The sequence below is a fragment of the Triturus cristatus genome, chromosome 5_2 (assembly GCF_964204655.1).
Source record: "Triturus cristatus chromosome 5_2, aTriCri1.1, whole genome shotgun sequence".
In the NCBI taxonomy this organism is placed as follows: Eukaryota; Metazoa; Chordata; class Amphibia; order Caudata; family Salamandridae; genus Triturus; species Triturus cristatus.
This window is the reverse complement of record NC_140588.1, coordinates 75,072,698-75,216,876: the sequence shown is the minus strand read 5'-3', so window position 1 is coordinate 75,216,876 and position 144,179 is coordinate 75,072,698.

The window sequence follows — 144,179 nt, the reverse complement described above, 5'->3', positions numbered from 1 at the left end:
CTGGGGTGTAGGTACACGGGGGGTATGACACGTACTGGGGTGGGGGTGGGGCTCGAACATACTGGGGTGTAGGTTCACGGTGGTATGACACGTACTGGGGTGGGGGTACGACTGGAACGTACTGGGGTGTAGGTTCACGGTGGTACGACACGTACTGGGGTGGGGGTACGACTGGAACGTACTGGGGTGTAGGTTCACGGTGGTACGACACGTACTGGGGTGGGGGTACGACTGGAACGTACTGGGGTGTAGGTACACGGGGGGTATGACACGTACTGGGGTGGGGGTGGGGCTCGAACGTACTGGGGTGTAGGTACACGGGGGTACGACACGTACTGGGGTGGGGGTACGACTGGAACGTACTGGGGTGTAGGTTCACGGTGGTACGACACGTACTGGGGTGGGGGTACGACTGGAACGTACTGGGGTGTAGGTACACGGGGGGTATGACACGTACTGGGGTGGGGGTGGGGCTCGAACGTACTGGGGTGTAGGTACACAGGGGGTATGACACGTACTGGGGTGGGGGTGGGGCTCGAACGTACTGGGGTGTAGGTTCACGGTGGTACGACACGTACTGGGGTGGGGGTACGACTGGAACGTACTGGGGTGTACATGGACGGTGGTTTGACACGTACTGGGGTGGGGGTACGACTGGAACGTACTGGGGTGTAGGTACACGGGGGTACGACACGTACTGGGGTGGGGGTACGACTGGAACGTACTGGGGTGTAGGTACACGGGGGGTATGACACGTACTGGGGTGGGGGTGGGGCTCGAACGTACTGGGGTGTAGGTACACGGGGGGTACGACACGTACTGGGGTGGGGGTACGACTGGAACGTACTGGGGTGTAGGTTCACGGTGGTACGATACGTACTGGGGTGGGGGTACGACTGGAACGTACTGGGGTGTAGGTACACGGGGGGTATGACACGTACTGGGGTGGGGGTGGGGCTCGAACGTACTGGGGTGTAGGTACACAGGGGGTATGACACGTACTGGGGTGGGGGTGGGGCTCGAACGTACTGGGGTGTAGGTTCACGGTGGTACGACACGTACTGGGGTGGGGGTACGACTGGAACGTACTGGGGTGTACATGGACGGTGGTTTGACACGTACTGGGGTGGGGGTACGACTGGAACGTACTGGGGTGTAGGTACACGGGGGTATGACACGTACTGGGGTGGGGGTGGAGCTCGAACGTACTGGGGTGTACATAGACGGTGGTACGACACGTACTGGGGTGGGGGTACGACTTGAACGTACTGGGGTGTACCTAGACGGGTGGGGGTATACATACACGGGGGGTACGTGTCGGACGTACGGGGGCTGGGGGGAGTGTTGGGCGCGTATGCAGGCACATGTCTCCATGGTTGCTATAGGAGTTCGGTGCGGACGGTGTTTTTTCCATACGGTTGTACGCTCGGACGCACGGGATGGATCGTGATTCCTCGGTCGGACTTGGCTTTTCACGTTTGTAAGGTAAATCGTCCGAGGACGTGTCGGACACACTTTCCGACCCGAGGACGTGTGGGGAATGATTCCCAGTGCGGTTCGTATGGACTTTTTACCATGCGAATCGTGATTGCCAGTTCGTACGGCACTTGTACGATTCGTACGGTAAAAAGACCCGATACGAGTCGCACGGGGACATTTTTTACCGGATCGTGATCAGCACCTATGTATGCGGCATTGTGTGGCCATTACCAATATATGCCCCTCTAGTTCCAATCTTAGGACATCTTGTAAAATATACGTGATCCACATATATAAGGCTAAATGCAACAACATTTTCATGACTCCCTCATGTTCCCTCTATGTAGTGGACCTAACATGCAGGGATCACATTGTGTTACCCCAGTGGTATCTCATAGTGTGCAACTATACCATGACTGAGGTTTCCCAATCCCTCAGATTCCTTGACACCTAAGTCTGTGGTATTACCCCTGTGCTGCCATAGGGCGCTTATGATTCCATGGCTGTTGTTCTCCAATAACCGTGATTCCATTGCAGTTCAGTCACAGCATGTGTTCCCTAGAACCAATGAACATATGGGTACCTTGCACCCACTGCTACTAGGGTCTTGGTTGTGTGTTCCTTTTTTCAGGTTTGAGGTGAACAGATACATTAGTTTCCTGGATGATCGGTTCCAAACGTCAGGGTGCATCTGCCCTTCCTGCAAGGTGGAAGCCAGTGTACCAACACGTTTATCCTTTCGTATTCATGTGGGATCTTCCAGGCTGCAACGGGTCACTGACAAAATATCGAGAAGGAGAATATCGACCTACCAAAATATAGAAGCAAAAATATAGAATGCCAAAATATCGAATGCCTATCTCCAAACAGGTAAGAACAAAAATATAGAATCCAAAATATTGTTGTAAAAAATAGAGTTAGTCAAAATATCGAATTTTTTATTTGTCTGAAAAATAATGTAAAATTAATGAAATAATACATATAATTAACTGAAACATACTTATAAATACTTAAATAACTTTAACATCAATAAATAATTAATGTAAGTAAAAAAAAAAAAAAAATGTATACATATATATTAACGTAATATTAATTTAAAATATTCAATATTTTTTGCGTAGGATAGCGAGTGGGTAAAATTTACTATTACCACTCCATTAAGTGCAATAGTAGGGAAAGCGTTGGATAGCGGAAGGGTAAAAATTACAATTCCCACTCCAGAGAGTGCAACAGTAGGGAAAGCGTTGCATAGCGGGAGGGTAAAAATTACTATTCCCACTCCAGAGAGTGCAATAATAGGGAAAGCATTGGATAGCGTAGGGGTAAAAATTACTATTCCCACTCCAGAGAGTGCAACAGTAGGAAAAGCGTTGGATAGCGGGAGGGTAAAATTTACTATTCCCACTCCAGTGAGTGCAACAGTAGGGAAAGCGTTGGATAGCATAGGGGTAAACATTTCCTATTCCCACTCCAAAGAGTGCAACAGTAGGGAAAGCATTGGATAGAGTAGGGGTAAAAATTAACCCTGGGCCTAACACTACGCTTCGCCCACGTAGTGTACGTAGCGCTGCTTGCTTCGCAGTTTTCGAAGTAGGCGAAGCAGGCAGCGCTACGCACATGCCAGGGCGAAGCGTAGCTGCCTGCCGCCCGCCACCCGCCTCCCGCCCGCCCTCCTTTTAAATCATACCCGCATGTAAAATAAATAAAAATTAAAGAGACTTACCTGGAGCGCGGCGTCTCCGGGACTCCCTCTTCCTCATTTCCAACTTCTTCTGACAAATGCGCATGCGCGGACGCCCGCGCATGCACATTTCTCGCAAGAAAGAGAGGGTGCAACAGTAGGGAAAGCGTTGGATAGCGGGAGGGCAAAATTTACTATTCCCACTCCAGTGAGTGCAACAGTAGGGAAAACGTCAGATGGCGTAGGGGTAAAAATTACTATTCCCACTCCAAAGAGTGCAACAGTAGGGAAAGCGTTAGATAGCGTAGGGGTAAAAATTACTATTCCCACTCCAGAGAGTGCAACAGTAGGGAAAGTGTTGGATAGCGGGAGGGTAAAATGTATTATTCCCACTCCAGTGAGTGCAATAGTAGGGAAAGCGTTGGATAGCGTAGGGGTAAAAATTACTGTTCCCACTCCAGTGAGTGCAATAGTAGGGAAAATAATAATGTAATATTTTATTTTAAAAAATTAATTATTAATACCAAAAAAAAGTATTAAAATGAATTACCAATCACACAATATCTAATAATTAATTAATTATAAATACCAATAATTTATTTTTTAATTAATTACCTATTAATAATTAATTAACAACCAATTAATTTTCAATACCAAAAAATAATAAATACAATTAATACAAATTAATAATTAATTAATAATAAATTAATTATCAATATACAAAAATAATTTCAATAATTAATTATTTACAATTAAATTACTTCTGACCACATTCCCCTATAAACCCACAACCCGCTACAGATAATACATTAATACAATTAACATAATTATCAATTAAACAATTAATACAAATTTATTACCAATTAATAAAAAATATTTACCAATTAATAATTAATCAACAACCAATTAATTTTCAATACCAATTCATAATTACCTAATACCAATTACATTACTTCCCACCCTATTCCCCTATAAACCCACAACCCGCTACAGAAGTAAAACACAAAATTAAATAAAAAATTATTAATAATTCCTAAAAATTATTATTTAATGTACTATAATTAAATTACTTCCCACCCTAATCCCCTATAAACCCACAACCCGCTACGGAATTAATTACACAAAAATTAAATAACCTGAAATTCATTACTTTTAAAATATTCAAACATACATTCCAAAATTAATACATACTTTTAACACATATACTCACACTTAAAACACTATAATAAATTAGATATTTTTAACAACTATATTATTACTGTCGATATTACTTACTTCTATATTATTTAAATCGATATTTCTTACCTGATTTTCGATATTCTTCACCACTATATTTTGGCAATTCGATATTCTGTCCATTCTATATTAAAAACTCGATATTCTGTCCTGTCGATATTTTTTATTCGATATTATGTCTGTTTACCGGCTGCAAGATGCTCCATGTGTCACACATTAACTGCTACATCTGTTGGAGCCTAAACTTGGTATGTCTACCACCCCTAAACTGATGACCTTGCTTGGATTACGCTCCCAGTAGAAAAAACTTTAGCCGTTCCACTAATCTAAAGAATCAGCCTGACCATTCTACATCTCCTGAAAAGCTATTCCAGTTCTCCTGAAACTCCCTGAGTAAAGGCTTGAGATCTTCTTCAAACTTCTGACAGGTGGAAGAACTAGGCTTAGTACTTGATGTCAGTTAAGTGTACACAAATCCATTTATATTTGTGAGCAAGACTGAGTATCAGCTTCCTCAAGGCTATAGACTTGTCTCCCATCCCTCACCGTCATTTCCACCAGCGCACCCTCTCAATTCCAGCTCCAGACCCTTCTTGCTACATTGGCACTTGCACTGGGAATTGCACAAGCATATGAGATATTGTCTCTGTTTGTCTCTGATGAACAGTAGTGCCAAGAGAACGCCCTTCAGAGCGCTTAAACCTTGTAACAAAACTTGTGTTCTGAGTTTAACCTTGGAGGGCCATGTACTCCAACCTGTGTTCCGAGTTTAGCTTAGTTGAGGCTTGGGAGTGTCAGTGACTCCAATCTGTATTAGAACAGATTACTGGGAGTGTCGGGAAATCCTATACATTTTTCACATTTGTGCTTGGGAGTCGCAGATGTTCCAATCTGTGGTCTTGTATATTTTGCTCAAATACCATGCTTCAGAAGAAGCCTGTAAGTGAGTGCCACTGAAGTTATGCATTTTCAATGTTTATCCAGACCTTTTAGTGTACTGATGGTAACTGCCTCAAATTGTCATTTCTAGTGTATTGTGTCCTAGCCAGAGGATCTGATCCCGTGCACATTTACCTCACAAACACAGAAGGCCTCATGAGCAACAAGCCCTGTTACGCAGTGTTGCACAGCAGCAGGACAGTTCTAGTTATGCAAGTCTCTCTTTTACAAAATTGTATCCCAAACCCCCTCCTCCCCAGGGCCAGTGTGGGATGTAAGGAGTTTTTGTTCCTTGATGCTATGCAGAGCTGAGGACTAGCATGGGCTCCAGTATCATCTCTGTGGTTTAAACCGGGTGAGTGCATGACAGTCATGAAGTGTAGGACACACACTCACTCATCACACACTCTTTTGCACTACACTAACTTCTGACCATGACAGGGGGTCTATAGCTGAACACATTGTAGCACCACACAAAATCTCTGCATGTGCACATTGTTACACACTGCAGAGTTTCTGTTGTGTATGTGTTGCACAGGCACGCATATTTGCACATGGTGTTATCATGCACACATTTTCTGAAAACCTCATGTCGGTCTGGGGTGAGTGTGTCACACAGCAACAGACCTCTGGAGTAGGTGAGTGAGCCATTAGTCATCATTGCAGTGAAACACGGTTAAATAGTCCATGTTACTTGTGATGTTCAATAAACATGATGCTGCGTACACTCTGGTGCCGATTACGAACCTGTAAAAAAATTCCCCGTACGACTCGTATCCGGTCTTTTTACCGTACGAATCGTACAAGTGCCGTACAAACTGCCAAGTACGATTCGCATGGGAAAAAGACCATACGAATCGCATTGGGAATTATTCCCCACACGTCCTCGTGTCGGAAAATGTGTCCGACACATCCTCGGATGATTTACCGTACAAATGTGAAAAGTGAAGTCCGACCGCGCTAGTACGATCCATCCCGTGCGTCCGATGTTACAACCGGATGGAACAAACACCGTCCGCACCGAACTCACATAGCAACCATGGAGAAATGTGCCCACATACGCGCCAAACACCCCCCCCAGCCCCCGTATGTACGCGCCGAACCACCCCCCCAGCCCCCGTATGTACGCGCCGAACACCCCCCCAGCCCCCATATGTACGTGCCGAACCCCCAGCCGTGCATGTACACCCCGTACGTACGGACCGTACACCCACCCGTGTATATACACCCGTATACGTACGGCCCATACCCCCACCCATGTATGTATGGAGCGTACCCTCACCCCAACAGTGTATGTACGGACTGTACCCTCACCCGCACATGTATGGAGCGTACCCCCACCCCAACCGTGGCTGTACGACCCATACCCACACCCGCGTATGTATGGAGCGTACCCCCACCCCAACCGTGTATGTACGGACCGTACCCCCACCCTAACCGTGGATGTACGACCTGTTCCCTCACCCGCGTATGTATGGAGCGTACCCCCACCCCAACCGTGTATGTATGACCCGAACCCTCACCCGCGTATGTATGGAGCGTACCCCCACCCCAACCGTGTATGTACGGACCGTACCCCCACCCCAACCGTGGATGTACGACCAGTACCCTCACCCGCGTATGTATGGAGCGTACCCCCACCCCAACCGTGTATGTATGACCCGTACCCTCACCCGCGTATGTATGGAGCGTACCCCCACCTCAACCGTGTATGTACGGCCCGTACCCTCACCCGCGTATGTATGGAGCGTACCCCCACCCCAACCGTGTATGTACGGACCGTACCCCCACCCCAACCGTGTATGTACGACCCGAACCCTCACCCGCATATGTATGGAGCGTACCCCCACCCCAACCGTGTATGTACGGACCGTACCCCCACCCCAACCATGGATGTATGACCCGTACCCACACCCGCGTATGAATGGAGCGTACCCCCACCCCAACCGTGTATGTATGGACCGTACCCCCACCCCAACCGTGGATGTACGGACCATGCCCCCAACCCAACCGTGGATGTACGACCCGTACCCTCACCCGCGTATGTATAGAGCGTACCCCCATCCCAACCGTGTATGTACGACCCGTACTCTCACCCACGTATGTATGGAGCATACCCCCACCCCAACCGTGTATGTACGGCCCGTACCCTCACCCGCGTATGTATGGAGCGTACCCCCACCCCAACCGTGTATGTACGGACTGTACCCCCACCCCAACCGTGTATGTATGACCCAAACCCTCACCCGCGTATGTATGGAGCATACCCCCACCCCAACCGTGTATGTATGACCCGAACCCTCACCCGCGTATGTATGGAGCGTACCCCCACCCCAACCGTGTATGTACGACCCGAACCCTCACCCGCGTATGTATGGAGCATACCCCCACCCCAACCATGTATGTACGGACCGTACCCCCACCCCAACCATGGATGTACGACCCATACCCTCCCCCGCGTATGTATGGAGCGTAGCCCCACCCCAACATTCTAAGTACGGAGCGCACCCCAGGCCCCAACACCAGCACCTTCACCCAACATCGCGCATGTATGAGTCATACCAAGCCAGACACAAGGACAGCACTGTACAACAAAATTGGCGAAGTACACACCGTACACACGCTAAAAATGCACGAACACAACCAGGACAAAGCACAACAACACAAGAATACACTATTCGAATGGCACAAAGCCACAAAACATGTCCAACAAGCACAAATACAACACATTCACTGACCTGCAACTGCCAAAATCCCAAACAGAGGCCCAAAACACAACCACTCCTTACCCAAAGTTCAAACACAGCCACACCCACCAATGGACCAATAAAAAGGGCCCACACACATAAACCATGAGCCTTTGAAACAGACTCACTGCTGCCAGACCCCACAGACAACCTACAGCACCATACTTGAACCTTTACTACACCTTACACTTGCACACCTTCACACACACACCTTCACAAACACCCCCTCATCACATTCACACACACCTGCACAACCACACCCACACACCCACAACCATCCACACCCACACCCCCCACAACCATCCACACCCACACCCCTCACCATGCCCACTAACAAGAATCCAAAGTTCACTAGCCAAGAGTTGGAGGTCCTTGTCGACGAAATCCTCAGAGTCGAGCCACACCTCTTTGGAACATTGGTCAGACAGACCAGCATTTCCAAAAAAACAGCCATGTGGCAGAGGATTGTCGATGCTGTCAATGCTATTGCGTCCACCAGAAGGACCAGGCATGAATGCCAAGCCAGGTGGTACGATCTGCGGAGGTGGGTCCGAGCCAAAATGACCAACGACCACAACCAGGCCAACATCACAGGAGGAGGGCCGCCCCGCAGACCCGTACAATACCATCCCTGGGAGGAGAGGGTGATGGCCATACTGCCGGTGGTGGCAGTGGACGGATTAGAAGGACTCCGAGACCGGGTGAGTACACAAACAACTCACCTCACATGGAGGGAACGTCATCCACAACCAAACTCACAATCAGTCACGCAACCACCCCAAGCTATCGCATGACTCAACCACACTCCATGAACACGCACATGCCACTAGCGCCACCATGCCCCATGCACCCACTTGGACAATGCCAAGTCACAGGCCACAGAAAACACCAGCACAAGACACGGTAAGCCGGATGGCGGGAGTGTGGGCCCCAAAAATCACATAGTGCAACTCAGAAGCAGAAACAATGCCCTCTGCCCATATGGCCTAGGTCACAGCCAGACAAACAGTGTGTCCCCACACAGGAAAGACTTGCCAGCAAATGGCGGACGCCTTGCTTCAAGACATGGGGGTGAAGGCACTTTTTGCACATGGCAGCAACTAATGAACAGCCAACACTATGAAAGAGTGGCAGCACACACCACCACAGCAGCAGCGCAGACACACACACTACACCCAATGGGTGCCTGGAGATCAGAAACAAACTCACATCAACAAGCCAAGGGCCATTCAAAGATCTGCTAAAAGTGTGTGCCTAGGAAGCTGGGCTGATGTGACAGAGGGTGACACACAGAGGGAGGGAGAGGAGGAGAGAGAGGGAGGGAGACACAGGGAGACGGACAGAGGGAGGAGGCTGACACAGGGAGGGAGGGAGAGGGGGACAGAGAGGGAGTGAGAAAGGGACACACAGGGAGCCCAATTCAGCCTTGTGGGGTGTGGGAATGTCTGCTCGTCAGCAGGTGGACTGCGTGCATGTAGACAAGGGTGGCCAGTGCCTGAACCCCCCCTCTTCTCCATGCAAAACACAGGGCCATGTCTCAACCTGTGCACGAGCACAACGCCAGCTACCTGCATTATCTAAGTGTGTGCCCACGTGCAGTGCAACACGGAAGGCGCCAATGCATGGCTCGCCACACCTGCTCACTCCACTGCTGACTGCAGTCACAATTGACGCAGCAAGTAAGACTGTGCCACACATAGGTAAAGTCGCAAAAGCTGTGGCCAAGGGACATACCCATGCACAGTGCACTGTGAGTGGAATGCAATACATATCCAAATTCCCAGAGGAAATGTGCCAACTTAGAAACGAATGAAACATGGATGTTGCATGGAACAAAAATAACATTGTCTCTCTCACACACAGGTCAACGTCGTGGATCACCCTCAACACTGGGGGGGAAGACTCACAGGACCCGGCTCAGCGGGATGACGGACCCACCGGCAGCGACGACTCTCACCACTCTGTGGACGAACCCGACCCCGACCAACCTGGCCCCTCTGGTGTCCAACCACCTGCAGCACCTGCGTCAGGTACAACTGGGCCAACCACCACCCCCACTCCTGCCACATCCCAGGAGACACCCAGGATCCCTGCCCCACCACCACAATGCAGCCAGGCTGGCCAGGAGGGACACGGTGTACCGGGCACCAAGGAGGAGGCAGGCGACAACGCCAATGCCACCCCTCAGGGGTCCCGGAGACCTGATGTGCCCACAAGGGCAGGCCAGGTGCAAGTGGGCAGGGGTGGTGGGAGTGGAGGACGGCGGAGGCGCGTGCCTGACCAGTTGGCTGCGGAACCGATATATTCGCATGTCCGAAACATCCTGGACACATACAGGCAGGACACCACGGGCATGGCCCAGGTTGTGTCCATCCTCGAGGAGATCAAGACCCAGCAGGCCCAGCAACATGCGGAGCAACATGCCTGTCTACTGCGACACTAAGGGCGGATGGAGGACAGACAGGCTGAGCTCGTGACGGTGTTCACGGGAATTCACAGTACACTCCGTCGGATAGCCGACAACATGGGGAACCCTCCCTGTGCCACCAGGCGTAGAACATCACCACCCACAGGGAGGGATGAGGAGGAGGAGGAGACATCCGACGGAGCATCCCAAACATCGTCACGGCCTGCTTCTGAGGGTCCCCGCAGGAGGGCGGGTTGTCCACGGAAAAGACCGTGAGGGTCAGCGCAACAGCACCATCTCCCAGGACACTTGGCCTGGCACCTGGCCCACTGGACCAACAGCAGCACAGCAGCAAAAGACATTCTCTGCCACATGGACTTGCTGGTCACTGTCTGACCAATGTTGACAAAGACTGTGGCATGAACTCTGAGGATTTCCAATGGCAAGGACACCAACTCCCCTAGTGAACTTTGGATTCCACACACCCAGAAAGCCCCTCATGTCATACCCCCCCCACGTACCCCAACCAAAATAAAAAGTTACACCATGAAGAGAAGATGCCTACATTTTGCATTATTACCTTACATGTGTCTTGTAAAGTCTAACCATGCCTGAGTTCTCATTTGACTTCAACCATCCACACCCTGGGGCCTGAGTCTGGCACAGGACACACATGGGTCCCATTGTATTAGGCAAGACAGACATGGAGCACCATACACACCCGTGATGGGCCCAACCAGCTGAGGGCTGAGGGGGTGGCCGCACAACCGTGCCGACAGACATATTGAGTACAGCGACAGCCATGCGCAGAGGTCAGGGATCATGTGGAGTGTCCTGGGGGGCACCCAGGTATGTGTGGACAGGTGGCAGAACCATGTCCTGCAAGCTTGAGTCAGGTGGATGCAGAGAATGGTGGCCTGGCCAACGTTGGATGCATGGGGATGGCACATGTCACAATACCCACACAGTCATGGACATCATACACAATACACAGTGTAATCCCACACAAACAGCTAGCATCTTGCTACTCTACACATAGACACATAGCCACTATCACGGAAAACCATGCCAGACATGCCAGATGCACCGTGGTAACACACCAGCATTGACTGAGAAGAGGCACCTTGGAGGCATAGGGACACCTTTATTATTCATGTATTCGGGAATGCAGAGGCAACTCGGAGTACACATAAACAGGTCATGTGGAGTAACATGTGGGTCCAACACTGGAACCCCCCTTCTGCAGCACAAATGCGTGATAGCCATGGAACTGGCACACAAGTGTCGGGTAACAGCTAAACACCCCCTGCTGCTCACGGAGAGGCTGACATACACCATTGATCCTCTGATGTGGAAGTCCCACACCATGTCAAGCCAATGCAAACCGTATGTGTCCGAGGGCAGTGTAACACACATTGATGCCATCATCACAATCCACAATCCCATCACAGATAACTGTCAACAAGTCTGACCATCTATTCAGGTGTACCCAGCTGCATGTCATGTGTCCCATGGTGATGCGACATGTCTGCAGAGGAACCAAACATCGACAGGGGCAGTGTGCACACATCGTAAACAACTGCCACACCCAATACACCCCTGATGCATCCCTTACCCTAAGGAGACTTCCAAACTTGTCCGTGCGTGTAACGCTGAGTCAGCACACGATGACGTGTCCATGAGGAATAGCAGTGCCACAACAATGCAACCAGCAGACGGCATGTGCAAGTACCTGGGGATGAGAGACACACAAGAAGTCAGCCACAAAAAGCACAGCCACTTGCATGTGCATGTACTCAACACATGTAAGGATGACAACATGCTAGGTCACAATTATGACTGGGGAAATACACTCATCACTGGCACCATCACTCCAGTGACACATCCACACACACCTCTGACTCACGTGGCATACATGCAGATGGACACACACATCGCAACACATGCCACACGGGGACCAATGCGTGCACACACAGACACTGGTACTCACCACTAAGCAAAGAAGTCGCGTATGAGCCGACTCCGGATGTCCTCTTGCGGAACCACATCCTCCACATCACTAGCCCCATTGCCAAGCCCTTCGTCCTCCACGGGTGGATGGTCTTGATCATCTTGATCCAGGATAAGTGGCACAGCTTTCTCAACTGCCATGTTGTGCAGCATGCAGCAGACCATGAAGATTTTGCAGACCTTAGCCGGGGCATATGGGAGGGCGCCGCCGGTCTTGTGGAGGCATCTGAATCGGCTCTTCAGGAGGCCAAATGTCCTCTCTATCACTCGCCTTGTCCGGCCATGGGCGGTGTTGTAGCGGAGCTGGGCCGGCGTGATGGGGTTGCGGAGAGGTGTGATCAGCCATGGCATGTTGGGATAGCCAGCGTCCCCTACATGGAAACCACATGGACATAAGTAGGACAGGAGAAGCGGTCGTGCTGGAAGTCTACGCAAAATACAGGACAGACAGAGTGTACCCACCAACAACACATGCTCGTTCGTTGCGCAGCTGCGTCATCATTTCAGGCACCCTGCTACGCCTCATGATGTAGGCATCGTGTGCTGATCCTGGAAAACGAGCACAGACATGTGAAATCACCATGTTGGACAGACACACCACAAGGGCATTGATGGAGTGGTAGTGCTTGCGATTCCTGTACGCTACCTCCTGTGCCTGTGGTGGTACCAAAGCCACATGTGTCCCATATATGGACCCAATGACATGCGGCATCCCTCCCAGGGCATAGAATCCACGCTTGACCCCAGTCAACAGTTCAGGAGTTGGAAAATGGATGAACTCATCCAGGTGAAGCAACATGGCCTCTAAGAAATCATGCAGCACACGGCTGAACATGCTCTGGGACATGCCACCAACATGAGGTATGGTATATTGAAAGGTACCCGTGGCAAGAAAATGTAGGGCTGCCATTACCTTCAGCTTGGGTGTCAGTGCCGTAGGATACCTGTGCAGCGGTTGCAGATGTGGTGCCAGCCCCGCCGTCAACTCCTCAATCATCGGTTGGGGGAAGCGGTAGAACCGGATACAGACATTCTCCCGCATGTCAGCCAAGTCCGGAATTGGTCGGGGAAGAGGCGGCGCTCTGCAGTAATTTGGAAGTGACAAGGAAGAGTGAGTGCACTACAACAACAATTGATTTGTACTGAGCACATGTTAATCTGTCAATACACATATGCGACATACGGAGTTAGGTATGTGCCACATGCCCTGGACACGTATGGCTGCCAGGTGACACTCCTACCAAGACCCAGCTACACACGGAGATTGTGAACCTCCACATGCCATGGAATGGGATTAGCTGTGTCCCAGTGTAAGTGAACAGCCAGACGCAACACAGGAGTGACATACATCAACACAGCAGCAGAAGTAGGATGTCGATTTCAGAGACTGGTAGCAGAACACTAGAGCCACAGGTCACATGACATTACACTAGGACAGCCCACACACCTTGCCAATAAGGTGTACATGTAATGACTCACCACACATTCATTGAGAGGATGCAGACATGTCCTTGTGACGCTACTCCGTGTCCCATGCATACATACGCACCTCACATCCGATACCACATGTGGCCTGGTATGCATAACAGTGTGCCATGTCCATCTACACACAGACACATGTTGGTTGCTGCAACAGCTGATGCTTTTGAGGGAGCACCAACATCAAGCTAATGGGAACACCCCAAACATACATGACATAGACACATCGTGCACCGTGGGTAGTGACATGTCTGGTGTGGTAACCCCTGTAGCGGGCATCAGGGGACACTTGCGTGTGTTGTTGACTGTGCCATGCCAGTGACGCTCATCCCAAGTGTGCAGTACGACATGCACACATGTCAAAGGAGTTAAGGGCATGCCTGGCACACATTGCACCGTCACACATGACATCTGTACACATCTCATCATACATCTGGTGCCTTCTCGACTCAGGAGTAATGTGCCACATCACAGCCTTTCACACCTGTGCCCCACACATGTAGTACTGCCCAGACAATGCCTTGATGTCCATCCATGGACAAGTATGTCAGCCCTATTCCTTCCTGTGTGCTGCCTGTCACCACTGTGATATGTGAAAGGCACCGTACATTCGCTCAGAGGGCCTGTGTACGTTCCCTATCACTATGGGAGTGCTGCCGTATGTGTACCCATAGTGATAGTGAGCGTACGCACGCGTGTACGGTCCGTACCACTATGGGTGTGCTCGCATATGCGTACCCATAGTGATAGTGAGCGTACGCACGCGTGTACGGTCCGTACCACTATGGGTGTGTTCGCGTATGCGTACCCATAGTGATAGTGAGCGTACAGGCGTGTGTACGGTCCGTACCACTATGGGTACGCATACGCGAGAACACCCATAGTGATAGTGAGCGTACAGGCGTGTGTACGGTCCGTACCACTATGGGTACGCATACGCGAGAACACCCATAGTGATAGTGATAGTGAGCGTACAGGCGTGTGTACGGTCCGTACCACTATGGGTACGCATACGCGAGAACACCCATAGTGATAGTGAGCGTACGCACGCATGTACGGTCCGTACCACTATGGGTGTTCTCGCGTATGCGTACCCATAGTGATACGGACCGTACACACGCCTGTACGCTCACTATCACTATGGGTACGCATACGCGAGCACAACCATAGTGGTACGGACCGTACACACGTGCGTACGCTCACTATCACTATGGGTGTTCTCGCGTATGCATACCCATAGTGGTACGGACCGTACACACGCCTGTACGCTCACTATCACTATGGGTACGCATACGCGAGCACACCCATAGTGGTACGGACCCTACACGCGTGCGTACGCTCACTATCACTATGGGTGTTCTCGCGTATGCGTACCCATAGTGGTACGGACCGTACACACGCCTGTACGCTCACTATCACTATGGGTACGCATACGCGAGCACACCCATAGTGATACGGACCTACACACGCCTGTACGGGCCGTTGCTATGCTTTTGGGGTGCCCTAGGGCCCTGGTACGCACCGTACATGTGTGTGAAACTCCAAATTACATAGGGGACACATGAGGGACAAGTATAAAGGCCTACATGCATGCTGGTTGTCATGGAGACCAAGTTTAAAGTTTGAATTTTTTTCAGCAGGTGCACAGCAGAAGTCAATTTGAATAAATCTACTTTGTTGCAATGTGGTTCTGGAGTTGACATCATGCTCAAGAAAAAAACACAATCAGAACCCAATGACTGTGCTAGGTTTGAAGGGATTGGAGGAAACATAGGATGCAAATGTGAGTGACCAATCACTCTGTACTCCTGTGCATGAAACAGGCCAGCAAGGCAGATATAAGGCAGCCAGGTCCCATGAGGGAGCACTTGCCTGCACATCTTTGGATTCTACGACCCAGCTGCTGCTACTGATTCCCTGGAACCATGTCAAGGTCTGTGGAGAGGTCACAGCCTTTCACCCTGGAGGAGAACCTGGCATTGCTGGATGTGATCCTCCCACAGTACCCCCTGCTGTATGGGCGACCAGGGTATCAGGTGAGTGCAGAGTCTACTAGCACAGACTGTGTCCCTTGTTTGCGACTGTGACTTCTGGCATTGTGTCCAGGTGTGACACACATGCTATGTACTGTAGGGGGGGTCCCAGGGGGGGGATGCCTGATGTCTCCCAGCCAGAGCATGCTGTGGTGCATGTCTGCCGTCCTCACTTGCATTGTGTTTACTGTGAGAATCACTGCATGGTGCATGCCACATTCTGCCTGTCTTGTCCTCCTGGGAATGTAGCCTCTACAGTCCTCATGTGATTATGTGGTCAGCCCAGTGTGACAGGTGACTGTACCCACAGATGTGTGTTAGTTCTGTGTACCTGTGCTGAGAGTGTCCACATGATGTGTTCGTACCCTGGACATCGGTGTGTGTGTAAGTCCCCTGTCATGTGGGTGGGTGCATATGTGGAGTGTGGCACCCAGGCTGTATGAGGGATGGATATACCCTGCCCATGTGATGTGAGCAGGGAACAGTGCTGTGTGTCTGATGTGCAGAGCCAGCCCCACACCTGTGAGCCCCCCCGTCTAGTGGCACATGTGCAGAGTGAGGTTTGTCGCTGCATTTGGCATTGGCAGGTGAATGTCCTGTGCCTGTGTGTGTCTGTGTACTCTGCTGAGGTAGCGTCAGTGGCCTGTGGCATGTGACTGCTTAGAGGTGCTGCACATTATCCTGGTGTAGCTTGTGATGCACAGTGTGAGCCTGGATCATTGATTGTGTCGTTGCCCTCATTCCACCTGTGTACTTTCAATGGCACGTACTGCTTTTGCCCTTCCCCAGAGGATCATGTCCCTATGACAAAGGTGCAATGCGTTGGATGCATACTATGCCTTGTTGTAAACAGCAAATTGGTTCTAATGTGTGTCTCTGTGACATGTGCCAGGTGTATTGATGTAGTGTCACTTGTTCATCCTCACAGGTAGGCGCCTCTGCCAAGAAGCAGATATGGATGAACGCCGTCAGTGCCGTGAGGAGGACGGACGGTCGCAAGCGGCGCCTGGCCCAGGTGAGGAAACGCTGGCAGGATATCCAGTGCTGGACACGGAGGATCGCACGTGTCCTGCAGGGGGACTCACCTGAAACCCATAAGAACCGCGGGCGCCGCCGTCTGACCCACATCCACAAGCGTGTACTGGCGGTGGTATTTCCAGACTTGGACAGGCGCTTACAGGAGAAGCAGCAGCAGGAAGGGGGTAGGTACCTGTGTGTTTGTTGTGTGTCACTAGCATTTGTAAGTGCACAGTTGCATGGATACACTGCCAGGGTTTAAAGGTGCTGTGCAGATCCTGTTACCCACAGTATAGCGGTGCTCCCCTGCCTCCCTTCCCCTCATTGCAATGTTTTCCCTGGTCTGTGTGTAGTCACTCCTTCACAAGGTTATGTAGGCTGGCACTTTCTCCACGTGAACTATGCCTGTAGCATCATATGTGGGGGTGGTGTGTAACAGGTTTTGGGACCTTGCCTGTGCCCTGTCCAGTTCAGTACTTGTGGGTTCCATGTCAGTTGGCACTGATGCTGAGTCCAGACATGGGAGTTAGTCTCTCAAGTGTGATGCCTTACAGCACGCATGTCCTATGTTGTGGCCTGTGACATGATGTGCATGAGTGTGCGATACGCATAGTGCAGGGATGGTGGCGCGTGTTGCAGTCATTCCCATTCAGGACCATGGAGTTGTGTGGCCACTACTGTCCCCTGGGGCATATTTTCATAGGTGTCATGTGTGTCATCACAAAATGTGGACACTCTCAGTGTCTACAGCATAGGTTGTGCTCTGTGCCATTGTCCCCTGGCACCATGTATATTGACGTAATATGTAGTACAAGTGTCCACTGTACAGCCTGACCTGATTTTCCTTGTTCATACTCACGGTGGCCAGTGCCTGTGTGTCTTGTTACAATCATCTGATGATGACCATTTGTACATGATTATTTGGACAGGCGCACCTTGGGTATTTGGTGTCCAATCTTGCATTTATGCAGCCCCTGTGTATTTCACCCAGACTAAGAGATGTAAGTGCTTCCTGTGTCTCAACAAATTGTCTCATGTAGGGGGTGGTTGGTGCGGACAAAGCCTACATGTCAAAACCTGATGTCTCCTTGCTAGGTCTGGCCAGTGTGTGATGTTTGTCTGGACATACACTCAAGGTGCAGTGAGCCAGTCATGGTGGGCATGTTTTCAGTATTACCTATGCAGCATGTGCCTCAAGTTCATGGATATGGTCCCTGCTCATCCCTATTTTCGGCAATGCTGTGTGGTGCAGATGCAGTGCTGGATTGTCCCCAGGGCCTGGCTCCTCTGTCAAACTCCATTTCATGTCATTTGCTATTGTGTCATGCTCTCCATGGTTTTTCAGTGGCATGGTGGGTCAACCAACTGTGTGTTGCATGCCCTACATCTGTACCTTGTTTTGTAGATGTTACTGCTCTTTCTTTTCAGGCTATGCACTGTAACCTATGTAGATTGGACTCATGTGACATATGTATACAGGTGTATGATTAATTGCTGTCTCTTCACCTTGCCCACAGCATCGTCGGGGGACACGGAGGGAGACATGAGCACAGACGGAGCGGAGGGACCGAGCACCAGTGCCAGCGTTGACATCGTGGCTGGCACATTGAGTGGAACTGAGGCGGAGGAGAGTGAGGCCGAGGACCTGTCCACTGGCACGACAGAATATGAAGCTGATGGGTCCGAGGATGATCTCTCCGAGTGGGCGGAGGCTGCACCAGCAGCTGACAGCGGCACAACATCTCACCCCGCCCCCGCCATTGCCATCAGCCGCCTCCCACTTGCCTGTGTGTCCCTTCCCAGCGTGCCCGGTCACCACATGTCTCCTTCCTGCCAGGCACCGCACCCCCTGCCCCGGTCTCCACTGCTGCCGCCAATGCCGAGTCTGTGGACATCCAGCGGCAGTTGCAGGTTGGTCTGGCTGCGATGCTTAATGTCCTCCATGGCCACAGCCAAGTGCTGAACAACATGGAGGCATACTTGGAGGGCATTTTCTCATCGCAGGCTGACCAAAGCGACTTGCTGAGGTCCATTGACTCGACACTGACTGCAGCAGTGGGTCTCCTGCAGCGCAACGTCCAACCCCCTACCCCTGACCCATCCACACTTCCCACTCCCGTGCCTGTCCCACGTACACCCAGACGTCAGCATGCACCCACCACAACAGACACAGGCACCACACCAGCAGGGAAGGTCATACGCACACCTCCTGGCGTGCACACACAGGGTGAAGTAGGCACACCCACTGGGTTGGGGGGCAAACGTAAGCCACGCAGCCAGAGTGGGAGTCCGCATTCCACCCAATCCACTCCCTCCAAATCCCCTCCCCTCAGCTCTCCTGGCCACATATCCGGCAAAGACTCCTTCATGGCCGCTGTGTCCCTGAGCCCCACTGTGACACCACCCCGCAAGCGGTCAAAGGAGTCCCCGGTCAGGGTGGTTGAGTCCCCCCCCTGTCCACACCCTCCCCCCGTGGTGCTGCGACCCATCCCTCCGCCCCCTCTCCTTGGGGCCTGTGGTTCCTTCGGGTGCAGGGGAGTCTCTGGAGGACCTTGCTAAGGTGTGCAGCGACATCCTGGCCTCCGCCTTTGGCCCTGCCCCACCCCATGTGGTGGAGTCCTCCATCCCTGCACCCACGACGCCTACCCTTCGCCCTCATGTCCCTGCGGTGCCTGGTCCTTCCCCCCACATGATGCCCTCCCCGCTCTGGAAGACGAAGGAGTCTGACTGTGCAGGCAAGCTAGTGGACACGTGTCCCACTGTGTCCCCCACCTGGATTCGAACTTTGGATTGCCCTATGGGCATTGTACATTTTGAACTTTCAAGGGACAAACTGATTTTTGTATGCTGAATAAAGCAATTTATTTTTCCTTAGTACACTACTGTCTGTCTGGTACTGCTGTTGGTCGACCTGCCCCATTATTTTGGGTGGTGATAATGTGTTGGGTGTGTGGGAATTGTAGTCTTGTGCTGGTCATAGGGTGGATCCTGGTATCTGTGTGCCATCACAAGCTGTTTGCTACATAACTTTGTTCATGTCAGCAGTTACTGCATGGTGACATCGTCCCAAGGTGTGTCCCTTCCTCTGTGTAACCTGACATCTTCCCTGCAGGGTCTTTCCAATATGTGGTGCTGAGCTGTGTCTACATTGGCTGGGTGTGTGACGGACTCGTTACACTTGGGCAATGCATGCTGAGCGATGTCTCCACCTGCATCATTCGTGGCGTCCTTGGTGGTCACTGTACTTGTGTATGTAGACTGTTGTCATGACTTCATGTGTACATGTTTTCTTTTTGGCGCTATGCATGTGTATACTCCCAGCCTCGCACTCATGTGGTACATGTACTGCAGGATCTTTGTGCACCTGACTGACATTTGTGGGCATTGGATCTGTGGGTACTCCACCCTTTTCTTTGCAGGGGCACTGCTGGGAGTGTTGGGCACCCACCCCTCCTGTGTCTGGGCACTGCTGGGAGAACTCTGCACACACCCCTCCTGTGTCTGGGCACTGCTGGGAGGACTCTGCACACACCCCTCCTGTGTCTGGGCACTGCTGGGAGGACTCTGCACACACCCCTCCTGTGTCTGGGCACTGCTGGGAGGACTCTGCACCCACCCCTCCTGCGTCTGGGCACTGCTGGGAGGACTCTGCACACACCCCTCCTGTGTCTGAGCACTGCTGGGAGGACTCTGCACCCACCCCTCCTGTGACTGGGCACTGCTGGGAGTGTTGGGCACCCACCCCTCCTGCGTCTGGGCACTGCTGTGAGTGTTAGGCACCCACCCCTCCTGTGTCTGGGCACTGCTGGGAGGACTCTGCACACACCCCTCCTGTGTCTGGACACTGCTGGGAGGACTCTACACCCACCCCTCCTGTGTCTGGGCACTGCTGTGAGTGTTAGGCACCCACCCCTCCTGTGTCTGGGCACTGCTGGGAGGACTCTGCACACACCCTTCCTGTGTCTGGGCACTGCTGGGAGGACTCTGCACCCACCCCTCCTGTGTCTGGGCACTGCTGGGAGGACTCTGCACACACCCCTCCTGTGTCTGGGCACTGCTGGGAGGACTCTGCACACACCCCTCCTGTGTCTGGGCACTGCTGGGAGGACTCTGCACCCACCCCTCCTGCGTCTGGGCACTGCTGGGAGGACTCTGCACACACCCCTTCTGTGTCTGGGCACTGCTGGGAGGACTCTGCACCCACCCCTCCTGTGACTGGGCACTGCTGGGAGTGTTGGGCACCCACCCCTCCTGCGTCTGGGCACTGCTGTGAGTGTTAGGCACCCACCCCTCCTGTGTCTGGGCACTGCTGGGAGGACTCTGCACACACCCCTCCTGTGTCTGGGCACTGCTGGGAGGACTCTACACCCACCCCTCCTGTGTCTGGGCACTGCTGTGAGTGTTAGGCACCCACCCCTCCTGTGTCTGGGCACTGCTGGGAGGACTCTGCACACACCCCTCCTGTGTCTGGGCACTGCTGGGAGGACTCTGCACACACCCCTCCTGTGTCTGGGCACTGCTTTGAGGACTCTGCACCCACCCCTCCTGTGACTGGGCACTGCTGGGAGTGTTGGGCACCCACCCCTCCTGTGTCTGGGCACTGCTGTGAGTGTTAGGCACCCACCCCTCCTGTGTCTGGGCACTGCTGGGAGGACTCTGCACACACCCCTCTTGTGACTGGGCACTGCTGGGAGGACTCTACACCCACCCCTCCTGTGTCTGGGCACTGCTGTGAGTGTTAGGCACCCACCCCTCCTGTGTCTGGGCACTGCTGGGAGGACTCTGCACACACCCCTCCTGTGTCTGGGCACTGCTGGGAGGACTCTGCACCCACCCCTCCTGTGACTGGGCCCTGCTGGGAGTGTTGGGCACCCACCCCTCCTGTGTCTGGGCACTGCTGTGAGTGTTAGGCACCCACCCCTCCTGTGTCTGGGCACTGCTGGGAGGACTCTGCACACACCCCTCTTGTGACTGGGCACTGCTAGGAGGACTCTGCACACACCCCTCCTGTGACTGGGCACTGCTGGGAGGACTCTGCACCCAATCCTCCTATTTCACGATATGTACGCTTAGAACATACACGGGTGTGGGTTCGCTCCATGCATACGAGGTGGGGGTACGGTCCGTACGTACACTGTTGGCATGGGGGGTACGCTCCATGCATACGCGGGTGAGGGTACGGGTTGTACTTACACTGTTGGGGTGGGGGGTACGTTCCATACGTACGCGGGTGAGGGTACGGGTCGTACTTACACTGTTGGGGTGGGGGTACGCTCCATACGTACGCGGGTGAGGGTACGGGTCGTACTTACACTGTTGGGGTGGGGGATACGCTCCATACGTACGCGGGTGAGGGTACGGGTCGTACTTACACTGTTGGGGTGGGGGGTACGCTCCATACGTACGCGGGTGAGCGTACGGGTCATACTTACACTGTTGGGGTGGGGGGTACGCTCCATACGTACGCGAGTGAGGGTACGGGTCGTACTTACGCTGTTGGGGTGGGGGGTACGCTCCATAAATACACGGGTGAGGGTACGGGTCGTACTTACGCTGTCGGGTGGGGGGTACGCTCCATACGTACGCGGGTGAGGGTACGGGTCGTACTTACACTGTTGGGGTGGGGGTACGCTCCATACGTACGCGTGTGAGGGTACGGGTCGTACTTACACTGTTGGGGTGGGGGGTACGCTCCATACGTATGCGGGTGAGGGTACAGGTCGTACTTACACTGTTGGGGTGGGGGGTACGTTCCATGCATACGTGGGTGAGGGTATGGGTCGTACTTACACTGTTGGGGTGGGGGCTACGCTCCATGCATACGGGGGTGGGGGTACGGTCCGTACATATCCGTACCCATGCTATGGAATGCTTGTGCGGGCCGTACCCAGGCCTTTGCCACATGGGTACAGCCGTCTCGCCATTGTTGGGGTGACGTAGGTGTGGGCGGGGTACGACTCGTACCCACGCTCTTAAGGCGTGGGTACGGGACATACCTGTATTGTTGTGTTGCCGGTTCGCGTCGTCAAGCACTTCCGTTGTGGCGGACGCTGGCTTTGCTGGACACGCCCCCACCCCCTCGTAGTGACCAGGGCCTGGGGTTCAGGTATGTCCAGGACATGTGTGCTGTGTGACTTTGGTGGGGGTTTTGTGGCCTGCCCCTGGTCCTGCCCCCCCCTTTCCCCCCTCCCTTTGTTGTTCTGACCTTCTGCGGCGTCTGCGTCGTAACCTGTAGAGGAGATCGACTGCTATGAGGGCCGGGATGACACGTAGGTTCGGGTCCATGTCTGTCCGTCGCGTGCAGGTACTCCTTGTTCGTGTCGTCCTGATTTTTGGCTGCCGGAAAATATTGTCCGTGCGGGATGACGTCGGTGCGAATCGTAATGCCTGGTTCGTGAATGGCAGGCTGCGTGCGTCCCGACGTCACGTCGGCGCTTTCCCGGATCACATTTGTGTGTTTATTTTCGTCGGTCGGGGTTTTGTACGATTCGTACGGAAATGGTAATTCAGTGCGAATCGTACTTCCATGTTTGTATATTTTTAAGACCGGTTACGCGTCGGACGGAGAATATGCTCCGTCCGACGGTTCGTACCCGGTTTTGACAGGATCGTGATTGGCACCTCTGTCTTACTCCTGTCAACGTTAGTAGCAGTACATCTACTCTGAGGGCCAGCCTTTGTTTGTGTCTCCTGGTCCAAGGATACTTCATACCCTGACTCAGGCATATGTAATGGGACACACCTAACTTACGTTTCACCTTTAGGTGGATCCAAGGTTTGTGAGCTGTTCTACTATGCACTTGTACGAAGTTCAGAGGTACACAACTCGTGCCATGCAAACCCAAGTTTATGTAAAAATCGCTCCATCTAACCATATGAAAGTAATGAGTTTGTTTGTAAGCACAGAGAGTTTGTGTGCTTTTTGATCAAAGTCTAATTCCCATCCTTGACATCTCAGTATTCTTCAAGTGTTTAGATGTTTGCATATAACCTATCCAATGTCATACCGTTCTGGCATTTACTGACTGTACAATGTAATCTGCTCATATTGTAATTTTACATGCCTTTGTTCCTCATTGCATTGCTGTGCAATGCATGGCAAATGTGTCCTTTTTCTACTGTAGCATGAGTGGTATGTGTGACAATGCCGCCAGCAAATAGTTCACATGTGCTGTGATTTGGGGAAAGTCACACATGCATGTATACGTTCTTTACAAGTGAAAGGTTTTACATGTTCGTATGACACTAGACCGTAGTCCATGACAACTGTCACTCATTATTTCTGATTGTATCTGCACTGACATTAGTTTCAGCAAGATGCTGTTATACAGGATGCTCATACTTTGGTGAGACACACTACATTGTGAGGTTATTCCCAGGGATAGAAGTTGGTGATTTGGGCTCCTAACTTCACTGAGTGCCATTTGTTGCATACTTTGCTGCTGCACTACACAGGATGACTGCTAGCTGTGCAGCTCTATACTGCTCAGGTGCAAGGGGGAAATGAGGATCAATTTGGAATTTGAAATGTTGCCTTCCTGGCCTGTCCCTTTAATGCAGTACACTGTTTCCAATTTTGGGCTATATGCAATTGATGATTGTGAGACATGACCGTATATTGCTCAAAAGGTCTGATGACATGATTGTCACATTTTGAGGCCTATTTCTTGTTGACGAGATGTGGGTGAGTTGATTTTTACTGGTACTGTGGCACTGAAGCAAAGAGAAATAATCGGTTCTAGCATTTATTTTCATGTTGAACCTTCCGAATATGTTTGGACATGCTCCATCACAGCGCATGTGCTTCAGGAGAAGAAATGTTGCACAATGTGGCTGTGTCACCTATCCCCAGCCACTGTATTCTGAATCCCTCCACCATCCTGTCTCTACCATCCTCATCCTCCATCATACCCTGCTCTTGAAGGTCCCCGTCCCAGGCGACATTTGTCTGGACATATATATTGTGAAGAATGGCATACACACGTATTATCATGCAGAACATAGGGTGCGAGTAGCGCAATCTCCCCCCAACATGTCCAAGCATCTGAACCGAGACTTGAGCAGACCGAAGGTTCTCTCCACAATGCTGCGGGTCTTGATCAGTGCCTGATTGTAGTTTCTGGCTGGCTGTGCTATTGGGGTCATGACCCAGGATTGGAGACTATATTCTTGGTCAGTTGAAAGTGTGCCAGAAAAAAACAAATGTCAATGCTTGTGTTAAGCTACATTCCTGCCCATGTGTGTTACATGTACTGAAATACTCATTCACATTCTTACGGAATTTCACCATATGTGTTACTTATATAGTTGGCCAGAGATTTTCATATATCTCATCCATTTCTCTGTGTAATAGAAAATGCTGAGCATGGGCTGAAACATGTACAGTTCAACATCCTGACTTCCATGTTAATCCAGTAGCTTTCTGTGATGGCTATTTAGAGATGTACCTGACTTCTGTATGTTATGTGCGTTCCCTACATGTATGAAGTGACAGATTGTTGATCCGATATTTGGCTTGTTGGTCCTCCCCAGGTAGGTAGTGACATTGCCAACATGTATTACACTCACTCATACATATGACCATGGTAAACCACAGATGTAATTGGTATGCTATATGACAGTGACACAGCCATTTCATAGTACACTTTCTTGTCTATGTGATTTAGAGGCATACATGTGGTGCAGTTCACACGTCACATGGGTTGTTAAGCTGTTTATTGTTAGGCTTCAAATATTTTTTTTGCAGCGAAGTTGTCATGGTGCACTTTGTTTCAAACATATGTATTGCAATGTGGGCCATCTTCATGTGGGACACATTGATATTGTTGCAAGGAGCTGTGTACTACACAAGTAGACAATATATTTGTTTTCACATGTATGTGTATGATTCTAACTTGTAGGGGATTGTGTACTTTTATACCTTGATTGTTCCTCATTGCTGTGGCAAATTAATGTTGCTATTGGTATCCCGAGTACACTGTGGTGCCTTGTCCAGGTTGTACACTAATCTTTGGTGATGACTGCTGCATAACATGTTTGGCAGCATTGTGTTTGACCTTGTGAGTTTGACCATGCTGGATTCATATGCTTTTCATTTGGGCTGCTTACTACACAGAACTGGTAAACCATCACATTGGTTATATCCATCAATGCTGCTGTTTGCCTACATGTATGTACATAGATTGTCAGTATTGCTGAGACATGTGCATGTTTTGTTCTTTTGGTGTCACAATGTTATACAGGATTGACATTTACACTTGTATGGGACCTACACTGACATGGCATGCCACATATGGGCTATACACACGCTTCTTCCTGTGTTACTGGTGACACTTTGGTCTTTATACAAGTATACTGCAATGTGTGACACACTTGCTGATTTCCACAGTACTTGTCCTCACACGACTGACTTTGTTAACATGTGACTGATACCAAGAGTTGGTACGCCACTGAGGAGACACACACCTCAGACCTTTTTCTGTTGTTGCCTTTGTATTCATAATTGGCTTGTTGGTCATGGCACATGATTTAATAAATGATTCATTACAAAGTGCAGTAGAAGTGTTACCATCCATCCTGGCAGAGTGAAATGACACATTGCTACTCACTGATGTTCTGTTGCTACTGCCATTAACAGATTAGTAAGTGCATGTCAATGTAGAACTACACGTTGCAGTGCATTGTTCCACTATATTTACATGACACAAGGGCCCAGATATTTGGGAGAGTGGCAGTGCAGCAAGCCTCCTGTCTCACTGCACAGCAACACCAAGGAAAGGGTAGTAGTGTATAGTTCTTAGGCCATACAGCTCATTCCAGACCTTTCAACGTTCAGTAGCACACAATGTGCTGCTTAGCACAAACACAGTCATACTTGCACCATGGTGCTCGGGCCTGCTTTGCATGTGGGGTTGTCTTGGTGCAGGGGGGTGCACCTTCCTGCACATGGTGCACCCTCGGAGGTCTGATTTTCTTTGTATGTGTGCCACAGAATGCAGTACATCTAGGAAGCAGGAGTGACTTGGATGACTTCAGTTGTTTTTCATTGTTACACATCACCTGGGAAAACCAATTGATTTGTCACACTTAAAGGTTTTCCTGGCGTGGGATACATGACATACCTCATTAACCATGGGATTTGAATGGAGACACCCCCATCATGCCCATGGACCCCTCCCTTGCACACAGTGATGCTACACTGCTTCACAGTTTCTCATAGGATGGCTAAATGTAGGCGGTTGTGAATGGTAAGGGGCGATCTGAATGAAGATTCGTCCAATTGATCGACCCTATTTAGGCAATGATTTCTCCTGAAGAGAGCGCCTTGCGGTACCGTCTGTGGCTGTTCCTGATTCTGTATATGAGAAACAGTTAAGAGGTCTTTGAAGGCCTCCTACTGACCAGATTATTTGGTTGTCATCCCTTAAGTGGTACCTCTCATGGGTCATAGTCCTTTTGCAAGTCCAGCCGACCCCAGACCACTTCAGCCCTGATGAGACCCTTATATCCCTACAAGGATCAAGACGTCATCGACACATGTACAGAGACAGACAACTTTCTATAATCATGATACAATGATTTATTCCCTGTATCTGAAAATGTACTGAATAGTAATTGCTGTCTTTTTTATTTGAATCAACCAATACACCGTATATACTCATTCCCTATCTCACCCTTCTCTTTCTAATTTTGGTTTTGGTTACGTTTCACACCTGGGGTCCACTCATTGATATATTCTCCTATCTTCTTTAATGACACTCCCAAAATTGTTTGATTGAAAGTGTTTCTTGTTTAAATAAAACTCGGTTCGGCTGAACCGCAGTTATTCATCATACAACTAGTGGTTGTTGTGTGATTTTTTGCATCAATTCCATATTGAATAACATGGTTGAAATTGTTTTATATATAAAAAAGTGTTTTTTGTCTTTCATGATTAAACTACACAGAAAGGTATGTGAAACTAAACATTTTGTTCCGAAGAATGATTTCCATGTAAACCTCTGTTCCAAGGATAAATTGATAACCCTGTTCACATAAAGATACGGGTCGCTCTTGTTTCTACCTAATACAATCAGAAAACAACTGCATAATAAAAATAGTGTTACATTGGTTAATAATCCACTTACCATGAAAAGCAATGTCATTTTATAGGGCAGAGCTACCTAACCCCCCTTTCTTGCTACTAAAGCTAAATGATTAGATGAAAGATCTCTCGGATTACCAGCAGACCCCGTACCTTAGCATACACAGATGAACGCTCTACATCTCAGCGGAAGTAGTAGTGTTGTCTCAGAAGTCTCATTCCATGTGTCTGTTTGTGGCTTATGTACTAATCTATAGGAAAGGACATGTGTGCACATAAATAACAGCTGCATTCGTTTGCTATGTCTACGTGCTAGTGCCTAACCAGAAAGAATTGCAAGGGACATTGTTATTTGACCTTGTCGGTGGTGCTCAGATTAAATCCCTGGAAAAGAACAGAACACAAAAACATATGCAGGGTCTGTGCGAAATGCATTGTGGCACAAATTCATGCGTATTTATACAGTAATGTGTGTGAAGGAAAATAAGGCCTACAACATGTACAGTTAGGCTAGCATAGGGAAAACTGCAATGAGCCATGCAAGAAACACATGACACCCTCCCCTTTGTCAAGATAATAGCACTAAAGAGATAATAAATGTTTACTAGAGTAATAAATAGATGAACACACTGAAAGTGATTGTTATAAAAATATAAACAAACAAAAACAAAAGAAAGTGAAATTTAGAAGCAATTGGCAATTTAGATTTTTTTTTTTTAAATCAAGGTGCTTTGGAGGTACCATAATGTTACTCGCCATTTCAGATGCTAAAGACTCCATCAAGGAATTGAACTCCGCACCTAACGTTTGGTCAACAGCCCAAGTCATAAGCTCCAAAGAACAAACATGCTCTTTGGACTTAGCCGATGCCGAGACAATTACCATGCAACCTGCATCCGTGTTGATAGAGCCTGTCTTTTCTGACCCATGTGCTGATGCACAGATCTCCTTGTATGGTAAAGACTCAAATCTTGAATTTTGCAGAATTTGCAAGCCCAAAGGAATGCTCTAAAAATGGGTCACTAAGGGACTTATTAGCAGTCCAAACTCCAAAGCAGCCGAAGTCTGTGAAGCAAGTCATATATCCAGTGCCCATTCATAGGGACACCAAATGCACTTGAACACGGGTTGCAAGCAGTGAAACCAGGCAGGCCCGAATGTCAAGGACCAATCAAGATCCAGTTCCTCTAGTAGAAGCATTCCAAAAATATGATTAATTCGCTCATGCCAGTTCCAGGGGGTCCACAAAAGGAACATCCATTGCGGAAATGCAGATACAGTACGAAAATGCCCCAAATGAGGAATAATAGCCATGGGGATCCTCCAAAGACGATAAAGAAAATGGAGTCAATAAAAGCGGGGAGTACTCCAAAGATGGTCCGAAAAGAACTAATGAAGCAGGAGCCTACATCTACAAAAAGTGGACAAGGCCCGCAGTACTACAAGCATTAAAGATTTGATGCACCAATTCCCTGAAATGCAGGGGAAGAACAGTGTTTAACAATGACTGTATTTCACTAGATGTTCTAGCCAAATTGTAGGTCTCGCCAGCAGATTTAAGAGCTACTTCCTATTTAAACAATAACGCTTTCAGTCTGCTCAGCTTGTTAAAGTCTGCCTTCAAAGTCGAAATGGAATGCCACAGTGAGCTATCTGCTATCCCATGCCAAGGGGGAATTAGGACTTTGTTGCAACAAGTGACAAACTGAGAAATGTACACAATATACGGGACTCCAGCCCCCATTCCACAACAAGCTTGATTACTAAGCATTAGATAACTCCTGCTAGAGAGTACTGTAATGAAGGGGAGAATTGTGGGAACAAAGATTCCTTTTTAGAAAAACCAGCCAAATTGGGTGCCGAAGTGTTGCATGCACAGTCAATTTTTACTTGTTTACAAACAAGTGAATGCCTGACAGTAGAGTTGAATTCTTCACCAGTGATCAAAACTTCCTTGTCGCTACATTCACAACGATATGCAATGGGAGTGACCATACTTCATGTATGTAACTACTACCTAGATGTTCATATCTACCTTCAGAAAAATGTTTCATGCCAGCTGCAAATTGAAATGTCAAAATAGGCAGTAAAAAAACTGCTATAGTGAAAGGGAGTTGTTCTAGTTTTTCTAAATGCAGCATTGTGTAGGTTTCATCTTTCATGGCCATTAATTGTTGTTTACCTGTTAAATTAAAAGGAGTAAACAAATCAGAACAATTCAAGTAATGCCAAGGAACATGCCCATTTTTAAGTGTTTGAAGTGTACAGCTAAACTGCATAATAGATCTACGCTGACTTTGCCCATGATACAGCGTTGGCATGTCACTTTGCATAATATCAATAACTGATGATAAAATATTATTCAAGGTATAGATGTGAGATGACAACATATTAATACTATTATCAACAACAGCAAGCACATTTTCCAAAATATCCTGGTCAATATGTCTTAAGTGTGCAGCAGCTTCCATCTGGGTTAATTTCCAAATTTCTTTATAGGCTGCATATATAAATCTTTTAGGACGAGGGGATTTGGGACCTAAAAGAAAATCTGATAAATTCATTTACTCAGACAAGAGAGAAAGATACTGTTTTTCTGCAGACAGTGTGGAATGCCAACCATTGTTGACATAATTTTCCTACCAAATAAGTGGTAATAGTACCAGAATGTGTTGACTTTAAATACCAGGATCAGGTCTGCTTGACTTACACCCAGGTGTGGAATTGAGAAAATAAGAATGACAACCATTGATGTCTACTGACCACAATAACTACCCACCAGAACTCAAAAACGATTAATTAAATGTACCTTTCTGCACCATGCTATTTAACTGTTCTTCTGTGTAATTTGTAAAATTCTGTCAATAATCAGTACAGGCAACAGAAGGAATGGCTTTGGGCATTCATTTCTTCAATCTTTGCCAATCCTAAACAAGTAGTCTGTTGAATTGTTTCACTCTGGAACATCATTTGTGTGAGAATTTAACAGGCTAAAACTAAAGTTTCTGTGCCAGGACTTCGCACACCAAAATGATTTCAAATTAATTGTGTCCTTCCAGTAATCATAACTATTTAGGACCAACTGACTGATGAACACCATAGTATAAATAAGCTTAGTTTGAGGGAGCATATATTTCTTTTGTGGTATTGCAGTTAATTTAAAATAATATGACGTTGGTTCAGGAGCGTCATGTCCCGTGAAACAGGTATACTTGTCTTTTTCCTTTTTGGAACTTTTTGGAGGTGGCATTGAACAATGTTCCCATTGGGTATAGTTAAAAGGAGAATGCTGTCTACCAGTCCTATTTAGGATACGGTGTCCATAATGATGGCAGCAGAACATATCAGCATAGTTAGCGGAATTAAGGTTTAGACCTTCTGATTCAAAAACAGTATAATATTTTAATTCAGAAAGCATAACATTTTCACTGTCAACATCCCAATGATCTGAATGTAACCCAGGTACTATTACATCAACAATAGAAGCGGTGAACGCATATGGTATCTGCAGGATCTCAGTTGAACCGAAAATGTCAAAAGGGACTTTATCCCAAACAATTCCATCAGTCACTGGAACTTCTGTAATGTTAACGAGGGACAAGTCTCTTTTCATTTTAAGCAATGAATAATGGGCGCCAACACCCTGATGACCAGTTCTGTATCAGAAAATTCTGGGAGGTAATGGCGGTTGATAAAAACAGCCACAAATCATATCCACATAAACAAGAAAACCAAGGAAAGATTGATCCAGACATGTCCAAGGAGGGACTAGATAAGTCTGTTTTAACCAGGAAATTAAAACACAAATCCATGCTGGAAGCATGTCCACAGCAGGAGAACTTTTGGAAGAAAAATTATCTTGATCCATATAGTACCCGGAGGTACTCAGCTGAAACACAGGAGAATGGGACTCAGCTGTAGGACTTAGAATGGCCAACTCAGATGGACTCGCCAACTGTGGATCATTATAAATTTCATCTGTTGTAGAAGAAGTGATATTGGAAGCAAGTAGAGTATCAGCATAGATAATGCTCACAGGCTGCAGAGAAAAGTCCTGCGAAAAAAACAGCTGCGGCTCGTGCAGGTAAGAGTAGTGGGGCGGTGAGGCCGGTTGGGGGGATTTCAACGGACTACGACAAGGGAAAATTATTTATTTATTTATGTTTCCCTTGTTGTCGTCTGTCAAAATCACCCCCTCACCCAGCCCCACCGGCCCACTGCTCTTACCAGCACAAGCCATGGCTGAAAAAAAAGTCTATCCCATGGCATGCTATAAAGTATTGGTCACATGGTGTAGTTTGACATGTTCAATGGAGACAAAGCGCTTGTCTTTAGAACCAGGAAGTAGTGGTCAAATCACAATTCATGTACCTTGAAGACCAAGGACCGGAAAAAGAGCACTGTTCGTTGGGCCGAATTACTTCTTATTGGCCTCCTTTTCGTGAACCAGATCACCAATTTTTGGAAGCCAGCTGGAAACAAGAAGAAAAACTCCTGAAGGTAAAGGATGAGAAACAGGCAAATGTTTGCATAAACTAGCATCACAGAAATCTTGTAGGATGTGTAAGACAGCACAATTGTTATCTACATCAAAGGTTGCGGCAGCCGCCACACCGTCTGGACCGTCAAGGTCTGGAACATACATTTTGATGCCGAAAAGCACTTTGTATAGGTTCTGCCCACCAAAAAAAATTGTTTACGGAGGTTATTTAATGCTTATTGAACCCTATATAGACTGTTTAATGAACCACGCCCTATACCTAGTACCCTAGTGGCTAAGGACTGCTTTAAGTCGCAGTTCATTCTCTCCATAACAGAAGAACTCTGGGTCTATGCGGAAAAGAAAAATGCACTTGCACACCGACGAACCTCATTGAATCACGGTATGCCTTGGGGGAAAACTGAAACCTTGGGGGGAGTGGGATGTGCAGCAGGCATATGTCCCGATAAAGACTTGCAAATCTTCAATATCAGTTCAAGCATCAGCCGAGTTCTGTGGCCAAACCCAGAGGAACCTTGAGAAAGAATCAACTGCAACCAAAATAAATTTGAACACAGTATCAGAACTTAGAGGACCACAGTGACCTAAGTAGTTACATCCCAACAGCTAGTTGGAAATAAATAATTGTGTCTGTGGTGGATGAGACACAGTAGAACATTTAATCTGTGGACAGATGTCACAAAATAAAACATATTTTCTTGTTTGTTGGTATAAACCTTGCCACCAACATCATTGCTGTAAGAGTTAAATGGTGGCAGCTACACCGACATACTCAGAAGCTATACCGTCCTGTGCGACCACAATTAAATCATGTCTGCTGTCTGCATTGGGAATCAAATGATCTCCAGTGTCAGGAATAGTTACAAAAGGAACATTCTGGTCATTTAAATGATAGGAATATTTAGAAAGGAACCCTTTCAATAAGGGGGTGCAGTTTTTAACATAATTTACGGCAACCAATATATCACTGTCAATACGATATTTGGAGCTAGTTATCGCTGATATTTTAGCTGTGCCAACTGCAGATTTGGTGGCTTCATCAGTCAAAGATTTCCCTACTGCGTTTACACCCTCACATTGATGGCTCAATGTATGTATGATATGAGTGTGTGGCAACCTATCTCTAAGATCACCCACTTTAAATGAAAGCAACTTGTGCTTGATTGTGCTACCCTTGAAATCTTTGTAATCATTTTGTTTCCAAAAATGTAAATTATCATTAAAAGATTGTATGCAATACTACAACTCACATACTATAAGTGTGGGGAATTTAGGATCTGCATTTTCAAGTGCAAGAAGAAAAGCCTTTAATTCATTCAACTGCACAGTGTAGCCCCCAAGAGACTGAGTGAGAGAAATATGAGGGGGAAAAACACCATCAGATATAGTACTAAGAATGATGGCACATGCTGCAAAATATTGCTGTTTACAACCCGTTGCCGGGTGAGCAGAACCATCAGTATAAATTGGACAAAACTGAAGAAGGCAAAGGATACACGTGTTTGTATTGCAAACATTCTTGTGTTTGCAAGAAGGGTGAAAGACAAAGTCTACATCCACGGCTGTTAAAGACGTAGGACATTGTATCCAATGAGGGTGGAGGGCTTTAGAATTAGGAACGCTGACTTTCGTAACAGCCTCTAAGGCCAGTACAAGAGAAACAACAATAATTGCATTTACCTTGAGCAAGTGGCCGCTCCTTCAGGATTGCCATCTGCACAGCAGTTACAACTTTTTCAGTGGAAGCTAAATTCATTTTCACAGATGAATACTAATGTGATTTATAAGCAATGGGTACTGTTTCAGCTTCGTTAAAGGTGGTATAAGTAAATTCAATAGCACCCAGTAAGATCTGGATGACTAAGCTTCTAGTCACAATGTTATGGTGGTAGTGATGGATATACCAGTCGCACATCAAATTCAAAGTTGTCTTATCAATTTGCGGTGCCCATCGAGGTAGAAAACATCCCACTACCATGGATGTGACAAAGAACAAGGCCCTCAAGGGGAAAACTTGTTACACAAATATTTTCTTTTACTGGGTACTACCCCCACACTCTATCGTTAAGGTGGCAATGTCAGCCAAAAAATTTCTAGGTTAAATCACATACAACCCTAAGTAACTATACAAATGGTCATTGCTGTCCCCTGAGCTACCAACCATTGATGTACTTCGACACTTTTATAATCCACAAGAAAAAACAGTAATGCCCCAACATATTTTTGTCATTAATATTCATGTAATTTAATATATCATGACTTGTTTAAAAAAAAATGTTTTAAACAATTGTCAGCTCTTAATGACGATGACAGAAAATTCTCATTTGCTATGCACAATGTACAAAGTAATTAATCAATTATACACAATTAAGAAAGCCATTCTCAGTATTCCATGGTTTCATTTGAAAAGCACAAAGTACACAGTAATGACCCAATATACACATCTCGTCCTTCGGAGACACACCAAAACCCCATGGGGGGAGGAGAGTCAGATGTCGCCACCCCATCAAGGTAGCAATCCAGAACAGCCGACACGTGTTTCGTTACGTAATGTAACTTTCTCAAGGCTGTAAATGTAATTATCACAGAAAATGCTTATATTAACATGTGAAATCGAACATATCGGTCTTTGTACAAAACTCTGTGCACTAGGGCACGAAGGTGTGTCGTTAGATACAATTCAAAAAGAAGAAGAAGAAAATTCCAAAAAGGAGTTGGTTATAAAGGATAAGTGATCAAAACCTCGGTGTTTTCAATAGTTCCTTTGAGAACCCAAGAAAAAAGGCCAAGAGCAGGAAGTCGCCCACGAGAACCAATACCATAGTGCAGAGAAGATTTCTAAGAATCGTGTAAAAAAGAAAATAGAGTATGTGACCAAAACTTGCGAACATGACCAATGACACGTAAGTGGGGTATCATGCAGCATCCAATCGTAACCTTCACACTTGAGATAGGTGAGTCATCCCCAATATCCTAAATAGATAACAGGTACCTTTAGTATTATAATACAGCAAAATGAATTTATATGAGTCCCGATCCAAGTAAGTTATCGCCCGAAGATCGGCACAATAACCGTATAAAACCTGTATTACTGAGTCACCATCCGGTTGTCTACGGCCGACAAACAAAAAGGGAAAAATTATAGAAAAGGCAAAATGGAGACTGCAATTAGTCTAATAAATACCCAAATGTTCAATATACATAGACCTATGTGAGGAAAGAGAATATCATACTCACATTAATCAACAGTATATTGTTACCGTCGGAAGCACTATGATAGGTGCCTAGAAAAAGAACAAGTAGTACTATATTCAGGAGACCATATTTACGTCTAGAAAGCTCGAAATTTCACTATATGCTATCGTTACCAGCCAGTATTCTCTGAAAACTTACTTCCAAACCCTGTGCGGGCAGCAATTCGGGCGTCGATCCGTGCAATAAGGGTGCATTAGAAAATGGTTGTATCCAAACGATATGTGTGATGACAATATATCTGTTTGTTGGTTACTAGTCTTGGCAATCTTTTCTTTTTCTTTGCTTATTATGCCCCCTCTTCTCTTGCATAACCCACAACCTGAGCAACACTATTACACTTTGGTGTGTTTATGACAGGGTCTATAAATACTAATTACGTTTCTACTCACTTGGACTTTTATGTACGATCAACTGCTATTGTGATTTTCAGTTAGTGTGTATAGATCATTACTTTCTTAGTATATCAGAGCTTAGTTATTACATTCACATACACTTCGAACTTCATCCCGACTCACAAAAAACATGTGGAGCCACTCGGGTATATATTTTTTTCCCTCATTTGCTGACCAGGCTACTTTCCTGATTCGTATGAGTCATACGGACTTTCCCCACCCTCCCACTACAACATGGCGGACACCCGTACTCGTTGACTCTATGTAGTCCCGTTTTTACTGTTTCTGGCAGGAAGAACACCTAGGTGCGTTGTCCTTCCATTATTTCTATGATCGCACTGTATAAAACGTGCAGCTAACGATTGGGGCCGCTCCGACGGATCGACGCCCAAACTGCTATTCGCATACTGTGTTTGGAAGTAAGTGTTTAGAAACTACTGGCTGGTTACGACAATATATAGTGAAATTTCGAGCCACCTAGACTTAAATATGGTTTCCTGAATATCTGGTTACTTGTTCTTTTTCTAGGCACCTATCATAGTGCTTCCGACGGTAACCAAACACCGCTGGGTAATGTGAGTATTATATTCCCTTTCTTTACATAGGTCGACATTGGGGCTTATAGGACCTCTAAATAGAGATTGTTTTTACTTTTTGGCAAATTAAGATTGGAGCAACATATAATTATTTGTACACCATAACTCTATATAGTCCCTCTTTTACTTTTTCTGGCAGGAAGAACACCTAGGTGTGTTGTCCTTCCATTATTTTTATGATCGTACTGTTTAAAACGTGCAGCTAACGACTGGGGCCGCTCCGACGGATCGACGCACGAATTGCTGCCCGCACACGGTTTGGAAGTAAGTTTTCAGAGAATACTGGCTGGTAACGATAGCATATAGTGAAATTTCGAGCTTTCTAGACGTAAATATGGTCTCCTGAATATAGTACTACTTGTTCTTTTTCTAGGCACCTATCATAGTGCTTCCGACGGTAACAATATACTGTTGATTAATGTGAGTATGATATTCTCTTTCCTCACATAGGTCTATGTGTATTGAACATTTGGGTATTTATTAGACTAATTGCAGTCTCCATTTTGCCTTTTCTATAATTTTTCCCGTTTTGTTTGTCGGCCGTAGACAACCGGATGGTGACTCAGTAATACAGGTTTTATACGGTTATTGTGCTGATTGTGGCGACAACTTACTTGGATCGGGACTCATATAAATTCATTTTGCTGTATTATAATACTAAAGGTACCTGTTATCTATTTAGGATATTGGGGGATGACTCTCCTATCTCAAGTGTGAAGGTTACGATTGGATGCTGCATGATACCCCACTTACGTGTCATTGGTCATGTTCGCAAGTTTTGGTCACATACTCTATTTTCTTTTTTACACAAATACTATGGTATTGGTTCTCGTGGGCGACTTCCTGCTCTTGGCCTTTTTTCTTGGGTTCTCAAAGGAACTATTGAAAACACCGAGGTTTTGATCACTTATCCTTTATAACCAACTCCTTTTTAGAATTTTCTTCTTCTTCTTTTTGAATTGTATCTAACGACACACCTTCGTGCCCTAGTGCACAGATTTTTGTACAAAGACCGATATGTTCTATTTCACATGTTAATATAAGCATTTTCTGTGATAATTACATTTACAGCCTTGAGAAAGTTACATTACGTAACGAAACACGTGTCGGCTGTTCTGGATTGCTTCCTCGATGGGGTGGCGACGTCTGACTCTCCTCCCCCCACGGGGTTTTGGTGTGTCTCCGAAGGACCAGATGTGTATATTGGGTCAATACTGTGTACTTTGTGCTTTTCAAATGAAACCATGGAATACTGAGAATGGCTTTCTTAATTGTGTATAATTGATTAATTACTTTGTACATTGTGCATAGCAAATGAGAATTTTCTGTCATCGTCATTAAGAGCTCACAATTGTTTAAAATTATTATTTTTTAAACAAGTTATGATATATTAAATTATATGAATATTAATGACAAAAATATGTTGGGACATTACTGTTTTTTCTTGTGGATTATAAAAGTGTCGAAGTACTTCAATGGTCGGTAGCTCAGGGGACAGCAATGACCATTTGTATAGTTACTTAGGGTTGTATGTGATTTAACCTAGAAAATATTTGGCTGACATTGCCACCTTAACGATAGAGTGCCGGAGTAGTACCCAGTAAAAGAAAAAGACTAAGCTTCTAGTGTTAACATATGAGATTGAGATGAGATGTTACGGTCCGGCATTGCGGAGGCATTTGTAGGCGTGGGTGAGTATCTTGAAGGTTACTCTCATCTCGATGGGAAGCCAGTGGAGGTTTCGCAGGTGTTGGGTGTTGTGTTTGTGTCGAGGGATACCGAGGACGAGTCTGGCTCTAGTGTTCTGTATGGTCTGGAGCTTGTGGAGCAGAGATTTGTTGATCCCGGCGTAGAGGGTGTTTCCATAGTCCAGTCTGCTGGTTTTTAGTGCATCGGTGATGGTCTTTCTTGATTTCGGGGGATCCATTTGAAGGTCTTGTGGAGGATGTGGAGGGTGTTGAAGCAGGTGGAGGTGACGGCGTTAATCTGTCAGGTCATGGTGAGGGTGGAGTTGAGAATGATGCAGAGGTTCCGGGCATGGTCTGAGGGGTGGGAGGGCTGCTGTGGATGGTGGGCTACCAAGTGTTGTCCAATGTAGAGGGGAAGGGTCCACATATGAGGACTTCTGTCTTCCCAACTTAAACTTGAGGCACCTGCTGCTCATCCAGGATGCAACGTCCTTCATTCATTCCTGGAAGCTGAGTCTGGTGGTGAGGGGGTCATTTTTTGAGGGGGAGGATGAGCTGGGTGTCGTCAGTGAAGGGGACTATGCTGAGTCCATGCTGTTTGATGATGGCGGAGATGGGGGCCATGTAGATGTTGAAGAGCATGGGGCTGAGCGATGATCATTGGGGTACTCCGCAGTTGATCTCTGTGGGTTCAGAGAGGAAGGGCGGAAGTCTGATTATTTGGTTTCTGCCAGTGAGGAAGTAGTGTAGCCAGTTGAGGGTGGTTCCCTATATGTCGGCATTGTGGAGTCTGGCGGAGAGAGTGTGGTGGGAGATGGTGGTTAAGGCTACAAAGAGGTCATGGAGGATCAGGGGCGCATTATGGCCTAGGTCGAGGAGGGTGCGGTTGTCGTCTGTGGCAGCGAGTAGGGCGGTCTCAATGCTGTGGTTGCTGCGGAATCTAGATTGGGAGGGGTTGAGGATGGAGTTCTCCTCTTGTCCTGTCCCGGCTCCAGACAAACTACAAGGGGTATGTCATCCTTTGTGTGGAGGCAGGACACAGCCTATTCAGGTGTAAGTGGGGCTGTACCCAGCCTCTTCCTCCCAACCTTCCAGTGATATGCCATCAAGGCATACCTAAGCTCCCTATTGTTTGTGGCTGTCTAGGAGGAATACACAAAGCCCAACTGTCAACTATAACCAGTCATGTGTCACAGGGACAAATTACAGGCCCTAAATGGCTAAGGCAGGTAAATGCCAACTTTCTTAAAAGTGGCATTTTCAAAATTCTAATTTGAAATTCAACTTCATCATAAGTTAGGATTTTGCATTACAATTCCAAAGTCACCAAACATGAACTAGGCACCTGTTCCCATTTGGAAATTATAGCATATTAAATGTAATAAGGTAGCTCCAATGTTATCCTATGGGAGAGGTAGACCTTGCACTAGCGAAAAATGACTTAAGAGGTTTTTCATTACGAGGACATGTAAAACTTAAAAGTACATGTCCAACTTTTAAATACAATGCACCTTGCCTTTGGGCTGTCCAGGGCCTACTCTAGGAATGACATATGTATTAAAAAGGAAGGTTTGGGTCTGGCAAAAGATGTATTTTGCCAGGTTGCAATGGCAGTTTAAAACTGCACACATAGGCTGCAATGGTAGGCATGAGATATGTTAAAAAGGCCACTAAAGTGTGTGGGGCAATCAGTGCTACAGGCCCACTGGCAGCATTTAATTTACAGGCCCGGTGCACTGGCAGTACCAATATACTAGGGACTTACAAGTAAACTAAATATGCAAAGTGAGTGTAAGCCAATGTTACCAAGTTTTAAGGAGTGAGCACATGTTCTCTAGCATTGCACTGGTTAGCAGTGGTAAAGTGTGCAGAGTCCCAAGGCTGTTGAATGCTGAATTTTCCAGAACACAACCAAAGACTAGATAAAGGCTCTTCTGTGCATTTGAGGCTTTCTCTATTCAACCATGGTTATGTAGTACAGGAGATATGTACAGCGATCATGGTAAGAAAATAGAATTGAAAATACTTCCCTTCTGCAAATGTTTTGTGTATTGACTACGTTCACAGATTCAGTATAAATGCATTGAGAGCCCATAGAAATAGTATCACAAACCATTCATTGCCATACAATCAGTCTGTAGGAAATTGGGTTACGGGTTGGGGGGGGTTAGAACCCTACTCAAGCAGACACCACAATTCCTGTCAGGCTGAAGTTACAAGCATACCCCAAATTAACCTGTGGTTAACTCTCTGGTAGTTTGGCACAAAAGCAGTCAGGCTTATCTCAGAGGCAACGTGTAAAGTATTTTTGCAGCACTTCAAACAGTAATAAAGTGAAACAATACAAGACACTACTACAATTTTTGAGACCAAAATGACAAACATCCAATGAGGAGAAAAGGATATATTCAATTTTAAAGTATTAAGTACAATTAGTGCCTAGAAACACAAAGCGCCAACTGTGGTTATCTGGTTGCGCTGGACCAGGACAAAGTCACATGCTCAGGTCAACCACAATGGAGTGTAGGACGGGTACAAGAACATAGGGCCCGATTCACAGAACTAACTTAAGACAAAATCCTAAGCTTACTACCATTTTGGTATTCACAGAAGGCACTTACTCATTTTGGTATTCACAGAAGGCACTTACTCATTGCGGTATTCACAGAAGTTAGGAGTCCTAACTTTAGGACTCCTAAATTCCTTCTGTGAATACCAAACGTTTTAAAGTTAGGATTTTTCTCAGTTTAGGAGTCATAAAGTTAGGAGTCCTAACTTCACTACTCCTAAACTGATAAAAATCCTAACTGTAAGACTTTCGGTATTCACAGAAGGCATTTAGGAGTCCTAAAGTTAGGACTCCTAACTTCTGTGAATACCGAAATGAGTAAGTGCCTTCTGTGAATACCAAAATGAGTAAGTGCCTTCTGTGAATACCAAAATGGTAGTAAGTTTAGGATTTTGTCTTAAGTTGGTTCTGTGAATCGGGCCCATAGTGTGGCCCACTGAACAAACTTCCTGAAATCCTGATTGCAGAGCGATGCGAGATCCTGCCTCGGAAATGCATTGTGCGACAGCAGATGTATGGTCCTGCATCAAGGAGGCTTGCACAGCATCAGTTCAGAACAGTGGCAGGGCTGTGATGCAAGGTCATGCACCAAGGATGCGTCCCACAGTGGCAGTTCCCCAGAACTGCAAGGAACCTCTGATCAGAAGGCCAGCCGGCTATCTCTTGGAGTCCCTCTGGTGGTCATGGGTTGAAGATGCAGGTCCAGTGCTTCTTACTTAGTCAGCAGAGCAGCAGGGAAACAGAGCAGCAGCCTTTCTTGCAGCAGAGCAATACAGAAATCCTTCTGAGATTTTCACAGGTCTAGAGGGGTAATGAAGAGTTGGGTCTGAGAGTCCAATATTTATACTTGGTGCCAGCTTGAAGTAGGAGACCTTTTTCGGGCAAATTTCCTGATTCGTTTTCACAATATAAAGTTGTTCACAAGGACATCTCACTGCATATACCACATTTTTAGTTTTACAGTTTGAAAATGTTTGATGTTCCATTTGATGTTTTTATGTTAGAATAATGAACCTTCAATTGTTTGATTGCAGCACACTTGTGCCACATTTTAAATGCCACTATAATGGTGATAAATTTCGCAATTTCCGCAAATTATTTTTCAAGGATGGTGGTGGTGTATGAGCCTGGACTAATTGGTTGCCTATGGTCCGTTCTTTCTTCAAGGCAAACAATGGTTTTCAAAAGATTTATCTAATCTTTCAATTAAATGGCAATTCTGCCTGATGATTCTGTTGAATTGGTATGTTTTTGGGCAAAATGTGGACACGCAGAAAATTCCTGTATAGTACTATCATGTAATCATCAGGAGCCGCATTATACCTGCGGCACGTTTTCCTTCACTGCACTGGGTGCACCTTTTAAAAGGTACGCCCAGTGCAGCAAAGGAAAGTGCTCCGTATTATGATGAATGATCTGCCCTCAGGGCAGTTGCAAACTTTTGCTGCCCGGAGTGGCTGCTTTGAATCCGCTCCATGTTTTCAAATTTCAGGCGGCACCCGCCTGCACTTTTAAAGGGGATTAGAGATCCTCTTGCAGGCAGGTGCAGTCAGTGACTGCACCAGCCTGCAAGGGGATGTCTGGGGGCTCCATAGGACCACCTTTCCACCCACCAGTGGGCTGCTCTCAGGGGGCGTCTGTAATACCGCACAGGTGCAGAGGCAAAGGGATTCTCTTATTTGCATGGGGTACCCCCCATGCAAATGAGAGAACCCCCCTGAAGATATGTGTGCCTGCGTTATCGTTATTACAGAAAGGGTCACACCAGCTTTGCTGACTCTTATGTAATACCTAAATGCCCCAGGGGCGCGCAAACACCCATTGCGCCCCCGTGACACTTTGTTTATTACGGCCCCAGATATACACGAGGTAAATCTAATGAGAGCGAATGCAGAATATGCTTTCCTGGAGCAAACCACAAAAGAATTGAGGTGTAGGTAGATAAATTGTTTGTTTTTCTTCTTTTTTTACAGTTCTGAGGCGAACCCAAAAAATAAGTCAGGGGTCCGAAACGCATTGACCACTTGTGCAACCAACTAGCACTCAAAAATGAGCACCATAAATAAGGGTGAAAGGGATTTTATATAATAATAAGTTATCAAAACCCCTGGTTTTGCTAGTGCTCGATTGTTAGGTTGCTCTGCCCATTTGATAAAGGAGAAACAATTTTTGTGTATTGTGTAAATAATGATCTCCTTGTTGGGGGATCAAAAAATTCCGAACTAACATAGGTGTCTTGTATATTGTGTTTTATGGATTGTTTGTTCTGTGACATTGTTTGCGTCCAATGTTTTGGTGTAATAGTGATGTTGGGAGGATATAATGGAATGTAAATATTCGGATATGTGCTGGTTGTTCTTTTCTGTTTTATGATTTTTTTGTATAAAGCTAAAAGAAAATTTCTGATTGAATACATAAATAGTTATCACTACCTACCAGTGATTCCAGTGGTCACAAAGGTAACTTAGTGTGTGAAAAAGATAAGTCAGTACTGCCAAAAAGTGGTATTTTCAGAATTATGACTTAAAATCTGATATTTCCAGTAAAGAGGGTTTTAAATTGCAATTCCCTAAACACCAAACTCAACCCCAAATGAAAGTTAGCACTTACTTAATGTAGTAAGATAACTAAATGTTATCCTATGAGAAAGCGAAAAACTAATTTAAGAATTTTCAGCTACCAGACCATGTAAAAGTAAAAAGTAAATGTCAACATTTTTAAACACACTACGCTCTGCCATGTCTGCTGTTTACGGCCTGCTCTAGGGGTGACGTATATATGTAGAGGAAGGTTTAGACCACACAAAATGTTTATTTTACAAGGTCGAAGTGGCAGTTTAAAACTGCGCACACAGGCTACAATGGCAGGCCTGAGACATGTTTAAAGAGCTACTTAAGCAGGTGGCACAATAAGGGATGCAGACCCTCTCGTAGCATTTAATTTACAGTGCCAGGGTACATTTCAGTACCACTGCACTAGGGTCTTACAAGTAAATTAAATGCACCCATTGGGTGTAAGTTAATTTTACCATGTTCGAAAGAGGGAGAACAAGCACTTTAGCACTGGTTAGCAGTGGTAAATGGTGCAGAATCCTTAAAGCCAACAAAAACAGGCTCAGAAAACAGGAGGGTGTAGGCAAAAACTTTGGCGGTGACCCTGTAGAAAGGGCCAAGTCCAACACTCTTGCAAGGCAACTCTTTTAGAACTTCTATGAACTAGAGATATCCTATACAGGTAAGTTATCCGATGATCTACTGGGTTTCCTCATATGTTGTATAACCATTGAACAGATTTCATTTTGTCTCTTTGGTGCATTACTGGAGTCTTCAGGGCTGTACAACAGCAACATATGGGCAAAAAGTAAGATTGTATTCTTTCATTTTCCTTGCATTTCTGTCAACTCTCTGGAGAAGTGAGGCTCACCCATTTCATCTTTGGTCTGTTTCAAAAAGATTCCCATAGGTCAACAGAAGCCATTGTTAACTTATTAAATTGCATTTAATTGCAAGGTTTGACTCAATACTTAAGGGTTGCTGGAACACTTTTCAAAATGGGTTTGTAGGCCATCATATCAACTGACTGAAGCCATAAGGACTGTGAATAAGTTAAGTAGTCCATGGAAAAAAAGTGTATCAAATGATCCAAAGAATAGCAGCAGGCTAGTTTGGCACAATAGTGGTGCTGAATGGTGCATTTTGGAACACATATCTGCAATACATTGCTAAGGAGTGGTGGAATAGGATATTGTGGCTTATAGAGAGGACATTCTTAAGTGAAAAAACTCTTTGTGAAATTAAACCACCATAAACAATTGATGACCACCAACTCAGTTTTGATTGTCAAACAGCAAGATCGTAATATCTTTTCAAAACCTATTTGGTACACATTAATGAACAAGGGAGTAGCCCGAAACCTAAAATACTCCCACTTGAACCATACCAATACTCACACCAAGCACATGAAGCAAGCACACCCTACCTTTCTTAGAGGGTTACCTTTACCCTTTAATGATCCATTAGTCCATATAAACATCCAGCCTTTCATGCCTTCACACATCAATGTGTCCACATATCCATCTATCCATACGTTCACCCTTGTATCTTTAGACGTTTTCCCATCTTTCTATTTCTCATCCTTCCACTCATTCACTGTATAACCTATCGATCCTTCTTCTCTTCCATCCATCCTCTCACCCTTCCATCAATCTGTTTATCCTTCTATGCGACATTTCACATCTTCTTCCTTATTTCCTTCCCTTACTTTAAGCCTTCCTTTGTCTTCCCATTCTTTCTTTCCTTCTTCTATTTGCCCTCCGTTTGTCACTCCTCATTACTTTTTTACCTTTCTTTCATGTTCTAGTTGTACCTCTATGTTCTCCCTATGCTTGGGATTTCCTCTCTTGTCTTTCTCTCTTTCCTTTGCATGTCTGCCACCTCCTACACCCCTGTACCTTATTTATTATTAAATGTTATGTTTTATGATCACTTTGTCGTCAGATCTGTTGACAGAGGAGGGCAAAAAACAACAATTATTGTTCAGTGGGATCCATTTCTCAGCCCATGGAACCCAGTGGCAGCCCTCTTTGAAGCTACTAAAGTGGAGGACTCCCTATGCCCCTGTTGATGACAGACCTGGGGAACTGTGTTGTCTAAAATTGAAATGGCACAGGGCTATGGTGCTTCCACCTCCTAGTCAACAGGTATTGTTCTGATTTCCACCAGTCGCTGCTCCATGTTAATGCAAATATGTTAAACGAAAAATGTTTCACCCTACAGCTAGTCGCTCTTCTTTAACTCTTAGCATCATGTTGATCTCTCATGAAAACCTTCCTAAATAGTTTGCAACAATCAGAAAATGGATTGTGTCTCAGTGAAGGGCCTCTCTCTTTCTCTCGTGTGCTTTCCCTCTTTGCAATGTGAAAAATTACATAGTTCTTTTGGAGTTATATATTAGGTCAGTCTGAAGCACTGAGACACACCAGACATATTAAACAGCCTAAGTAATGTTCCAGTAGAAGTAAGGCCTTGAAGGATACAGTGCAGGTTTGTAAAATAATAAACCACAGATACACTCGTGTTAAATAAATTATGCAATCACAAGTGCCATATGCCCTTGAGAAATAATATGCCATATGAAATGAAATAAGCGCCCTCAACAATGTACCACAGTACCCTGCCTCTTAGAATAGTAATTAAAGAACAAGCATGTTATATGAAGTGGCAAAGGCCTGTGCCAAACATGCAGTTTTGTTGCTGATGCCATGCCCCATAATTAGGGTACTCAGGTTGCTAATTGTTGGAAAGATGCCATGATGCCAGTAGTTTCTTTTAGACATCAACCAACAATGATAAAAACTACTCACAGAAAGCGCTGCTTTGTGAAATGTAGGCCCCAGAATGTTGCTTGTGGGAATGTGACATTAATATGATGCAGTTTTACCAGCTGCAGTAATACTGCATCTCAAAATCGAGCATACAACTGAACTTATATAAGTCGCACAGTTATATCTGTTGAAGTTGCGTTTTCTTTGTTGCTCTAAATAAGTGGCAACATGTAGGATAAAGGCCTTGCTATCAATAATGCATTATTCAGTGATATTTTGGGTTTTCTATAGTTGATTTGAAAATAAGAAATACCAAAAATTGTGAAATGTGTCACATCGAGTAAAACAAATAAGTCAGGATGTGTGTTCCTTTGTACTTTCCATGTGTGTATATACTTTGAAGAAGGCAAAGTAAGCAATTATTGCATGTGTGGGAAGACAAAGGGGTATATTTACAAGGGGATAGTGCCACCCGTACATCACGTTTAGTGACGTTCTAATGGTGCTATATCCTTCTCCATATTTCCAAAGCGGTGTTAATCCACTTTTTGTGGCTTAACGCTGCCTTGTAAACACGGTCCCTTTACGCGCATCACTTAGTGTCAAAGTGGCCTGCAATGGGTGTTGCTATGCCATTCCACCACAACGCCCATTGCTTTTTGATGCTGTCCCAGATTTGCAAGGATGTGTAAATTTAAGGAAGGGCCAATATCTAATGCATTGCAAAAACTTTTATTTCTCCTCATTTTCGCTTTTTCTTTTTGAGCTGCATTATGCAGCACACATAGAAAGAGCAAAACACCATTAATGATTGTTTTTGTGCAGGAAAGTGTCTCTTCCTGCACATCAACAATCATTAAATAATTATAATTTGCTACTTCTATGTGTGATGCATTCTGCAGCACACATATAAGTAACAAATAGCCATTATTGATTTTTTATGGGCAGGTAGGATACCTTCCTGCACATAAGCAATCATTCCCTGCAATGCAGGCACCCTTGCGCTATGGTGCAAGTGGGCCTGCGCTGGTGTTAGGCAGCTAATTTTAGCGCCAGTGCTAGGTAGAACTCAGGGGTGCACCGTAATGTTGTGAATATGGGTCATCCCTGCATTTTGGAAATGTCGGAGTTTGGCACTTCCAAATTTGGTGGAGCTCCGCTCTTTGACATTTCATTGTAAATATGTCCCAGAGGGGCATATTTACAAGGGTATTGCACCACAGGAACGTCACGTTTAAGGACATTCCTGTGGCTCAATGCCTTGCTCCATATTTACAAAGTGGTGTTAAGCCACTTTTTGTTGCTTATAGCCTCTTTGCAAATATGGTACCCTTTCACGCAGGTATCTGCGTGAAAGGGGCGTGCAATGGGTGTTGCTATCGGCATTCCACTGCAGCACCCATTGCTTTTTTATGCTGCCCCAGATTAGGAAGGATGTGAAAATCTGAGGCGGCGTCAAAAACTAACGATACGATACGAGGAGAAATACTTTAATTTCTCCTAGTTTTTGCTTTTCCTTTGTGTGCTTCTGCAGCACACATGGAAAGAACAAAATTCCGTGAATGATTGTTTATCTGCAGGAAGGTGTCCCTTCCTGCACATAAACAATCAATAAATAATGACGATTTGTTACTCCTATGTGTGCTGCATTAAAGTACCAATCATCATTATTGATTGTTTATGTGCAGAAAGGGGACCTTCCTGCACATAAACAATCATTCCCTGCAACACAGGCACCATTGCAATATGGTGCAAGAGTGCGTGCATTGGCGCTAGGCAACTAATTGTAACCCCAGCGCTAGGGAAAACACAGGGGTGTGCTGTAATGTTGTAAATACGGTGCATCCCTCCATTTTGGAGCAGATGGAGTGCTGTGTTGCTAAATGTGGCACAGCTCCATGCTCCAACATTTCCTTGTAGATATGCCCCAATGTTTCCATACTGAATCTTTCTCATTTTACACTCTCTTGTACCACAGCAAGAGCATCCTTTGGTTCAAGTTTTAACATCTGTTCACTTTGCAGTCAAAGAAAGGAAAGACAAGAAAATATTTGCATGCTTGGATATTAGCTCCAGATTATTTTAGACAAAAAGGCAAACAATTGACCCTCCGTAGCTGAACAAATAGCAATTTCTACATGATTAAGAAAATTTCAGAGTGCTCATGGCACCCGACGTTGAAGTTAAAGTTCTTGTAGGTTATCTGAGGTAGCTGCAGCATCTACCGCACCCCTAATTCCAACGCCTCTGCACTGTAACCCTCACAAACCGAAGTGGAAACAAATCGAGAATGGAAAAGATGGAAGTTAATAAAACACATTCCCTGGTAGTTTGCACTGCCTGAGCAATTAGGGACTTGAAGCAACAAGTGAGACAGCCAGCAAAAAGAAGGTGCTTACTCTTCTTTAGCCTGGCAGATACATTTTTAGTCTGACCCAGGAATTTCATATATTTTCTTTTCAGCCTTCTATTCAGCCCCAATATGATCACAAGGAAGTAAAGTGATTGAATTAACACTTACCAGTAGGAAAAAAACACAGCAAGGGTAGTCAGAGCATAATCACATCAATGTTAAGCTACACAATTGAGGCTTATAATTTAATCATATAGGTGTAACATTTTGGAATTACCAAGACTCTCACCACACCATTTGTCCTGAAAAAGTCCACACCCAACTCTAAAAATGATGGCCAAAACATGTTGTCAACAAAACATACTGGACTTCCTACACGTATGTACTTCAATATTAGGCAATGTGTCCATACAATAGATCAAGCCCATAGACCAAAAGTGTACAAAAAATATATCAGTTCATTTATTGAATCATTTTTCTTTTTTTCAGGATATATAAATATCAATTTTTCCTTTTGTTTAAACTAGATACAGTGTACAATAAATAACAATGATAAGGTAAAACATATAATAACCAGCACACAACATAACAACAGTAATCAATGACAATAATGTAACATAAAAGAAACAAAAGAATTATTTCACAATAAAGAACAATAATGACCGTGTTACAGAGCAATAAACATAAAGGTACATAAGACAGTAACTGTAGAGAAGACACAAGACAAGCGCTGACGCGTGTTTCGGAGATCCTATAAAAACTGACAAGGCTCCTTCTTCAGGGCATTCAGTGTAGGTCTTTTAATTCAGAACAAGTTAAAGTGTTTCACTTCCGACGTCATATGGTTATAGTGCTTGAATTTATTCAATATTAACAACTGTTTGGTCTGTGGGCGAAAGAGAAGAAATCAAATAAATATCTAATTATTTGCATGGGGCTGAGGCTGGGTCAAGGAGCTCTAAATATAATCATCAAAGTGGAAACCACCACCAGGAAGGTTTGAATAGACAAACTAGAAGTGAAAGAAGTGATAGTGGAAATATCGAGAACCAGTAAGTGAGAAAGAAATACCAATCACCTAAATTTCACAGATATACAATGATAAACCTACTTGAAGTTTAATCCTATGTTGTGGATGAAGCCAGACCACTGAGGGACTTCTATGAAAATGTCTTAAAGCAACTTGAAAAGATAAGAAGTGAGAACAAAGTCAGGCAATCGAACTAGCCATATCCGCAAGGCTAAACTACTCAATGGGTTGGAAGCCTAACGGTTGGATAAAGGTGGAGTCTGATAATTAACAAAATCCATAGTTCAAAATGCAAGGAGGTTAGAATTCTAAGCCCAAGAATGTACCTAATAATTTCATGGCAAGGTATTAACAAAATTCAAAACTGCAGGCTGAACGGACTATTTAATAAAAAGGGAAACCAAAGTGTTCATGGTGTTAAGAGATGGTACCAACACCAAACGTTTTTATAAATCACCCTAGCCTCTTTACTAATGAGCTTTTGATTTATTCTCTCTCTAGAACTTAACTGGTATTCTCTAGCGCACAGCAGATCATATGAAGTGCTCCTATTAGTGTTCGGGCTGACTCAAGCTTTTAACCACATACCTTCATACATAGTGGGAATTGTGGAGCCCCAGTATCCACTAGTGAGTACCTGGTTTTCGTATCAATTCATTAACATTTTTTCTTGTCAAGTTGCGTTCTATATTCCCCTCTCTGTTTTTACCCTTAGACTGATGTCTTTCCACGTTAACCTGTCAACATCATTGTTGATAATTTCATTTCCCTGATTTCTTCCTCACTTATTTAAATTATTCAGGGTCCCTCTCTCGTAGTTTGGCCAAAACATGTTGACCTTGCAAGGTGGAAACACATGTGACAATTGGGTTTATTTTTCTCTCGCAATAAAAAATCTTCGATCGCCTGGAGTGGGTACAGATTCTGTCCCCCTCACATAATTCCAAATAGTTAATGATATCTTTGCAGAGGAGTAAATGGTACAACAAAAATCTAAATAATACTTGTGCTCTATTAAAAAGAAATTGGGAACTGTGTTACTAAGAAAGGATCGCCACGTCCTTGCAGATAAACAAATTATTTCTATATTCAATTTTATTTTGCACCACAGGTCTTTGTGCACTAAGGTGGTCAAGGATTGTGCTTATAAAAATTGTAATCGCATGTACAAGGGAATAGCATTGTGTTGATGGCAAAATATACTTTTTAACCTTGTTTCATCAGCGAAGGGTCGATAATTGATCTTTATAGCGTTGAGTTAAAAAATAATACATAGAATCATAAACGAGAGCCGTAAATATATAAGATGATTTTTTATGAGCTGTTTCTAAGTGTCAACAACTAGCCAACAAGAGCTTCAGCTGAAGTTACCTATAGTGTCAAGTCATTTCAAAGTGATTTGTTATATGATATCTGACTGCTTGTGGCACAATATTTTCAGGAGGACATTTCAATTTCATAGAAAATGTCCACACATTTCTCTATGCAGATGATTTACTGTATTCGATTGTGCTGTAAAACCTGGGACCATAACATTAGCACGTATTTCGCAGTTGTGGGCAAGCTCCTGATGTGGTAAAAACCGAGTCCTGTATGTGCATAAGCTGACTTTGTATTAATAGCACGGTTCATTATTTATAATGTGTTGTAATCAAACCACACCAAAATGCTGTTGTTTGTCTGAATAATTTGAATGTAAGCAAATAAGGTGAAAGTCAGACAAATCTAACAGTCCTCAAAGGAAAGCATGCTTAATTATGTGAAGGCTTGTGGAGAAAATGTTCCATATTATACATTTTAAAAACGTAATCCATCAATTTCAAGACTAAACAGGCCCTAATGTTCTAATTAAATGTAGGATCGCATTATGGTTATGCTTCAGCATTAGCCTCGTGCAAATGCACTGCACAAAAAAACTTTACCAAATATGCTATTAACACTTTCAATTTACCCTGAATCCTATTCAAATTGTAATCAATCTAACAAACACATGAAAAGTAGTTTAAGCTGACTGTTTTTCATGGAAACGTTTTTCAATGCAAGAGGAAATGGGGCCTGGTCGTTTATTTTATATAGGTATCAGATAAAATGCAGAGGCTCATGACAGTTGCAACCTAAACAGTTTGTATAAATATAATTTATTTTTGGATCTTATGAATGTATATTAATTACAAAAGTTACTTGCCAATCGACGTGGTGCTCACAATGAACTAGTGTCCATTTAATTGAGATGTGAAATTCTATTCTAGTTTATTCTGCAGTTTTTGTATAGCGCATGGCTACCTGCAGGCCTCCCAGTGCTTTCACAGCTACTGTAGAACAGCCCAGGTATGACATTATTCCTTAAATAGCCAGGTCTTCAATGCTTTGTGGAAAAGAAGTTCTTGCTCCAGAAGATGTGGTTCAAGAGGGAGAGAATTCCAGAGCTTGGATGCCAAAAAAGACGTAGAGCGTCCACCCCAGCGCAATCTCCGGTTCCTGGGGACCTTGAGAAGATGGGCAGACACTGATTTAAGAGGCCTACTGGAGACAGAGAGAGAGAGAGAGAGGCTAGTGATCTTAACAATGGGGGACGCCTCCTGTTTATCACCCTGTGTATCATACATAATGACTTAAACTGGACCCTGCGCTCCACCGACAGCCAGAGGAGATATTTGAGGGCCTTGGTGGCTGACTGATATTTAGGCGTGTCTGTGAGCAGCCGAGCTGCCACAGTCTGTGCAGTCTGCAATCTTTTACCAACATAGCATGGTGAGCCAAGGAGTAAAGCATTTCCGTAGTCCAAACGTGCCAGCACCAACACCTGGACAATTAGTCTCCTGGCTGAAAATGGGAGGAGCTTGAGAAATTTCCACAATAATCTCATGATGCCAAAGCAGCTTGCAGATTTTCTTTTAGCTTGGTGTTCCATCGTAAGCTTGGGTCCAGCCATACCCTATACTGGGCATATAGGGGTTGGTAGCTTACTTAGACAGTCTGTAATGGACCTCAAGACATGGCTCCAGGAATTATTGCCCAACACCATAACTTCTGTCTTGTCCTCCTTGAGTTTTAATTTAAAGCTGGTCATCCAGCTGGCTACTTCCTGAAGGCACAAGTCAGGGATAAATGATTGGACGTCTGATCAGGTGAGACAGATATGACCAGCTGAGCATCATCTATGTAAGAAACCAATGACAGGCCAAATGATTGCATGAGATTGGCATGGGGGAGAATATACAATTTGAAGAGAGTGGGGCTCATGGAGGATCCCTGAGGCACTCCAGAACTGAAGGGAAGACTGACAAAATAATATGCCTGATCGAGAACCTTAAAAGTTTGATCCTTCAGAAAAGAGGAGAGCCATTCAAGTGCTCTGCCTTTGACACCTGCATTAGAAACTCTTTGCATGAGGATTGAATGGTCCACGGTGTCGAAGACAGCACTCGGAAGGATAATGGCTGCAGATCCTCTTTGTTCCAAAAGTTTCCTTCGTTTTTTTGACCACCACCAACAGAGGCCACTCACTGCTGTGTTGTGGTCGGTAACCTATTTGGGATGGGTGAAGCACTATCTGTGATTCCAGGAAGGCTGAGAAATGTTTGCTAACATGTTTTTCTAGACGTTTTGCCGCTCCCAGTATCATAGAAATGGGCCTATAATTATTTAAACAGAGGGGGGTTGTAGTGTAGTTCCTATTTCCCTAATTGGCTCTGCGCATTGGAATAATATACCCTATAGATTTGGCATAGGTCAGTATGCCCCTATCAAGTATATTAAACTTAATTATTTTGTACCAGCAAACTCAGTGGCCACTAGAAACTCATTGTAAACTAGAAGGGAGTAGTTTCTGGCAACCGCATAAACATGACAACTTTTTTTCCCTTTAGAATCGGAACACTCTCAGAATCGTGGAAACAACAGATAACAATTTCACTCATCTTATCGTGTATGCTTAGTTTCTTCAGAGTTTACACAGAAAGAATATACGGGCGTTTCAATAAAAGGATTTATTGAACAGTCTTGTTTCTCGTGTAAGTGATATGAGCTGTTATAATCACAAGGCAGTATGAGAGATATATTATGTACAGCGTAAGCAGTAGAAAGAAATAATACTGCGCTAGCATTATCTTTTAGCTATGACACATATATTCATATGCATAAATAACATAGGCTAAACATGCGCGTACTCATAAGATGCTTCTCTGACTAGTTCTACCCCAGTGTACCTAACCTAAGTGTAGCATAAGGTACGAAGTAGGTGATGTATTCTATAGTATGGTAGGCTATAGTATGGTATGCTAAGTTTAGTATGCCAAGAGTCCCTCTATGTTCTAGTCAGCTCCATACCTTGAGAATGAGAGAGGTGGGAATCTCTTTCCGGGTCTCGAACTCTAACACCTAGTGAAGGGAGTCAGAACACTGGAAGCTGGATTCTCTGCGAGCAGGGATGACAGCGTCTCTTGTCAGTGCGTCAGGCCGGGACACGGGCTCCTCTAAAGTCGAGGTCTCCTCCTACTTGCTTGGGCAAGAGAAGGTACATTTACACCTGGTAGGTGCCTTGGAATGTTAGCATTGACGTAAATTCGGGCAGAGGAAGTTGTCAGGAATGAACCCTTAAGGAATAGCGGTTCAAGCATAATAAATTAGTTCTTGGAGATATCAATAATCCTGGGCTAGGGAAACTCCTAAGAGCTTAAGGGTCTGGTTTCTAAGAACTCGTTGTGACGTTGGGGTGGACGGATGTAGGTGACCATGCCTTTATTTGGATAGCATGGCTAATGCCTAAATAAGGACTGGCATCTTATGCCTATATAAGGGCAATGCGAATTGTGCCTATATAAGGACATGTTTCATGAAAACCTATATACGGACACCTAAAGCGGAATACAACAGGGTCAAGAGAAGGCTTTTCTTAAGAGTGGTCTAACGTTTGCGTGCTTCCAAGCTGTGGAGCCTGCCCACTCGAGAGAGAGAGACATGATTAATAGCTTTGCCAGTACTGGGACAATGCAATTGGCTCCCTTTTGAAGGAAATGAAGAGGGGCTGTTTTGAGAGATAAGCCTGATTTTACCATATTTAACAGCTCTTCAACAAGGTTCTCTCCAAGGTGGGAAAACAATGAGAGATGGCCAGATTTTGGCTCAAATAAGGATTTATTAAGGAGTTCTTTGAGTCAGTCATGTCAGGGAAGGAAGATTAAATGTCCAATATCTTTCCCTGAAAAAAGTGTGCCAGATCATTACTATACTCCACAGAAGCATTCATCTTGGGGCACACTATAGGCAGCACTGTAACGTCTTCAAGGATCCTAAATGTCCTGAATTAGAGGAGTTAGCAATTTTTTTTTTTTAAATGGCTTGAGCCTTTTTAATTTCTGCATGGTATATCCTAATAGATTTCTTATAATTCACTGTATTTGAATCATCAAAAGTCTTTCTCTATCTTCTCACCAACCGTTTACATTCTTTTTCCAGAGACAATAAGTGAACATTAAACCAAGTGTCTTATTTCCATCTTTCCTCCATTTGGTTGGGAGAACTCTATTGAGTGAATCAGTGATCCATCAATTAAACTGATGAGCTGCCACTGTGGCATCTTCAGTGAAGACAGGTGATCAGGTTCAAAAGGCCTTTTGGCACTCTTCTACATTGAGATTGTGCCAAGTGAAATCTACTCGGTGACCAAAGAGAGAGATGGAGTTGATGAGGGTATTGGGAATCTAAATGGATCATAAAAGGTCCAATCAGATTAAGGGCAGAGGGGTCTGAAGCTGGAGTGTATCCATGCTACTAATAAACCAGATCAATGGTGTAGCTCCTTTCATGTGTAAGGCCTTCCACAGGAGACACTGTCTTTTGTGTCTTTTCATGTAGGTTAAAATCACCCAGTCTGGGGAAACTGACTTTATCTAAGGCCTGCTCTGCCACCACCTCTGGCATAACTTAAAGGAACTGAGTATATGGTCCTGGATGTCTATATACAAGAATTCCAGAGAGGGAAAAGGTAGACAAAAATGTTAAGGAAATTACAGGCCCTCACAGAAATAACACATCTAGGCAGGATTCAGAGAGAAGATCGAATATCTCATGTTTGTGAGTGGCCAGAGAATGAAAATTAATCAAGGAGGCCCGTCCCGCTAACGAGGTGGAGGTGCCATCAAGGTAACACTGATTACAGCCTGGCAGTAAGGACCATCCGCAGTTAGTGCAGACCCAGGACACCTGACTGGGGTCAACACAGTGCATACAGGCATTTGCTGGAAAACATGATTGCTGAGGGGTGGGGCAATGGATAATTTTTGGTAAAAAACTCACATTTGAATTTAATAAAACATATTGTATAAGCATGTATTAAATACAGATAACGCGTGTGATTGCCAAAGGAGAACATCTGCAAACACAACATACACACAATGGCCCCCATTATGAATTGTAGATCTTTGACTGGGGGTAAGTGTTTGAAAAGTTTCAGCACTCCGTCCATCATCTCCTTGTGTTTGCTTTGTTCCCCGTAAGATGGCAGGGTATGCCCAGACGTGGGTCCCCTGCTCACTTTGCCACTGGATTCAAGCTAGCCTGGCTGATGAGGGCTGTTAGCCCGAAACCGGTCCCAGGATGCTTGTTTACGGTCCAGGGAAGAAATGGCTTGGCAGTTTGGCTGGACTGTTCCCATGAGGCACAGGGTCAAGGCTGATTTGCATATAGCTGTGTCTGAACTGGGGTGGCAAAGTGAGCTAAAGAATGCTGATGGATTCAACCCAGATCTGTGACTGGGGGTTAGGAGGCCTGGAACGCACTTTGATCTGTTGAAGTCTTAAAGGACAGCTCGAGATTTTGGGCTATTTTTAACACACCCTTTTTTTCTGGCATAGAGAATGAGGCTTTGGAAAGCAACATCACAGAGGCCCAGTGGCTCTCTCATTTTGAAGCAATTTATGGACCTAATGTGATGCTGGACCCCTCCCTTAGCCTGGATACTGATAGAGTCTTATCCTCTGTGGTTTTTAAGGTGGAGAATATTGAAAAAGCGATAATAGAGATGTCTAGTAATAAAGCACCTGGCCCTGACTCTGTCCCTGCAGATTTGTATAAATGTAACCCAAAATTTTGGGCTAAGATATTAACTAATGTTTTTAATGCTTCAGGTGTGCAGGGGTTTCCTGCATCGTGGTCTCTGTTGACGATTATACCAGTTTTTAAAAAGGGACAGAGAGGGGATCCATGGTGTTATAGACCAATATCATTAATTGATTCTGCCGTCAAAATATTAGGAAAAGCGATTTTACCTAAGGTTACGGACTGGGTGAATGATAATGAGGTTTTATCCAATCTACAATATGGTTTTAGACAAGGTAGAAGTACTATGGATCAGTGCCTTAACCTACACTTAATAATAGACAAACATACCATCGCCAAAGAAGGCACCTTGCAGATGGCCTTTATGGACCTCTCTTCGGCATTCGATCTGGTCAACAGATCGAAGCTGTGATCTATTCTGCTTGATATGGGCATTGATCCTTGCCCAGTCCATTTCCTAGCAGATTTACATCAGGATCTCTCAGCAACAGTCAGGGTCACCCAAGAAGGCAAATGCACAAGGCACTTTAAATCGGGTAGAGGCGTCAGTCAGGGGTGCATATTGGCACCTCTACTTTTTACTCTTCATATTAATGAGCTAGATAAAACCTTAGACCAGGCAAGCATGGACATTCCACATGTAGGAGAAAGGACTATTCCGGTTCTACTATACGCGGACGATGCTGTGTTATTAGCCCGTACTGCTATAGGCCTTTAGAGGCTATTGGATGCCTTTGGGGCCTATATGAAGTCCCTGGACTTGATAGTGAACATAACAAAATCAAATGTTATGTCAATGGGCCAAAGTAATAGAAAAGTAAAATCCTTTTATTGTAATGGAGCAGAGGTGTCCAGGGTGACCTCCTTCATGTGTTTGGGGGTCTTATTTGATGATAGAGGCACCTGGATCCCCAACAGAAATCTAAAAACAAATGCTGTGGTTAGATCAACGGCAGCTCTACAAGGGTTTGCACAGCACCTGGGGGCTAGGCCCCTTGAAGTTATGCTTAACATTTATAGATCCAAATACCTGGCAATTGCTATGTATGGCTCAGCCATCTGGGGCTATAAACATCTGGAAGGGGTGCAGACAGCTGAAAACAGGTTTTTATGCACCCTTCTGTCTGTTCCTCAATCAACCCCAACTTTCGCAATCCACCAAGAATTGGGGCTTGGATATGTGTCTGATCTGCTGAGAATAGCCCAGGTGGTGTGCTGGTTTAAAACCTGGCTTAACCCAGATTTAACCCTGAACCCTCAGATATTTTGGGACTGTGTTTCCCTTGATAAAGCCAGTAGCATTCCGTGGTTGTACTACGCCAAGTTTATGTTTTCTAAACTAGGTCGTCTAGAACTTTTTAATGTTCCGAAGGGGATTAAAAAAGAGGATGTGAAATGGGCTAAATCTCAGCTCCTGAACTTATTTATGATGGAACGCAAAGAGCAGGAGTTACAGAAACCGTCCGTCAGGGCTAATTTCTTGATAAAAACTTCCCCGCTAATTGAGCCATATCTGAGAATAGTGACCAAGCCTTTCCATCGCTGGCTCCTGATCAGGTTTTGTTTCAACCTAATTCGCTTCTCGCTGGGTAACCTGCAGGGTTGGTGTAAACCAGAGGATATAGCCCGTGTCACTGTGATTTTTCACCACAGGATACACTACATTTTATAATGTTTTGCGACCATTATAACGAAATTTGTAGGAGGTTTTTAGTTCCTCTATTGAGGGGAAAGGGCTTTTTACAGGTTAGGCCGGCATAATTTTATCTTCAAATGCGTAACAATATATGGGATATTTTTAATATTGCTAGTTTTCTAGTTGCAGCTGTACGTCTTAGGAAAAGAAGGTATCCATTGCTAAATTCTTTATGAAAACCCCTGTCTTATATCACTATGAAATATTTTCTTAACTGAGTTTTTTAAGCCTTGATGTATTTTATAATTGATCCTGATGTTTTCATACTTTTTTATATCGCTCATACGTTTTTATTGATTACATGACTTTGTTTTCTGTATATTGTGTATTGTACTTTTATGATTTTAAATAATCGAACAAAATGGTTTGACTGACTGACTGACTGGGGGTGAGTGTTTGAAAGGTTTCAGCACTCCTTGTGTTTGCTTTGTTTGCCATAAGATGGCAGGGTATGCCCAGACATGGTTCCCTTGCTCACTTTGCCACTGGATTCAAGCTAGCTTGGCTGATGAGGGCTGTTAGCCCGAAACCAGTCCCAGGATGCTTGTTTCCGGTCCAGGGAAGACATGGCTTGGCAGTTCGGGCTGGACTGTTCCCATGAGGCACAGGGTCAAGACTGATTTGCATATAGCTGTGTCTGAACTGGGATGTCAAAGTGAGCTAAAGAATGATGATGGATTCAACCCAGACCTGTGACAGGGGGTGAGTGTTTGAAAAGTTTCAACACTCTGTCCATCATCTCCCTGTGTTTGCCTCACAGAAATAACACATCTAGGCAGGATTCAGAGAGAAGATCAAATATCTCATGTTTGTGGGCAGCCAGAGAATGAAAGTTAATCAAGGAGGCCCGTCCCGCTAACGAGGTGGAGGAGCCATCAAGGTAACACTGATTACAGCCTGGCAGTGAGGACCATCCGCAGTTAGTGCAGACCCAGTACACTTGACTGGGGTCAACACAGTGCATACAGGCATTTGCTGGAAACCGTGATTGCTGAGGGGTGGGGCAATGGATAATTTTTGGTAAAAATCTCACATTTGAATTTAATAAAACGTATTGTATAAGCATGTATTAAATACAGATAACACATGTGTGATTGCCAAAGGAGAACATCTGCAAACACAACATACACACAATGGCCACTATTATGAATTGCATTAATGCTCTTGGTGATTACTCTGGATGGAATAGTGCAAATTCACAATTATGATTTTTTTTGGGCCAGGAATTATCGGGCCCCAAATCCCTGAACTCCATAATTCCGGGCTCAGAGAAATCAGGCCTCCGAGGCTGCAGGTGCTGGGACTGTGGCAAGAAGCAGTATTAGCAGCCCACTCCCCACCTGGAGTAATGTGGGAGGGTGGGGTGGCTAATTTCCCTGCCGTACAGATAAAGATGTACTGTTCACCCCTGCACCCACATTTCTCACCAGTAACCTTGCTGACATTTTTTGCCTGCTCAGATGAAAAATTATGGAAATAGTGGAAATAGTTAAATTCGCTTGGAAATACCCCAGTAAATACGGCCGCAAGAATTGATTTCCCCATTTTAAGAAAAAAACAACACATAATGGCGAGACATTGTTGCAGAGATAATGGTAAACTTGATTCTCATCATCGGTACCTCCACTGAAAAGTATGGCCAACTTGTAATTTATGTGACCAAATTACTGTATTTGTGTAAGATTGTTACTATCAATGTGCATGCTCTAATGCGGGGAAGTGGGAGTCAGAGAGAGGGAAAGGGAAGACTCAAGTTGAGGTCAGGCACTCAGAGGATCGTGGAGCTGCTACACATTTCTTATATTTGTGTTCCCTATTATATTCATTGGCTTTTAATTATTTACCACAAATAATAGAATTATAGTTAGACTTTCATTACATGTAGATGTACTTAACTGACAATCTCACACTAGCAAGCATGTGATCTCTGCTCACGTATGTGCAATGTGTCACCGTTCTTTGCTCTTGTTCCAAATCAAAGGTTAATTAGTCCCTCACCATGTATGCTGTTTAATATTGTGATTTCCCCGTCTGAGATAAACAATAGAACTTCCCATTTCCCAGAACAGGATTGGCATCATCCTGGCCAGCGTGATCCACAGAGTAATGACCAATTAGGCTGTGGAGCAGGATGTTCTCTGACTCCGCGCTCTATTCAGATTCATAAATCGAGGAAATGGAAGGGACCGATGGATAAATAAATGTAACATGTTTTTTGGAGTCAAAGAGGAGGAACGGGTTAGGAGACTCCAGATATCAAAGACATTATTGTGAGCTCTCAGAGGAGGAAGTTGCTCTGACAAACTAAGGGGTAGACTACTGTTTCGTAATGCCCCGGTTACTTACCAGTAATCTTCATTACTCCGAGTCCTGGTTTATTTGTTTTTTTCCTTCTACCAGAAAGGAGAAGTATCTCATGTGTAAGCACTGCATCCAGGCAGATGGACGAGGAGGTAGTGACTCAGAATAATGTTGATTATGAGTGCTACATTTTACCCCGTATAAACCAAATCGATGTAAAATCAATCACTCATTCTTTCAGCACTTATCTATTCTCATGCATGAAGGGCTGAATATGACAATACACATACAATAGCAGACCCTAACATAGTACATTTCTCCCACTCATAGTATGCAGACCGGATATAAAGACAATATTATTGTACATGATTTTTGGACCACCAGCTTTAAAACATGTAGTTTCTGAGAAAAGTCACTGTCTCAATAAGAATCAATCACTCTCTTCTACTGAATCAAAAGGAGAAAATCTATTGAAGATTAAGATGTCATAAGACGGACATGAACCCTTCAGTCTCCTCCTGGTTGTGTTGGCATGAGCAAATTGCTTTACATCCTCCGATCAATAAAAAGAACCCAACGGAACTGCTTTGATCTTGCTCAGATCAATAAAGGGATGACTTAGTCTATCAAAAATACCACACAGTAGTGGCAGATCTAATATTCACCAACTCTCATTTACCTGTGTCTAGCTTATGTCCGTGTCCCACCAACCTCCTTACCAAAATTGTCGTCACAAAGACGCTATGTATTTTATATTTAATCTCACGTGTAAGATGATTGTAATATTTTTAATTGTGTCTGCCATATCAAGGGTGAGAACATGAACAGTACATTTGGTGTGTGTTGTACAGTTAATGTTACCTTACAGTTAATTGAGCAATTTAGGAAATATTGTCCAAAAGCATGGTGATAGTCCTTTACAGAGGGCCTGACTTAGAGTTTGCCGAAAGTGTACTCCATCACAAATATGATGGATTTCCTGTCTCCCTTGTTATAAATGCCATGCACTTGTAATAAGACAGACAGGCTATCCGTCACATTTGTGATAGAGTAAATCATCAGTCCAACTCTAAATCAGGTCAGCAGATCAGAGTTTTGTTTTTTAAGTTAACGATTACAATGTGGTTATTAGCATGCATTGCCTTTTCCATGCATCCATTACCAAGCTGTCTTTTCAACACAATTTCTTTACTGTGCTATTTTTTTTGCCATGCATGACTTTACAACAAAAATGTAAGTATAATGCAGGTAAGTGTATATATGTTAGATTTCATATATAATTGCATTTTGTACTTTACGGTAAAATCAAGAATTGAGATGTAGGGAATGTTCTAGCAGGAGGATTAAGTATATGAATTACTGCTGCATAGTGGATACACCAAAGGGGAATATTGTTTACAAAGAGGCACTTGCACTTTAAAACAATTGTGTAATTATGTTTAAAAATAGGGATTAATTGCCATATAGTGGATACACCAGAGGGAACGATTGTTTACAAAGAGGCTATATGATGAAAGGGATACCAAAGGGGATGATGGACGGGGTGCTTGAGCTAATCAAACACTCACCCGTAGTCGACTGATCTGTGTTTAATCCATCATCATTCTGTAGCACACTCCACCACCCCAGTTCAGACAAATTCCCATGAGGTACAGGGTCAAGACTGATTTGCATATAGCTGGGTTCAAACTGGAATGGCATGGTGAGCAAAAAAACGATGGATTTAGGCCCAAATCTCTGTACTGGGGTGAATGTATGACATTGTTCTGCATTCTGTCCATCAACTGTTGTTTTTGCATTTGTCACTCCGAGGGGGACGGGTATGCTCAGACGTGAGTCCCGTGCTCTCCATGCCACTGGAATCAAGCTATCCTGGCTGAAAAGGGGTGAAACCCCGGACCCGGTCCTAGGATGCTTGGTTCCAGTCCAGTGAGGACCTGGCTTGGCAGTTCGGGATGGCCTGTACCCATGAGACACAAGGTCAAGACTGATTTGCATAAGGCTGGGTTCAAACTGGAATGGCATGGTGAGCAAAAAAACGATGGATTTAGGCCCCGATCTCTGTATTGGGGTGAATGCATGACATTGTTCTGCATTCAGTCCATCAACTGTTGTTTTTGCATTTGTCTCCCCGAGTGGGACGGGTACATGAGTCCCGTGCTCTCTATGTCACTGGAATCAAGCTATCCTGGCTGAAGAGGGGTGAAACCCTGAAACAAGTCCTAGGATGCTTGGTTCCAGTCCAGTGAGGACCTGGCTTGGCAATTCAGGCTGGCCTTTTTCCATGAGGCACAGGGTCAAGACTGATTTGCATATGGCTGGGTTAAAACTGGAATGGCACGGTGAGCAAAATAACAATGGATTTAGGCCCAGATTTCTGTACTGGGGTGAATGTATGACATTATTCTGCATTCTGTCCATCAACTGTTGTTTTTGCATTTGTCACCCCGAGTGGGACGGGTATGCTCAGACATGAGTCCCGTGCTCTCCATGCCACTGGAATCAAGCTATCCTGGCTGAAGAGGGGTGAAACCCTGAAACCGGTCCTAGGATGCTTGGTTCCAGTATAGTGAGAACCTGGCTTGGCAGTTCGGGCTGGCCTGTTCCCATGAGGCACAGGGTCAAGACTGATTTGCATATAGCTGGGTTCAAACTGGAATGGCATGGTGAGCAAAAAAACGATGGATTTAGGCCCAGATCTCTGTACTGGGGTGAATGTATGACATTGTTCTGCATTCTGTCCATCAACTGTTGTTTTTGCATATGATGAAAGGCGGCCAAGATACGATCTGAAACATTCACCGGTGAGTCCAGTTGTTCCTGAAGGGAAGTGAGGGAGGGTCATGTGACAAATATTATTTCTTTTAAAAACCAGCATGGTTGTGGTAATAGGGTTGCCAGGTTGAAGGTGTAATCCAAAATACATAGGAGTCTCTATTGGGTGTTCCTGTATGAAAAAATGCAAATAAAAATATAAATCAAGAGATTGGACTTACCAACGTTTCCTGTGACATAGGAATAGTGCGGCTGGACTGTTGGAAGGTGGCAGATGTTGTGGAGGAATATATATATATTCTTTAATATATTATCTGCTTGCAGTCGCCAGTAGGAAGTTATAGTTAGGTCCACTTTCCATAGGAAGAGCGTTTTGTATTGTGTTAATAACTTTTGAGCTGTTTGACAAATCTTCATGACATTTTCCAAACTAGTATGCACCTAAGTTCTGATGCTGCCTGGAAAGGTTGGGGGTGATGCATGAAGTGGGAGCTGAGAAAAAGTGGGGTTCCAAAATGAGTTTTCCCCATGCAATTTCCTATACTGAATTTTTGCATGGCTACAGCCCGAACTGCTTTATGGAATTACGCCAAATTTAGCAAAAAGCAGAAAACTGGCTCTTGGTCCAGAAAGACCCCTTTTGTAATTTGTTGTAAATCCCTTCAGTAGTTTTGGAGTTCTTTAAAAAAAAAATATATATGAATATCTAGGTACGTGGATCAATTGAATTGTGAATCCACCACGGTAGACCCAAGGATCCACGTGTCACCAACAATGCCATAAATTGGTTGGCCACAATCTGACAGAAAAGTTGCGGCCACCATTTTAAGCATCGGTGGACGATCCCAGGGCCTCGAACTTTCAGTATACAGTGATTGAAGGGTTTAGAGTAGAGATACCTTGACCTCATTGCTCATGGGTTTGTTAGAGGGGTCACAGAGGAACCCATGAAAAGCGAAGAAATTACCTTATAATGTTTTATTTCTATGTGTGGGGATCTGCTGTGATGCTTAGTGTGGCCCATTGTTTAAATCTGCAATGGATCCGTGAATCCTGTCGCAATTACAAAAAACACACAGACTCACACAGTCACTTACAAACCCACTGACAGGCTCACACAGGCAATCACACACCCACTGACAGACCCACATAGGCATTTACACACCCACTGACAGACCCACTATTACACTCCTACAACTATTTATGGACCCACACAGACATTCACACATACTAACAGACCCCCACATGCTAACACACACACTCATAGACCCACTAAGACACTCACACACCCACTCACAGATACATACAGATACTCACACACCCACTCCCAGACTTGCAAGGACAATCAAACACCCACTCACAGACACACACTCACACACCCATTCATGGAGCCAAACAGACACTCCCACACCCACTGACAGACCCACACAGATACTCATGCATCCACTAACAGACCTACTTGCAAACCCACATACCTACTCACAGACCCACACAGACACTCACTCACCCTCTCAAAGACCCACACAGACACTCACACACCCACTCACAGACCCACACACCCATTCACAGACTCACTACTACACTCACACACCTACTCACCAACCCATAGAACCACTTACACACCCATCCACAGACCCATAGGACCACTGACAAATCCACTCACACCCCCATACAGCCACTCACACACCCATGCAACTACTCATACACCTACTCACACATCTAAACAGCCACTCACAAACCCACTCATAAATCAATAACACCACTCACACACCCACACACAGTCCCATACAGCCACTGACATACCCAGTCAAAGACCCATACAGCTATTGAGATACCCACTCACACAGATACAAGCACTGACACACCTAGTGACTGGCACATCCACTCACACACCCATACAACTACTTACACAATGACTCAAACACCTACACAGCTACTCACACACCCATTGACACACTCAAACACCTGGTCAACAAACCCACAGAACATGTAACATATCCACTCACAAACCTGTAGAGCCACACATATGCCCACTGTATTAAATGTGTTGTTGCTATAAAGGAGTGCTTTTGGTTCAGAACGAGTCACAGATCAGTCACAATTTCTAAAGGTGGTGCTTTGTATTGAAAATATGTTTTTGGTTTGTGGATCCACATTGGATGTGCGTATTGAAGTAAAACATTTAAAATAAGGATTTGACAAGAAAACAAACCAGTGTTTGGGAAAAGGGATGGTTCTGTAAAGAGCTTTTTTATTTATGGTGTGTAGATAATAACTAAACATGAAACAGGATGCAACCATGCGTGCCCCAGTCTGGCTGTACCACCTAAAACTCCATGACGACCCCTAGTTTGATTCCCCCCCCCCCCCGGTTTGTTCTTTACTTGGCAAACATCTGCTATAGCGCATACAGCATCTACAGGAACTTGTAGTAATTGTAAATGCCTATAATGATACTAGCTGATCGGACATAAATGTATCATGTTAATGCGGATAAATACAAATGTGTAACAACTGTAATAATAAATGCCAATAAAAAGAATTTAAAAAAAAAACATGAAACAGGATGCAGTCTTTCAACCTGTTGAGGAACACCCAGATGCCTTTCTCTGTGAAATGTCTCCATCATTTCTATATATACATCCATATCAAAGCGTAAATTGTTGTTGTATATAGCCCATGTTGTGGTCTCTGAGGACTGCAGAAACAGTTGTATTGACATATTTCCTGGATTTGTCTATATATGGACAAAATGTGTTTGATCACTTCCACTTCTGCCTTTGGACAATGTTGGAGAACACCAAGGTAATGTGTGGGAAAAGTGCCATCAATTTACCAAAGGTATCCTTCATTAGGATTGCCAGTCTTACCCCAGTAATTGTACCTAGGCCATTGCCACCACTGTGCACAACCAGGAGGCCAGGATGTTGGCAATCAGCAAGGCTTTCAATCAAAGGCAGCAAATGATGCCACTGTAACCCTCTCTGGCCAACCTAAATAATGCCTACATTACCTAAACCCAAGTCCATGTCAGTGCCACTCTTTCTAGCACTCTCTTTGGTCCAAAACACAAAACTATGACCTCACACCCACACTCTGACAATTTTAGAGGGAAGCAGTATTAGCATAAAGGAGAAGGCTGCAGCTGAATGAGGCAGCTTTGAAGATGAAAGGCAGTTAAAATGGATGACAGTACCTAATAAAAAGAACATATTTGATTGGATTGGTGCCAAGGGAGGAGGCGTAGTCCACAGACCACAGAGCGCGGAGCAGAATGCAGGAGTAGGTGCCTGAGTTGGAGCTGGAGCGGGAAAAGTCACCACTCGCTTGCTCGCTCATCGCCATTCGCCGTTCGCCACCGCCAGCCCGTTGCTCCCCACCCGCATCAGCAGCGTGGAAGTGCTGCAGCTCCGTCTGACTCCCGCGGCTTCGGGACCGCAGAACCCGGACTGGAGCAGACCGCACCACACCTCACAGGTTCTTGAGGAGGTGGCGGCGAGCTGCCGAAAAACAGCTGAAAGTACCGGCCGCGGCACGGCTCGGCAAAGTGAAGCCCCGTGAAGTGCAAGGAACAGACAAAGAATCTGGCAAGGATGCCCCCAGCGGGAAGAAGCGGGAAGGAGCACGTAGGTCTGTACGTAGGTCTGTATGCCAGCGACCGGCAGCAGACCTGGGGGACAAACGGTGAGGAGCTGGTGCAGGGGTGGATGCGAGGGGATCCTGATTCTGGCTCTCACTGACTCTAACTGACTCTAACTGCCCGCCCTCCCGTAGTCTGTCTTCATAGGACGGTCAGGCTAAACTCAACAATAAACACTCACCATTGTAGTAGAGATGAGCAAAATGCCTACACGTAAGACCCTGATCGACCGCCCGGGAGGAGGAATTGCGGGGACCCTTGACTCATTCTTTACTCGAGCCACATCGGTCTTAAACCATGAAATTGAATTAACACAGAGCCCCCTATCCCCGGAACCTGTGTTGTCAACAGGGGCCACGCAGGGGGATGCAACCGTGCATATCGCCGATATACATTTCCCGCCATTAACACAGGAGGTAGAAATACCAGCATGGAATGGTGGGGCCCCGGAGCACCGAGACCCTGCACCACCAGCAAACAGGTCATCATCAAGGGCAGTGGCAGTGAAGAAGTTGCCGGATAACAGGAACCTGGCAAGAGGAAAAGAGGTGGTGGCCCACAAAATAATAAACCTGCAAAAAAAAACAGAGCAGCAAAAGCAAAGGCAAAGGGTAACGAAGATCAAGTGGTGGACTGCGATGTACATGGTGGAGAAAATTCAATCGAAATTTCCCGTGTAAAATGAACCCCTTATTAAATGAGGACATGTGGCAGAGATTTGAGACTTTGGTGGCCACCCTGTTAAACCCTATATTAGCAAAATTAAATAGGATCAAAGAGAAGCTAGCAAATCTCAAAACCCAGGCAACAAGTAACACACACTTATTGAAATCACTCCCCCTCAGGCAGGGCTCAAGATCAGAAAAAGCATCCCAAAGCCATATATAGGTGCATGGAATTATTCCATCTATGAGTTATTCAAAGGAGGGGTCTGGGACTATGCCCATTGGAAGGTCTAATCTGCCACATAGTTATATCGATGACCCTGCCAACATGAACAAACACTTGGTGACATACCCCAACACAGCAGCCGTGTCTACTGACTACTGGTCAATGGGCCCCTAGACTGCAGTTCCTTCATCTCCCCCTGGTAGCCGCACCCCTAGTATTAGTGTTAGGGGATGTTCCAGAGCTAAAGGAGGGACAAATGGAGACTACGGAGCAATTAATGACCAAAGCATTACATTGGCTGACACAGAAATTGAGAGAGACAAGGGGCTTTTGCAGAAATCTTTCAAACAGACTGATCATGGCAAGAAGGACATCCTGGAAAGGGCCAGCTAAGAAAGAGCTGACAGGAGGTCGTGTAGCCCTAAACTTTAAGGATGAAGCTGTTGTCAGATATTTATTAGAGTCTATAAGGGGAGGTCCACCAAAGAGATCGCAGATCATTGTGCTTCCCCTAGGTATTTTTATAGGGCTCCATGTTGGGTGGCACCCAGAATGAACTGTTTTCAGAGGGAGGATATGGCTTGAAAGGAACATGGGGGCCTCTCTGGGATTCCGGGTATAAACTTGTAAAATAGATTTGCCCTAATATCTGACCTTGAGGCATGCGATTGACTGTACAAATTAAGTCCCAATACTCCATTAAATAGGGAAACCTGGGCCACCCCGGCCCCGTCTCTAGAGAGTACCCCCATCCTTCTATCTCTCTGAGGCAGGCCAACAAATATCTGTTTAAAATAGCATCATGGAACGTGGCTGGTATATCATCTAAACTGGGAGACACCAACTGGCTTCAACTGTGCAGGGAAATTATGTCTCCTGTTTTCAAGAGACTTGGTCCACGGAACCAATATTTTTAAATGGTTACCGCTCATACCAAACACCAGCTAAACCTTCGGTTTCAGGAAGGGCAAAAGGGGGCATTTTGACACTGATTCCAAATGATTTCCGTGGTAAGATAACAAAGTTTATTCCTGCCAATCCAAATTCCCACATTCTCCTATTTGAGATAAAACAGGAAGGCAAGTGGATCTTGATTAACACCTACAATAATAGATTTGGCATGAATATCCATTGTGGGTGAGGTTGACAGAACTCTTAATCTTATCATAGGAAATTCTAGAAAGGAGGTTCCAAATATCATTTGGCTGAGAGACTTCAACATACACCCTTGCAAATATAATACAGCCCCCGTGTGTGGGTCAGAGGATCCGGGGGGAAATCATTTGCTTAATTTCACCCACAACGAATATGGTGAAGCCTTAAATAGGATAATATCCTCCAGAAATATGGAAATGACCAATGACCCCAAACCAGTAACCGGCATTCAGATGGGTACATATCAGAGAAACAGGGTAGTATCAATTATTGATTACATATTAGTTACTACCCCAATCAGTCTCAGGGCCACCAGATCCCAGAATTCGTTCTCAAGTTTTAGTGATCACGCCATCCTCCAATTGCAACTAAATGTATTCCCAGAAAATCTCCCTTGTAAGTAAAATATTGGCACCCTTTTAGTAGCCAGAAGAAACGGAATACAGCTAAATTGGGCCCACATTGACAAATCTAAACTGACCTCGGTTATCGTCCAAAGTACAAGGAGAAAGGTATCATTATGCCTAGAACCAGATACTGAGCCAGGTGAAATGTTAATAGCCGTTAGCAGCATCCTAGAGCAAGTAAAAACGTTGCTGACACGCCATAGAGGGTCAAAGCCAGAAGTAAGTAAAGGCTGGTTTAATTCATCCTGTACCCAATCCAGGAAGGCACTGATACACGCCAAAAAAACAAGCCCCAGACATCATGAACAAATAAAGGTATTAAGGGCCAAGTACAAGCTAGCTCGACGGAACAGAGAAAAGGACATGAAGAACGAAATCTGGGCACATCGTGACCAGGCAGCCAGAACAGGCAACAGCATGGAGTTCTGGAGAATAGTGAATGCTCCACATTTAAAAAACACTAAGGATCCCTCCCTTGATAGTAATGTAGGTGAGGAAGCATGGGTAACCCATTTTGGAGACATCTTTGCCCCTAGTACATCTTCACAAATACCTACCCCAACCATAGTAGAGTGTACCCCTAGTGCCCTTTCCTTCTCACTAAATGAAGTGAAGGAAGGACTGAGCTCATGCATCCCAGGCAAAGCGCCAGGCCCAGACGGAGTTCCAATCGACTTTTTCCAAGAAATACCAGATTTATGGTCCCCCTTGCTTACAAATGTTTTAAACACTATAGCTAAAATAGGCCCCCCTCACTTGTGGTCCACAGGTGTCATTATCCCGATATATAAAAAAGGGGACAGGGCAGACCCTAAAAATTGTAGACCAATTTCCCTGCTAGATTCTACCTCCAAATTGATGGGACGGCTTTTACTCTCCAAACTAGAGGGCTGGGCACAGGAGAATAATATACTAATGCAAGGCCAGCATGGGTTCCAGCACGGAAGTGGTACTGTGGACCAGTGTTTAAATTTTGAAATGACCATAGAAAAATATGTCAGAATAAAGGGAGGAAAAATCTACATGGCTTTCATGGATTAGTCAGCGGCGTTCGACTGCGTGGCCCATGAAAAGCTATGGAAGATATTGGAGGAGACAGGCTGATCATGCCATAATATATTTTATCAGACAAATGTATACAAATGCAACAGCAATGGTCCGATACACCAAAAATGGCGACTGCTCACACTCTTTTCGAGTTGCTAGAGGGGTAAGGCAAGACTGTGTCCTTGCCCCTTTTCTCTTCTCTATTTACACAAATGGTGTTGAAAAAACACTTATCAAGGCTTCTTGTGATGTCCCTATATTTGGTTCCCAAGCCCGTCTATCTTGGCATACGCGGATGATGCGGTCTTGATATCCAGGACAGGGCACGGCCTCCAAAGCCTGATAAACACATATATATCATTTATGGACTCCCTGGATTTAAGGGTCAACCACACCAATTCCTTTGCCATCATAGCCGGGGCCAGGAAAAGCGATAAACCCCCTACTTACATGTAGATGGAGAGAAAATGGAGGGGGTTGACACTTTTTCCTATTTGGGGGTCCTTTTTGATAAAGACTCATCCTGGCTAAAACTGGTGGAAGGTAGGAAGAGAGTACTGGTGAGAAGCCTCTCAGCAATAAAAACCCTTGTACAGAAAATGGGTGTAAGACCACTGATTCCACTAAAAAACATTTATCAAGCCAAGGTTAAGGCGGCGGCAACCTATGGGGCGGGAGCATGCGGCCGGTTAACAACAAATATCCTCCTAACTACTGAAAATAATAATTTCAAGTCCCTGGTAGGCCTTCCCTCCTCTTCATCAAACTATACCTTACATCAGGAATTGGGCCTCCCATATATACAAGATGCAATCCAATTGGCCCCAATCCTTTTGTGGCACTCAATTTGGCGCAGGGAAACAGTGCCACTCACACAACTTATACTAAGGCATTGTCTGAGCATGGAAAAAAGCAGAAATTTGCAGTGACTCGGCTATGTGGAATCAGTCTTGACGGACATTGGCCTCCATGGTCTATTTAAGGAACCCTTAACGTGCAGTAGGGTCTCAAAGAAAAAGGTCTCCCATATCTTTATTGCACAGACAGACTATAAGAGGAAGGAGCACTACAAAGGAAAAGCTGCAGTCGTCACCTACTGCCTGAACCCGTCATTGTCAGAGAGAGGGTTTTACTATCTAGCAGATGTCACCATTCCTCAGCACAGATTTATACTGTTTAGGTTCCGTATGAGCGCGATTCCTTTAATGTTAGGATACCCTGAGAAAAAGTATAACCATGCGGAGCTCAGCTTATGTCCATGTGACTCCCTCTCAAGGCAAACTGAACTGTATCTGGTTTTATTTTGTAGGCTCTACAAGAAAGATAGGTATCACTTTCTTAAGCCCCTTTTAAAGCAGAAGAACATTAGGCAGTGCTGAGTTGGACTCTCCTTTTTAAAATCATTACCCGACTTTTTAACATGTTTTTCACTAGCTTCTTTTCTTTGGGCCTGTATGAGAAAAAGGAAGAGGGGGATGGCTTGTATCTAAGGGCCAAGCAAAAGTTATCCACTACTGCATCTTAGAGAGTGGCTCACATAAGGTTGTGGTTAAACGGGTACCTATATTATATTATTATCCTCTTATTTTTTTGTTCTTATACAAGGGACATGAAGTATTTTATGGACATGAAATTGTTACTTTGTATTTATTCTGTGCTTTTATGATCTTTTTAAACTGATCGAATAAAGAATGAATAAATGAATGATTGGATGATAGAGATATGCAGAGAAATAAAATTAGGTAATAGTGGAAGAATTAAAATAATTAACTCTGTGATTGGCTTTGGAGAAATAAAAAAATGTACGTTGTTAGGGATATGCTTGAAACTGCAAGCAGTCAACCACACCTTCTAAAGTTTAACTTGAGGTTTTTATGCTGCTTACAGAAACTAATGTGATCGTTTGACTTGGTGTTAGCTAGAGAATGTTACAACCATGGTTACCATGGACACGGAGCTAAATGTGTGTGAGGGGAAGGGAACAGAAAAAACTGCGCTGTGAAACTCAAAACCAGAGTGGTGTAAAAACATTGCTTATTAGACTGTGCTTATTTTGTAATAGAGTATTTTATTTTTTCAAAGTTAGGAATAGATGCAAAGCAATAATTGCACAATTGTAAAAACTTTTTTGGGGTTCAGTGTGGATATGCGTATGTGCTGCAAATTTACACAGGGGGCCATGCTGAGAGCCACGATGGATCCGCAGATCGGCTCAAAAACACTATCTTAACAGGAGTCTTAGAAAGGATTAAAAAACTTTGACCATTCAAAAGTGGTATAGCGAAAATAAAATATGAAACCCCGAAACCGGTCTTAGGATGCTTGTTTCCGGTCCAGGGAGGACCTGGCTTGGCAGTTTGGGCTGGACTGTTCCCATGAGGCACAAGACTGATTTGCATATTGCCGGGTCAAAACTGGGGTTGCATGGTGAGCAAAAGAATGATGGATTTAACCCAGATCTCTTGACTGGGGTTGAATGTTTTGATTTGTTCTGCATTCCGTCCATCAATTGTGTGTCTTTTGCTATCTGAAGAGGTGAGCAGAGAGGGCTACTTGGAGGATTCGGGCTATTTGTCTTGTCTTTGTCTTTTAACTTAAAATGTGTCAGTTTGGTTTTATCAGTGATTGTTATTGCAAATTGATTTTGTAAATAGATATTGATGAATTGTTTTGCATTCAGAAATGTCTTTTCCATTTTTAATAGTAGAGATTTTTTATGCAAAGTGATTTTAGTTTGCACATAATAAAATGCACTAAGCTCTTTTATGTTTTTTTAACCGAATACATATTTCTTACTGCTACTACTACTATAGTTACCTTCTTGATATTTTGGTCCTTAATATTTCGACATGACATTCTGTCCACACCTTATTTTTGGTTCCGATATTCTGTCAGTGATCCATCAAGAAAAAGGATGCAGGCATTAGGACTCCTAACTTTACTACTCCTAAACTGAGAAAAATCCTAAATTTAAGACTTTCGGTATTCACAGAAGACATTTAGGATTCCTAAAGTTAGGACTCCTAACTTCTGTGAATACCGAAATGAGTAAGTGCATTCTGTGAATACCAAAATGAGTAAGTGCCTTCTGTGAATACCAAAATGGTAGTAAGTTTAGGATTTTGTCTTAAGTTAGTTCTGTGAATCGGGCCCAAAGTGTGTATCGCATTGTGCTTAATTTCATGCTGTTGCCATTTCAAGGGCTGGAAATAACACTTTGAGATTCAATTAACCAGGGCTCTGCCACTCTGGCATTTCCCCTGTTGGTTGCAGGCTGGCGCGGGTTCTTTCAGAGGAAGGTGAGCGTCCATTGGCCAACAATGGAATCCTTCATACCCTACTCTAGTCTGTTTTCATGCTTTTGGATCTCGTCTGACTATTCTTGCCAAGGCTGATATTTCAGCCCGAGTCTGATGTTACAATAATGGGAGGTGAAGGCATCTTTGCCAGCCTGCCAATATCTGCCATGAAGTTTGAAAGCAATCTCAGCAGTGAATGCTTCACACTTAAGAATATTTGACCTTACAGAGTTCGAAACTTAGACACCGAACCCATGAAGTCTTGAATATGTTTAGAGTCACATACAGGAGACATTGCACGTAAATAATTTTAACATCAGATGTATATCAGGTAAACAAGTACCTTTAAAATTGCAACATCACCTGGTCTAACACATTGTTCTATTACCACAACTGACAATTAAAAATTAAAATAAATGTGTGATCTAATGGTGGTCACTTGAAGTCCTGAAGAACTGTGTTCAAGAGCCAAAATATTGGTCTGCTACTTTGAATTTTAAAGAAGAAAAAAGAAAATGTACAATACTGCTTTATAAAAAAATATAGCACACTGCTCCTAATCTTTTTTTACGTTAAACAGTTGCATGCTTTATGATAAATTACTGGAAGAAGCATAGCCTAGATCTATGAAAGTGGATAAAGCACTAATTATAACATTATGGCTTTTTTTGTAAAAACTGTAATCAAAAGCAAGGCTGCATGGTATACTTCATTCTGCCTCAGGCATTCCTGAGTATTGATTGCTTTCTTCTATCCACAGTTTAGCAGGAGAAAACTTATGGGCTGAGTGAAAATAGGAAAATTTTTGAATTATAACATAATTTCGTTTTCCGCAAATAGAAACACGCATATTTGAATAGTTTGATTTATGCATTTTTCAATTAAGAATATTATTTTTTTATTGTTTCAGAATCTGTCTTCAGAAGCAGACCTAAGCAAGATTATGTACAGAGGTTCTCAGCTGAAGAGGATACTATTGAGCTGAGTAGCTACAAGACTAGAGATGTAGAGAGCACAAACATATTAAACGCTATGAAAAGGGGCTCAGGTGAATCCCAAGAAATAACCGCTTGGAACTGCAGTGAGTGAGTAAGTGAATACGGAATATTAGTACAGGTGGGCCTTTTTCATATCACTGAAGGTTTCCAAGGTCTTTTGTATACCTTCATGGGGCAGGGCTGCACGGAAGGCATTCCACCATTAAATATGAGATAAGCATTTATGAGCACACGAGGTAGTATTACAGGAGTACTCTTTTACACACTCCTATATGTCTTTGTGAATCAGACCCGAAATGTGAAACTTTTACCATTAGTAAAAATGCAGAGGGCACAGTCTTACTATTTATTCTCTCCTCTCAGTAGCTTATGTGCCCCACCAAGCCACTAAGGCCAGCCTGGCTCCAAGGAGCTGGTGCCTGTGGCCTTCATATAAAGTGTTTACAGTTTCTGCTTGCTTCAAGAGTCAGTGACCCATCTCTGCCTTGTAATTGTCTGTGCCGATCTTAAATACACTTTTCTAATTATTTTGAAATAGTGCATATTAATCTTGTTGCACCTTCACTTCATTCTAGCAAATAGTATAAAGTCTGTCAATGAATAAATGTGAATAATTGATACACTGTCAAACTATGATAAAGCAAGTATTATACATTATACATGTGCCAAAATGCTAAATGGAATGCAGATTTGTAATGAGAAATGTTCACTTGAAATACATGAATATATGAAATGCGAAGATTACCTCACTAGATAGCCCTATCTTAGGGTTTCACCCCCGAGCCAATGGCTCACCTGTCTTCTAAAAGGCCAATGTCCAGGACCATCAACACATGGCTGTTAATGCCATCCTGGTCAACCAGGAGTTTGTGAGTACTGGATAGGCCTCTCCAGGCAAATCCCATCCATCAGCAACTCCCCTGTCTCTGTGCTCTCAAGCTAAAAACATTGCAAGGGCCCAAACAATCTCTCCATTAGATCTGACAGGCCATACTGTCTCCTTTGAACATTACTGCTGAGAGGCTAGACGCTGGAGCTAAACAGGAACTGGTACACCAAGACTTCTGAGGGACCTTGGCATGCAGCCTCAAGGCTGGCACACTTACTATGCACCTGTAAGAAGTCTCTAGGACCGAGTCTGTTTCATGGACAGCAACAACAGACATTCCCTGAAAGAAATGCCGACCAAGGAAACAGTGCCCAGCCTAGGGACCAGTGTCATCTTAAGGAGTTTTTGGGGGCCACTATTCGGAACAACTTTGAATTTGTTTTTACCCATTTTCTGCTACTTCAAGCTGGCATGATTTGAAACAAACTTTCAGAAATGCAGTGAAACAAAAAAGACTGAAATGTCTTTCTGGTGGCTCCAAAAGTCCTTAACATGATACAGGACAAAGAAAGAGAAAGGCAGAGATATCTAGATGTGAGATAGAAAGAAGGTTCGCTTTCCCAGGAGTCCCATTGAAAGGGTGAGGCCCAAGAGCAATTGCCCACTTTGCCCATGCATTAAAATTTCTCTGCTAGGGACCTTTCCAAATGGAGCAGACAACACGTAGACCACTGGCTGTGTCACTCCAGGCCTTCTCTGTCTTCTACAACTTCTCCACCTCTGTGCCCTCAGGCTACTTAAGTGACAAGGAACTTCACTATCTAAATGCATTTTTCAAGTCGCAAACTACCTTCCTGGTGAACACCCTTTTGAACTTCTCAGGGCCTATCAGCACTTGCAGACCCCACTGAGAGAAACTTTCCATGTTCTCCATCAATGACTTAAGGTTAGGGAAGATACCTAACCTCCATTTTTTGTTCTCCCAAGTGATGTCTCAGAACATCCTTTGTATCAGAACCAATAGCTCTGTGTTATTTACTCTTTAATGTGCAGGCTGTGTGTACCAACACTGGACCTAGTAAATGCTGTTAAAGGCCCTGAAATTGGAATCTATTAATCCAACACTGCTGGAACTAATGCGAAGGCTTTTAGAGGAGTCAGGGGAATCCAGTGGTTACCTGGTCCCAGTTGCAAGAACAAGGGCCATTTTCCCATTGGCACCCTGGAAGCTGACCTTGTTTTCGACTCTTGACTCTCAAAGTAGCAACAGCAAAACAATCCAAGGTACCTCAGGTAGGTTAAATGGTCTGGAAACATATATTGCAGGAAATCTATTAACACCACCTTCTCAATGTGCCACTGTGCAGCATCATTAGCACCTCAATCACTGCAAACAACTTACTCACAGACATGACCCAGAAACTGCCAGTGATAACCCACTTTATTTTGCTTTCAACACCATTCTTAAAAAGCCCACTTAGCATCCTATTCTCACGAACAGTCATTCTGAAGTTTTACATATGAAAGATGTTGTCCACTGTATAAAATCAAAAAGCCAGATGCAATCAAAGAATCATTACTCTCCCTACCTGGTTGCAATCTTCAACATTATTAAAATAAATGGCTACATCATGTCCTATGTTGATATCCATCACATGGCAAGAGGTGGCCTTGCATGTATCCATAGATCAACAGAGCACTGCAAACTTGTTAAATAGTTTTGAATCCAGACATTGAACTCCTCACTTGCCACAGACTATTTTCTGCAGACCAACTGCTCTCCCCATTATCTACAGACATTCTACCTGGACTACTACCAGGATCCAGATCAGCTAACAACACCACCTCAACACCACAACTTCAATCAAATAATTCAACAACATAGCCATTTTTAACCTCAATCTTCCAAGAGATTCTACTGACAAAACCATGAAAGAAGCATTTCTTGACCTGCCAGTTACCTTCACACCATGCAGCCAACTGTCAAACGGCATACTCTTTTACTTACTTAGCCTTCTCTGTACCTCCTTGATGACATTCAGAGACTATCCACCATTACCTCTGGGTGGACCAACTACATCAGCATCTCCTTTGATGTTTTGCACACAAGTAAACCTCACAGTGGACAGTGAAAGCTGTTCTAAAATGAAATGTCTTTCTTTCAAAATATCCTGAGGAAACTCTTCTCAAAATTCAGACCATCAGCTCTCTGATTCTTCTAAGATGTTACACACAGAAATCACAAAAAGATCGAAATGTGGAAGAAATTGTTTCACCTGCATATATACAAAATGTAGATAAGGGATTAGGAATATTGTCATAAGGTGGGCTATTGATTTGGGAACGGATGTCCTTACCATCTAAATTATAAAAATACACTGGTTAGGTCAAACACAAGCCTTAGTGAAACCTGCCTCTACCAATGGTAGAGGCAAGTTTCACCAGCAGACAATTACCCTGAGGAATGTGGTGTTATATTCAAGAAATTCAAAACATTAAAAAGTCAAGATAATAATATCCTTACATCAAGTTAGAAAAACAAGGTACACAATTAATAAGCAAAACAACATCAAAAAAATTAAAAAGAAATAACAGGAACTGGAAATATGAATTTTTAAAGTTTTAGGGGAAAAAAGTCCCTAGAAAATTAATGCCCCATTGAACAATATTAGGTTATAGTTGAATGGGATGTACAAGAGATTTCAGGCTGATCATGATTGAGGTTGGATACACCAATTGGATAATCCCAGTCAAAGTTTTTACCTTCTGACTTAGTCTACTTTTTGGATAAAGGCAATATTTAAGGCTGAATCCAGCAAGAGTCCCTTCAGGTCACATACATCACTGGCAGTCTCCCACTGAAGCCACTGATTTTGGTGCCAAAGGCTCTAGCTGGATTTTGTAGGTCCTAGGTAAGTAAGTCAAAAAATAGGTCTATTCAGACCATAGTCTTTAAAACAACCTGTGCATACATACACAATATCAGTACATTGGACCTGATTTGGATCCTGCAGACTGGTTACTACATCGCAGTGGTGGCGGCAGGCGCGGTGCCTCCATTGGGGCGTTGCCCCCCCACCCGCCCGCGCTCGCAGCTCCCTCGGCGTCTCTGAACTTAAGTAAACTGATTCAGTTTACTTAAGTTCAGAGACGCCGAGGGAGAACTGACAATCATGTCAGTCAGCATGACGTCAGACCGCCCACCCCCTTCAGAGTCTGAAGGGGGTGGGCGGTCCAGCGTCATGTTGACTGACATGCATTGTCAGACCAGCCAGGGACAGGCAGCAGCACAAGTGCGCATGAGTGGGGAAGGTGAGCTAATTTTTCACCCATGCCCAGTCATGTGCACTTGTGTTTGCACTGGCTTGCGCATGCCCATTAGGAACCCCTCGGTCTCCTAATGGGCAGGCGGCGGGCGAAGAGTAACCGTGCCCTAAGCCAATCCTGGCGCTGCAGCAGTGCCAAGATTGGCTGAGGGGTTGCCACTCCAGTGCTGCTCCTGTTTGAGGAGGCACCAACGCGGACCAGGAGCAGAGGTGGTCAGGTAAGTTTTCTAAATGTTATTCTCCCTCGGCCCCCCACCCCTGCGTGACCCCCCCGCGAGTACTGCGAGCCGTGACTGGGAATAAGGCTTACCTCTAGTCCTAATACTGCGTGTTCCTCCCATTCCTAGGTGTCAAAATTCCGAATGTTGCTGTTTTTGAATGAAGGAATTCAACTAAGCTTAACCTGCCAATAGGTGTGTTGCACTTTCTCCTACATTCAGAATCTTGAATGTATCAAACTGAATCAAACTGCACTTCGATATTATACTGAGCGTATATATATCAACCTGTCAAAATCTGCTCACCTTGGAGGTTCAAAGGGTGTGTAATTTGTCTGTAGGTGGTGCATATACATATGCGTTTAGATATGGGCCTACTTTGTGTTTTGATCTCTTTGTGTTTTCTGTATTTACAGACACTTGGTATGTGGACTGTCTTGTACATTTATTTCCAGGTGGTGCGTATCTGGTGATCAGTGACCGGGAAATACCACTGTGGAGAAATCCTCATGGTGCCACGGATGTGCACATTCTGTGCAAATGTCCACGAAATGCTAGGGGTATTGATTTTCCTGCAACGTTTTTAAACTTTCTGGCAGTTTTCTGTGCGGAATCCAAAATTAATTGGATTCCCAATACCTGCCACCTCTGTTCTTGTTTTAATTGGCGTGGCAGTAACTGAAAAACTCAGTGAGTGGGTGCCACTGGGTGGTGTTGTTAATATTCTACCGCACCTTTGTTTCAGTTGCAGTGCTTTTAGCTTTCAATTGAGTGTGCTTGTATTTGCGATTCACAAAACCATCTTGATTAGACATCACACCTTTTTCTACTGCATTCCGACACCAGCATTGTTATGTTTTCGCCAGTGATTTATTAAGTGGTGTATTTTTGCGAACACTGTATTCAGCTCATCCGTGGAACAGCAGCTAAACCTGACATTCTGCAAACAACAGTAACGTTATATTAATAGAATGTACTGACTCAAAACACTTTAGAAAAGTTTATTTTTGCGATGCATTAGTGTGTTATTTTTGTGTGCGCAAAATCCATATTTCTGTTTTATATGTAAAGTGAGAATTCCTATTTTTTGTAATGGTGAGACTCGTATCAGTAGCTTTGTATATGAAACCGTTCTGAATTCATTTGTGATTGATTTCAAGATAAAGGAATGTGATATGTTGGTCTTGATTTAAACAGCTACTTGACCTTCGTGATTGTCACTATAGGAGAACATTAAATAAGTGCAATTATATTTTGTAACTGGAAACTGCTATTATCGTGCAATAAAAGTTTTTCATTCTCTCCATATGGGTAACCTAACAAAGGGTATTCCATTGAAATTAACGCTTCAGGTGGTCAACGTCATTTTAAAGTTGTAGTGATTCTTAGTTGTTAATTCGATGTTCATCTTTCTGTTAAATAGGTCTTCTCCAATAACACTTGCGATATATAAAACAAAAAAAAAGACAGTTCAAATGATGCATTGAAAAAAGGAGGTGTGTCGAATGTCGATGAATAAAGCGTACTTGTAATGGAGGATGGGGACTATATTGATCACTCTGGGTTACTATGAGGTGGATAATAAAGGGCAATGCAATGATTTATTTCAGGCCAGTGTGCTGGGGAACGAAAGAGGCTCCATTATGGTTTTTGGGTGCACACAAAATGAATAGGTTCTCCACGGAAATCACCCGAGTCAATAATGTAAATGATGAGGGTCTTGGGAAAAGTGTCTGAAACCGGTGACCTGAAGACTGAAGGTGGGGAGCTGGTTTCTGGCATTTTAAACATGTAATACTCCCCTGTGTTTGGTTTCCAGTCCCTGGGCGAGGCAGGTATGCCCGTTAAACATGTGGGCGCTGCTGAGCTCATGTCCTGGGCTGGGAAGCTTATGTTCAAGGCTATTTTTCAGCACCTTGATACTTTTTCATGTTTTTTCATGTTTCCATATTGACTCTTGAGGTCTTGGTACAGCACTCTGGCTAATAAAAAATGCTTCCTTTGATATTACTCAGCAATGCATTGTATATCGAAGTCTGTTATGAAGCTCTGTGGTTAAACTGAATAAGCAGCTACCTATGTTATAAGACATCTCTTTATTAATGTAATAACTGCACTTTCACAATTGCTTTACTAACCTTCTTGCTTTCTCAAATTTGCTTGAAAATGCACCATTTGTCCACTCCTTTTTCAAAATTTTCTCGGGGGGGAACCCCCCTCGAACCCTTCTTAGGTTGTTTGGGCTTGCTCGCTGCGCTCGCTAGGCTCACTCGCTGCGGTGCAGTATCACAATAAATTTACGCCTCACCACTTTCAAATTTCACCATCCGCCACTGGGTGGCGGATATCCCTTCCAGCGAAATATAAATCCCATTATATCCTATGGGATTTATATTTTGGCGGATGGGATATCCGCCTCCGTTGTGACAGAGTAACCCATTCGCCAAGATCTAAATCAGAAACATAATCATTAATCAGCTAAAAGTCTTTAAAAAATCTTCTCAGCTAATAAATACCTTCCTAGTGTAGAGGTCACATCAATAGATACAGGACTGGCTTTAGCGCTGGGGGCGCCCTGTGTGACAATGTTTGTTGGCACCCCCAGTGACCACCTCCACCATGGAATCCCTCACTACAACCCTTTAAGAGTGCTCCTTAAGTCTCCATAACCAATCTCTCTCAGATGCGTTTAATTAGTTTCATAGCATTGCCGCCACTCATGTCAGTGTAGGGTGTCAGAGCACTTTACACCACACACTATAAAGAGTCAATCAATCATAGGTGTGTAAATAAATGTATAGGAAATGTTAAATAAGACAGAGGACTACAAGGTGTAGAAGTCACATGTCCACCATCCTAGTAGACAGTGTAGTTTAATAGTGCTTGGTCTGGAGAAGAGCAATCTCAGAATTTAAAACTTAACACCATGATCAGGGGTTCTCTTCAATAATCAGAATTGATTTCTATCGAAATTAACCCTTTTTCCAACATTAGGATAATGTTATGTTATGTTATGTTAATTGGAAATTGTGAAGCTCATTATCACCATGCGGTCTCTAAGCGCTGTGAGAGGGTACTACCTTAGTCCAGGTGGGGGATGGCGCAAGTTACTGCGTGCCCCAGGCCTCCTGGAAGAGTACTGTCTTGAGCTTTTTCCCGAACGGGAGCAGGGAATGTTCCTTTCGTACATTCTCAGGCAACTTGTTACAAATTTGGAGGATGCAGGAGGAGAACGCCCTTCCTCCAATGGAGGACAAGCGAATGCGAGGGCAGACCAAGAGGCTGGCCTCTGATGACCGTAACGTTCTACTTGGATTATATTTGGCTAAACTGTCTTTGATGTATCATGGGGCTTGGCCATAGATGGCCTTGTGTGCAATGCAGAGGCCTTTGAATTTAATCCTCTGTCTGATTGGGAGCCAGTGCAGTTGGCGCAGGAGGGGCGTAGCATGTGTTTGTCTAGGTACCTTAAAGATCAGTCTGGCTGCATCATTCATAACTATCTGCAGTCTTGTCAGAAGTTTTCCTGGGAGACCGAGGTAGAGGGTGTTGCCATAGTCTAGTCTCGATATAATTAGGGCTGATACAGCTAATCTAAGAGTGTCAAAGGTAAGAAGGGGGGCCAATTTGCGTAGCTGTCTCAGCAAGCCTGTCCAAGTGCCTACCATTGCCGATACCTGTTGGGTCATGGATAGCAAGGCATCGATGTTCAAGCCCAGGCTTTTTACAGCCTGAGCTGGCTCTGGGTATTTGCCTAGTTCTTGAGGCCAGAAGAGATTGCTCCAGGGGTTGGCATCAGTGGTGATGGCCAGCACCTCTGTTTTATCTGGATTGATCTTTAGAGAGTTGCCCGTCATCCAGTTGACAGTGAATTTGAGGATGTTCTGAACTCTGGCCTGGGCGATTGGCGAATTATCAATCTGAATGATGATTTGGGTGTTGTCGGCGTAGTTGTAGATCTGACACTCCATCGGATTCAGTGCGGCTATCAAAGGTTGGAGGTAGGCATTGAACAGAAGGGGTGACAGTGCCGACCCCTGTGGAACCTCGCAGGGAAGTGTGCCTACGTTGGATACTGTGTCAGTCAGTTGTATTCTCTGGGAACGACCATCCAGAAAGGACCTGAGCCATGTCAGTGCCTTGCCCTGAACTCCTAGATCAGATATCCGTGACAGGAGTAAGTCATGACTGACTGTATCAAATGCCGTGGATAGATCTAGCAGAATCAGGGCGCATGGTTTTTTGGTGTCCGCCCTCAGTCTTAATCCATCCAATACTGAGAGCATAACCAGTTCCGTGCTGTGGTGGATAGATCTAGCAGAATCAGGGCGCATGGTTTTTTGGTGTCCGCCCCCAGTCTTAATCCATCCAATACTGAGAGCATAACCAGTTCCGTGCTGTGGTGGGCCCGGAAGCCTGCCTGGTTAGTTTGCAAGAGATAATTGACTTCCAAGTGATGTGAAAGTGCGAGAAGTACATGCTGTTCTAGAACCTTTGAAAGGAATGGGAGTTGGAAGATTGGCCGGAAATTCTTCAGGTTCTTAGTGTCGGCCCCCGCTTTTTTTAAGAGCGGAATCACACATGCCTCCTTGAAGTCCTTGGGACTTGTCCTGTCTCCAGGGATGTGTTGAGAAGAGAAAGGATCTCGGCCTCGATCCCAGGAAAGTCCATCCTAAAAATCCTAGGGGGGGCATGGGTCCGCAGGTGAGCCTGATTTCAGACGCCCTAAAAGTAGAGCCAGAGAATCAGGCGTGAGCACAGGAAAGGAGGTGAGGGGTTTATCAAAGACGGGGACCTGGGGTGTAGGTTCTAAAAGGCAGGGAAGCGTAGGGGTACGCAGGATTGCAGTCAGAAGATCCTCTACTTTAGAGGTGAAGAAGGTTTGAAATAAATTGCTGTCTTCCTTACAAAAGGAAGGCTTCTGTTCCTTTACTTGTCTAAGTTCTTTCAGGATCTTGAAAGTCTCTTTTTGTACATTGTTAGCGGACGCGATCTTGAGTTCATAGAAATCTGATTTTCTTGTTAGTATAGCTTTTTTGTAGGCAGAGAATTTTGCATGATATTTTAATCGAGCTTCGGGATCGTAAGCTTTCTGCCAGGCTCTTTCGTATTGGCGAAGTTCTTGTTCCAAACTTCGAAGGGTATCATTGAACCAGGGAGCCCCTTTCCCTTTATCCCTTATTTTTTCCCTACGTGCAGGTGCGAGAGTGCGAATAGCACTGTTCAGCCTTTGTAACAGGGTGGTACTTAGTGCGTCACCTGTAGTGGGACTACTGGGGCAGGATTTTTTTTAAGGTCGAGACCAGGTCCTCTGCTCTGTTCTTGTTCCAGCTCCGAAGGACTTTCCATTCCGGAGTTGGAAGGGTTTTATGCTCCAGAGGTGGGAGACGGCCACTAATGATATAGTGGTCAGACCAGGAGCAGGGCCTAATGACCGGAGGGTCAGCATGTGGCTGGAAGGTCCAAACCAAGTCAAGTGTGTGGCCTTTCTCATGGGTGGGACCTGTCACAATTTGGTGGAATTCCAATGTGGTCAGAGCCTCATCCATTAATGTGGCTTGGCTCTCTTTGGGAGATTGCTCTCAGTGGAAGTTGAAGTCTCCCATTATTACAATATGTTGATACCGTGAGCGCATATCGTGGTTCAGTTCTATCATGTATTCGACGAACCTGGGCGACGTTCTCGGGGGGGGGGCGGTATACAATCAGAGCGATAACGCAAGCTATCAGGAGATAGAATTTTGCCCCTAGTACATCCGCCCCTTCAATGCTTTCTGAAAAGAGCATCTCAGCTTTGAGGGGATGCTTGTAAAAGAGGGCGACCCCACCCCCTCTGCAACTACCTGGTCTATAATGATAGAGTGCTGCGTAGTTAGGGGGGATGGTGGCTACCAGGTCTGGGGTAGAGGATTCCTCAAGCCAGGTCTTGGTGACACCTAAAATATCTGTAGTATCGTCTTGCAGTACGGAGAAAACCTCTAGGTTGTGTTTTTGCAAGGACCGGGTGTTCAAGATTTCAAAACTGAGTCCCGGAGGGTTAGTGTGCCCAAGTGGACTTGGAGAGAGCTCTGCGTGCTTGTGGTAGACCGCAGATTTACGTGGCCTTAGTAGCCCCTCTGATTGGAGTATGGTTGTTATTGAGTTGTCCAGCGGTGCTATGTTATGGTTTAGGTGGTGGAGTTCTGCCAGAGAGTAAACATGGTCCGGGCCAGGGGTTCTGGCCCCTGGACCCGGTCGGGCGCAGACGGGCGCTGACGGGCTTGCCTTAGGCGCACCTTCTGCATGCCTGCGGCACGCGCGCGTTGCGTGCTTGCTCCTGCTCGATAAAAATACCCTGAGGATCCGCCCACCCACCACTCAGCCCTGCTGTGCAGCGGCTGTCTAATTAATGCACTAGACCGGGAACCAACCGGAAGTGCTTGGCCCGGAAGTGGGGACGCGCTGAGGCGCGAGCAAGTGCAAGATGCAATCAGGTAAATGGCACAGATAAAAGCACTGATTAAAAAAGATTCAGTTTCTTTAAAATTAAGTTGAACAATGTGCAAAGTAGCAGTAGTACAAGCAATTGCAGGAGAAGGGTAGCAAGCGCGGCAGCGTTGCGAGAGTCCCAACTTTGACCTGGGCAGGACTCTCTGGTAATGAAAAACTTTGCACTCTCATCTATACCTTGCAGTTTGCTTTCAGATTTTGATGACAGTTAATAGCTCACCGTTCTATTTTAGGATTATAACCTATAAACTGCAAGTAACAAAAGGATCTCTCAGACAATAGCAGTAACCCACTGACCTATTTAAATTATATGCACTTTGTGATGTGAATGGTACACGTTCTTTGCAGCAGGCACATTAAAGCTATGCTTTACCATGAATCAAAACTTCCACTAGATAAACCTCTGATCTCTCTCTCTAGGAAGAACATTAATCACTGGAGATATCTTGACATTTATTTTGTTACCTGAAAATTTCTGGAGGCCAGGAATGCAGCAGCAGATACTTTTAAAACCACAAAATTCTTGCAAACACGACGTCCCACCTGAAGTCAGCGGCTGGTGCAGTCGCACCGGTCGCACTGCCCTAGAGCCAGCCCTGAATACATAATTGTTTAAACCCATCAATCAATTTTAAAATTAAAAATTAAAATTCATTATACCTTCCTCCACAGCTAGTAAATAGCTCCCTATTGCACGGATCACACTTAATACCTCATATTCATTAAAAATTCAGCAGCTTGTCTTCGATCTAAGATTCAATACTTCATGAGAATTGGCTGTAAAAGAGGTCTTTGTGCTGACAATAACCACAAGCATCATAAAAAATTGTAAAGAATTATAATCTACATTCAAGCCACATGTGCAATTTCTATTGTTATCTAAAAGTACGGTCTTTGCGGGAGAACACAAAGGAGGTAGATCCACCACAATTCTAAACATTAGCACTGCAAGTTGTGATGCTGAAATTGGTAAGGCATCAGTATATGGAAACACCTCACTATTTTGCTAGGAGAGTCTCAGATACTTTACTACTCAGGGTCCTTAGATTGGTTTCTCTGGCACATGTTTTGCCGTTTCAATATATTTTCTCTGGATAAGTTACTCATGTTTCTTTACCAACCAAACACCACTTCTTCCCTTTCTCCTTATCCGTCCGATGTTGCATGTTGCTAAATGTTTTTAACATCTTTTGAAGCTATCACATCAAGAATACTTTTCCACATTTATCATGTTGTGCTTTATCCTTGTTTATTTTGTAGCATTTTATAGTCTATTTTTGCAATGATGAGGAGGGCTTTTATCTCATGATCAAACTTAAGCGTAATGCCTCACTCCCATTTCGTTATCTAGCTCCTAGGTCATTTCACCGGTGAGATCGTTTTACCAACTCAGCCTAGTCCAATGTTTTATCTTCGAACGTAGCCACAATTTCAGTTATCTTCCAGCAGGGCAAGACTGAAAGTTACACTGGGGCTGGGATCTATGAGGTCAGATTCCTCGTCCAAAAGGTCCTGCTGATCCTGTTTTTTCATCACATCAACAAACTGTGAGCAGGAAGAATGTGTTTTTGTATTGCCTTTCTTGGATGTGTCCCCCTGGGGAAGCTTCAATCAATCAGGGAATTTGAAAGCATGCTACTCACCCGTGAGGGTCTCAAGACGCTTGGGGGGTGGGGTGGAGCTCCGGGTCTGCCTAAAAGCCAGGTCTTGAGGCTCTTTCTGAAGGTTTGCAGAGTGGGGGAGCATCTGATGTTGGCTGGAAGCGTGTTAAAGGCCTTGGCTACGACGTAGGAGTAGGCCCTTCCACCTGCTCTGGTTCTGTGGATGGGTGGGGTTCCTGCTAGGGCGAGATCCTCGGAGCGGAGGTTTCTTTTGGGTACTTGGAAAGATACACTTTCATTGAGGTATTTGGGTCCAATGTTGTGGAGGGATTTGTAGGTGTGGGTGAGTAGCCTGAAGGTTACTCTCTTCTTGACAGGGAGCCAGTGGAGGTCTCGCAGATGTTGGGTGATGTGCTCACATCATGGGGTGCCAAGGACAAGTCTGGCCGCGTTGTTCTGGATGGTCTGGAGTTTGCGTAGCATGGATTTGATGATTCCAGCGTAGAGGGTGTTTCTGTAGTCTAGTCTGCTAGTTATGAGTGCATGGGTGATGGTCTTCCTGGCTTTGGGGGATCCACTTGAAGGACTTGCGGAGGATGTGGAGGGAGTTGAAGCAGGTAGAGGTGACGGCATTGATCCGGCGAGTCATGGTGAGGGAGGAGTCGAGAATGATGCCGAGATTTCAGGCGTGGTCCATAGGTGTGGGTGGGTTTCCGAGGGTGGAGGGTCACCAGATGTTGTCCCAGGCGGTGGGGGAGAGTCCGAGGATGAGGACCTCTGTCTTCTCCGAGTTGAGCTTTAGGAAGCTGCTGCTCATCCAGGCTGCAACGCCTTTCATTCCTTCCTAGAAGCTGATTCCGGTATCTTCGGGATTCTTTGTGAGGGAGAGGATAAGCTGGGTGTCATTGGTGTAGAATAATGTCCTCAGTCCATGCTGTCTGACGATGGCGGCGAGGGGGGCCATGTAGATGTTGAAGAGTGTGGGACTGAGCGATGATCTGTGGGGTACTCTGCAGTTGATCTCTGTGGGTTCCGAGAGGAAGGGTGAGAGTCTGATCCTTTGGGTTCTGCCAGTGAGAAAGGAGTGTATCCAGTCGAGGGCAGTTCCCCGTATGCCAGCGTCGTGGAGTCTGGGAGACAGTGTCGAAGGCTGCGGAGAGGTCGAGGACCATGCGGATGTGGTCGGTGGTTGCAATGAGGGTGGTCTTGGTGCTGTGGTTACTGCGGAAGCCGGACTGGCGTTCTCTTCGATAAAGGTGGAAAACATGACTAAATCCCACTTTTAGCTAAATATTGTGTGTCAGGACTTAATTTAGTGAACCACAGGGTAAAAACAAGTGGCCAATCACATAGTTCACCACATCCTTCTGTGGAGAGTAGGGGTGTGTGGTGAACTCCGCTCCACCGGCAGAGTTCATAGAGTTTTGGTTCTCCGCGCTCTGCATGGAACACTGAATTCATCAAAAATCTATGCCGCAGGAGAGAAGTTGACCAGAGTCCACCCCTAATTTTGGGGTACATACAGCAGGAAGCAGGTTTGTAGTTACTTGATAACTCAAAGGTTGAAAAAATAAATTTAGCACAAATATTTAAGTGGTTGAACAACTGCTGCAGTGCCTTTTATTATCCGCTCAGGTTGCTTGAGTACTGTACGATTTAGCACGCCGAGCTCTCCTGATTATTCACAAATGTTAGATTTAATTGGCCAAGGGACTGCTGGTATGTGGGGATTAGTGTGTTTTGCACGATCACGCTGCATATTGTTTTCCATAGGGTCGTACTGCTTGTGTGGCATGTCAAAGCCTATAATTGTAAGAACAAGGCAGACAAGAGGTTGGCGAAAACACCTGATGTGGATATAGAGCCAGATGGTGCATTTGTGTGCTGATCTGCATGTACCTGGCTTGTGGATGTCCAAGCTTGATGAGGGCAAGGACATTGTGTGTGGCTACCACTGGGCCAACCACGCCAGCGAGCAGGTAGAGGGTAAATGCCACAGGGGTAAATTGCCTCGCTTAAATAATACCATTCTCTAAGTAGGCAGGGTTTGATTCTATTTGTAGACTTGACTGTTACAGTAGTTCTCATCAAGTGTGTCAGGCATTTGGGTCAATTAAACTAAACACAAACTACAATTCCGAAAGTACATTATCAATTAAACTAAAAGACACATGCTGTTGTAGTCACATTAAGGCTGAGAAGTTGGGCGTGTCGTGCCAATGACGACATTTCCACAAGAAAGTAATGATTGCATTTTTCTATAGGTGGTCGAGCCACCAAATTAAGAGGGAGTGCTGAGCAAGGGTCTGGCTTGGCTCTAAGTGGCCTAGTATGATTGGAGCTCTTTAAATATTTCTTAAATAAATTACCCTACAAATGTAAAAGTGTTTAAATTAAATCTAGCTGGTGATGGAAATGTGGTAGCTGAAAGGGGTGGAGTTATGAGAGTCGGACTGAATGAGATGGTGGAGGGAAAGAGAGCTATCCGGGATGCCACCCAATGGCCGGGATTCCGGATGCCACCCAATGGCTTCTACAATAATAAGAAACGTGTGAGGTAGGGCTCTGTCCAGGATACTGCCTGGAGGGGTAGAGGGCTGTCCAGTGAGGGGGAGCTGTCCAGAGTACTGCCTGGTGTGCGGGGCTGAAGTGCGGGTGCAGATATATAGCGTCTTACATTAAAGTGTATAGCACCGTCCATTGGAGTGATGCTCTGCTGCTGTAGGGATGGCTGGAAATCTCAGACATGTCATTCAGCTCCCCTTTTCTTCCCACGGGGCACTCGCTTTTCGGATGCTCCTCTGTGCACACCAAAATCTCACCAGGCTGCGTGTGAGGTCCTCTAACAGGGGGTGCTACGTCTTTGACCCAAATGGCTCGGAGAGGAAGAAAGAGGGAGCTCTCTGTCAGGGCCAGAAATATAGGTACCCAGAGCATTCCTTCAAACAACCAGAAGCCCAGTTCTGAGGATACAAGAAGAGGGAATGCAAGCAGACCCCAAGCCTTTGAAGAAGAGCCTCGGTAGCCACAGAAGTATATGCTTAGAAGCAATGTATTTCCTGGTCAAATAAATATATTTATTTAATCAATATGAGACACAAGGATTACTCACATGGAAATGTTTGCCTCTTTCAAGCCAAGAGTTTACAATTAGCGCATGTCATGAGGTAACATAAAAGGAAACCAGAAGAGATGCTGCCATGTGAGTGTGTTGACTGTTTGAAATTGCTGACGCCTACTCCGCTGACATGTGGAACTCCACAGAATTTGGTGGAGTTTTACAGTAACTCCGCAGAACTCCGCGAAGTGAAACTCTGTGAGTTCCACCCAGGCCTAGTGGAGAGTCCATAGTTCCTTCCTACCCTTCTTTGACTGGAGTGAGAGGATCCTCCAGAAAAGGACTGAACCCTACTGCTTTTTGCAGAATCTCTCTTGAGGTGTACAAGAGACATGGGGCAGATTTACAAGTAACTGAAGCATCTGCATAGATGCGTCAGTTTCCTTGCGCCAGTGCCAAATGTCATTGCACCACCATGGATGCTCTGTATTTACAATACAGTGCTCCATGGCGCAAGGATTAGCAGATGCGTCACAACTCCAGCAATGTGCCACAACAGATAGGTGAATCCCATACAAAAATCCATGCGTCATTCCTTACGCCTGGGCTGAGCAGGCGAAGGGATTTTGACGCAGTGAAGGCGTAGATTGGTGCAGTGAAATGTTGTAAATTTCACTGCGTCAGTTCTACATGGCTTCTTGCATGGGAATGCCCACCCTGCATAAATTATACCTGGCACAGGTATAATGTGACGCAGGGCTTTACAACGTGACGCATCTCCCTAGATGCATCACATTGTAAATTGGCCGCATTGTTTGTGCCGCTGTTGCGTCAAAAAAAGTGATGCAATGGTGGCACAAGGGGCTTGTAAATCTGCCCCATGGCATTAGAAGATCTGACTTCCTTTAGTATCAGTGTGTTTGTTATAAACAAGGGAACCCAAAAGGTAGGAAGGACCCTGGGTAAAAACTAGTTATGAACAACAATTGGTCCTTCAAACAGTCATAAGGAAAAGGGCAATAAATATAGACCAAAATCAGTACTATATTGAGTTTATGATGTCCAGCCAGAGATATGATTTAATAAAAGTGATTGTTAAAGATAATTCAGAAAGTAAACGAGTGGGACACAGTCCTGTATCCTCAGGAGCAAACACAAAGACAATCACAAAAAAATTTTCAGGCAAAACAAAAAGCTTTTCGCCAATACAGATAATGGGGGCAAGCTTCTAGACGTAAACAGTGATGCACTTGTTTTAACAAATGAGTTTAACGTGCATGCTGTTTAAAGAGCCTGAAATTACGCTACCTGTGGGAAGACATGAAACGGGGAAGGAAGGGAGGAAACAGAGCATTAAAGTCTTTCACGAGCGAAAGTACAATCAGACACGGCCTCCAGATGTTTAAACACACTGCGACAGCGGTGATATATACAGTACGACGTTGGCAACATAGATCTAGTTACAGGTTAAGGTGAACAACCGGGTATGCGTGAGTGTCAGGAAAGGTAATTTCTGAGAACACACGTAGCTGAAGAAAGAGGTTTTAAAAAGTATTCATGCTAAAACCGGGGGGAAATAAAACAGGCAATGCCGTGGAAGGCCAAGAAGTGCCGGCATATGGCACTAGTTTCAATTGCGAGGAAATTGATATAAAGTTAAGGCAGTGAGTGTTTGTTATGGTCTCAGGTTACGGTGGCGAAATTGTGAATCCGATGTAGAGTGGCAGATGGTGAGCCGGTGAGTTTATAAAAACAAGAGTGATCGGCGAAGGGCTGGAGCGTGAGCCGGTGAATTTATAGAAACATGGGTTCCTTTAGAATCACTGGCAAAGTTCCCTTCATGCTCTTGAGTGTCTTGTTAAACCTCACCATCAAACCTTTGGTTTGTGAGTAGACTAAAGTGGATAAGTGATTTGTGCACCAGCTTGCTCCCACATTTTTCTCATGTATGAGGAGATCTAGTTGGTTTCCCGGTCAGATATTACCATTCTTGGAAATCCAACTCTACAAAAGATGCCCAGGAGAGCTCTTGCTCCCACCTATGGAGTTGTGCTCCTCATATATATCACCTCGAGGTTCCTGATAATCCAACACACCCAATATATATTTGTGGATGCATGACGTGAGTTACAACGCGGTCGTTACAACGACTGCGATGTTACCACGCTATGCCATTACAACGCAAGTCTTTACATCAACTTGCGCTAGATGGCGTGCTAACATTAGAAAAGTGTAATTTACTATTCCAACTCCAGTCCACTTAACAGTAGGGAAGGTGTTGGGATAGTAAACTACACTATTTGTAATGTTAGCACGCCATCTAGCGCAAGTCGATGTAAAGACTTGCGTTGTAATGGCATAGCGTTGTAACATCACATGCGTTGTAACGCATGCGATGTAATGGCTACGCGTGGTAAAAACTGCGTTGTAATGGCTGTTCCCCTATATTTGTTGCCTCACTGTAAGGGGGATGGGCAAATGGATCTAAAATGTCTATTCCCGTCCGCTCAAACTGAACACCAACAACTGGGCTCTAGGAGTGGTTGGAACTTGAGAGTTTCACTCTGCAGAATTCCGCAGAGTTACATAAAAACTATGTGAGATTCTGCAGAATGTTGCCCACCCCAAGCTATGGTAGATGCTCACTGTGCTATTTGTAGACGTAGGTTCAACAAGGTCCAATTTTAGTACACAAAGGTCAGACCACCCCTGGCATTGTCGTTGGGATGAGGTGCTTCTACTGGAGGCCAGCTGTGACTCTTACCTGCGGTTTATGGGTCAAACTTGTGCTGCCACCTTCACTGATGCTTGGCTGCTCATCCCGGGTGACGGCCACCAGATGCTGTTTACCTGCTGCTGGCCCAACAGACTCCTTCTGTAGCCGCTGGGAAGCCCTGAGTCCTGGCACCTCCTACTACCTCTCCGATCCTTCCCTGGGTCCCAGGAGGATTTGGTCTCACTAAAATTTTTAGGGCAGAGTAATTACAACCGGTTACAGAAAGGCGCAAGACTCACCCCTCAGTTTTGTTATGGTCCACAATGGCTACACCACTTAAATATGCTGCAGCCTCCTATTTCCATAATGCCAGTAAGTTTCCTGTAAATTCTTTACATGCTTGTCCGCTTAGGGACATGCCCCTTTGACCACTGCACCACTCATTAGCTTAGGGTCTCCATCCCCTTTCAGGGTAGGGCGCGGCCAAACTGCCATGTGCTCCTGTCAGCGGCAGGAAGACGGTGTCCAGTTCAAGATAAAGTACCGGAGTACAGAAGGTGGAGCTTGGATGTTCACAAGCAGAGTGAAGAGGCAGTGACAGTGAGGTAGTTCACACTTCAGAAAAAAATTATCCAAGGCAGCTATCAGCTACTGCACAGAACTCACTAGAGCCAGAGGAACCCCTGAAAGAAATATGCATTCCATAACACATTGTTTGTGAAGGGCTATGTGTAATAATTAATCAAGTTCTTAATGGTGTGCCTTTCACAGTTTCTGATTCAAAAATATTCTCCAGTGCACTGTGCACATCAAGTTTTAATGTAGTTGCAAAGTTTCGATCATCTAAAGTGATGCATAGTTCTCTAGTGAGCCTCATGTGGTTGGTGTTAAAACAAGCATCGTAAAATACCATTTAGTGGGTTGGAAATGGCAGCCCTGAAATATGGGGACAAGAAAAAACAAAAACAAAAGGAATGAAGAACACTGAGGTCTTGTTTTGAAAACAGACAAGGAACTACTTCAACATTTTTGATATGGGACCCTTCGAAGACAAATCGTGCATTTTATCTTCCTGTTCGACAAATACAAAAATCCATATTTTTCTTCAAGTCTCTACTGGAAAAGTTTCCATGGTTACTCCCAAATGTGCTGTTATACACAAGTTTGAAAGCTGCTGTCAAATCCCTGCAGCGTGGGTGACACAAAAGAAATAACTGGCTTACCCCTCCTCGATCTCAGGTGTAAGAGATCCCCTGGACAGGTGCCAGCCCAGTGTGTGTGGCACAGGCCGCTGTGACGTGACTCACCTGCTGCTGTGACACAGGAGCACAGGGGAGGCTTCATATTTCAGCCTCAGAGATCCGGAGACCTCAACGCCTCCCAGGGTGCATCCCCAGGGTCTGCCATGCCTTCTCACCCAGGGATGGAGAGCAGTGGATAAACGCACACACCTGCAGCAGAGAGGACCAAGGAGAGAAGTCTCTGCAATGCTTCAGTTCCTAAGGACACCAACCTCCGCTGACATCTCTCATTACCGGACAGCTGGGTCCCGTGACACACGCGCACCTATGGCCCACATCACTAGGACACACTACTTGCCTGGAGAGGTTAAGTAGACTGGATGTGTTGAGTCTGCGGTAGTCTCCACAGCTAGAGATCAGGAGAGGCATCCTCCTTCAAGACACCTGCTGCAGGCTTCTGTGCAAAGGCCACCTGAAATCTGCAGATGCCCTCTGCAGATTTATTTTGATGTTGTTAATATCAATCAGTTAAAGGCCATTCTAGAAGCTTGATGATTAGCAGTGCTGAATAATTCCATTGGAGGAGCAGAGCGGCGAATCTATTAGTAATTCCGCATTACAAGAGTACAAGAGAAATTACTGGGCTCTCCTCAGGTCCCTTGGGAATTACCCTGTCCTTACCCTATGGTTTGAGACAGTTCTCTGGAGAGTTCCTTTCCTGTTCTGGATTAGAATCATACTGCTTTAGCCTATTGTGAACCCTGTTAGCTAACCACTTGTCAGCCAACACTGCAAGTTTCTAAGGAGTCACTCTGTCACCATCAACTGGTTAAGAGAATGAAAATCCTTGCCCTCCATCGTTTCCACTAACTCATTTCAGTTATGAAACATGCCCTGATTCAAGTCGCAAATATAACACCAACAGCTCTCTTTCATTTCTGGAATCTCTGAGGGTACCGAGCTAATTTCTTCTCAAACCTTCTGATCAGAGCTTCCTTCATGCACGTGTAGACCATCTGGTGGGCCACAGGCAATCTTCCAATGATGACTGTCCCTTCCAAAGGTAAGTGACTCATTAAGGCAGTCGCTTTTGACCCTGCATTCAAGGCCTGTGCATGCGACCTCAAAGATCACAAACCCTCCCAAGATATCCTGCCCCCTCCACATACATGTGTACAAGCTCTCTTGGAGTAACAATCAAAGAACCCAACCTGTCTTGTAGGTCAAATCAGAGTCCTCAGTTGAGCCATGCTCTATATCCCTGCAGTGGGTGATCGACCTCTCAACAGTCTGTTCCATTACGAACTCACAAGAATCACAACAAATAATAAAATACCGGAACCCTCCCCCCCTCCCACTCAACTCCTACCCACCCCCCCAGGCATGTCGCTCAATCATCCATGTCTCTGTGGAGAATAATATCCAGTCATGCAAGGCACCAGGCACAATAATTCCAGTAGGAAGGGATCTAAAAAGGGTAAGCCCCTTTGCAATATATACTTTCAATCACCCAGGCTACGTGCACAGATAGGGCAGCTTTTCAACCCCCACATACAGTTCTACTCATTCAAGGGGTGGTTTGTTATTATCAGTCGGGTATTGAGCAACTCTGCTAACGCCACCCACGCTCTCACCGCGTCCAGTATTTTTTCATTGCCAGTTCTTTGGGCCATTTGCAGTCTAAAAATCCCTTCACAATCTGCCCATTTTACAAACTCCCGCAGCCACCTCAAGACGCTAAGGGCACTGTTTGCCTTCCAGTGATTACTAACTTCTCGTTTAGCCAGGACCAACCCCAGGTCTATGAATTTGCTGGTAATCCTATTCTGGGCGGTGTGAGGAACCCAGTGTAGTAGGCAATATCCCGGGATCAGTGTTATGTTTTGTTCCATTATGTTGCCTAATCTAGTTAATACCTCCCTTTAAAATCCCTCTAGTAATGGACAATCCCAGAACATATGTAAAAATTCAGCATTTTCTAAGTTACACCGCGGACAGGCTGATCGGGCCCCAAAATACTCATGAATCTTGTGCGGGGTGAGATTAGGGGTGGGCGGAATTTGCGAAATTAACTTACGCAAATTATCGCGAAAATGCAGAAAATCTCCGCAAACATGCCGGAAATATCGCGAAGACGCAGAAGTTTTTTTGCCGCCTGTTCGAGGTATTTTTTGCGTGATTGTGGGTCGCCAACTTACCCATGCGGTTGCTCACGGGCGCGGCCATCTTGTTTTCACTTGTCCCGCCCTCTCGCGATGCTTACTTCCTGTTCCGGGTCGCGCAATGCATGTTTGCGCCTGTTCGCGGTCGATATTTCCTGTTCGCGACGGCTTTTACTTGATCGCGTTGCTTTTTGCTTGCTCGGGAAAAAAATATCGCGCGAACTTGCGCACGTGGTCGCAATGGGCGCGGCCATCTTGTTTTTCACTCTATTGCATGGTTCTGGGGCCTGATTTTCAATCCTCCCTAAATCTTTTCACTTTTCAATCCTTTGTTTATAGCCACTTTTTTGGGATTTTTATTACTTATTATTTCTCTAACTTTCTTTTTGTTTTTTAGTTACTTTTTCACTCTTTCTATTGCCTATTTATTTCCTTTACTTACTTTTTAAATTTTATTACCTTTTCTTTCCCACCCCGTCTCTCATCCCCAGAACCATGTCAAAGCGTAGGGCTCGCCGCAGCCAGAGCCGCGACCGCCTTCCATGTGGAAGGCGGCGCCCACAAGGGGTGCAGGCACGGGCCTTATTTGGGGAGGTGGAGTTGGCTGCACTCATTTTCTTTGTGCAGCGCCACCTCCCCTCAACCATGGCAGCAGGTGGCAGGCCTCGGTCCGGGTACGGCCTCCGGGAGCGTCGGCAGCGGTGGGGGAAGGTGCGCCGGGCAGTGTCGCGCATCTCTGGGGTCCGGCGCACCCAGGCACAGCTGACGCACCGGTGGTCCGACATCCTGGACCGTGAGCAGGACCTGCTGGACCTGCTAGGAGTGGAGGTCCCGGGGCTTGGTGAGTACCTATTTAATTATTACAACTTTGTGTCTGTTCTTCTGCTCTATGTTATATATTGCGAATATCTTTTTTTTTATTACTTATTATTTCTCTAACTATTTTCCTGCTTCTATATTTTTGGTTTTTGTCTACTTTATTTTTGTTTTTTAGTTACTTTTTCACTCTTTCTATTGCCTATTTATTTCCTTTACTTACTTTTTAAATTTTATTACCTTTTCTTTCCCACCCCGTCTCTCATCCCCAGAACCATGTCAAAGCGTAGGGCTCGCCGCAGCCAGAGCCGCGACCGCCTTCCATGTGGAAGGCGGCGCCCACAAGGGGTGCAGGCACGGGCCTTATTTGGGGAGGTGGAGTTGGCTGCACTCATTTTCTTTGTGCAGCGCCACCTCCCCTCAACCATGGCAGCAGGTGGCAGGCCTGGGTCCGGGTACGGCCTCCGGGAGCGTCGGCAGCGGTGGGGGAAGGTGCGCCGGGCAGTGTCGCGCATCTCTGGGGTCCGGCGCACCCAGGCACAGCTGACGCACCGGTGGTCCGACATCCTGGACCGTGAGCAGGACCTGCTGGACCTGCTAGGAGTGGAGGTCCCGGGGCTTGGTGAGTACCTATTTAATTATTACAACTTTGTGTCTGTTCTTCTGCTCTATGTTATATATTGCGAATATCTTTTTTTCCTTCCAACCAGCTAGAATGTTGCTGCTTACAATACATTCCAGGTTAATAACGTTTAAAAGTCTTCTGTGATTATGACACAGGTGCTCTTCTACGCTACTACTAATCTTACTTGTTTGCAGCTTTGCGTTTGCGCTTGCTTAGCGTGATTCTTTACGAGATTATTTTAGAGAAATTAAGTTACGTAATGCTACAGTGACTCACGTCCACTCCTTACTTTGTCCCGTCACTAATAGATAGGGGCGGATTGATACTTAGGTTTAGGTACTTTGTATGAGCTTCTAATTGGTTAGTGGTATGCGTGATGCCCCCCCTCACTCAGTTACGTGACGTGCTGCTAGTACGGCAGTCTTTAGAACCTTTTCTAGTTTGTTCAATGAGTGGAGGTAGGCTTAGCAGTTACTTAGCAGTAGCAGATCAGCATCAATCAAACCAAAATTTGGTGTATACAAAAAATGTAGTCATGTTCATGTGTCCTCCATGATTGGACCATACGCATTGTTGAGGAATACAGTGGAAATGCATACTTAATGTACAATTGGCATGCCTGGAATAGGTGGGCTAGGTTGGGTGGTACGTTGTACTACTACTTAGGCTTAGTTGTAACTTAGTTTTCTGGAATCAGAATGGAAGACTGGATTACTGTTGATAAATAGTAACTTAAGTAGTCGAACTGCGAATCCCCCGATATTACATGTTGACCAGATGAGATCGGTCAATGTAGTTATTGCAATTGTTGTTTACATAAGTGTTTTTTGATCGTTGTTGAAAAATATTGTATTTGTTTGACACCATTCATCAATGTTTGTCTCTTTCTTATATCTTTCCTGTTCATCAGCACCCAGGGGCAGACCGACAGGGACTGGGCAGTCGGCGGGACAGGAACACCACCAGGAGGACACCGCTGAGGGCTCCTCTGCTGGCCCCAGTAAGTCTTCTTGTTTTTAATAATATTTCTTATTCCATAACTTTTACTGCCCCATTTTTCCCGAACTATAGTGTGTTTCCAAATGCTATTTTTTTACCACCAATTATCCTTCGATCTGTACGGTTTCAAAAATCTTATCCCTGCCTCCGCTATGATGACTCTGAGTACTACTACTACATACTATCAGTCTGTCTGTACTGTAGTAGCTAGTCTTGCCCAGTTGGCCAGTGCCACTCTTTGTGAAAGGTTGTAATATAAAACTCATATTCACCAGTAGCTCGTACAATCCGTTGGGTCATTGTCTTGTACTACTTTTACTCTTATTGATGTTGAGGCTTTGAAAATTCACAGCAACAACAGCCCTACCAGATTTCTTAATATTTTGATATGATACCCTATAGGACATACCACTGTTGTAGGGATCTTGCACATACATATGCACCAGAAAATAGGATGTTGGTGATGGTAGGTTGGACCTTCCTTGCACACCTCAATCAGAAATTCCGCACCCACCACAATTCCACTGCTTGACTATAGTACTGTCTTGTCATACCTATTAGGTCTCGGAACCCTCCCCCTAAGATACCCAACAAGTACACAACCCAGAACATAACACACCCAACCTCTGTCGTGGAAGCAATTCACATGCACACCCTTACTTTAATTTGCTCACTCGTGTAAGTTAGTCCACACCAAATACCACCAAGTCTATGTAAGTTTAAAATGTATATTTCAATTTGAGAAGGTCTGTACACTGTTTTCTTAGCAGCACCAACCAGCAAATCAATAACATTAAAACAATATACATTGTTACACTTATACAGTTGGGAATTAAATCATGATAACTGAACAGTGGTGGAAGGCAGCACCACCATCCCATAGTAATTTAGTTTATATAAATTTATAAATGAAGATGTGAGTGAAGGGACCCCTCACCTCAGAAGAACCTAGTACTGGTAGTTGGTGCATCGTTCAGAAGCTCTGGTTTGTAGAAGGGAATCTTGCGTCTGTAATGCGAAAAAAGAAATGGTGTGCATTAGTATATTGCAACTTGCAAGCATTTCTCAACCGTGCCAAAAAGTGTAGCATCTATGGATAAGCAATATGGACTAACAGTAACAGTAGTACACCAGTTCTTCCTAAAAAAGTGGCTTGTTAATGTTTGTTGACCGCTTGTACGCAGCGCGTAGACTAGACAGTAGCAGTGTGAGGCAGGTCATGAGGGCTCAAAGGTGTCTTAAGAAGCTGCAAGGTAAAGGTAACGTCACATGTGCATGGCTAGGGCTAATCAAGCAAAGGCTACAATGATCATATAACTATTAGTGTCTACTCTACTACTACCTGATTTGTACTAGTGATGTATGTTAGTATTAACTCATTTTTCAACCTTGCTACTGATCAATTGGGGGGAGGTGTATATGACGCCTAATAAATGTGTAATGTTTTCTAGGCGCACTACCGACCACCATTGCCGGGGCCAGCGAAGGCGACGCGGAGGGCGAGGATGCGGCAGTTGCAGATAGCAACGGAGCGGTAGGGGGAGTGGCAGCACCAGTGGCAGGCGGTGGTAAGTTAGATTCATAATCCTTAACTATTGTTGAACTTAACAGCACACTCACTGCAAGGGTGTACTGTATGTATATGTATACTGTACAGTTGTGACTTAGGGCCCCATTAGGATGGTGGGCGTATTGCCCCCGCCGGGCCGGCTGGAATTCACTGCCGTCACCGCAGGGGCAAACCTCCCGCCATCCCTGTAGAAAATATTCAGACATGTCCAGGCGGAAAAGGGTTCAATATGGCGGTGGTGTCTCTCTCACCACACCGCCAGCCATATAATCTGCATTTTGGAATGCCTTTGCGTGGCGGCATTGCCGTCCGCCACGGAAAGGCATGCACACATTGCAGAGTATGCTTGGGGGCCCCCATGGAGGGTACCTACCTATGCTATGGTACCCCCCCGACTTTCAAAGCAAAACGTGACAGGCTCCGTGCGGGGCCCGTCATGTTGTGCTTGGAAAAGCAGCACAACATTTTAGCGTTGCTTTCAGCAAAGCCAACCGGAATTTAAATAAAAAAAAACAGGGTGCGCCCGCCACTGTGCCGGGCGCATCATCCTAATTAATTGTCCCCACGGGACCCCCACCCTTTTTAGCAGTCGGATGGCGGGCGGACAAAGTCCGCCCGCTATCCGATGTCGTAAGTAAGTATGAGTTGTTGGGGACGTTTGAAGAGTGAACTAGAAGACTAGAATTCCCTTTAATTGGTATAGGACTAGGAGCCGGAGTATTGAGTAACCAATGGCCTCATCTATCTGATTTCAACTCCGCTTTGAAAGTTTTATGGAGAAGAGCACCTGGTGCACTGTTCAACTAAAAAGTGGAAGACAGGTGGAAGGAAGAAGGACGGGCGACTTTTAAAATGTTATGTACTACTGTGCTTTATTTTATAGTGCTACTCTACCATGCCACTATGTGTATAAATAATTACCTTGTCCTACTGTTTTATTAAGACTATATTTGACAATTGTCTTGTTTTTTTCTTTTTGATACACAGCTACTCCGAAACTCAACCGGAAGGAGTTGGCCGCCAAGGCACGGCACCGGAAGCTGGAGGCAATCCAGCAGGAATACCGGCGGCTGGTGGTCCTAGCCGAGGAGGAGGAGGAGGAGACTGCAGCAGCAATTCAAGCCTCCTCCAGTGCCCTGGGCCCCAGCCACCGCCCTCCAGCGGTACGGCGCCACCGTCTGGCGGCTGCCCGCCGCCACCGTGCCATCTCCAGTGCCCCCCCTCCACTGTGGCTGCAACTGCCGCGGCCTTAGACGCCGCGTCGCCCATTTAGAGGACGAGATGCGCCAGATGCGTGTCCTCCTCCAGTCCCGCCCCACCAGTTAGTCCCTGTCACTGCCCCTTTTTTAATTCCTGTTCTTGTTCTTTACTCGTTTGGCCGTTAAGACTTTTTTCTACTGTGGACAGTGGTTGGGGTTAGGGAGGGGGGTGGGTCAGCTTTTGTGGGTTTAGTTTATTTTTGTTAGGGTAAATTAAATATATTTTTCTATGTTACATGCAATGTTGTTAATGTTTTGTAGGTGGGGTAACTGTTTTACATCACACTGTTTCCTTGCTGGTGCATGGCCGCCCATAGCCTGTGTTTGATTTCAATAATTTGCTGACTGTATAAGACACAAAAAAGATAGATGCGACACACCTCACTCATTGACTGGTCCTTCTAGTACTTTCAGTCTGTCCTCTAGTCTATGCATTCTTTGGAGTGGTGTGTGAAAATGAAATCATTGACAACATGTCCATTATTAATTCTGCCTCCCCCAAACGTCTCTCTTACCGGTGCTTGATGTTTATGTTCAACTGTGGCACAGCACTGGCTGCATGGTGAAGATGGTTTCCTTTTTCATACATGCCATGATTGGGGTGGTGGTGGTGGTAGTATAGTAGTAGTAGTAGTAGACACTGGCAGGGTGGCAGCATTTCCAAAAAAAGAAAAGGAGACAGTCAATCGCCTTTGATAGACTGTTAGAGGAGTAGTTGAATGAAGTACATTACAGAACTTACCGAGCAACAATAATATGCTTAAATATAATTTGACAAAAAAACTGAATGGTGGTTATGTGAGGATAGCCTACTAGACAGAGTTACAAACTATAGTTGTGTCGACTCGAGTCACTTGACTATGCCTACAGTCTAACAGTTAGTGCTGTATATGAGGAATGACAACAAACAAATCCAATCAATGCCGGCAATTCATGCTGAGGTATATGCTCCTTTGTTAAATAAAATAACCTCTGATATATCCTACTCATGGGTGGGCAAGCAGAAGAAGATCACCGCTCTGCATTGAAATTGAAGTAGTGTTGCTTTCACCACATCCGCCCCAGCAAGTGTGTGATTAAGTATTGGTGTAAATTTAATTTAGTTACACCTCGACAATAAGTCACACAGCCCGGGGGAATAGGGTTAGGGTTTGTTGAATGGATGGGAAGGGGGATTTTGGGAAAGGTTTGACATAGAAAAACAGTATGCATACATAGACAAACAAATGACAATCATTGAAGACTACCATATCCATATGTTAAGGGAGAAAAAGGCAATGCATGCATGATGATGAGAGACCCGGATTACATACACTTCTATTTCTTGTTCTGTTCCGGCCTTAATACTTTAACAGATAGCAAATAGAAATTTTAAATATTGGTAGTGAAGAATCATAAACACAGAGCAAACCTAATGATGATTGATAATAACAACTCCAAGAACACACTGTTGTAAAGATTGTATACAAGATATTAATCAAATTATTTAAAAGAAGTTAAAAGTGGATACTGTTACTGTGTTATCCTGGTCAAAAATGTGGACTGGATTTTTGCATCTCGGCATTCCTCTTGCTCCTCTCGTCCATCAATCTTGGGTGTGTCGCCTCGCCCCTCCCCGGCTGGAAAAAAAGGTGATTGATTGGTAAGGTAATTAATATGCATTGTAATGTTTTACAAAGTTTTGGCCAAGGCCCGGACTGTAATTTTTGTTTGAAAACCAAAGGGGATATTGAGAAATCAAGTGAAAACAAATGCACAAGTGATGGTGTAGTGCAACAAGAACACTTTCCGAGGTGGCATGTATGCATATACATCATCTCTACTCTAGTCTGTTTCCAGCATTGACCTTCAACAGTAACAGGAGAGATCAGGCCCACAGTGCTTACCATTAGCACATCCTACGTTAACACTTTAGAGTCCTTTTTTTTCTCTCAAAGAGTTGGACAAACGCAAAGCACATTATCCATTCCAAACATAGCATTTTACAGTTTAAGTTAGTAAAATCAATGCACTGCAGTCATCCCACCGCTACACTCTATTCAACTTCTACACAGACATTTGGGTCTGCTGTGGTTGTTGTTTACGTGTTTACCTTTAGGCTTTTCCGTTTTATGCCACTCCTGAAACTTCCTCCTCCTGACTTCATCATCATCTCTGATACTTTTACTGACTGAAGATCGGCCTGCAGTACAAGTATAATTTTTATGACACAACAAGAGTAGAAATATAAATATTACTGACTTGAGTCATTCTTTATTGTGTACAGAAAGATAGATTACTACTAGTACACTTTGACATCACTTTGTGCACAACAAACAAACAACGCAAACACAAAGACCAATAGCTCCGAGTCAGGTGTCCAATGCATGCCATTAATTGTCATCATTCATTACCTGTTCCTTCTCATCTTAAGTTAACGGGCCGTCTCTTTCGCCATCATCATGATGGACGGTGCTGTTAAGTCACAGTCATTTGCATTGCGCAGATTGAGTGAGTCCCCTTCCTGTATTGAATTAAAAGCAATGTATCACCAAGATGCAGGAGAAGTACACATTTCTTGTTTGCAAGAAGGGGAAAATTAGTGTTTTCTGTAGAAAGTTGATTAGTGGCAGTGCACAATTACATCAATTCATGCGCAACACACACAACAAAATCTACATCATTCAGTCTGCGATTCTGCGGCCAATGCATGGCATCAATCATTACCTGTTCCATCTCATCTTGTTAACGCTGCAGGCCGTCTCTTTCGCCATCATCATGATGGACGGTGCTGTTAAGTCACAGTTATTTGCATTGCGCAGATTGAGTGAGTCCCCTTAATGTATTGAATTAAAAGCAATGTATCACCAAGATGCAGGAGAAGTACACATTTCTTGTTTGCAAGAAGGGGAAAATTAGTGTTTTCTGTAGAAAGTTGATTAGTGGCAGTGCACAATTACATCAATTCATGCGCAACACACACAACAAAATCTACATCATTCAGGCTGCGATTCTGCGGCCAATGCATGGCATCAATCATTACCTGTTCCATCTTATTTTCAGTTAATGGCCATTCTCTCTCTGATTCATGGTCCACTTGTTTTGGAAGGACGAGGAAAGTTTGAATTTGTTGTTACCATCATCCAATCATCATTCATGAGGGAAATGGAATTGAGCAGGAGATTCAGTATGATCGAGCGGAGGAGCTGGATTCTGAGGACTGTAGTGTCAAATAGCAGACACCTGAAACTTGTATCTTAAATTAGAAGAGTAGAAGACGGTGAGAATGGATTTGTTGCGATTTACAAGTTTATAACCGGAACGACAGACACATAAACAAAGGGGGAAAAAAGGGAGGAAGACAGTAAGTGCGAGCCTAATTGTCAGGGAAGTATAGCTCGTCCTCAAACTCTGGGGGTTCTTCCAGTAGTAGGTAATCATCTGACACAATACTTCCGTCACCTGAGCCGCTGTCCTCATCTTCCTCTGTTGATTCATGCATTGTGTAATTCGGTGGTATGAAGTGCTGATTCATTTTGATCATTGTTAACCTCTCCACGTTTTTTGGAGATAGACTGGTCCTTCTCAAGGTTACAATGGAACCAGCAGCACTGAAAACATGTTCGGAAGAGACACTTGCGACAGGGCAAGCCAGATAGCTTATCGCCAGCCTGCTGAGCTGTGGCCATTCAGACCTTTTCCTATACCAATACTGCACTGGGTTTTGATCAACGTACACCTCTGTTGGGTCGTCCAGATAGGCCTGGACCATCCTCTCAATGTTCAGGGTTGCTGCTGGTAAGCTTTTGTGCTGTTTTTTTCTGTGCATCAGCACTGTGCTTACAATAGCCCATCTTTACATACCAATCTGATAATGATTGTACTCGGCCTAATGATCCAGTTATAGTTTCTGTAGTCGATGGTGATGGTGAGTGTTGTGATTGTGAGCCAACCGCACTCCCCTCAGCCGACGAAGTTGCACTTGATTCTGCATGGCCTGCTTCAGTATCAGTACTTGTTGTGGGTTGATGTGGCGGGCTTTTAATTAGCAGCCCTTCCTTTTCAAACTTAATGGCTGCTTCAGCTATACAACTTTTGTAGCGGGCAACATCATTGTCGGAAAAAGCAAGGAATGTCTTCACTAGTCCTAATTTTGCATGTGGATCCAGAATTGTGGCACAAATGTAATGTTTTTGTGACAAAATTTTATTTTGTATCCTTACATTTTCAGTTAAGCGCCTGGATAAGCTCTCCACCAAGTCATGGGCTTGCCTTCTGTCCTCTACACCTTTGTAGGATTCAGACACATTATTCAGCTCATGCTCTAGCATTTGCAACAATGGGATAGCTTGGCCCATTGTACAGTCCTCCTTGCTGACTTCACGTGTGAAGACCTCAAAAGGAGACAGCATCTCAGTCAGGCATTTAATTAGGGTCCATTGCTCCCTCTCAAGGGTCATGCCTTTAACACTAGCATCACTGCTTCGGTGCCAGACATATTGATGGAGTGACCGTACAGACGATCAAGCATGTAATACGTTGAGTTCCAACGTGTTGCCACCTCCTGGATGAGTGCCTTGACTGGCATACTAAATTCACGTTGGATGATCCTCAGCTGCTTCCGAGCTTTAAAAGAATGGCTGAAATGAGTGCATATTCTTCGGCAGATGGCCAGTAAATTGCTGACTATGGGTTCTTTTTTAAGAAAGTCTTGCACTATAATGTTTATGCAGTGTGCCAAACACGGAACCCTGAAATAGGAACCAAGTTCCATGGCCTTAAGTACATTACTGCCATTGTCTGTGGCAACAAAACCAATACCAAGCCCTCTGGGCCGCAGCCATTCCAAAACCTTGATGCGAAACTCTTCTAAAATGTTTTCAGCCGTATGAGATTTCTCCATGGCGAACATGGCTACAGTTGCATGTTTCCGAGTACCTTCAAAAATTGCAGCTGTGTCAACAACACCTCGTGCAGATAGTTGATCTCTAACCCCCACAAAAGAGATCCAGTGTGCAGTGATGCACATGTAATCTGTGGCTTGGCAACTGCTCCACATGTCTGTTGTCAGGTGGATATTGTGCACAGCACTCTGCTGCAAACCTTGACCAACCAATTCCAGCACATCATGATGTAGTGCCGGAACAGCAATTCGTGCAAAATAGGACCGGCTGGGAACCTTCCATTTAGGGCAGATGGCAGACACAAATTCAAGGAAACCCACCCCTTCCACAAATGAAAAAGGAAGAAGGTCCAGCGCTAACATTTTAGCCAGCTTCGCATTGTACAATCGTGCCGTTGGGTGGTTGCGTTGGAACTGCCCCTCCAACCTAAACATGCTCTCAATGGTAGGCTGGCTTACTTTCCTTAGTGGTGCTGTTTTCATTAACCCACTAAGGCTCAACGACACAGATTGTCTCATTGAGGTAGTCGCCGGTCGCCTTGGTGTCTCAGCCTGACTCTGAGTATGGCTCTTACTGCGGTGCCACTCTGATGTTACTGAGGAGGATGTGGGCGTTACCACTGCAGTACTGGGGACAGGCCTAGAAATGCCTCCCTCTTCTTCACCTTCCACCACAATAATATCGCTCCCTGATTCACCTTGACCAACTTCAATGGGTTGAGTTTTTCTACTTTCTTTTAACTTAAGTAGGTGAGCCTCCCACACGATATTGTGGTGTATTTTGAGATGACTTGCTTGTCCTCCGGTACCATAGTTTGTACCAAGCTTACCACGCCGAACACCTTGGCGACAAATTGAGCATATAGCAACATTCTCCTCCTTGGCGCTAACAGAAAAGAAGTCCCAAACTGGGGAGGAGAACTTTCTGGCACTGCTGGATGTGCCACTTTCAACACCAGATGAACTTGAGGGGGTGCTTGAAAATATGTGACCCTGTCCACCTACACTGTGACTTTTACTACCACTACCTACTGAGATGGTTGAGCTGGATGTAGGTCCCTGCCGGGCCTTGGAAAATATGGCAGCTGGAGGTAGTGGTGGTGTAACCTGTGTTGGTGAGATCCGTGCTACATCCCGCTCAGTAGCAGCCTTTCTGGATAGGGTGAGAATGTCGGTCTCCAATCCCTTTGGGGCGAGAGTAATGTGCGTGATGACTGGCTCGTCTTCATCAACATCATCACCCCCTTCTTCTACATCTACCTCCATAACTCTAAGTTTTTCTGGGACCTTCCTTTTCAGAAGCAATGTCTTGTGGCGTACATCACTCTCAGACCGAGCTGGTGGGACCCAAGTGTCATCACGATCATCAGAAGCGGGGCTTGAAGAAGAAGATGATGGACTAAGCCTCCTTTTCCTTGCTGGTGGTCTGGAAGACAATTGATGTTCTGAAACAGTGGTTTGACTTCGCTCCACTTTGTCTGCAGGAAGCTCGATTTCCTGAAATGCCCCTACGTCAGGAGCAACAACTACTATGGTGGGCTGTTGCGGCGGCTGCTGCTATTCTGGTTGCGGCGGCTGCTGCTGTTCTGGTTGCGGCGGCTGCTGCTGTTCTGGTTGCGGCGGCTGCTGCTGTTCTGGTTGCGGCGGCTGCTGCTGTTCTGGTTGCGGCAGCTGCTGCTGTTCTGGTTGCGGCAGCTGCTGCTGTTCTGGTTGCGGCGGCTTGACACTGATCTGCTGAGTTTACGCGTGCGTTGAACTTGATTGTGTACTACTTTGCGGTAATGACGTTTCTTGAACATCGCTGCTCGTTAGTAGACTGGCTACCTCTGCGACACTAAAGCCCTTGGGCCTAGGTTGGTGGGTTTTGACCGCTGTGCTGCTCCCAGCTTGGTTCGCGGACAATGCTTTGGTGCCAAAAAAAACATTGGCCGGCACACCACCAGTCGTGGTTAATGGCACTTCCTTTTTCTGTTCCTTCTTCTCACAGGCAACTTTCTTGGTACTGGACCTGGTACCTTTCTTTGGGGCCATCTTCTTCAGATGTCAGGCAGGAGGCAGATGCACAACAAGTTCTGGTCACACGTGGGCGTGATGCGCAGCAGGACTTCTGTCTGGCTGGCAGTACAACGGGTAGCCAGGTGATGCCAATGACACCTCCTACTCTGTCTTTTGTGCACCTAAAAGCAAAGAAGACAGGAGAAGAACATCAGTGAAATGTTGCATTTGTTGTTGTGGTTCAGTTACTTAGTACTGTACTAGTGCAAACAAAAGATAGTCTAGCCATTTATGACTATTTTTTTTAACTAGAGCTATGTTATACTACTAGTACTGTGTACAGCCACACAGTACACTCTCTGGAAGGATAGGAAAGTTAATAATAAACAACAAAATAAAAATCTAATGGAAGTGGGGTGGACCATTGCATTATTTGAGCATCTCAGCATCCATGGAGCTGCTGCTGGCAAAGGGGGTGGATGGATGGAAGCAGTAAGCCAAAGAGCCAATAGGAAAACCATGCAGGCCTATGGCAAAAGCAGGACACTAATACTCACAGTCCAAACACCCAAAAAGGCCACCACCCACATGGGCACACACAAATCACAAAGAAGCCGGGGGCCTGGGAAACACCAGGAGCTGACAAAAGGCATATAAAAGCCAGGTAAAGGATGCCTGCTAAAGCACACTGCTCTGACTTTTTAATGCAACAAAATGTAAATACGAGCATTCATAGGCCCCAAAAAGGTCTGCAGGGTGCATGCATTGCACACCAACACACCAGTGATCAGACACATAAAAAAAGCAGGGATTGTCTTTAAGACAACCAACATCAGCAAGGCCACCCCCCAAAAAGCACACTTCCCCAACTCAATCCAATGCCATCCATGCCCTAAATGAAGTCTAAATTCAACAGATCGCATAGAAAACACTTGATCAATAAAGCTGTGGCTACCTGCTCTGATCCTAGTGGATGAAAAAGCAGGCCTGTTGGCAGACAAGGCCAGGCAAGCTGGCAGGCCCAGGTCTCAAAATGGCCACCAGCCACATGGCCAGGCCCAACAACATCAGCAAGGCCACCCCCAAAAACACACTTCCCCAACTCAATCCAATGCCATCCATGCCCTAAATGATGTCTAAATTCAACAGATCACATAGAAAACAGTAGATTAATAAAGCTGTGGCTACCTGCTCTGGTCCTAGTGGATGAAAGCAGGCCTGTTGGCAGACAAGGCCAGGCAAGCTTGCAGGCCTAGGCCTCAAAATGGCCACCAGCCACATGGCCAGGCCCAACAACGTCAGCAAGGCCACCCCCAAAAACACACTTCCCCAACTCAATCCAATGCCATCCATGCCCTAAATGATGTCTAAATTCAACAGATCACATAGAAAACACTTGATCAATAAAGCTGTGGCTACCTGCTCTGATCCTAGTGGATGAAAAGGCAGGCCTGTTGGCAGACAAGGCCAGGCAAGCTTGCAGGCCTAGGCCTCAAAATGGCCACCAGCCACATGGCCAGGCCCAACAACATCAGCAAGGCCACCCCCAAAAACACACTTCCTAAACTGAATCCAATGCCATCCATGCCCTAAATGGTGTCTAAATTCAACAGATCACATAGAAAACAGTAGATTAATAAAGCTGTGGCTACCTGCTCTGGTCCTAGTGGATGAAAGCAGGCCTGTTGGCAGACAAGGCCAGGACAGCTTGCAGGCCTAGGCCTCAAAATGGCCACCAGCCACATGGCCAGGCCCAACAACATCAGCAAGGCCACCCCCAAAAACACACTTCCCCAACTCAATCCAATGCCATCCATGCCCTAAATGATGTCTAAATTCAACAGATCACATAGAAAACACTTGATCAATAAAGCTGTGGCTACCTGCTCTGGTCCTAGTGGATGAAAGCAGGCCTGTTGGCAGACAAGGCCAGGCAAGCTTGCAGGCCTAGGCCTCAAAATGGCCACCAGCCACATGGCCAGGCCCAACAACATCACAAAGGCCACCCCAAAAAACACACTTCCCCAACTCAATCCAATGCCATCCATGCCCTAAATGTGCTTGAAAATGAAATACATTCAAAAAACAAAAGGAACAGTTGCTTCATCATGCACACACACCCATGAGGCCATGCCCATGGCTAGCTCGGGCCTACTACTACAACCCACAAAATTAAAAAAAAAAAAAAAGGAATGATGATAATTAATTAATTATCAAAAATAAATTGTAGTTACAACAACTGCAATGCCCACAATCAAACACAACAACCACTTACTTGTAAAATATCCTATTCCAAAAATCCTGAAATCCAATTGCAATGATGCAGCAGACAAAAAGAGTGATCTTTCCAGCTCCAAATCCAAAGGCAGAATGAGCAGGAGATGGACAAAGCACTGGGAGGAGCCTGCTGGACAGGAACAGGAAGTTGGAGATTCTGTGTCACTTCCTCCCTCTCTCCACCTTTTAAAAAAATGACTCCTTGCACAAAAAAGGAAAGCCAAACGTCAATGTAAGGAGTTCTTTTCATCCAAAATCAGCATTTGCAGATGGTTTCATGCTGCTAGAGCCGATATTCCTCTCCAAATTGTAAATTTTACGTTGTTGAGTTCTTGAGCTTCACATTACTTCCGCCGGCGTGTCGAAAACGATATGATCGCGTTCTCTTCTTTGTCCCTGTCGCGTTGGATATGACGTGTTCGCGGTCTCTTTCTCCTGTTCGCGTTCGATTACACGTGCCCGCGTCCTCATCCTCTGGCTCGCGATGTAGAATGACATGTTCGAGATCTCAATCTTCTCATACTCGCGCGGTGCATGATCGCGAGAAGAAAGATGTGATCGCGCGACAAATGACGAGATCGCGTGACAAATGACGTTAATGCGGCCGCGAACTCTCGCGAGACAGCGCAAAATGGCTACCAAAATCCAACATCTCGTGGAGAACGCGACCGGGTCAAGAAAACGTGTCAGAGAACGCAGGGATTCAGGTAAGGCGATCGCGCGCGCGCGAGAATGTATTATTTTACAGCGCGAGCAAGAAACAAATTATCGCTAAGCTGCGGAATGCGGAAATTTTGACATTTTCGCGCTTTCCGCGGAACGCGAAAATGCCAAAATATCGCAATTTCTGCGAACGGAACGGAATTTTGGCCCAGGCCTAGGTGAGATATGCTCTGTGGAGGACAAAAAAATGTATTCGCTGGAAACCAGCATTTCTGGAACTTTTCCATGCTCTTTCTACCAGTGCCTCCCACGGCTTCTCATCTATGGGCATACCGAGGTCTGTCTCCCATTTAAGAAGCAGGCTCTCCAAGGGACGTCTTATCTCCTGGGTGAGCCGCCTATAAAAGCAAGTGACTGCCTTGATCATCCAAGCCGATGATACTACATACTGGCAAGGTAAATATATTGGCGGTTCTACCATTCCCTTCTTCCACTGTTAATGGAAAGCTGCCGTCAGTGCGGCATGTAAAAGAAAGTCCAACCTGGGAAGCTCGTAACGCTCTAAAAATTCATTAAAGGGTAGCAGGGTAATGCCCTCGTAGAGGTCTCCAATAGTGGAGATCCCCGCCTCTTCCCAGGCCCGTAGTCCCTGCCAATCTCCTCCATGGGGTAGGGCCTCACAGACCAACAGCGGAATCTCAGGTGCATATGGGGTCCCTGCTGGGCTCTTCTACTAGCCCGGTTCCAGCATTGGTGCAGCGCCCATAGGTCCCCTGGGGCTTCTCTTTCACTCAAGGGGAGCCGCAGCAGCACGCAGAAGAGCTGTGTCAGATTTGGATCTGTACTCCCATTGCCCTCCTCATTGCGAAGCCTCCCCGCCATCCACTTCGTGAACCATTGTAATTAGGCTGCGTGATAATAGGCCTCAAAGTCTGGCACTGCAAAGCCCCCCTCCCTTCTAGGTGTCATCATGCTGGTGAGCGCTACCCCATGTCTCCCAAAGCCTGTAAAAATCCTGTGATCATAGTGTTAAGTTGGGTAAAGAATTTTCGTGGGACCCATAGTGGTAACGAGCCAAAATAATAGAGCAATCACGGTAGTGTGACCATCTTTAACAGTGCCACCCTTCCTGCCACTGATAGCGGGAGAGTCCCCCAGAATTCAAAGTTACTCCTGGTGGCTCGTACCGCTCATCCAACATTACCTTCTAACAAATCGGCAGCTGCGTGATATATGCGGACTCCCAGATAAGTCAGACAACTGCTTTCCCGTACTACATCTAACATGTCCGGTGGGTCATTCCTTCCACTTAAAGCAGGGAAAAGGCAAGTCTTGTTCCAGTTGACCTTGAGGCCCGCCACTCTTCCCAGCCTGTTCAGTAGTTTCTTGGCACCTCGCAGGTTGCCCGCAGAGTTGGCGAGGAACATTAGAAGATCATCTGCATATAATGCTATAAATTGGGGTTGGCCCATCACGTCCAGTCCCCAGTAGTACCGTCCCGATCGCGCATGGACAGCCAGAGGTTCCACTGCCAACGCGAATAAGAGGAGAGACAGCGGACATCCCTGTCTCGTGCCTCTGCCTACATCGCAGGCCTTTAAGATCAAACCTCCCGTGCGAACTCTGGCAGTGGAGCTCTTAAACAGTATTGCTGTCCAGGCTACGAATCCCGCTCCTAGCCCAAAGGCCCTCAAGACTCTAAAAAGATATGGCCATTCGAGACTGTCAAAGGCTTTCTCGATGTCAATCGAAAAGATGCACGCCTCATCTTTGTCATAGGTGGGCGCGTTTAGCAGTCGAAGCAGTCGTCATATATTCATGGCCGTGTTCCGGGAAGGAATAAAACCCGCCTGATCCATGTGCACAAGTGTCGTCATATGGATCATCAGGCGGCTAGCCAAGATGCGGCTTAATATTTTATAATCTAGATTGAGCATGGCTAGGGGTCGGTATGCAGTGCGATCCCAGGCTGGCTTATCCGGTTTTAGGAGCGGTATAATTACCGCTTCTCTCGTCGACACAGGCAACCATCCATCATGCTGCGATCTATTGTAAAGGGCCATCAACCGGGGAGCCAAAGCGTCTACATATGTGGAGTAGAACTCAACCGGGAGTCCATGCGTACCAGGAGTTTTGTTTCTGGCCATGTGTTTTATGGCCCCCTGATCTCACCTAGTTCGATATCATGGCCTAGGGTCTCCACTGCGTTTGCATCAATTTGAGGCAGTTCTATATCATCTAAAAATCCCTATTATTTTAACACCCTTGGGTCTAGTTGACTCTGATACAGGGTAGTATAGTATTCCAAGAACTGGTTATTTATATCCTGTTGTCCATAATGACTCACGCCATCCCTCCTCTGTAATTCTAGGGTCGTTGTCCCTCTACACGCCGGATTGGCCAGCCAAGTCAGCAACGCCCTAGACTTGTCTCTCTCAGCATGGGCCCGAGCCGCATAAGCCCTGTAGTCAAAGCATCTCAACCGCTCCACCTGTACCGCTAGCGTTTCCCTGGCCTCTAGTAGATCTGCTTGCCTGTCGGCTCTCTCCGGCCCATCACTTTCTGCTTATCGGAGCCATTGTTCTGCTTTCTGCACATCCCCCAAGAGGACCCTCCGTACACCCACTGCCTCGCCAATACATCGACCCCTAATGACTACATTTAAAGCATTCCATTCAATGAGAGGGCTGGTAGCTGTGTTAGTATTATTCGTGAAATAATCCTCTATAGCTGTGCCTATCGTGGTTCGAAATACCTGATCCTCTAACACCTCCGGTCGGAGTCGCCAGCTAGGAACTGTAGGCCTAGTCCTCATCCAGTTCAAGGATATCAGTAGGGGATTGCGATCAGATACCGTCCTAGCTAAGTACTCACTCAAAGTGATCCCTACATGTACGTCCGGGGAGCAGAGAATGGAGTCTAAATGAACATGCAGCTCGTGTAGAGCCGAAAAATAAGAGTAGTGCCTCTCCATCGGCTGATGGGCTCTCCAAGTGTCTGTCAACCCCCAATGTCGTTGCCAATCCCGCCGAGCTTCTGCAACCCTCTGTGTAGGAGAGTCAGGGAGTGGTTGGTGGGAACGGTCCAGATTGACATCAACAATGCTATTTAAATCCCCTCCCAGGAGAACTGATCCAGTCAGTACCTGCGCTAGTGTCTGTGAAAGCTGAGCCAAGAATGCGGGTTGATCAACATTAGTGCATAGATACTCCCTATGGTTATATCTCGGCCATCCAGGTACCCCAACACCACCACAAACCTGCCTTTCGGGTCTATAATTTGTCTGACACATTGAAAGGGGACTCCCACCCACACCCATATTAGGGTCCCTCTGCCAAAAGCTGAATACGTAGTGTGAAACACCTGCCCTCTCCAGCAGCGCTGCAGTGCCGCCCCTTCCTTCTGCGTTAGATGGGTTTCTTGTAATAATGCAATTTGCACCCCACTTCTGGCCAGATAAGCATGGATTTTATGCTGTCGGCTCAAGGTGTGCATCCCCCTAACATTTCCAGGGTATGCATTTGATACCTACGGTGGGACCCATTGTACAATCCCCATTCTCTCTCGGTGTAACTCTCTTATGTCGACATGCTTGGCCCCAAACCAATTCCCGCCAGCAAGAAAAACATCCCAACTCCCTTTCCCCAGGACAGGCTTACACAAACAAGTCCCCAACCAAACTAAGGCACTCAAACAGTGAATCATGGAAGTAGCAAAACATGTTCCGATTCCATTGGACCCAGAACCTCCCCAGACACCCCCCACAGACATAGAACATGCGGTAAGCCCCAATAGTACAGGTGTGTCCTCCGGCAGTCCTCAAACTGAGCATCTAAATCAAGGGCCAACTTTCATCAACAGACAATCCCCTTCACATGCGACCTGTTGTCTGATAAGCCGAACGCGCCATCTGCTGTTTGTGGTGTGACGTCCGGGAGTTCAGTATCTGAGGCCCAATGAACACTGCTTGATCTCGAACTCTCAGATCTTTCCTGTTCAGGGTCCGTGGTATTGCTGAACGGGCTTGCATCTCCATGACTAATCTCCACCACTGCCTGCACCACCCTATCACGTTCTTGGCGCCATCCAGCAGGCGAAGGGGCCCTCTGAGTAGGCGAAGAAGTGGTTAACTTCCGTCTGGGCGAATCCAAATGTGGAGAGCGTGGTCCATTGCTGCGTTGAGTTTCTAGCCAGTCCCAAGCTTCGTGTGGGGTAAGAAAGAAATGCGTCTCCGCATCCGCAGTCACTCGAAGGCGAGCTGGGAACAACATGGCATAGGGGAGCTATAGCTGGCCCAACTTTCGCTTAACAGCCAGGAAAGAAGATCTCTGCAGTTGCACCTCTCTAGTGTAATCCGGGAAGATCATCACCCTTCTGTTTCCGATCTGTAGGGGCTGCTTCTCACGGGTTCGCTGTAGGAGGAAATCTCAATCATGATAATGAAGCAACCGTACCACCAGCGGGTGGGGTGGGGCACCAGGCTTAGGCGGCCTGGCCGGGACACTGTGGGCACGCTCTAGGGCATAAAAGGGGGAGAGACCCTCCGGGGCCACCTCTGCTCTTAACCAAGATTCCAAGAACTAGACAGCATCAGCCCCCTCTTCATGTTCCGGAACCCCTACTATGCGCAGATTATTTCTTCGTGAGTGCCCCTCACTGTCCTCAGCCCTCACTTCCAACACTTTAATCCTGGTTTCCACCGCTTTCAGGGCATGCTGTAGGTTGACGACCGTTTCCGGAATGTCCTTCATGGTATTCTCATTGGTAGTCACTCTCTCCTTAAGTTTGCGGTGGTCGTTCTTTAACAGGGTTAGATCCGAACCTATGGCGTCAATCTTCGTCTCCAGCGCTTCTCTCGAGGAGGTGATGGCCTGCATGATGTCAGCCAGGGTAGGGTTCCAGGGTGTTCTCTCTGCCCGCCCTCCAGAAGCACTCTCATCTTCGACCGTGTGTTGCTCAGGTTCGTCCACCCGCAGGACCTCAAACCCCTTCTTTTTGGACACTCTTCCCATCGTGCGGCCTGCTGCAAGAAGTTGTGGAATGGTGCCGAAGTCACGTGGCCCCAAACCCCTGAGCCAGGGTATAGTTGGGCGCCCTTCAATGGATGCAATAACCTCTGCTCTCCAGCTCCCGTTGATGCCCCAAAGTAGGCATAATCGCACCACCGCACAGAGGTCGGCAGAGAAGCCCCCCTCACATGAACCAGAGGGATATCTTTGGTGCGTAAGGCCTATAGGCAGTTATCTCAGGTCCCGCAGGGGCACGGAGCAGTCACCAGAAGTGCCGTGGCGTTAGCCCAGTCAACAACGTAGTTCCAGCACCATTCAGAGGTTTTCAGCAACCAGGCAGCTGCTCAGTGTTACCACTCTATCGCCTCCCTCAAACAGAGGCTCGTTCCAGCGCTGCCTGTCTTTATATGAGTTCTGAGCGAGGACCAGGCCACCCAGACCAACAGTCCACAACCTCAAGTGTGTTTCTCAACTGGCGCCCTCTGGTAGTCCAATGCGCCCCTCGGCCTCTCCTGACTACAGGGTGTTCCTACGCCGCAGTTAACCTCCCGCTCAAGCGGGGAGCACTGCGTCTCTCCCAGGGCCTCTCACCTGCACGAGTAAGTTCTGGGCTCCACGTATCTCAGCACCCTCGTCTCGCCGCAGGCCCGCGCTCTCACTGGCCTCCCTCAGTCACGCTTTTTGGGGCTCCCAGCCGGCTCCGAAGCCCCGCCGTCTGTGAATTAGCCCTAGTTTCAGGCTTTCTTGTGCAGTCAGCAAAGCACCTTTTCGGGGGGAGCGAGCTCTTCCCAACCATATCGCTCGATCGGCGGTTGATAAAGTTACAGCGTCCCGTCAGTAGCTCCCTGCGCCGCCATCTTAGGGTGAGGCTTCGTTGACAGGGTGCGCAGTGAGCATCACCTTTCCCCTGCGCTCTCTGCTCAGCTGCATCTCAGGTGGTCTTCTGCCGTTGGCCAAACCCCCCCCACCACTCTGCCGTTCAGAAGCCGCGCACAACATACCGGCCTCCTCCGCAAACGGGGCCCTCTGCCTCAAGTTGTGGCCGCCATCTTGGCGTGAATACAGCTGGAGTTCGAGCGGGGGAAAGAACCGTTGTTTTCTCCTCTCTACGGCTTCCCAGCGCCTCAGGAGTTCACCCAGAAGGGCACCAGGTATTCCGCCAAAGGTTATGCAGCCAGGGGCCACCCCAGCTTTTACGGATTTGTTGCGGTGGAGGGAGGCCACGGAGGAGCTCCGAGGTCCGCTGCTCCCTACATCTGTATCAAGCCACGCCCCCTTGAGAAGATTTTTTTACATGTATGACAAAATATATATATTTTTTATTTTATTATTTTTGGTACTAACAACATTTTTCAAAGTTTGCAAAACAATGACGTAAGACATAATTTTATTAGTGCAAAGAAAACAGATAAATAGGGTCCCATATTCATATACTCAAAAACACATCCGCAAATACACACAATAGTCATACACTCTAACGACTGAAGAGCAATTCATCATAGGAAATGTTGTCCAAAGTCCAAGGTAATTAAGGGTTCTAGACAAGGGATTAATATTAACAAAAACAACTATCGTGCGTCTTCACAGTGGAGGGTTGTGGAAATATCTGGAGGCACGAGGTTATCCATCGCCAACGTGCATTTCGGTGTCTAATCCAATGTGGGTCACACCTTCATCAGGGCGACCAGATCAAAAGTGGGACACAAGGAAAAAAACCACCTTAATGCGGGGCATCCAGGTACATAGACTTGGATAGGGAAGGTTAGATTGAGACCAGCTCAACCCAAAGGATCCATATGAAAATAGCGATAAGATGGACAAATGGGCTCCTTAGGCTCCAATGTTTAGCAGGTTAAAAGATATACTGCAACTATAGTCCAGTTTTTGTGGGTCGGTGCGTTCACAGGCGCAAATTTAATCAGTCCATTCTCATCTCGTGTTAGTGGGATTGTCAGCGCGGGGACGCACTGTTCCTTGTGCAACCATGCGCTTAATAAATGCCATTAATAATAATAATAATAATAATCTCGTCTTAGAATGGCAAGCGCATCCTCCAACGGCAGGCGGGGCAGAGAGCTCCCAAAAACTAACCTTCTTGTGCTCCCTTGGAGTCTTGGCCACTGCCTAGACTGAACTGGAAATTGAGTCGCTTTTCCCAGATGGAGCTCTCCCTTTTGCCATCCTAAGCTTCTCCTTCTTAAATGCAATCTTTTACCTCTCTAGCATTCTTTCCTTTTCCTTTTCCCTCACTTCCAGCTCTCTTAATTTCTCTCCTACTCTCCTAATTTCTCGTCCTGGGCTGAATTAATCCTGTCTCTTCTTCCTCCCCTCCTTTTGTTCCTGGTGTGTTAGCCTAAGCATCTCCCTCTCAAACTCATGGGCCTTCTGCTCCTGCTCAGCTTTAGCTTTCTGGAGAGCCAACTGCAAGTTTATGGTCTCTATTAGACTCAAACCAAACAAGGGATGTATTCATTGAATTGCTGAAAACCTAGAAATTAGAGGCAGTGTGCTTATTGGGGAAACTCTGGAAAGTGCCTTAAGGGACACACTTGGTGTGTGACTGTGATAGACCCGTGCTTAGGGGACTGAGGTGAGTCTGACTCCATAGTGCCCTCCTCCTAGGTTCCTAACATTGTTGCCTCTCCAGAGTCTAACACAGCCTCCTCCCTTCCTTTCACCCAGGCTCTCAAACTGGTCCCTAAAAAATTCAGCAAGGACATCTTTGTCCCTCGTTCTGGGAGTCCTCCAACTTCTATCTCTACATAAATTCTGCAGCTGATCTATAGCATGGTGCTAAGGTATGTGCCCTACCCTGTGCTCTCCATTACTTATTCATAAAAAAATGGACATGTTGCACCACTTGCATTAATTGGAAAAGGTCTCCACAGCCTTTGGACCGTGTACTGCCAAACACTCGGTATCCCACCTCTTGCTATCAAATGTCAGAACCTCCCTTAGAGGGCCATGAGACAAGCAGGGGTTACTAGGCCTAACTGAAGGGTTTGTGGTCTTTTACTCTTGGTGTCCAGGGGACTGACTTACTTTGGGTCCTGAGTAACTGGGCCAAGTACTATCCTGTCAGCACTAGACTCTCTGTGGTAGAGTGGGTTGAGCAGTCCAAGGCTTTTCAGAGGACGATAGTGCAAGGTAAGCATAAGTTCAAGACTCAAAATACTCACAGCGACCCCAATAACATGATTGTCTGGTCCTATACTTACTTTTGTTATGAAAAGCATTATTCAATATATATACAAAACACAACATGGTTTAAAATTTGCACTTCAAATCTCTCAAGTCTAGCATTCTAGAACTGGTCTGGCCAGTGTCCCGCACATGGGTCCTCTTTCCCCCTCACTCGTTCTCCATGTTAACTACCGTTCCCTGGCAGATCTAGTAGTGCACATCCAAGTGTGGCTTCCCCTTGAACGTTCAGTTCTTTTGGAGCTAATATGCCAGACTTGTGCAAGTCTCAAATGGGCCTGTGGTGAAGTGGGGATTGCTTGAGGTGCAGCAGCTTTTTTCCCCTCATGGTTCCTGTGGTAATGTGGTGGAGCAGTGGCGAAGCTGCAGGGCAGCTTCTGACCTCTGCTCATCGTAGGGAATCCTCCAACATGGGTAACCGCCCCAACAGTTCTAATGACCCCTCCTGACATGTGGGAGATTCATGGTTATTGGCAAAGGCCCCAACAAGAGCAGTTGTATGGGGTGACAGGATCAACAATCTCAGTGGCCGCCTCCCTGGTCTTGGCAGGCAGGAATTTTGAGAAATTAGGTTTAAGGTTAACAGAGTGGACTCCTGGCCATCTTCTCAGACACTGTGAGGGCTCTGGGGTGCAGATGAGCACTTCAACAGCATCAATAGTTTTGGAAGGAGGTACAAGGGATATTAACATCCTTTAGTTTATAATAATTAAAGTAATAGACAAAAAATGTAAAGTATACCGTCTGGCTCACAAATTCTTGTCAGACCTCAATAGCTGTGAATATGATGTCCCTTAGAAACGGAATAAGATGTAATCAGTATGTGTTTTATTTTATCTTCCACAGGTACTATAGACTCAATTGGCATTACAAGGAAATAATCGTCCTCAGTGATATCCTTTCTATTAATATAAAATAATGATTGTTTAAACAGGTGTCACCTCAACCCCTCTTTGCTTTTCACCCTGAAGAACGGGTGTGACCCTTTCTGTATTAATTCTGCACAGAAACATAATGGTACATTGGCATAAAATATATTCATGATTGATGTCATTTCCTTTTGAATTGTTTGAGAAGATTGAGCAGAATACAGTTTATTTACACATAATTATATCATTTGTAGATTTATGTTGAGTGACTTATCACCTGTGAGGGTATCCAGGCGCTGTCTATGGGCTTGGGGGAGATTAAGTGATTTGCCCAGAATCACGGGATGTTGAGCTGACACCAAGACGCAAACCAGGATCCCCATCTCCTGAGTTGCAGCTTTCGCCACTGCACCGCATTTACATCTATACACAATTTTAGCTATAATATTGGCACTTTTGGCAGTTAGGTAAAAACAGTTACGAAAGCCAAATGTTTTTCCATGCACTACTGTGGAGAAGATGGTGAAAGCAGAGACATCCAATGAGAGAACCAGAAATTGAAAAGGATATTCTTCATGACCAGCTACTGCTGGAGCGGGTAATACAAAATGTTGTATATTAATCCAAATAATCAATAAATTGTAATATTATTAATTTGTTTGAAGTGATAACTCACCAACTATATTAACAAAGAATTACACGCGGGAATTGCACCTTGCATGGCTATATTAATTGTAAACTAACTTGAGTACGCATATTAATAGTAGAAAACTAGAATATTGCATGTTATATGTTGCTTTGGTGATGTATTTGTGATTTGTGCTTTATTCAGTGAGTATAAACCGCTCTGAGTGTTGCTTCTGCTAGATAAATACACACACACATGGGTATTAGCAAGGGGATAACATTTTATTAGCCATTTCTATGTTTTAATTACGTGTTTGTGTTTCTTTTGCTTAAGTTGACGATTTCGGCCTATACAAGATGGCTGAACGAGACGTTAAACGTGACTGCCCTGACAACACGAGGTTCTGGGTGAAGAGCGCAGGCGTCACCACCAGCAGCAGTGGCCTCCAAGGAACCAGCAAGTGCGATGACTTCATTTTGCGGACTATGTGAGAACTTCACCTCACAACCTCAAGTTGACCAATCCGGACTCTCTAAACCCCGATCTTGATACATTTTGATATTATTTTCATTATAAAAGTAGGTAGGAAATTAGGATAGCTACCGCTACGTTACGACGAACTCGATTTCCTGACGTTATGCTGAAGGAGAGGACGGTGACACTGCTGGACAGCTGTTATCCTGAAACTTTGAGAGACTGAATTGCGGCCTAACTTTGCTGAATAAATTCTTCTTTGACTGATTGACTTAGAGGACGACTTTAGCCAGAATAGGTAAATATAATGCTCTGAAATGCTGATGATGACTTCTAATTTTCTTGCAATATAATTTAGATAAAGAATATTTGATTAATTGATAAATGTGTTGTGTCGATTATTAGAATAAGAGAAATGTGGTAAAGAAGTAATGTGTAGATAGACGAGCATTATTCATTAAAATCATAAATAACAACTAAATGATCCATCTCCTTATGAGAGGGATATCTTAAGAAGTCTGAGGGCAATGTGTTTAAGGGTAAGGTAAAGGTATATCTCTCATGTCTGCGTCTGGAAGAGTTTTTTCCCTCAGAAAACAGATCAACGGAGTGTAAGTAAATTGGTGTTATGGGCCCCACCAATGAATGTATTTGAGTGAATTGGATGCTGAGGTAGTTGGTCTGTGCCGAAAGGGGAATTTGACGTTCCGCGCTGCAACAGTTTCCTGGTAGCAAGACAATGGTTTTTATTGTTTTGGTTTGGTGATTGTTGCTTGTAAATAGCATATTGATTATTGGTTATTGATATTGGTTTATGTACTAACACTCTATGTTGAGTCGTGTTGAGTTTTATGTTGTTTGCACGGCTTCTGGGATGTAGGAAGTCGGAAGTTTGTAACGGTTCCGCAGTAGAGCAGAGGTAAGCGCTGTTCTTGGGAAAGACGGAATTGTTGTTATCCTGTAGGTACACAGGAGAAACATGTGACGATTGAAGTTGCACGACGCATTGTCTGGGTTAGATTCGGTGACATCGCCGTGTGTTGCCATTAGAGACATTTTCTGTGTGAGAGAAGTGTGTATGATAGCGAAGGTTACCTGTGAAATTCTGGTCTTAGGTACCAGGGATCCAACTGGCATTCCGATAACGCTTATTACTGGAAAGGTAATAGGTACTCTCTGAGCTTGTTAGAAGGACAAAGGAGAGGTAAGCGCTGCTTTGTTAACGTATGTCATAATTCTGTAGTAGGACAGACTGTTTGCTGTTCTCGAGAAAGACAGGATTCTGTGTGAATGTACTACATTTTTCTTGTGTGAAAGTGCGTGAACGAAATAGCATTCAGGTTAATTGTGAAACTCTGGGTTTATTTCTCAGGAGCATTGCGTCTCCAACTATGTGTCTTAAATACTAGAGAAACGGTTAGCTAATGCTTGTTAGAAGGGTGAAGTAGAGGGATGTGCTACTTTATCAACGGAAGTAACGATTCCATAGTAGGGCAGAGGTAAGCGCTGCTCTCGGGAAAGACGGAATTCTCGTGAGAAGGGTCTATTGCTATTCTTTGGTTAGCGAAGCTGACAATGGAGACGTTTTATTAACTCCAAGTGCCCCAATAAAAGAAACAGTACGAATCATAAAATCGGAACCAGAGTTCCAAGATTTGGGAAGGAACAATCCTATTAGAGTGGTAGAAAAGAAGTCTGGAGGAAAATTGGATGGAGAAAATTCAGCAGAATTAGCAAAAACAACCCTAGAATTAACGGAGAAAATAAGAGAATTGACTAAAAATCTGGAAGCAGTAACTGTACCAGTAACGATAGGTCCAGTAATGCCTATTTTTGACAAGCAGAAAGACAGCGAACATTGTTTGACAGTCCCTTATAAAAGTAATAAACCGGTGGAACAACCGAGAATGAGTCAGAGTGAGAATCCATGGAGACAGACTATGAGTATGATTGAACCGAGTTTTTCAAATAATCCATTTGTAGGTCAAAACTGTGCAGAGAAGCGTATGACAATGATAGAGACAATGTCAAAAACTCCTAATATTTTGGACAAGGAAATGTAAAGAAGCCAGTAGGACCGTCTACAGAGGAGTTGAGTGAATGGTTGAGAAGCTTGCAAAAGAAAGACAAAGAATCCCAGTCAATAGATGTAGCTAAATTACGAATGGTACTGGAAGAATTAATAGTAGGAACTATCCCGACCGAGAAGTTAAAGACGTACCAAGATGAGGAATTGTTATTTCTGTGCAAAAGCGTAACATGGAGAGCAAAAAGTCTTTATGAAAGATTAGAAGAAGTGGCAAATGAGATGGGTATTGATATTGAAAAGGTAAAAGCCTTACAGAAACCCTATTGAGTAGATTTCACCGAAAAAGACATTGAAAACATGAATACCACAGGACGAATAGGTCAGATTAAGGATATAATTATTTTGTTGAGAAAATGGGGAGATGTGGACAAATGGAAAAGCAGATGGTATCGTAAGCGAGACGAAGTTTCAGACAAAACGTTTTCAGCTTAACCCGTGTGAGAGAAAGAGAAGGTTGTGACAGAATGCCCTATGAGAGAGATTCCGGGAGGAGGATATGTGCATGTCCCATGGACTAGACAGGATATTTTGTCATTTACGAATGACTTCCCTCGACTGCGTGAAAAACCCGTCGAGTAGTATAGACAGGTGGACAGATTTGTGAACTTATCCAAAGTATTGTGGATCGATCTGAATAGCCTGTTTGACATAATAGTACCAGCAGATCTATGGACAGAAAGTAAAATAGTAATAGATTGGCCGACACAGGAATACCCAAGGGATCCTAAGACAGGAGCTCCAGACCCTGAGGTAATGAAGAAATACAAACAGGTTATGGCATTCATGAAGAACAAAGTACCCCCTAAAGAGACAGATTGGATACAAATTGACAGAACACATCAGGAAAGCAAAGAATCAGTACATGCCTATTAGGAGAGGTTAATCTTACCCTTTAAACAATTCAGTGGAGATGAAAATTTGAGTGACAAGGATTTGAGTCATTTCGTATACAGGTTTGTATATGGTCTTCGTCCAGAAATTAGTGAAATGGTAAAACATCATACGGTAGATTGGCAAAACAAGAAAATAGACGAAGTATTGAGACATGCTAAATATTTCAGTGATGAAATTGAAGCAAAACAGCTAAAACTAAAAGAGTAGACAATGTGGGCACAGGTAAAAGTAGCAGAGAGACAGGAAGCACAATTAGCGGAACAAGCTGGGTCAAAACAAAGATTTATTCCTGGGAAAAATAAAGGGAATATTGAGGAAGCTAAAAAGAAATTTCCGTGTCATAATTGCGGTAGGATAGGGCATTGGAAATCCGAGTGTAAGAATCCACCAAGTACTAATGATGAAAATTCATCCTTGAATCCACAGGTGCAGAATGAGGTGAGTGGTCAACAGCAACGACAACAGCAGGGTGTAACACAACAGAATCAGGTGCCAAAGTCACCTTTTCCACAGAACAAAAATTGCCAGAAGTATAGTAAGGAGAATGGATTCTACAACGAAGAACAGGTAAATAAGCCGCAACGCGCTAGCGCTGCTTCGCAGTATTGGCTGCAACGCGATGAAAGCGATTCAGAAGAAGATTACTGACGGTGCCGAAGGGAGGAAGAACAGTGCGTACTTGGCGCAACTCTAGAAGTAGACCAGACAGGCCCATTTGTAGATGGAAAAGTTAATAATGAAAATATTACTTTCCTAGTTGATACTGGTGCTACTCGATCAACTGTTAGATCAGCTGATGTTAAGAATCTTCCTCTCTCTGATGAAACGATTCAACAAGTTGGGGTCTCCAACAGACAGATTAAAACTTACCTTACAGAACCAGTGAAAGTTAGTATAGGGAAAAATTCTGAAATGCACAGATTTGTAGTGTGTGACACTAGTCCTGTGAACTTGTTAGGTAGAGATTTATTGTGCAAGATGAATTGCACTATATTTTGTACTCCGGATTGAATAGCTTTTGAAACACCAGATGATGATGTGTTGTATAAAATGACATTGGCAAATAGAGAGAAAGAGGTTACAGGAACCTATGCTATATTCAACCCTGACGAACTACCAAAAGAATTGAAACAATCAGTAAAAGCAGAAGTTTGGGACTTCACAGGAGAAGATGTAGGATTGATGAGGAATCTAGATCCAGTAAAGATAACTGTAAAAGAAGGAGTAAGTTATACAAATGTCCCACAATATAAATAGACTCCTGAAATAATCGAAGGAGTTACTCCTGTGATTGAGAAAATGATAAAACAAGGAATTTTGAGAGAAATAATGAGTAGCCCATGTAATTCACCAATGATGGGACTGAAAAAGCCTAGTGGGAAGTTCAGGATAATGCAAGATCTGAGAAAGATAAACAAAATTGTTGTACCATGTTGTCCCATTGTACCAAATCCATCTGTGATTTTATATCAGATCCCTCATGACGCAGAATGGTACACAGTGATTGATTTGTGCCATGCTTTCTTTTCCATCCCATTGCACCATGACAGTCAGCAAAGTTTTGCATTTCGTTTCGGTGAGCGTATTTTGGCGTGGTGCCGAATTCCACAGGGGTATACAGAGAGCCCCTCAATATTTAATCAGCTGTTAAAAAAGTCTTTGGAGAGTCTAGAAATGCCTGAAAATTCAGTACTAGTCCAGTTCATCGATGACCTACTTGTAGCATCGAAAACTCGTGAAGCTTGTGAAGTAGACACAGTAGCTTTGCTGAATCATTTGGCAGATCGAGGACTAAAAGTGTCACCATCAAAATTACAATTCTGTAAGAAAGAAGTCCAATATTTGGGACACAGCATTGAGAAAGGACACAGGAAAATAACCATAGATAGAATCAGGATCATAAAAAGAATGAGTCCACCAATGACCCAAAGAGAAGTGAGAATGTTTCTGGGAATGGTTGGATATTGTCGTCAGTGGATAGGCAATTTCTCATTGATAGCAAAACCTTTGGTACGACTGACAAGAAGTGATGTGAGAGATCCAATTGATTTGAACAAAGAGGAGTTGGCAGCATTCAAGAAGTTGAGAGAAGGATTGTGTGAAGCGCCTGCATTAGGTATGCCTGACTACGATAAGGAGTTTGAGTTGTATTACAGTGAGAGAAATGGATGTGCGCTCTCTGTTCTAGTACAGAAGCATGGAAAACTGAGAAAACCAATTGCATATTTTTCATCCATGTTGGACCCAGTAGCTGTAGCCCTTCCTGGGTGTCTGAAAGCAGTAGCTGCTACATGTCGAAGTTTGGAATAGAGTGAAGGAATTATGATGGGATACCCTGTGAAAGTGTTTGTGTCTCATGATGTGGCGATTCTTTTAACAAGGAGTCGTACTCAGTATAAGACGCACAGCCGACTGACTAAGTATGAAAAGGTCATTCTGGGTGCAACAAATGTGAGTCTTGTGAGATGCGTGAATGTGAATCCTTCAACAGGTAGATGTAGAGCATGTGGAGGTAAGAGATGAAGCAGATCATGATTGTTTGGATGTGCTAGATTTTTGTACAAAACCAAGACCTGACATAAAAGATGACCCTTTACCAGAAAGTGATTATGTCATGTTTGTTGATGGATCTTGTTTGAGAACAGATGATAGAGTGCTGAGTGCAGCATATGCGGTATGTACAGTTGCAGCTGTGATGGAAGCATCATATTTGAAAGGAGTAAGGTCGGCCCAAGTAGCTGAACTTATTGCCCTGACCAGAGCCTGTAAGATTGGGAAAAGTGCGAGAGTGACTTTAATAACAGATAGCCAGTATGGCTATGGGGTGGTCCATGATTTCGGACAAATTTGGCTGCAAAGAGGTTTCCTGACCTCAAGTGGGACTCCCATTCAGAATGCTGAAGTGGTTGGAAGGTTGCTTGAGGCAATACAGTTGCCTAGGCAATTGGCTGTGGTAAAATGTGATGCTCATAGTCGCAGTGGTGATTACATTGCCACTGGAAATAAATTCGCCAATGACATGGTACAGTATTGTGCACGAAATCAGAATTCAATCAATCGGGCAAAGGAAAAAGAATTGGTTTCTTGTTTCCCAATGTTTACTAACACTGTGGGAACATGGGATGAGGTAAGACAATTGCAGGAATAAGCAGGAGAGGAAGAAGTAAAACAGTGGGTAAAAGCAGGATGTGCACCAAGAGAGAAAGATCATGTGTGGGTCTATCGAGATGGAAGACCAGTTATGCCTGATAGCATAATGTTTGCCATGGCACGGCTGTATCATGGACAGGGACATATAGCGAGAGACGCCATGATTAGGTCTTTTAAACAAACGTGGTATAATGCCAAGTTTAAGCTTGTGGCGGAAAGTATTTGTCAAAGATGTTTAATTTGTCAGCAGTACAATCCCGGAAGAAAGACAGTGGTGAGTCTAGGAACAATAGGTCGAGAGGGAGGGCATTTCACCAGAATGCAAGTAGATTTCATTGACATGCCTCCTTGTAACAGGTTGAGGTATGTTTTGGTAATGGTATGCCTATTCTCCAGGTGGGTGGAGGCATTTCCAACAAGAAGAAATGATGGAATGTCAGTGGCAAAATTATTGTTGAGGGAATTTATACCTAGGTTTGGGTTCCCAGTAACAATTGAATCAGACAGAGGAGGACATTTTCATATTGAGATCATAAAACTGATTTGTGAAGCATTGAATGTACGATAAAAACTGCATTGTGCCTACCGACCAGAGGCTTCTGGTATAGTAGAACAAATGAATGGTACTATAAAAAACAGAATAGGGAAAATGTGTTTAGCCACAGGTATGAAATGGCCCGATGTCTTGCCTCTAGTACTCATGACTATTAGATCAATACCAGACAGAACTACTGGTTTAAGTCCTCATGGGACGCGCAATGAGACATGTATTTATACCAGTCAACAAGCTGATGACAATAACTGATCTCATGGAATTAGAATACTGTAAAAGCCTGGCTGACGCAGTTCATTCTGTGTTTCATCAGGTTGGAGCGGATGCCACCACTCTTGAAAAGAAGCCAGCTCATGATCTAAGCCCAAGGGACTGGGTAAGGATAAAAGTACACAGAAGAAGAAACTGTTTGGTTCCCAGGTGGGGAAAACCAAGGCAAGTCATCTTGACTACAACAACAGCTGTGAAGTGTGCTGGATTGAAGAACTGGATCCATGCAAGTCATACTTTGAGAATTCCAAATCCAGTTGATTGTAAAAAAAGGAGTATTTTGATGAGTCTGAATCCAGTACTGAGTCAGATGACGGAGAGCCAAAAGATAAAGAAGGAGAAAACTCTGAAAGGGGGCGACAGATCCAAGGTTAACTTTGGTCCCCAGAAGTAACTCCCTGAGGAAAAGGTTACAGATTTTTTAATCCAGTTCAGACTCAGAGACAGAACAAAGAGCCCATTCATCCAAGAAAGAACAAAGGAAGAACAAAGAAAAGGACAGTGGAGAGACAATAAAAGAAATCTGTGAGAAGGAAGTGCCAGATGAAAGATTGAGAGAAATTCCACCTGAAACAACACCTTTAGATGGACAGGTGCCAGATACAGAGAGAGAGGGAAAGATCATTGCGGAAGACCCCCGAGGAGGTGTAGGGAACTCCAACACCCAGTTAGAAGCAGGGACAAGTAGTCAGCAGGAAGATTGCGTGATGGAGATTCGAGGAGGGACAGAAGTAGGGAAAACAAAAGAGGTGGAAAAAGAACTCGTTGAAGGTAAAAAGCAAGTTGAAACAGAGTCTGAAGAAAGCGAAGATGAAATACCAGAAGGCCGCGTTCTGAGAAAGAGAGCTTGGAGAACTGAAAAGAATGATAAAGGGAGTAATTTGAAAAGAGCGGCAAAAGACGAGGTGTGGCCAAAAAAAAATAAAGAGACTGAGATATCGACTGACCCGTGTAAATTTGCCAAGAGATGAACAGGTGAATTAAGTAACGAGTCAGGAAAAATCGAAAGAAGAAGAACAGACAGTAGTCAAAGAAAACAAAAGAACAAGAAAACCTAACCAGAAGTATAAATCACCGGAATGGACATATGTGGCCCTGCCTGAAGTGAAGGAAGAGGCGGATAGCCAAGGAAATCCAGAGATGGTTGTACCGGAAGTGGTTGAGGAAGACGAAGAATCGGAAATCCTGAGAGTTATCTTGTCCGATATTGGAGAAGAAGCGGATATTCAGGACAACCTGTATGTTGAAAACGAAGGGAAGGTGAAAGATGATGAGATGCCAAACTGAATGAGACAAGAAAATTACTGATGGAAAAACAATAACATATTGAAAAAGACAAAAACTGGTAGAACCACGTAGGTGCTTAGAAGCCTTGGGTTAGAAACTAGTTGTGAAGTAGAAGAAGCTAAGTCAAAAGACACGGCTCATTTTAGAAAGATGGCAAACATAGAAAGTAGCAAAAGTAGATGTACCTTCCTTAGAAGATGGTGCAAAATGTGTTGTTGTTGTACAGGATTATTAATGCTTCTTTGGAGTATTCTTGCTCTACTAATTTCATTTAAAGTTACTGTAGATACATTAGAAGGACATGGTGATAACATAACTAATATAGGGAAAGTTCAAAAGGTAGTTCCAACTAGAATAGATAAGAACTATTTACTTAAAGACAGATCAATAACAGATTTTTCTAACAATGTGTTTTCAAAATTGTTGTATGAATATGTAAAAACAATGGACGTAAGGGATTGCTACGTATGTATGCAATTACCTGCATCTGTATCTGAAGGAGTGACTTATCATCACCTTCCTGTAACATATGGAATAACATGTAGTGTAATAGCTAGTTTATTTGATCAAACAGGTAAATTAGAGTATTATTTTTCAGATGTGTAGATACTATGTTTTCACAAGTACCAGCAATTAACAAACTAAACAAGGTAAAACCTGCAATGGTATTAGGTGAATTTTTCTTAGAGGCAAATGAACTAACCTTAGAATATATATTTAAAAATAACTTGACTTGCAGTTTAAAGAAAGAGGAGAAGACATTTTTGGATATGGTTGAAGAAAGGAGATTGAAAATGCAAAGGAAGGTTTCAGAAGGGAAAGTGGAGAAAACGGTTTGGGATGTAGAAATGGAGAAACATTTAAGAGGGGAAACTAGTCCAACTATGGCTTTAGATTGGCCTCAGAAAGGGAAATTGTGTATAAGAAGGAATCAGACGGCGTATGACAATTATTTTCTTGGGAATAGTGAGTGCCATGATACATAACGAATCATGGGAGGATGGGGATTTAAAGGTGGAAGAGATCCAGTCTTTCCAGGACTGTATTTCATTTGTGGGAACAGGGCATATTATCGTTTGCCAGACCATTGGTATAACTATGGATTTAACCCAGATCTCTTGACTGGGGGAGAATGTCTGCATTGTCAGCATTCCGTCCATCATTTGTTTGTTGTAACGCTTTTCGCCCTAAGTGGGATGGGTATGCCCAGACGTGGGTCCCGTGCTCACTACGCCACTGGAGTCAAGCTATCCTGGCTGATGATGGCTGATAGCCAGAAACCGGTCCTAGGATGCTTGATTCCGGTCCAGGGAAGACATGGCTTGGCAGTTCGGGCTGGACTGTTCCCATGAGGCACAGGGTCAAGACTGATTTGCATATGGCCATGTCTGAACTGGGGTGGCGTAGTGGGCAAAAGAACGATGGATTTAACCCAGATCTGTTGACTGGGGGAGAATGTCTGCATTGTCAGCATTCTGTCCATCATTTGTTTGTTGTAACGCTTTTCGCCCTAAGTGGGATGGGTATGCCCAGACGTGGGTCCCGTGCTCACTACGCCACTGGAGTCAAGCTATCCTGGCTGATGACGGCTGATAGCCAGAAACCGGTCCTAGGATGCTTGATTCCGGTCCAGGGAAGACATGGCTTGGCAGTTCGGGCTGGACTGTTCCCATGAGGCACAGGGTCAAGACTGATTTGCATATGGCCATGTCTGAACTGGGGTGGCGTAGTGGGCAAAAGAACGATGGATTTAACCCAGATCTCTTGACTGGGGGAGAATGTCTGCATTGTCAGCATTCCGTCCACGATTTGTTTGTTGTAACGCTTTTCGCCCTAAGTGGGATGGGTATGCCCAGACGTGGGTCCCGTGCTCACTACGCCACTGGAGTCAAGCTATCCTGGCTGATGACTGCTGATAGCCAGAAATCGGTCCTAGGATGCTTGATTCCGGTCCAGGGAAGACATGGCTTGGCAGTTCGGGCTGGACTGTTCCCATGAGGCACAGGGTCAAGACTGATTTGCATATGGCCATGTCTGAACTGGGGTGGCGTAGTGGGCAAAAGAACGATGGATTTAACCCAGATCTCTTGACTGGGGGAGAATGTCTGCATTGTCAGCATTCCGTCCATCATTTGTTTGTTGTAACGCTTTTCGCCCTAAGTGGGATGGGTATGCCCAGACGTGGGTCCCGTGCTCACTACGCCACTGGAGTCAAGCTATCCTGGCTGATGACGGCTGATAGCCAGAAACCGGTCCTAGGATGCTTGATTCCGGTCCAGGGAAGACATGGCTTGGCAGTTCGGGCTGGACTGTTCCCATGAGGCACAGGGTCAAGACTGATTTGCATATGGCCATGTCTCAACTGGGGTGGCGTAGTGGGCAAAAGAACGATGGATTTAACCCAGATCTCTTGACTGGGGGAGAATGTCTGCATTGTCAGCATTCCGTCCATCATTTGTTTGTTGTAACGCTTTTCGACCATTGGTATGGCACATGTTATGTTGGCCTGGTTTTTCCAAAGATTTTTCACATGGATAGAGGAGAAGATGGTGTACATAGTTTAGGTAGTTATTTAGCATGTAGTAAGAAGAAATCTTGGACTGAAATTGTGGGTGACATTTTTGGAGCACTGATACCAGCAGTGGGAATATCTCTGAATGCAAACAAAATTACAAAACTTTCAACAGTAGTGGATTGCTTGTCAACAAGCACCGCTGGAGGATTCTGATTAGTAAATACTGAAATGGTTGCCATGCGTGCTATGGTCATGCAAAATCGACTTGCCCTTGATATTTTATTGGCAAAAGAGGGTGGAGTCTGTGGAATGCTGAAAGTTCAACATTGTTGTACTTACATTCCTGACGACAGTAGAGATTTGAAAAATTATATTAAGAATATTACAGAATTGCATGACGAAATTGTACCACTGGAGGTTGAAGGTGTTTGGGAGAAGATTGGTAAGAAAATATCAGCTATTAAAGACTTTGTAGTAAAACCTGGTAGTACATGTATAGGTAAGATATTATTTCCATTAACATGTTTGATTACTTTAGTATTAATAATTAGACTAGGTTGTATTTGTTGTAGAAAGAATAAAAACAAGAAAAGAATAAAAAGCGAAAACTTAAGGAGAAGGGATAAGAAAAAAGAAAGAGAATTTGAAGAAATAGAACTAGAAGAATTAAAGGATAGTGGGCCTTATGTAGGTAGCCTAACATTTACCACTTCATAAATACCGAATTTTACCGATTCGGTATTTATGAAGTGGTAAATGCTATATAACTAATCCATCGGTAATTTTTACCGATTCGGAATGGGTCGGTAATTTAGAATCGGTATTTACCGATTGGGTAATGGTAACTGGCTTCCCATTGATTCCTATGGGCCAGGAGGCCCATAGGAATCAATGGGAAGCCAGTTACCATTACCGAATCGGTAAATACCGATTCGGTAATGGGGGGAGCACAATCAAGGGTGGCAGGGTGTCACAGTGACACCCTGTTGCACACCTGATTCCTGCATGTGTGCACATGTGGCGCACATACATGCCCTAAGGGCATGTATGTCTGCCACATTGCACACTTCAAAGTGCACAAAAATGCTTTTTCACAGCAATTCCTCATTTACCACCAACTTTTAGTTGGTGGTAAATAACAAATCCCCACACCCACGACACACTCCCCCTACATCTCATTTCAGGATTCGGTATTTACCGAATCGGTAAAATTACCGATTCGGTAAATTACCGAATCCTGAAATGTGCCCCCTACATACCAAAAGCCTAAATACCGGCCGCTAACGGGATATTTACCAAAAATCGGCCGTTACCGACCGGTATTAGGCTTCCTACATATGGCCCAGTATGTATAAAACAGCAAAAAGAGAAGAAACAGGGGAAACTGAAATATGAACGAAACAAGAAATAAATTCAAAATTTCCGTAAAAGGGATACAAAATTTTAAATTAGTGTGGTGACATAAATAACCAAAGGGGGGATTGCTGGAGCGGGTAATACAAAATTTTGTATACCCCCCCATTCTGCATGTTTATATTAATCCGAATAATCAATTAATTGTAATATTATTAATTTGTTTGAAGTGATAACTCACCAACTATATTAATAAAGATTTACACGTGGGAATTGCACCTTGAATGGTTATATTAATTGTAAACTAACTTGAGTACGCATATTAATAGTAGAAAACTAGAATATTGCATGTTATATGTTGCTTTGGTGATGTATTTGTGATTTGTGCTTTATTCAGTGAGTATAAACCGCTCTGAGTGTTGCTTCTGCTAGATAAATACACACACATATGGGTATTAGCAAGGGGATAACATTTTATTAGCCATTTCTATGTTTTAATTACGTTTTTGTGTTTCTTTTGCTTAAGTTGACCATTTCGGCCTATACAAGATGGCTGAAAGAGACGTTAAACGTGACTGCCCTGACAACACGAGGTTCTGGGTGAAGTGCGCAGGCATCACCGCCAGCAGCAGTGGCCTGGGCCTGACCCCGGGAGAACATATACCCTCCAAGGACGCTCCTGGAACCCATCCAAGACAAAGGACAATGCTTGATTTAAAAAACGGAACCAGCAAGTGCGATGACTTCATTTTGCGGACTATGTGAGAACTTCACCTCACAACCCCAAGTTGACCAATCCGGACTCTCTAAACCCCGATCTTGATACATTTTGATAATTATTTTCATTATAAAAGTAGGTAGGAAATTAGGATAGCTACCGCTACGTTACGACAAACTCGATTTTCTGACGTTATGCTGACGGAGAGGACGGTGACACAGCTGTTATCCTGAAACTTTGAGAGGCTGAATTGCGGCCTAACTTTGCTGAATAAATTCTTCTTTGACTGATTGACTTAGAGGACGACTTTAGCCAGAATAGGTAAATATGATGCTCTGAAATGCTGATGATGACTTCTAATTTTCTTGCAATATAATTTAGATAAAGAATATTTGATTAATTGACAAATGTGGTGTGTCGATTATTTGAATAAGAGAAATGTGGTAAAGAAGTAATGTGTAGATAGACAAGCATTAATCATTAAAATTATAAATAACAACTGAATGATCCATCTCCTTATGAGAGGGATATCTTAAGAAGTCTGAGGGCAATGTGTTTAAAATTAAGGTAAAGGTATTTCTCTCATGTCAGCGTTTGGAAGAGTATTTTCCCTCAGAAAACAGATCAACGGAGTGTAAGTAAATTGGTGTTATGGGCCCCACCAATGAATGTATTTGAGTGAATTGGATGCCGAGGTAGTTGGTCTGTGCCGAAGGGGGAATTTGACATTCCGCGCTGCAACACTACACAATCCTTCCCATCCAAGTAACATCACCAACTTGATTGTGGATGCCCATTCCCACAAAGGAGCAGACCAAATGGTGAAACAATCCACAAATTGTAGGAGTAGGTTTGACATCTTTGAAAAAACACTCTTTTAACACATTGTATAGTTATTCATGACTACCACCATGTATGAGGGACACTTAGGAGACCCTTTTCAGGTTGATAGAGAAAGAGCATTATAGTATTCTTTTGTAAGGTAAAGCCATATTAGGGAGCTGCCAGGACTCCACAGGTAGACTCAGGATAGATTTTAGGCACCTCTGCCCATTTCCCTTCTGGGCATCCTTAGCACCAATGCATGTCATGCAGCTGCACAATTGTCACAAGTGCTGGGGGGTGATTGTGCATCAGAAGATTTTGTGGGCTTCCTTACTTGGCTGCTAGGGGAATGGGATACATAAAGATTTGCCTGTCTCAGCAGGCTTATCAGATCTCACAGGATTCTTCAAACCTCTATGAACCTGGAAGGGGTTCTGCTATAAAAGCAGACTGCACCCAAAAGCAAACTGCTAGTCATTGCAGTTAATAAGAAGGAACAACAGTGAAAGTAGCAGTTCATGTAAGAGAGTTAGGAGCTCTCCTCAAACTTTCAAAAGACAAAATGTAAGTCTTGGAATGGCATGAATTGGCAGACAGGAAAGAAGCTGTGTCATGGACAATTAAGCAAAAGGATGATATAGTGTTGTGGAATATTCCAAGAGTCATGAGAATGAACCAAGGGGGTAGGTTTGTATATGAGGAGATAGAGAGAAAATCAGATAATAAAGTGAGTGGTGAAAATTCAGCAGTATTAGCAAAAACAACTTTAGAATTAACTGAAAAGATAAGAGAATTGATACAAAATTTAGAGGCAGTAACTGTTCCAGTGACTATAGGCCCTGTTATGTCTATTTTTGATAAACAGAAAGATAGTGAACATTGTTTAACGGCACCTTATAACAGTACTAAACAGACCGAGAAGCCAAAGCTGAGCCTAAATGAATATCCATGGAGACAGACAATGAGTACAATCGAGCCAAATGTTTCGAATAACCCATTTCTAGGTCCAAATATAGCAGAAAGACATACAATGACAATGGAATTAGTATTAGAGACTCAAAGGGACTTAGAACGAAGTAATGTAGAGAAACCAGTAGGCCCATCTTCAGAGGAATTGAGTAAATGGTTGAGAAGTTTGCAGAGAAAAGACAAAGAATCCCAATCAATAGATGTGGCCAAACTACAAATGGCACTGGAAGAGTTAACAGTAGGAACTATTCCCACAGAGAAGTTAAAAACGTATCAGGATGAGGAGTTACTGTTTCTGTGCGAAAGTGTAACATGGAGAGCAAAAAATCTGCATGAAAGATCAGAAGAAGTAGCAAATTAAATGGGTATAGATATTGAAAAGGTGATGGCTTTACAAAAACCATATTGAATAGATTTTACTGAAAAAGATATTGAAAATGTGAATACCACAGGACGAATAAGTCAGATTAAGGAAATAATTATCTTGCTGAGAAAATGGGGAGATGTGGATAAATGGAGAAGCAGGTGGTTCCGAAAACGAAATGATGCCTCAGATAAAACGTTTGCAGCGTTCCCTGTTAGAGAAAAAGAAAAGGTAATAACAGAATGCCCCATGAGAGAAATTCCAGGAGGAGGATATGTACATGTTCCATGGACAAGGCAAGATATTTTGTCATTTACCAATGATTTCCCTCGACTGCACGAAAAGCCTGTCGAGTGGTATAGGCAAGTAGACAGATTTGTGAAATTATCTAAAGTATTATGGATTGATCAAAATAGTCTATTTGACATAATAGTACCAGCAGATTTATGGATCGAGTGCAAACTGATGATTAATTGGCCTGCGCAAGAATACCCTAGGGATCCAAAGACAGGTGCCCCTGACCCAGAAGTTAGGAAAAAATATGAACAGGTTATTACCTTTCTGAAAAATAAAGTACCTCCCAAAGAAACTGATTGGGTAAAAATCGACAGGACTCATCAGGAAAGTAAGGAGTCGGTACATGCATATTACGAAATATTGATTCTGGCCTTTAAACAGTTCAGTGGTGATGAGAATTTAAGTGAAAAGGATTTGAGCCATTTTGTATACAGATTTGTATAAGGTTTACGTCCAGAAATTAGTGAAATGATTAAGCAACATACTGTAGATTGGCAAAACAAGAAAATAGATGAAGTGTTGAGACATGCAAAATATTTTAGTGATGAGATTGAAGCAAAATAGCGTAAATTAAAAGAGAAAGCTATGTGGGCACAAGTAAAAGTGGCAGAGAGACAGGAAGTTCAGTTAGTGGAACAAGCGAATAATACAGGACCCAGACCAAAATTCATTACTGGGAAAGGTAAGGGAAATTTTAATATAGAAGAAGCTAAAAAGAAATTCCCATGTCATAATTGTGGAAGAGTAGGGCATTGGAAATCCGAGTGTAAATTTCCCCCAAGTACTAATAATGAAAATGCATCATTGAATCCACAGGTGCAGAATGAGGTGAGTGGTCAACCGCAGCGACAGCAGCAGGTTGTTACCCAACAGAAACAGGTGCCAAAACCGCCTTTTCCACAAAGCAAAAATTCACAGAAATACAGTAATGAGACACGATTCTACAAGGAGGAACAGGTAACTAAGCTGCCACACGCTAGCGCTGTTTCGCAGTATTGGCTACAATGCGAAGAGAGCGAGTCAGAAGAAGGTTATTGACGGTGTCGAAGGGAGGAAGAAGTGTGCGTACTTGGCACAACTCTAGAAGTAGACCAGACAGGCCCATTTGTGGATGGAAAAATAAATAATGAAAGTATTACTTTCTTAGTCGATACTGGTGCTACTCGATCAACTGTTAGGTCAGCTGACGTTAAGAATCTTCCTCTCTCGGATGAAACAATCCAAGTAGTTGGTGTATCCAACAGACAGATTAAAACTTATCTTACAGAACCAGTGAAAGCTAGCATAGGGAAATTATCTGAAATGAACCGCTTTGTTGTGTGCGATACAAGTCCTGTAAATTTGTTAGGTAGGGATTTGCTGTGTAAAATGAATTGCACTATTTTCTGTACCCCTGATGGTATAGCATTTGAGACCCCTGATGAAGATGTGCTGTATAAGATGACTATGCCAAACAGGGAAACTGAGGTTACTGAAGCCTATGCTGTATTTAACCCTGATGAATTACCTAAAGAATTGAAACAGACTGTAAAGGCAGAAGTCTGGGATTTCATGGGAGAAGATGTGGGACTAATGAGAAATGTGGACCCAGTAAAAATAAGAGTGAAAGAAGGAATAAGCTATCCAAATGTCCCTCAATATAAATTGACACCTGAAATAATTGAAGGAGTTACTCCAATAATTGAGAAAATGATAAAACAAGGCATTTTGAGAGAAATAATGCTGTAATTCTCCAATTATGGGTCTGAAAAGGCCTAATGGAAAGTTCAGGCCAGTACAAGATTTGAGAAAGATAAACAAAATTTTTGTGTCATGTTGTCCTATTGTACCAAATCCATCTGTGATTTTGTATCAGATTCCCCATGATGCAGAATGGTACACTGTGATTGATTTATGCCATGCTTTCTTTTCCATTCCATTGCACCATGACAGCCAGCACATTTTTGCGTTTCGTTTTGGCGAACGTATTTTTGCTTGGTGCCGAATTCCACAAGGGTATACAGAAAGCGCCTCAATATTTAATCAGATATTGAAGAAATCCTTAGAAAGTCTAGAGATGCCCGAGAATTCAGTGTTAGTACAATATATCGACGACCTTCTTGTGACGTCGAAGACTCGTAAAGCTTGTGTAATGGACGCTATAGCCTTGCTGAATCATCTGGCTGATGGAGGACTTAAAGTGTCACCATCAAAGTTGCAATTTTGCCAAAAGGAAGTACATTATTTAGGCCATAACATTGAAAAAGGACTGAGGAAAATAACAATGGACAGAATCAGGATCATAAAAGGAATGAGAGCCCCAATGACACAAAGAGAGGTGAGAATGTTTCTTGGAATGGTTGGATACTGTCGGTAGTGGATAAGCAATTTCTCCCTGATTGCAAAGCCTTTGGTACATTTGACAAGAAGTGATGTGAGAGATCCCATTGATTTGAACAAAGAGGAATTGGCAGCTTTTAAACGATTGAGAGATGGTTTGTGTGAAGCGCCAGCATTGGGAATGCCCGAGTACGAGAAGGAGTTTGAGTTGTATTGCAGTGAGAGGAATCGATGTGCACTTTCTGTATTAATACAGAAGCATGGAAAACTGAGGAGACCAATTGCATATTTTTCATCAATGCTAGACCCAGTAGCTGTAGCCTTACCTGGGTGCTTGAAAGCAGTGGCTGCTACCTGTCGGAGTTTGGAACAGAGTGAAGGAATTGTGATGGGATATCCTTTGAAAGTGTTTGTACCTCATGATGTGGCAATCCTTTTAACAAGGAGTCGCACTCAGTACATGACACATAGTCGGCTGACTAAGTATGAGAAAGTACTATTAGGTGCAACAAATGTGAGTCTTGTGAGATGCTTGAATGTGAATCCTTCAACGTTGTTGCCTGATGCTGAGAATGTGGAAGTCAGAGATGAAGCGGATGGTTATTGTTTGGATGTACTTGATTTCTGTACCAAACCACGACCTGACATAAAAGATGTACCATTATCAGAAAGTGATTTTGTGATGTTTGTAGATGGGTCTTGCTTAAGAACAGATGATGGAATGTTGAGTGCAGTATATGCAGTATGCACGGTTGTAGTAATGGAAGCATCCTACCTGAAAGGAGTAAGATCAGCCCAAGTAGCTGAACTTGTTGCTTTGACTAGAGCATGAAAGATTGGGAAAAGTGTGAGAGTGACTGTGATAACTGACAGTCAGTATGGTTTTGGTGTGGTGCATGACTTTGGCCAAATATGGCTACAGAGAGGATTTTTTACATCAAGTGGAACTCTCATTAAGAATGCTGAAGTGTTCACCATCTCTACCTGAAATTTCTTACTTAAAAAAATAGCTTTTCCTCTATGGGCAGCAGAGGCGGAGGAGAAAACTTTATGCACAGCCCAAGATTTGAAAATGGCGAACTTTGCTACTTTACCCACTGGTATATGTGTTTCTTGCATCAGAACTGCCCCTGGATTTTCTGTCTTAATCCAGGCTTCTATAGCCCTCATCTTTCTCTCATTGTTGAGACCGTTTACAAGAAAGGAAATTAGTTTCAATAATTTCCTAGCCCCCTCCAATTTCCCTAGAAGTGTGGAAAATAACAGTCCCCCCTTCAACTTATCTAATTCATGCTGGACATATAAATTCAGCTAAAAAAAATGTTTTTTATTTTTGTCTATGTACTCCCTCTTTACCCCTGTGAACCCTCCCTTATCAACCCCCCCACCCCCAAGGAAGTGTGGCATCTACCCCTGTCCACGCTGGCCACCTTCCCACCCTCCCTAGACATTTGTTGGGTGTCATGACCTTACACCCTAGAGTGACCCCTCTACCCACCACTTAGAAAAAAAGACTAAGGTTAGTAATATTACCCGCTCTGGACTTGGCAGCTTTTCTTTCCTCTTTCCTCCCTCCCCCTCTCCCTCCCCTCCTCTCCCTTCCTCTCTCCTTTACTGACCCCTATACATTTTTTCCAAACCTGAAAAATATATCACTGATTACTTTGAATCAAAATTCAATCTTGCAAGGGTCACAATCCAGAAATGCTCCTATAATACTATTATACTACTATCATCAATATCTCGTTCCAATGTCACATAAAATCTACACAATGTAACAGAAGAATAAAATAAGTTATAAAGGTGTTTAAACAGAGCCAATAGATAGAGAGTGATCAGGCGGGAAGATGGTGCTGGATCACTTGCAAGGTAAGAAATAGACCCCTGACATTTGCAAGTTTTTATGCTCCAGTGGTGGATAATCCCACTGTTTATGAGGAATTTTTTCAATCTTTATTATTAGTGTCAGGGGAGATAATTCTTCAACCAAAGGGAAAAAACAGCTAAAGCATCAATCCCTTAAAGTGGTTCAAAGCTACAGCCCAATACTTGAAATTGTTGACCCTTGGCGTGCTGCATTCCCTACTGAATACGGCCTACACTTGTTTTTCAGGGAGATTCCAGTCGTTCTCACGGATTTATTTTTTTCTTATCTCCCAGAGTTTGTGCGTTAAATCACAAAAAAGACTTCAGAGTAGCTTCTCGGACCATGCATTGGTTAGTTTAGAGTTAGAATTAGGGGAAGGTAAGAAAGTCTTAAGAAGATGGCAATTAAACTATCAGTATCTGTCAGAGGATACCTGGATTTCCTTCATCAAAATCGAAATTAGAGAATTTTTTTACCGAAATTTTGGCTCAGCCCCTATAAATATGATTTGGGACTCTTTCAAGGCCTTTTTTCGTGGGCTTGCAGTGGCTAAATATGCAGGGATCTCAAAGGGAAGGAAAGAGGAAAAACAAATGCTTGAATATAATTTGCAAAGATTCCTAAGTAATTTTCTTGCTAACCCTACTCCAGCAAACCATCGACATTGGGAGCAAGCCAAACGGAACCTTGCAGAGAATTATTATGTAAAAGGTGAGCTCTCTTATCAGCAACATAGGCAAAAGTTTTATGAGGAGAGTAACTTTACCGGCAGATTCCTAGCTTGGCAAGCAAGGGAATGGGCTGTAAGCAACCAAATATTGACATTAAACTGCCCTATTTCAGGCCATCGTATTAAGGATAGGGAAATAATAGGAGACATTATGCTCAAACATTTTGAGAAGATATATGGTTATGAACAACCCATTAATAAGCCATTGTTGGAAGCGTTTCTTCAGGAAAACCATTTACCCATTTTAACAGATTTAGGAAATAGCAAGATGGTGAGGCCATTTACAAGAGAAGAGTTAGGGGAAGCTATTAAGAACCGTCAGAATGGTAAAGCCTCTGGTCCAGCTGGCCTCCCTTCAGATTTTTTTTAAACATTTGCTAGCGAGATTTTGGATTTTTTTCTTACTCTGGCTAATTTAATTCTGGACAGAGGACCCAAACCACAAACATTTAGAGAAGGGAATGTAGTAAGTTTTTTTTAAAAAAGGGAAAAGTGGTGAGGACCCTAATTCTTATCGCCCGATAACTCTTTTAAATCCGGATTATAAACTAATTACGAAACTTTTAGCTAATCGTTTTAATGGGTGTGTGTCACATTTAATTAATTCTGATCAAAATGGTTTTATTGCAGGAAGGCAATTGGGAACAAATACACATTTTTTAGCGGAAGCACTGGATTATTTTGAAATTTGAAAGATTCCAGCATAGTTTTACTTTTGGACGCCGAAAAAGCCTTTGACTTGGTTATATGGGAAACTTTATTTTGTATTTTAACAAATTTTGGAATCCCTTCCAAAATTATAGATCTGGTGGCAAATTTATATAAGAATGACGCGGCTAACATCATTATTAATTCCACGCAGGTCGGTTAGGTAAAAGTAAAAAAGGGAACTAGACAAGGCTGCCCGCTATCTCCGGTGTTATTCGCTTCTTTTATCGAGCCTCTAGCGAGTGCGATCAGAAAGAATCTGCATATTAGTCCTCTGCTTCCATCTATGGCTAAGATTAAACTATATGCCGACGACATTATGCTTTTAATAAAACCTGAAGAGGAACCGCAGGCTAAAGTTTTTCAGATGTTTGACTTATATGAGTCATTTGGCGGCTATAAAATTAATAAAAGAAAAACTGAGATAATCTTGAGTGGATGTACACCGGAGATTTTACAACCCAATATTTTTCCCTGTTTTAATCCGAATCCTAAACGGTATCTAGGGGTCTATTTTTCATCGTTTCAGATCTGTATGATCTGAATTTTGTCCCGCTATTACGAAAAGTTCAGGACTTATTTTTTGCTGGGATTCTCTTCCGCTTTCCATTTTAAGAAGGGCTGCCCTGATCAAAATGTCAGTGCTTCCACTGTTTAGTTTCCTATTCTCTACAATACCCGGCGTATTATCAAATTCCTTTTTTACAAAAATAGAGTCAATGTTTACAGTATTTTTATGGCATAAGAAAATTCCCAGAATCGCACTTAGCACTTTATATGAAAATGTGGAAAACAGCGGTCTAGCCCTGCCCAATCTCAAAGAATATTATTTTGCGTATTTTGCACAATACATGTCTAGATTTAAGCAGGGTTTACATTCAGGTTTTTTTGTTAATTTTTTTATGAACTTAATGCTTAAAGATAACCAGATCCATCACCCATTAGCAATATTTCGTTCTCCAAAATTAGTCAGATATAAGTGTCTACACTGGGTTTTTCATAAATATCAGGCTTTTTTTAGACGTTATTCTATTCCACTTATTAATGATATTACTCCCACTGCTGAACTTTTTATTTCTGCAAGTATCAAAGACTCTATTCTCTCTCAAATCTGGATGAAAACTGGCTTTTTGAAGCTTTCCGATATTGTTCGGAATATTAAATGGATTAGCGTCAGAGAAATGTCTCAATTAATCCCTGGAAATTTTCTCCTTTTAGGGTCATATAATAGCCTTAATAAATTTATTGAAAACCTTGATTTATCTCATTTTTTGACTC